Source organism: Cinclus cinclus, chromosome 18, assembly GCF_963662255.1.
Source record: "Cinclus cinclus chromosome 18, bCinCin1.1, whole genome shotgun sequence".
NCBI lineage: Eukaryota > Metazoa > Chordata > Aves > Passeriformes > Cinclidae > Cinclus > Cinclus cinclus.
Genome location: NC_085063.1, coordinates 14,485,443 through 14,628,906, shown reverse-complemented (window position 1 = coordinate 14,628,906; position 143,464 = coordinate 14,485,443). Strand labels below are relative to the sequence as shown.

Genomic DNA, 143,464 nt, shown 5'->3' with positions numbered 1-143,464 from the left:
AGAGAAATGTCGTAATGGTTTGACAGGTGGAAAAGAACAATTCCCATTGTGTCTGTGCTCCCTTGGTGAATCACTGAGCTCCAGGAAACATTCCCACACCTCCTCCCAGCAAATGGGTTCAGAGTTGGCACCTTATGGTTGAGCACATCAAGCTGCAGCCATGGGAAGCTGCTCCAGCTCTGCTCCTCATGTGGGGAGTCGGAGCCTTGGAGAAGGACCCAGCCCCTCCAGCTTCCATGGACAATGAGTGGGGTGTCAGGAAATCCATCACCTTTTCTCCCTGAACAAGCTGAAAGGTGGAAAAGCATCTTAATTTTCCTAATTGTACTTTCCAGTTCAGGCTGAAGTCTTCTAGGAAACAAGTTTGGTTCAGAAATTTCTCAACTTTTTCCAGTTCTGTCATCCCATTTCTAGCCTGGAGGCTTCCCTCTGGGACGATGCTCAAGGCCAGGTGTTGCTTGGCTGGAGGGGGGAGTTGTTCACGGAGCAGTGGTGGGTAAAGCAGTTAATGTGCCTTGTTTTAGGTGTCACAGGAGTGAAGGGATGCGGGCTGGGCTGGAAATCAGGGGCGAAGGGAAGGGTTCTGCTGTTGTCTCCCCAGGGACAGAACTCCCCTGTCAATGGCCTGGAAGTGCTGACTGCTCTGGAAATGTGCTGGGCTAAGCTCTGTGGTTAAGTCTTTATTGGCCTTGTAAGCACTGATCCCAGGCTGAACAGAATTTCCAAGGGAAAATGGATCCCCTGAATGGACCTTTGGGGTAAGGATGTGTTTTTTCCATCATGGAGCTGGGGAAGGCAGGTTGCAAAGGTGGCTTCGGTGGGCAGAGGGTCCAGGGCTGGAAGATATGAAGGAAAGAATAGAGAAACTGGGAGATATTGTTCCAAAAATGCTGTTTCTTGAGCAGGTGCCCCTTCTGAGGGTTCCCACCACTGCTGCTGGGTGTCTTTGTGCAAAGTCTCAGGTTGTCTGATGTGCTTGAATGAAGGCAAGAAATGACATCTCTGAGGGGTTCCAGGAGGATTGTGTTCAGGTGAGGTTCAGGCCATTTTGAACTGTTATGTTTAGGAACTCGTACAAAACGTGAGTTTATGTAATTCTACCAGCCTGATTATTTTTAACTTAAATGCTGCAATTGCAAAACTCAGGGCTGTTTGTGGGTTTTTATCTTTCCCAGAATGTGCCAGCTCTGTTTAATCACTGGATTTCATGCTGTCTGATTACCTGCAAAGAGATCTCTTGTGAAATCCTTTAGACTTCCAGGGCTGGGGATGTGGAGTGGACCTGGCATGAGCCTGGTTTGAGGGGGACAAAGTCTGTGTCTCCTTGGCAGCCTTTTCCCGAGGGATTCAAATTCAAAAGGATTAGATTGGCCTCCTGTTTTCTGTAGAAATCTGAAACTTGGAATAGACATGTGAACACACAAGCTGTTGTTTCTGGACTCCTGTAATAGCCCCGTTCCTGGTGCTGCAGGAGTTTTCCTTCAAGCACATTTGTGTGGTGCAACTGTGGCACGGAGAGATTGGCAGGAGCCATCTGCCCATCCTCCGTGTGGGGCAGAGCAAAACAAGATCTGTTCACTTGGTGGAAGGAAAAGATCATCTTCCCACTGGCTCTGGTGTGCTCCCAACCCCAGAGCCCCAGTCCTGAGGGGTGATGCTGCTCTGGCTGCCAGGGCTGACCCAATGCCTCCCTGCTCTGGTCTGCTCAGCAACACAGACAGGAAAAAGGATGCTTTGCTCGCTTCAGATGCCACTGAGCAGAGCCCATGGGACAGGTCTCATCACTTGGGAGCTGCCCTGGAGGAAGCAGCCCGGGGAGCTGTGGCTGCGAGCAGGGCAAGGCTGCACAGGAGCCAAGGGCAGTGTTGGACAGACTGCTGCCTCTGTGTCCGTGTGTCACAGGTGAGGGGAGAGGCCACACCAGCCTCTGCTGGACTGACGTGGCAGCAGTAGCATGCAGGATTGGGATACCTGGGTTGTGTAGCAGTCCCAAAGCCCTCAGCATCCCGAGGTAACCCAGGGCTGGCTCTTCACAACCTCGGTGGTTCAGCACTGCAGGGATGAGCACTGAGCCCATCCCAGGGGCTCTGAGCAGGCTGAGCTGTGTTTGCATTTCCATGTTTGCTGTGCTCCAAAGAAACAAAAAAATCCATGACTAGATTTTCACTGCCAGCCTTGATCAACCAAAGCTGTGAACATCCTGGAATGACTGAAGGCACAGTCAAAGAGGAAGGAAGGAAGGAAGGAAGGCTCTGTCCAAGAGGGGTTGCTGAATTTTTGCCTTGAGAAAATGGCCATGAGGATGAGCAGTACAGTAATTTCCAACTCATTTCCTTTTGCATTTCTCATGTCCTTGCCAGACGATGGCTGCACATCGTGCATAACTTGAGCTGTACTTGAGCATCTCTGGCAGCTACTTCTTTTTGACACCTCATGGATGCAAGGGCTCATTGAGAGAAAGATATAGTTTGGAGCCAGTTTGACCTTGTGGATGGGCAGAAGAGATCTCCAGAGTCAGGAGTTCAGGTGTTTGTGGTGCTCATTTTAAAGTGTGAGCAGTCCTGGGCATTCCACTGAAGATCTGGGGGTAAATTTCAGTGTTGCCCCATTAATGTCCACAGAAGGGGAAGGAGTTCTGCACTGGGAACTTAAGGACAGAATATTCTAATTTGGGTACCATAAATTATACCCATGAATAAGCATGGCCTGGTTTTTCAGAGGTGCTGAACACTTATAATTCTATTGACTTCAGTGGAAACGGGAATGAGTGCAGTGCATGCTTTGGATAAATCATGTTATGTAACAGAAAAAAATGATGGTAAGTTATGTTCAAGAATTTTTCAGCACATCAGTGGGCTCTGTTCTTTGCAGTTGGAAAGAATGAAAAGTTTGAGGAGTTATGCTGAGACTCTTAATTCACCTGCACAGCATTTCTGATCCAGGACACTGGCCTGTGCTGCCCTTCAGTGCTGGGCCAGGCAGGGGATGATGCCACCCGAGGGGTGACACCAGGGCAGCTCTGAGCACCTGCAGCCTCGGGGAGTTTGGGGTGTAGAAACCCTTTGGCACAAGAGATCTGTGACATTTGCCAGAGGTGGGAGCACTGCAGGGATGGGGCTGCCTGTGTCAGGGCAGCTGTGTGAGCATGGGCCTGGACCAAGCCAAGGGCTGGCAGCACCATTCCTCATTCTCCATCCCTGGTGTCCCACTCAGGGCTGCTCCTGGGCTGTCCCTCCTGTCCTGCCAGGAACAACCTCAGCAGCACTTTGGTGCACTCCCAGCACTGCTGTTTGCTCTCAGGAAGGGTGCACAGAACATCCAGTACAAATTAAAAATAGCAGTAAAAATGAAGTGAGGAAAGCAATCAGAACACCTAAAATCCAGCACTATCTTTAATCATAAGTGGAAAAAAATGTATCGAGTGTTGTTTGATCACAATCTAAACACAGCCTAAACAACTCTTTGAATTTGTAAATGACATGCAATAGAGGTATTTTTAGCTCATGTTGCTCAGATCTTGAGGAGGACTTTTTGTATGTTTTAGCTTATCACATTTCTTGCATAATAAGCTCTAGTTTTGCACAGCAGTTTAATTTTTTGTGAGCCTATTCTGTATGAAAATAACTTTTCTTTTGTGGTCTCCAGTGGCAAGATTATCTCCACACTGAGTGGATTTAAGGTGAAAAGAACTTTACTGAAGGACAAGATTATAATCTCTTCATTTGCCTGGTTTGTCTTTCTCAGGCACGTTGTTGCTATCAGTCTGCTCATGTTTTGTTCACTCTGTTTGAAATTCCAATGGAAATGGTGAAACTTCTCCCATCTTTAGGGAGATCCAAAAAGGCACAATTTTTGTTGCATTTTCTGATTGAGATGTGCCCTTTCTGCTTTTCATATATCTGAGTGTGCTTAGCAGGGTCCATCAATTTTGTGTGAGGAGAAAAGGCTCTTGAATAAAATGAATAACCTGGGTTTCTGATGCACTCTTTTTCTGATAGTGCAAGGGCAGCTGAAAAGCTCAGCCTTATCTCCAGGCCATGCCAGGCTGGATTTTGTCTCCTGGAAATGGATTGAGGATTTGGCGTACAGATATGGGGCAGCTACAGAAGACTTGCACAGCTTTGCTGTGGTGGAAGGGCTGGAGAGAGGCCATGGACAGCTGGGTTTGGAGTCTTTTCCAAAGAAACTGCTGCTCAGGCTTAGTTTGACACCAAAATAGAATTAATTCTCTGCCCCAGGGACCGATGGGCCAGATGCTTCTGTGCTGTGGGCTTGGAGGGGCAGTGATGGGAGTGCCCAGGGCTCTGTGCTGGGGAGGAGACCTGAACAACTGGGAGGGAGCAGGAAAGCCTGGAAGAGGCTGGAAAAGCAGGAAAACTTAAAGGAAGACAAAGGAGAAGGCAAGAAGGCAGGAGGAAGAGGTGGAGCTGGGCAGTGGGGCTCAGCAATCCTGAGCCTCAGCCAAGCTCCTCTCCCTGCTCCTTGTGGAGAGCTGGAGCTGTGGGGCCAGTGCCAGTGAAACAAATCTGCCTCTGGTGAGCAAGAAACCTGGAAATGCTGGGGGGGAATGGGAGCCCAGTGCCCTCTGTCCCAGGATCTCAAAGGATGTGCTGCCATAAGCAAAATGGGAATCCTGTATTTTGCCCAATAATTCAATTCCTCACTTGTACTTAACACCTGGAGTACAGCAAGTGTGGCTCTTCCTCCCTCACTGGTCAAGATCAGTTCCTGCTGAATTCAGCTGGGCTGACTGCATAATAAATTTCAGGGCTCTTGGCATTCAGTGAAAATGGGAGTACCTGGAGAACTGGAGGCCTTGTTTAATTACAGCAATGGCTGGAGCTGGGCTGGGAGCTGCATTCAGCTCTGGGAGCAGCACTGACTTCAGCCTGGACTTTCTCTACCTGTGTGCTGCTGTCCATTTGACATCTGGGGATCTCTGCCATCCCCTTGATTCATGGAGTTGTCATAGGAACTATTTCCTAAGCTTCCTTCCGACTTTTTCCATGAGGCGCTTTATTGTGTTGCAAAGTGTTGACAGCAAAGCACAGGGATAGATTTTTAAATGTCACCAAGGTAACTACTGGGATTCAATTACAGTTTCAGATAAAGATGAATCCCTTCTGCACATGGGGCTGTGTGAAAGTAAAGAGCTGTGCTGAGGATGAGGGTGATTTGTGATACAGCAAAGAATTCTCTTGTCACTTTGCAAGGTTAATTGTGCCCATTCTGGGTTTTGGTAACATAAATGTGGCTCCATTCTTCAGCTGGTGTCTCTGAGACACTGATCACTTGGGATCCAGCTGTTTGGGGTTTATCCTGCTCTGCTCTCTCAATGATTGTGTCTCTCTATGGCAGCCCAGGGCTGATCCTGAGGATGCTCTGTAGCTCCCAGACTGACTCTGCTGTAAAGGGCATCTCTCTGGGCTTACATAAACACCCAGAGAGCAGAGCAGGACTTGGCTGCGAATCTCTTGAAACCTCAGATTCTCATTCATCTTAAGCCTGAGAAGATGAGAGTGTCAGGACTTGGGGGGGATTAGGGAAGAGTGGACAACTCGAGAAAAACTTGTACTTTGGAAAAGGCTTTTAGAGCCTGGAAAAGAGTGAGAGTGCATTCGTGTGTAGGATCTGAGGGGTCAAGAGAGGAGAGAGGAGGGAAAAGTGAGAGCCTGCCAGAGAATACACATGGGTGGTTTGGTGTTGGAAATGGTTGAAGCTGGGCTTTGAGAGCTCCCCCAGGCTGTGGGCAGTCCTTTGGGGGCAGGAGAGCCCTTGGGAGCTGGGCAGGCTCCGAAGAAATCTCCCTGAAACCCCCCAGGGCTCTCATGGTTTGAGGCTGTGTCCATGGAAAAGCTTCTTCAAAGCAGGCCTGCTCCAGGTGCCTGTGACAGGCAGTGCTGCTCCTTCCCTCACTCCTCCCCCCCTTATCTCATGTCCATTACATCTTTTCACAGCCATAATCACTAAAATTTAGCCTATTATACATTCATTTTTCTCTCCCATTAAGAACAGTCTTTCCTTTCTCAATAAACTACTATCTTTTATTTGAAGTTTCACATTAAATGTGAAAAGAACAGAACCTGACAATGTCATTTGAGGAAAGCAATTTTATTTTAAGGCAAAGTGTTTTGTGAACAGCATCCTGATTGCCTGGTAGAGCTAAAAATAGGTGACTGGTTAAATAGCTGATCTGCAGGTGGAGACCTGGGAGTGATGCATTTTTACTGCTGCCAGTAATTCCATGCCAAACATTGTCCTGGTGCTGAAATTGTAATGGAGAGGGAGCAGAGGCTTCCTCGAGAGGTGCCCATGACAGGGTAAAATAAAACATTTCTGTTCAAAGCAGCATTAACAGCAGCAATTTGATTTATCAGCACAATTGGAGGAGTCACATCTCAGATGGTTTTGTGGTGCTATTCGCAGGTGGTTTGTGTTGGCACAAGCCCACAGGTCCCTGCTGAAAGTGGAACAGCAAACCTGGGCAAGGAGCAGCTGACTGAGAGGCAGCAGCAGCACATTTCACAGCAGAGAAGAGGTTTTGGCCCCTGAGTGATGTTTTCTGCCCCGTTCAGTGCAGGACATGCCCACCTGTACCTGCTGCTCCCACACGGATCCCTGGGAGCACTGCTTGGTGCTGCCAGTGCCCAGAATTACTGCCTGGCAAAGCCATGGAGACACAAGCCAGGCTGTGCTTCCTGCCCCAAAAAAGGCCTTAAAAATCAACGTGGAACTCCCTAAGATAAACGGCAGATGTGAGCAAACCCCGAAGATGTACAGAGCACTTGTGCTCCCTTGACAGGCAACATGAAATGCAAACAAAGGCTGGGATTCCTCAGGGATTTGCCATGTAAGGGGCCCCGCGGAAATGCAGCCTCCTCTGCCAGGACATCTCTGTTTGGGTTTGGGTCTTGTAACTTGGGCAGTCCTTCTCTTTGTTTTAAAGTTGTCTTCTGGAGATTTCTTTAATCATAATCCCCCTTCTATCATGAGCCTGCCTACCAACAGAACATTTGTCCTTCTGGATGCCTCTATTTCTGTCCTTCCCCCTCCATTCTCCCTCCCAGGCATGCTCTTATTTGGATTTCAGCCCTTCAAGGAACACCACACTGGGAGGGATTGCAGTCCTGGGGTGTCTCCATCACTGCAGAATTCCCCTGGAAAAAAAAAAAGTCACGACTCAAGAAATTTTTCTGTTTTCTTTTTAGGAGATTAAGTGGGTCAGGTTCTAGAGAGCCTTTGCTCTTTGAGGAGAATTTCTCTTTCTCTGGGAATGTGGCACGAGGAGAATTGTTTTGGGAAGGGGTCCTGGGACATATCTGTGTGGGTACAGCTCTGGGACAAACCTCAGAGCCCTCGGGCAGCCACACACAGAGCAATTCCCTCTCATTCTGCCTCACTGCTGGGGGGCATGAACTCTGTGTGGTGTTTTCAAGATAATTTAATCAGTTTTGAGACAGGAATTCCACGTTCCTGAGCAAAAGGCAAAGAGCATCTGGACTCCTGTGGGTGTGGATTGTGCTGAGCTCCATCCTCAGGGGAAGAAAAGGCAGTGGAGTTTTTTTTGTGCCCCCAGTGAGAGTGGCTTGGCCAGCAGCACTTCATGTGACAGAGAGAGGCCCTGGGCTGATCCCAGGGAATTGGGGATTTTGTGTTTCCATTTGGGCCATGGGAAAGATCCGCTGCAAACTCCTGGCAGAAGTTCTCAGATGCAACTTTGTTGTGTTCCCTGGAAATCTCTTATTCTTGGAAATGTTCAGCCTCAAGAGAAATCAGTATTGTAGAGAGGGAATTTAAGTGGGAATGGGAATATGATTTAAGGATTGATAAACTGCTCTGTAACTTCGTGAAACTGAAGTTTCTGTGCAATTTAAAGGCATTTCCCTGTTCAGTTTTAATATATGCCAACCACTTAGATATTTTTCCAATGTTTTGAAATATCTCTTGCAAGGGAAAATGGAAATAGTTTTGTTTCTCATCTCCCTCTTCTGCCTGTAGGTGAATTCTCTGGAGGTTCTATCTGACACTTTCTGAATCTCAGTTCAACAGCTCTTCAGGGTATTTGTGCTAAACACACAACTTGTTCAGAAGCTCCGTTAGGCTTGAAGTGATTCAAGCACAGAAGAAAGCAGATGGGAGGATACACTGAGTGCTCTTTGTTTTTAACAAATACAGTTATATAGTGGGAATAATTCTCCTTTTGCCTTTGGAGATAAATGTTTAAACCAGTGATTCACTGATTCAGTCTGGAACTCTACACTTCATGAGACAGGAGGCTGAAGGAATCCTGTGCCCTGAGGATTTGCTCTCCAAATCTGTAATTCTGGAGACAAAGCTCTGTGGATGTGGAATCTCAGTCTCTGGGTTCAGAGGCACCAATGACAGAGGAATCTTTAGTTCTCCTGGTTCTGGTGTCCACGTGTCACCTCTGGAGCCAGGAGCAGCTCCATTCCTGTCCAAAGAGAGCTCTGAGTGTGAACGTGTGCACACACAAATGTTCTCTTTGGGTCTCTTTCACATTCCCATCCTAATCTGGAGGGTGGAATGAGCTGGGAGCTGAAATGCAGAATTTATCTCCACAAACAGCAAGGGAACAACTTCATTTTTCCTTTTGCATAGTCTGCGCCTGGTACACGTTCTGAATTGGAAAAATGAGAGCTGGTAAAATTTCAATTAAATCTTAAGAAAGCCAATATGTTAATTAAAAGGGAATGCTGATGGTCTGAATTAGCAATGTATTAACATGCTGCAAGCACCAGAAGTTCTACTGAGCTGGCTGGTCTGACTGATTCACCTGCATTTACCACTAATTAATGAGACACTGCAGTCATTAATGTTTTTTGTGATTCCTTGATTGGGAATTTAACTGTGTGAAGACTTAGAGCTGCACTAAGCACTGTCAGGATAAGGTCTGGTGCATGTGGGGCACAGGGAAATGATTTCCCTGATGCTGAAGAGGTACTGAGCTTTTTCTTTCTGGTAGGATGAGGTGACTGTACCACATGATTTTTAAAAAATGTTTACATAAAAATGTTTGGAAAACATCTGCTAAACACACATCTGTCTGGGCAGAAGAAAAGCACTTTGTCAGCACTGGCTATGAAATTATTAATTTTGATCTGTCTAGACAAGAGCTTGGTTATATTAGAAGATGGATTTCATGACAATGAAGGACTTCCATCTTCAAATGCTTTAATAAAGTTGGGAAGCCACTTGAGCATTCTCAAGAGCACCTTTTCAATTTGTATTTGAATTTTCAATCAAACGATACATTTAATAACCTCTAATGAAGCAGATGCTGAGTTACAGTTTGGGTGAAGATGGTCCAGGTCTCGTTCCCCTGGGCCGTGTTGTACTTTTGTTATTGTGACATGAGAGTTAAAGACTGATGCTGGAACTTCTTGGTCTGGTTTTACCACACCTCACTCTTAGGTTAATGTCATTTCCCATGTAGTTTGTTCTTAAAGCAGGACCAGCTGTGGATAAGGCTGGGTCCAAAGCACAGGCTTAGCTTCACATGCTCTGCAGGTGATGTTAAATCAGAATTATGTGTTGGCGGCTTTGTGTGCTCTTGCATCTCTGGGAATGTTTTCCTTCCTCCTGGCCCCTGGCAAGCAAGGCTGAGTTCAGGAGATCCTGGGTGGGCTGGGCAGTGATTCCTGCCCCTGTCCTGAGCTGCCAGAGCTCTGGGTGTGCTCTGGGGCAGGAGCTGCTGAGGGAGGAGAATGTTCTAAAGGTCAGCCAAATCCGTGGAGAAATTCCAGCTCTGCTCTCACTCTGGGTTTTCAGGAGGATGAAAAGAGCAAAGCCTGGCACCAGGGGCTCTAAAGGGAAGCCCTTATACATTGCTGCAGGGGGGTTTCTTTGGACTCAAATGAAAGGCAGCACTCTGGAATGTTCCTCACTTCTGTCAGGGTAAATGGCTCCCTTGGTTGTAAGGGGCTGGCTTGGCACTTCTGGAGCTGCTCGTGAACTCCTCCAGCACCTCTGCCTGCAGGTTACAGAGCACTGAATTTGTGAGCCCATCCAGCACCCAGCTCTGGCTTCCCTCCTCCTGCAAAAGCTGATATTATTGCATGTTTATTGCTTGCTGATACACGGATCTGTGCTCAGATTGGCAGTGTAAAGTTCTTGCTCTTCTCTTACAGAATTTCCTAAGCTTTATAGAACACCCCTGAAGTCTTTGGTACATTGGTTGTCTGATCTTCACATCTCCAATAGTAATAATGAAAATGATTCAGAAATGGGTTAGAAACAAATATTCTGTTTTCAAGCTGCACCGTGTTATTGAATCTGACTTGATTCTGGGAATTTAGCAGCACTGAAGAGATCAAACCATTCCCACAGAGAATTCTGGCTGAAAACCACTTACAAACCTCAAAACCAATAACACGAGTAAAGGTTTGTCTTCAGCACGGAGTGTATTTGCAAGCACAGAATAAATGCTGTGTTCCAGGCCACCAGCTCTTCCAGCAGCATTTGTATTTTCATTCCAATCCATCTGCTGAAGGTTCTGTCACTGTGTCAGAGCTTCCCATCACTTCAGGGTCCTCGAGTCCTTCCTGCCATTAGTACAAGCTGAACCTTGACAGAAAATCTTTCAGGTGTGTTACAGACATGCAGCTCAATGTGCTGCTACTGTGGCAGAGAAGGGTTTCTCTGGTATCTCCAGCACGCAGCAGATGGGGACCTTGGGGTGCAGCTCTGTGCTGAACCCCTCTGCAGGGCAGTGACTCTCAATGTTCTCCTGGCTGTAAACAAGAAATAATGAACCTCAGGTAGGACCTGCCTGGGAGCTCACACTGCTGACCTGTAGTTTTCAAGGTGGACAGAAAGGCCCAGCAAATTTAACTTCTGGTTGTTGTTTTACATCAGGAGCTTCCACCTGAACTGGAAAGAACTGGATGTTGTATTTGAGTTCATGTCTGAAATTGGCTCTGAGTTTGATCAGTGCCATTGCAAGGGGCTGCTTGCAGGACTCGAGTGATGGTGGCCCTGAACTCTGGAGCTGCCAGCAGTGGCAGGAGGTTCTGAGATGCCTCTGACGAGGCTGGATGGAGCCTGGGTGCTGTGGCCTGTGGGGAGGTATCCATTGCAGCCCCATCTGTTGTTTGCAGAGTTCTGAGCAGGGAAGCAGTGGGGTCTGCAGGCATGAGAGGGAAAACCATATGGTTTTTGGTTGGCAACATCCTCTGGCACAGACGAGCCAAATGAGGAGGATTTTGGCTATCTGGGAACTTGTAATGAGATCTGTCATCCTGGGGTGTTACACCTCAGTGGGGCTGAGCCAAGTGACAGCAGAGAGAGGCTCTATGTGGCTCTGAAATGGGGAAAAACTGCAGAAATCCACAGCACAACCTAAACAACAGCTCTGAAAGCAGCCCAGAGCTGTGACAGGGGCCAGGCATGAGCCTAACCCTGGGATTAGGTTCCTAGAAGCCCAGACTAGCTCCAGTGCCTCTGCACTGACCACTGACCATTTCCAGATGAACTCCTGGGCCTTTCTGCAGCTCTGCCATGCTTGCTGTGAAGTCTGTGGGTGTCACGGACCCTGCAAAAGATGAGGGAGGACTTCTTGCCTTGAAGGTCTCCTTGTGCCAAGTTCATCCTGGAGGTCTGTAGATGTTCAAGGTATGGTGTGAAGCATTTGGAGCACAGGGAGCAGTCGGTGTCCCTTGGAGCACCCAGCACTTGTTGGTGATCAGAATTGTCAAAGCTCCTGTCTTTCAGCAATAACAAAGACGTGTGCTCAGTAACAACTTGTCTGGGCCAAGTGCCAGAAGAGAAGTTCCAGGAACTGTGAACAAAGTGTTGGGGCTCCTCGGGGAAAAAAATATCTCCTGAAAATGAACAAGCTGTATCAAACTTTAAATGAGGGAGAAAAGCAGTTCTGAGGAGTCCATTATTGATGAGCTTGGTGCCTCTGAGACAGAGCTTGGTGTTCATGGAACACCTGCTCTGGCTCTTGCAAGGCCATGTGCCACATCTCTGCCCCCATCTGAAAGACTTTCACATCTCTGGTGCTTGATGCATTTTGCCCTTTCACCTTTCAACTGCAAATTCTTCAGGCATGTTCATGAGATGCCATAAGAAAATGGGCAGCTTCAGTTGTGTAAATAACATCTGATTTATTTTTTAAGGAAATCTTCAGCTAGATACATGTTTTCAGAACCAAATTTATTAAAATAGACATTCTGCACATAAACTGAGCAGAGGAAGGCTTGTAGTAAACTTCTTAGTGCCATGCCATGAGTTGTTTGAGTTTTACATTTTGTCAGGGCTACTCTTCAAAGAATATTTTAAACCTTGATTCCAGGGAAGCAGAATCAAGCCCAGCTGAATACTTAAAGTAGACACTGTTCTGCTAGACCTTGCTTCTGGTGAGCTTCTAGTGGGGAACATTTCAGTGCCCAGGTACATTGGGCAATATTTGAAAAGTTAATAAATTCTAGAGCAAATCAGTGCTGCTGAAAGCCCAAGTAAATATTAAGACTCCACTTTCATGAATAACTCCTGGCTAGGATATTATTTCTAATTCAAGAAACCACCCCTTTCATCTCCTACCTAAACACTTTTTATATTTGGATCAAGGTTATGTTTTACTACACGCTGCACAAATGTTTGAGAAGATATAGTTTCTTCACTGAGAAGCTGACAGTTTTCTCCATAAATTCAGTGTTGCTAGGTTCATAGAAAAATATTTATCTGCTGAGGAGAACTTGAGCTGATCACAATCACTGACATAGACAGCTGTGGCACCATTAATAATCATTGGTTTAATATGCCAGAAAATTAATTGTTCAATACAGGCAGAGGTGGGGAAGGGAGAGCACCTGACTCTGTGCATCTCTAGGTGAGAGCAGCGTGATTGAAGTCGCTGGAGGGAATAATTACAGGCTGTGACACCTGTAAGGCTGTGTCCAGTGTCTGTGGTTTTCCTCTCCAGTTGTGCATCACCGGAATTTCCTCTGGATTCATGGAAGAGCAGAGCTGCTGGAGGGGGGTGGTTCTCAGGCAGTGCACAAGAAAAGCAAATGTAACTGGTTTCCCTTTAACACCTGTATTGACTATATTGATCCCCAGGAAAATTAGGTTTTTGGAAGTTCAAGTGTGGTTTAATGTCCCAGGGTGAAATGGATCTTTTCCTGCAGCCCCAGCTGCTCAGGGACCATTTTGTGCAGATTTACTCTGCAGCAAGAACAATCTGTGCTTCAGTCGGGAGCAGAATGACCCCTGGGCTGAGTGTCAGCTACACAAATCCTATTTAGTATTGCTGCCTACCTTGTCTCAAAACCCATAAAGGTTCTGGCAGGGAAAGGGAGCTGTAAAGAACGTGGATGAGGGGTTGAAAACAGGATCTAAGACAAGTGGGCAGTTTGGAGATGTGTAGATTGCAAGTTAGTGATGGCAGTCACTTCTGTGCTGTGTTTGAGGACTCACCTTCACCAGCCTGGGGACAGGCAGGAATTCAGGCAAGGGACAGTTTAGCTGTAATTAAAAGCTTGAGTTCACACCTAAATTCCTGCTTCAACCTGAAGCTATTTGATTGTCATTGTTGTTTGTCCTAGGGTTGGTAAATCCAGTGTTCAGCCCCTTGCCTCTGCTACAGCCAGGCCTGGAGGGATTAGAATATAACCTGTAATAAACCCTCTGCATAAGCAGAAAACTTTGAGTTCCAAAATGTCCTGATTTCCTGTGAAAGCACTGTCACATCTGGATCATCCCCCAAACTCTCTGGGCTGGTTTGCAGAGGGCAGGAGCCGGGACATTTCTCTGCCCACCTGTAAGCAAGAGCTCAGTAAAGAACATCTGCTGAGGCTGAGAGACCCAACCCCAGTTTCTGTAAAACAGAAAAGTCTTGCCCCTCTGAAATGGAGGAGTAGGCCTGGATTACTCTTTCCTGAGGGGGCTGGAGTTCAGTTTTCAATGAAATAATACATTTCTATGCATTATAATTTCCAATTCCCTTGAAAAACTGCTTCTTCCTGTAACCCTCCCCGTGGCAGGAAAAGCAGATGTCCACTGCGTGGCACAGCCTGCAAATTCTGTCTGCTCCTTGTCATCCATTTCTCTGCACTTTGACCTCCAAAGTGTGAACTTTCAGCTTTGCTCCTATTGTATAACCTGGGATTTTCCCCCTTGAGAAGGGAACCTGAAGTTTCTGAGACAGCTGTGACTTAGATGAGTCAGATTTAATTAAAGCCCTGAAGAGGTCTGTTCTTGCAAGGTTAGCTGCCCACTTTATTGGGCACTTAATTTAAGTCCCTGGAGAATCATGAGAGACTTGGTTTAGTTGTGGGATTGGTTTTTTGGTGGTGCTGTTTTATTTTCACAAGCTTGGCTTTTTTGTGGGTGAAGCTTTGGGATTTGTGCACACAGAGCTGGCAGGGTCATAGCTGAATGCCTGTGGCATCTCCAGGAAAGGTGCAGAGGCTGGCAATATTTTTTCCTTGCTAAGGTGATTAAAATATGTTCCCAAAATTCTATCCATGCCTGTGCAGTTCTGTGTGGGTGGGCACAATGTTGAACTGGAGATTTCTGTAGCAATGACTTTCTGCAGTGTGACAGGTCATAACTTCAGCTTTTAACTTCAGCTGGGAAGTGCCAGACCAGAAAATAAACATAATTGAAATAAACACAGAAATGCAGAATTTCTCATCCTCAAAAAGACCAGAAAATAAACATAACTGAAATAAATACAGAAATGCAAAATTCCTCATCCTCAAAAATGCTACTTTTTGCTTATCACAATAATGAGGTTGGTTTTGCTTTCCAAATTTCCACACCACCCCTTCTGCTGGGAAGGTGTGAGCAGGGAGACTGGAGACATCAAAACTGGAGGACAAATTAGAGGGGAAAACAAAGGACAGGGGTGGAGGCCACCCTGGAGAGCTCTGCCCCTGCCAGTGCAGCTCCCAGTGCAGTCCCTCTCCCTAGGGATGGAAAAAGCTGTTGAAAAGAACTCCAATCTTTTGGGTGTTTATCAGTTTAATCAGTTCTTTTGGTGCTCGGAACCATCGTTTATTTGTAAGTCTCGAGGGAAAGAAGCTACAGGACTCCAAACAGCTTTGTCCAGAAATTGTGAGGTCACACGGCACCAGTGGTGTTCAGCTGATAGAATAACACCAGAAAATGGGAAAGAAGCTTGGCCAGAACTCCAGTCAAATTGCAGGAGAGCTGCAGTCCCCTGGGAATTGAGTAACTGCTGCTTAGATGGCAAAATAATTGTAACTTGGGGGGAGGAGGGGAGAGCTCTGCAGATGGCTGCTGGGCTGTGCCTGAGATCCTGCAAGATGTAAAAAGCGAGAGCATTTGGCATCAAAGAGGAGGCAAATGATGCTGGCTTTGTGCCAGGCAACTTCTTAATACAAGCCCATATAGATGTGGAATTGCAGAAGCAAGTAAAAGCAGGCAGCCTGAATTACAAACAGCAAAGTAAAAGAAGTCCCCGAGTGTGAACTGTGACTTTCTCCTCCTCATAAACGCCTTCTGCCCAGGCATGAGAGTTCTCTGGCACCAGTGAGAAACACATCAGTGTCTGCCGAGAGCAGGAGGGCAGGGAGCACACACATCCATCACGTACCTGATTTGTTCCCTGGGCTCATCTCAGGGGTTCAGTTTGGGTCAGTGGGCAATTTATACTTCTTTATTAGGCTTCCCCTCCTAATCAGCCAAACCCTGATGAGGACTGGCTGGACCTCTGCAGGAAGCCCCTGCCTTGTGGCTGCCATTCAGGCTGCCCAGAGCACAGCCCGCCCTGCAGGGAGCTCTCCTGCAAAACCCACAGCTGCTCCCAGCTTTTCTGATACTCTTCTTTCCACGTGTGAAATTTCTGCTCTGGCTGAACGATTTGGTTTTCTGGGCTGGAATCCTTGGCTTGCACACCACAGCTGTTTACCGATGTGCTTTTGAACAATGAGCTGCTCGCATCCTGCCAGTGCATCACTCTCTTGGGGCACCAAAGCCCCAGGAGTGGCCATGGGGTCTCCTGTGCACCCCAGCACTGCGGCTCTGGAGGCTGCTGCTCCCAGGAGCAGAGGCTGGATGTGGCCACTGGGATAGAAAATAGGAGTGGTGATGGGGCTCTCCTCATGGCTTTAGTGGGTTTTGTCTTTATCTTACAAAGTATGTCCTGTGCTGCTGGATAAACTGAGCCCACTCAGTAGCAATTTGTCTGATGGTTGCAGCCCTGGGATTTGCAGCATTGAAGGCCTGGAAATCCCCAGACAAGCTATCAGATTCTTCTCTTCCTGCATGGACACATTTTTCAGATGGAAAAGAGTAAATCAGTCAAAATGTATTAGATGTCTTCTTAAGAAAAATGGCTTGTTCCACACATTCTGAAGAAACTTAGGAAAATTCCATCGTGTGGTTTATTTGCTCACAAGATATTGAAATGATGACCGGTCTGGGTGGGACAGATCTGGCTGGCATTTTCTAGTGGCATGGCACAAATAATTGTAAAAACCAGGAAAGAGAGCACTCTGCTTAAATCCTGAATTCCCTGGAAGAAGAGAAGGTCTCCTGTGTGCTGAGCAAGTGTTTCTGAGCCAGAAAACCTGCTTCTGATTGATCCAGCAGGACCTGAGGCTTTTGGGGGCCAGAGTAACACACTGGGAAGGATAAATGATATTCCATCTTCTTTAGACTGAATTACTTTTCTAAAAGTGGTTGCTAATGCTCTCTTGCTGTGGTATTTTAAGACCTACTCAGATGAATAACTGCTATACTGAAGAGACTTAATTACTGGAAGATAATCCAATAATGATTCAATGAACGACCTGTTCCATGAGATGGTGAAGTTCAATATGGTGAAAGATCTTGGGTTTTTTTTTCTCCTAAACACAAATTACTTAAGGTTGGTTTCATGCAAATGAAAAATCACCAACACATTAATGCCAGAGAGGCCTAATTTATGGATTTTCCCCATCTGTTAAGATATAGTTTATATATATAAATATATATATGATTATACATAAGCAGAGAGCTGAAAGTACAAAGTTATTTGTGAGGTGCAGCTTTTCTTGATAAAACCTCAGCCCGTGGATTTTCTCTTGGACATGTTTTGCCAGACATTGTGCCCTGCCTTTTGCAGAGCTTTGTGTCCCCAGGTGCTGGGATGGTTAATGCCCATGGATTATTCCCTTTCTCAGGTCTTGGCACCTGCACTTTGAACTGTAATATAAAAGGTAATTGTGGGTCTCGCAGGACCTGGGTTAGTTACAAAACACTAAGACCCAATATTGTAACTAAACTGGGACAAATGCTTTTAGATCATTTTCCTGCCCTACCACACGAGTCCTGAAGCTGTTGTCCCCTCTCCTGTGGGAGGTTCTGGTGGGGTTGGGGCTGCCCTGGGTGTGCTGGCTGCTTTAGTGCCAGTTCTGCTCGACCACAGGGAAGGTTTGGTGTCCAGGGCGCTGCTTGTGAAAATCAAAACTCTTCCAGTCCCATGTGCCAGGGAACAGGTCTGTTCCAAGGAATAAAGCTGGGCCTTTTCCATCTCACCTCAGAAGGAATCTCTGTTTTGGGGCATTCTCAACATCTCCTTTGCCATGGTGCTCATCCAAAATTGCTGTTGCAGAGCCCAGTCCTTTGTGCATTTCTGTTTCAGTCATTCACAGCTCCATCTTCCCTCACTTTCAGCTGGTATTCACCAGTTTGAATACATTTAACACTCTCTATCTTCACTCCGGAGAATGAACCTTTTCAAAATAATTACTCCCACTCATCTCCAGAGCAATCGATGGAGTGAATAAACCTGGAGGCTGCCAGAGGTTTAATTCAGTCCCATTTTCTAGAAAACATTCTGAAAGTGAAATGAATGGACCTAAATGTAGGATTAAGTTAATGATGTGCTGGTGTGGCAGCAGGGACTGTCCTTTTGGAGCTGTTTGTTCCTTTTCTCAACACAGAAGTAAGGGGATGTTCCAGGTGTGACTGAATCTCAGCTCTGTTCATTTTCAAGGCTGAGTGGAAAAAGGAGGGATGGCACCAGAGCTCTTTGCTGCTCTTCCCGTGCCAGGGATAACTTCTCCAAAGGACTACCAAAGAGCCCAGAGTTATCAGGAGTAAATTAGATTGGTGGATCATGGTTGACATGGAAAATTTCACCCTTCTGATGTCTCTTCCTACCTGGTGTTCCACGAGCACCTTTTTCTCTTGGGCAGCTTTTCATCGCCAATAAACACACGGAGGAGAAAAGCTGAGAAGGAACTGCTGTAAAGAGGAAATATCCTTCTGCAGCAGCTCCTCTCTCCTTCCTCACAGGAGAGTTTGGTGCAGTTTGGTTGCTGAATGTGCCAGCTAAACCCAATCAGATGAATTATTAATGCTTTGCAGGCTGCTTCTTTCAAGTGGCTGAGCCGAGGCAGCTTCGGTGGGGCGTGTGTAACTTCAGCTCTCAGCAGCAAAAATAGACTGCAGGCCTCAGAGGAATGGGAAGCTTAACAGACTATTTTTGTCAGCACAGTTTTAGTTCTATTATGTGTTATTTTGCCAGAGTGGATAGGGTGGATTGTTATTTTGGATGTGGTGGGTGCTCTGACTGAAAAACCACTTCTGTTTCCTTTCTATATGTCACAAGCTGCTTCAAGTTAGGAGCCCCATATTCCCAGGCTGCATCCATGAGCAGAAGGAGATAAACAGGATGCTGTGGCAGTGCTGCAGGTTCTCTTGCAGACTGTATTGCTTCCACCAAGCAGCCCCAGCTCCTAGGAAGAAGATTTGCACTTCATTAACAACTCAAGGTCAAAACGGTTGAAAAATCTGTCTTTGTCTTTATTAACCTTTCTTACTGCTGGTATTTAATTGGATTAATTAATTTGAGCACACAACCCCTCCCCTAACATGCTGCAGTCCCTTTGCTGCACCCTTGTGCCACAGGTTCTGCACCCTTGCCTGGCCATGGTTTGGTGGTGATGCTTTTCCCAGAGCTCTTGGTCACTGATCCAAGTGAATAAACCCAGAGTCAGGAGGAATAATGCTCTTGCAGGGCCTCTAGACGTGTTCAAAGGTCTTAACAAAGAGTTTATTTACTGGGGCTCTTTCCTGCACAGGATAAATTCTTGTTTGCATCCTTTGCTGCCTTAGTTCTGCCAAATTTGGGTCACGTTTTGTCCAGTTCTTTCCTGAGCATCACTTCTTAGGCTGAGGATTTTGCTGTCAGCATCAAGCTGGGATAGGAATGAATTCATACATATTTCCTGTGTTTCCAGAAGTACATGGAAGTGCATTTGGCAAAGCCAGAGGGGAAAGTACTTTCTAGTTGTTCTGAATGGTGCCTTTCACATGGGAGATTTGTTGCATTTTGTGTGTGAATAAAAATCAATATTTGGGAATTTGTTCTGTTGGCACTCCAAGGAACTGCCTGGTCTGTAGCATTTGTGGGTGATGCTGAACACACTGACCTTGTCACACTTAGGTAAGGTCAGACTGGCCCTAGACATTTCTGAATGCTCTTTTTTTACTTTATGGCAGTCTTATTTTCTGCCATGCTCAAGATGCTGGTCTCAAACACTTCACTTCTCCTTTGAGGTAGATGGTGGCAGAGAAAATCTCAGTTTGTTTTGTCTTTGGTGTGTTTTATTCCTTCCCTTCCCAGAACTCAGATTTATGGGGACTGGTGGAATAATTTCCTGCCATGCTGTGCTTTGCCAGAGCCTTGCCCTTCTCTTTGTGCAGTGCATCATCCCCTGCAGGTTTTGTGACATCTGGTGGCTGACATATTTTGAGATATTTCAAAATTCCACATGAATCATTTTATTTGCTTCCTTATAATTTTGGATGTGCCATCTTGTCAGTAGTGCTAACATTTGAGCTCTCTTTTAATTTACACTATTAAACCACAAGGAAAACAATCAAATACAGCAACTAAACGTGGATTGTCTTTAACTTCAGTTAGTGTTTTGCTGATAAATTCGCTTACAAGCTATTCCTGTCAGGGATGACCTTTTTCTTTCCAGGTGCTTATTAAATGCAACAAATAATAGAAGTTCATGAACCCCCAAAATATTGCTACAAATATTTTTTTAAAATGAATAAGCAGCTTTGTTCTGAATGGAGGGGCATGGAGAGCAGGAATTTCATTCTGCACATGAGGAAGCTCTGCACCAATTTTAGGTCCTGGATCTGCCTGTAACAGTAACCTGTCTCCCCCCAAGCAAGAACAACTGTGATAAAAATTAGAAAACAACTTATTTATTTCCCCTTCCTGTGTTTAAATTGTCAATTCCACCTCCCACTTTTGTTCTCTTTGAATTTCAAGGCTTCACATCTGGTCTTGTGTTAATTGCCCCTAAAAAAATCTGTCTTTATTGGAGGAATCACAAATCTTGTAATCTGCCATAGCTGCTAATTAAATTACAGCTGACTTTTGATGTTACAGAGATAAACATTTCCTTTGCATTTTATTCTCTCCCTTCAAGATGAACTATGGAATAGTCCTTGCAGAGGCAGATTTCGACTGCAAATGCCATGGAATAATTTTGCATTAAAATTATTTCTTTCAAGGCAAAAATATCTTCAAAGTAGAGGTGGAGAGAGAATTTGGAAAGGAATGTAACAACTGAGTTGGGTTGGTTTGTTAAGGAGTTTTGGGTTTATTTTGTTGGTTGGTTTTGTTTTTCTCTTCTTCTTGGTTAGAATGAAAACTTTCTCTTGAAAGATTTTCCTTTATTTTCATGGTTTCATGTGCCTGGATTTCTTCTATTTCGTTTGCTGTTCCAAGGGAGATGTTTAGAGCCAAATCAATATTAGAATATTCCTTTGAACCTTGGGGTCTGAGATGAGAAGAACTCTAGATCTGATTACAGTGGCTTTGCAAACTCAAACCCTGACATGGGTTTTGCTGGTTGATGATATTGATCTGGGAAGTTTTTGTTCTTCTCCAAGCTGTGACCTGAAGTTTCTGAGCTCTTTCTGCTGCACACCACGTTCAGTGCACGGATATATAATTATTATTATTATTCAGGGGAAATGTATCCCACAATTATAAGAACATTTGACCACGTTTTTTTTCTTTCTCTACAAGAGTGTTTGCTGATAAATACATTGTTCAAACCACTTACTTGGTGTATATAACAGATACACCTTAAGCAGAGGGTTTGAAGTTTGCCTTTAATCTCCATTGATTGCCATGAATCCAGGTGAGAGCTGTCAGGTGAGCCTGGGGGTGCGTGGAGAGGTGAAGGGATCCATCCCTGCAGGGATGCAGGAGCTCATTTCTCCAGGGAAAGGGTCCGTGTGGGAGGAGAGCAGCACAAAAACTGCAGAGGGCAAGTTTGGACCATGATATTTTGAGGAGACCTTTACACAAAGCTTCTTACTCCTTGTGAGAGGACTGGGGGGAAATTCATTTGGCCGAAGTGGTCCCTGGTGCACTGGGAGGTTGTTGGTAAAATCCAGGGGAATTGTTTCAGCCCCGAGTACCAACTTCCATTTTGAAGAGTGGGGGGATTATCCAGTACCAAAAATGTCATTGCACCAAGAGGGATGACACTGCTGCCCATTATTTATCAATTTCCCACCCAGGAATCAGCTCCCAGCTCTGGATTTTCTCTCCCCTGTGGCCCAGGTGAGGATTTCTGTAGTGAGGAGAGCAGGGGTGGACGCTGAGCCCTCATGGGCTGTTGTACCCAGTACCAGAGAATGTGGGGCTCTGCTAATGAGTTCTTTTAGTTTAAGGCTGATATTTTATTTTTATCCAGACCTCACCAGGATCTTGTGGCAATGCAAGAGCCTTTTGAAAGTCCTGTGATATCACCCCTATGTCCCAGCACTGCACTTCATTGCAATTTTAATGCACAGCATATTCTGCCCACCCGTCCTAAGTTTCTCTTACAGAAATGTATCAAATTCCAGCCCAAAAATATTCTCTTTTGAGATCCATCGATTTATTTCCTATTATGCATCTTGGAAAAGTTCTTCAGCAACCCTTGGGATGAAAATCTCCTGAATATATAGAGAAATTATTTTGCTGTTGCTTCACATGCTTGACTTCAGTTGGCTTTAAGCATCAATGGAAGCTGCAGCTGCTAGAGAAATGAGGATTCAGGATTTTTAGATCAGTCTTCCTTGCTCACATGCCTGTACTCTGAATTTTTCCTGCCATTTTTCAGTAAAACACTCACATAACTCCTTGCCTAATAGACAGGAGGAGTTAATGGCACTGAATGCACAAGTGGTGTTGCTGTGGGTAAAAAATAAAAAGCCATTTGTAGACATGCAGGGCACACAAATGAGGAGCCTCATTATGGGCCAATGTTGTACCCTCACAGGGAGGCCTGAGAGGTCCCAAATCAGACACACAAATCTGGGAATCAGCTCCTTGCAGGTGGAATTTGGGTATTTACTGCCCTGTAATCACAGGTGTTTGTCATGATACACATTTATTTAGGCTCAGAATAAAGAAAACCAGATGAGTGATGGTGCTGAAAACAGAATTCGAAAAATATTGAAATGAAAAATGAGATTACAAAAAGATGGTTTTGTCAACTTCCCAAGCAACTGGAATATGAAATGGTGTAACATCTACATGTATTAAATGAGATTAAGAGCAGAGTTTGAAATGGAATCAATATAGATTTCAGGGGATAAAAGGATTATGATGAATGAAAAACAAAGCCAAAGGTGCCAAGTAAATAAAATACTTCCAAAATAGTAGACTAAAATTTACATTGCTATGGACTTTCTGCCAGAGGATTTTTATCTTTGGCTGACTAATTGTGTCCATTAATTACATTTAATGGTGGTGGGAAATGCACCGTCTTATTTTGAAGTTTAGCCCAGCATCAGTAGGATTAAAGCAGCTGCAGGAGTCCAGGAGTGCTGGGGACACAATCAGGTCCTTGGGAAGCTTTTTTTATCATCTGCAGGTCTCTCTGCATTACCTGGTGCAGGTGAGAGATCATTGCAGCCCCAGCTGGGATGTGGGGTTTGCTGGTGGGGAACGGGAGCAGTGGGTGAAGCCCAGCAATCTCAGAGGGGTCATTCTCACAGTGGGGTGGTCCCAGAGCTCGGGGCTCTGCCCGGGGCTCCTGGGCTGTGCTCGCTGTGTCTGTACCTGCCAGCACTGCAGGTGACACTGTGTCATCCCTGCCCCTGAGCTGCCCTGCTGGCAGCAGGTTCCATTTGTGGCCATTTCCTGTGGTTTGTGGGGACCCTGCGTCCCCCCTGCTCCCCCACATCCCCTGGGGATTGTTGGGGTCAGGCTCATGGTCCTGGCATTCAGCATGAGTTGTGTTTGAGTGGGCTTTGCTGTACTTCCCCCCTGGAGGACAGGAAATGTAATTTGTGCTCTCCTGAGATCCCTCTCCAGCCCTTTACCGTGGCCTGTCCTTCCAGCACCAGCTCTGAGGTCTGCACTGATGTTCTCTGTGCTGCTTCACCTCGGTGTTGCCTTCCTGCCTCTGTGCTCTGCCCAGGGATTTTCCTCTGATAATCCTTTCTTCACTTCTCCTTCCTCTGCCCAGTTGTTTCTTATCAGCCATCTTTTTGGGAAGGACTGACCCCAAACCCAGCCCACCCACGCTGGGCTCACCAGACTGACACAGGTGAATTTGTGCAGCTCTGGTGGGAGCAGCTTTCCCTGGAAAGGAAAGTCTCAGCTGCCTCACAAACACTTCCTGTGGTCCTACAAGGAGAAAGGGGCCAAGGGAGACTTTTCCATGTCCCTTTTCTGGCATGAAGCAGCCCTGAAAAGGCTGAGGGCACCTGGTCCTAAGGAAGCAAGTGCTGAACATGAGCAGTAGCTCTGGCATTCAGACAAGAAAAATGAAAAATGTGTTCCAAGCCCTTAAAGGGTTTTGTGAAGGGCCTGGTTGGCATCTCTGCAGGCACAGAGGGGAGTGAGAGGTGGGCATGACACAAGAGCCAAGCTCCAAGGCTTTGCTGTGTTTTCCTGACATTCCCTCAATGCAGGAGAGCTCCAGGGAGTGAGCCCTGTGCCTGCTGAGGGGTTTGCAAGGAGCACCGTGTTCCATGGCTGCCTTCCTGGGGGGATGGATGCATTCTCAGTTTTAGGTGTTATTTTTTGTCATGTGCTTATTATGGATATTTTCTAGTTCATTTCTCTTGCTAATAGTTCCCAGGTTCCAGCCAGTGTGAGAGCCAGCTCACAGCAGTCCCAGGTTTTGATGCTGAGGGGCTGCTGTGCTGGGCATGGGGATTTTCTTCTACAAGAGACTCTGAGGGAGGGAGGATTTATTCTTGTGATGTGCTCAGAGGGGGAGAGAAAAGAGCAAATTATCAAATAAGGACTGCAAAGTCTCTTCCATTTGATCCTGACACAGGCTGGGGCATCCTTAGTGTGAAATTTTCCCCTTTAGATCTTTTCCTGTGCCATTTGCCAGGATTTCTGATCATCCTCTTCATGGGTGGCGGCTGTGTGTGCCAAAAACATCTTTAGTGTAATTACCCATTGCTTCTGCAGCCATGCCAATGGAATGCTGTGCCCATTCTTTCTGCTTCATCTGACCCCAAGGCCCGTGTGAGTCTTGAATTCAATGGGGAAGAAAAGACAGCAATGGAATACTACTTGTGCTTGGGATTCAGGGACATCCGAGCTTCCTTTTGCTCTTCTTTCTAAAAACAGATCAGCTGCCTGCTCCTCCCTTTCCTACTCCTCCTCTCCTCAGCTTGGCTGCTTTCCTCTTCCCTATTTTGGAATGGAGATCAGGCTGAGTCAGAGAGAAATTTTTGTCAGATTCTGAGGAAAATAACTCACAACAGCCTGGGCCTGCTGCTGATTGCTGCCTCTGATGGCTCAGGGAAGGGCTGGGACAGTGCAGAGCAGATATTTTGGAGGGGAGAGCTGCTGGCACTCAGCTGTACATCAGCCTTTGCTTCACCTCTGAGTTCAAATTAGATGGCACTAAAACCTCATAAATCCTCTCTCACAGTTTCAGCGTGAGCTGCCCTGAAATCTTCCAGCCACCTGTCTTAACAAGATTCCTTTGGCTGTGCAGATTGAGAAGATGAAAATTGTGGGGTTTGGATGGATGGTGGTGTTAGATCATGAATGATGTTGCTATCAAAGACTGCAAGTCAAAACATCCTGAGAAATGTGGCAGATTTTGGAGGGTTTGGCTTTGGCCCCTGCTTGGAACCGAAAGGCTTTGAAGTTTCTTTCTTATAGGAGCCAGGATAGGGAAGTGCTCTGTGACCTCCAACCTTCTACAGGAGATCTGTGATGATTCCTAAAATATTAAAAAAAAAAAACAAACCTATGGACTTATACAGACTCATGGAATTGGCAGTGGCTGTGGTGAGAAATATAATTTGGTTTTCAATCTGCAGTCACATGCAATTGCTTGTCTTTGATTTGAGCAAAATGTATAGCTTGTTGTCATGGCAGTCATTAAATGCTGCTTTTCTTTTGGCTTTGTCCCATTTTCCCCCAGGGTTGTATTTTATTCATTCATTATGATTCTTTATCAGTAACTGCAGTCTAAAATGTCAGCTGTGGTTACTGCCCTTTACTTTACCGAGACATCCCAAACTGTGTGTGGCTGTTCAGTGACCTATAACAAAGTGCTGTAAAAAAAGCAGCACAAAAGCCATGAAGCCCTATTGTTAAAACTTGCTGAATGTGATGGAGTTGTCCAGGATATCTAGCAAAATCCAGCATGGACATCCCTGTCTTCCTTATTTTTACTGCAAGCTTTAAAACCCTGAATTGCAGGAATTGCCCAGATGTAGTTGAGAATGCTGTGACTGAGCACCCTGTGCCTGCAGCGTTTTGGGGATTTGGGGAACAGCAGGGGAGGTGCCCTGGGTGCCCAGAGCAGGGTCTGACCCATCAGAGGTTGGGCACTGCACACCACCAGTTTGCCACCAGCAGCACAGGCTGCTCCAGCCACCTCCAAAATATCCTTGGGGCTGTCAGAGAGATCCCAGAGCCCTCAACAACGCCTGGTGCTGCTCACAGAACAGCACGGCTTACCACAGGGAGTAACCTCTCTGTGGAGTAACTCTGTGCTAACTTCGAGTAGCACAATGTGAGTAACTTTTCTGTAGAGCTAACCCCGTGTAACACAATGAGTAACCTTTCTGTAGAGCTAACCCTGTGTAACACAATGAGTAACCTTTCTGTAGAGCTAACCCCGTGTAACACAATGAGTAACCTTTCTGTAGAGCTAACCCCGTGTAACACAATGAGTAACCTTTCTGTAGAGCTAACCCCGTGTAACACAATGAGTAACCTTTCTGTAGAGCTAACCCCGTGTAACACAATGAGTAACCTTTCTGTAGAGCTAACCCTGTGTAACACAATGAGTAACCTTTCTGTAGAGCTAACCCCGTGTAACACAATGAGTAACCTTTCTGTAGAGCTAACCCCCTGTAACACAATGAGTAACCTTTCTGTAGAGCTAACCCCGTGTAACAAAATGAGTAACCTTTCTGTAGAGCTAACCCTGTGTAACACAATGAGTAACCTTTCTGTAGAGCTAACCCCGTGTAACACAATGAGTAACCTTTCTGTAGAGCTAACCCTGTGTAACACAATGAGTAACCTTTCTGTAGAGCTAACCCTGTGTAACACAATGAGTAACCTTTCTGTAGAGCTAACCCCGTGTAACAAAATGAGTAACCTTTCTGTAGAGCTAACCCTGTGTAACACAATGAGTAACCTTTCTGTAGAGCTAACCCCGTGTAACACAATGAGTAACCTTTCTGTAGAGCTAACCCCGTGTAACACAATGAGTAACCTTTCTGTAGAGCTAACCCTGTGTAACACAATGAGTAACCTTTCTGTAGAGCTAACCCCGTGTAACACAATGAGTAACCTTTCTGTAGAGCTAACCCTGTGTAACACAATGAGTAACCTTTCTGTAGAGCTAACCCCGTGTAACAAAATGAGTAACCTTTCTGTAGAGCTAACCCCGTGTAACAAAATGAGTAACCTTTCTGTAGAGCTAACCCTGTGTAACACAATGAGTAACCTTTCTGTAGAGCTAACCCCGTGTAACACAATGAGTAACCTTTCTGTAGAGCTAACCCTGTGTAACACAATGAGTAACCTTTCTGTAGAGCTAACCCTGTGTAACACAATGAGTTAGTCTCTCGTGCAGGACTCTGCTGTTTCCCAGCCATGGTGTGAGTGCCACAAGCTGAGAAGTTTCTATTCAATGCATCCCCAGCCTGGAATTTCAAAGCACAGCTCTGGTTGTAACCACGCTGAGGCTCTCTGCATTCATTGACAGAAAAATCACTTCATAAATACTGGATTGAGCTGCTACCTGCAGCACACTTTGTGTGAGATGGTGATCTAGAAATAAATTGGTAGGAATTAGGCGATTATCACTGGTGGTATTCATGAGACTTTCCAGGCAAATAAATAATGGATAGAAATGTCACTTACTCAGCTTTAAATCTAAGAACGGCATCCTCATTATTCTATTGACTCAGTAAGAAGGAAGAGCTGCACGAGGGAAGACAATGGAAAGCTAAAGACAATCAAAGCATTTCAGAAGCATCCTAAACTCCCCAGCTGTACCAATTTAGGGATGGAGATCCCAGGAGGGGATCAGTGCTGGGTAAGAGGTTATTCGGCATTGTTATCACAGCACTTGCATTGATCTGGTATAAGAATAGAAAATACTGTTTCTCACATGCCAGACTTGTCCTCCTGGCCCAAAGCTGCCTTGTGCTGCCTCTGTCAGTGGTAGCCAAGCTCCTGGGGAGCTGGCCCATCACTGCCAGCCCTGGGCTCGCTCCTCTGATGGCCAGGGTCGAGCTGCTGCATAAAACCAACCAGGTACTGCATAACCATCAGTGCTGCTGGTTCTTGGAGAAGAGACTAAAACCTGGGGGTGTGTTTTGTGTATTAAAGCACAGTGTGAGTTCTGGTTTGGTCTCTCTGGATTTTGGCCAGGCCCTGGATGCAGTGTGCCACTGAGAGCAGCAGTGCTCAGCCAGGCATTTCTGGGGGCCACAAGTGGGGTCTGGCAGCTCCGTGGATTGTCACAGCATCTTCTTCAGTGTCAGAGTTTGGCCTTGACCTGCTTCCCTCCCAGCTGTGCCCCGTTTGGAAGTTCCATTACTCAAACACTGATAAAAATGCTGAGCTCTGTAGCTACCTGCTGTCAGGTAATAGTTTTTTGCTATCTCCATTTCCTTCCACTGCTGATTTGTGACTTGTTTCTCCAGCTATTTATTTTCTGAGCCCTAGCATCAGTGGGAGAACCTCTAGGAGAAAATGAGGACAGTGATTGTGCAGTGCCATTATTTTTCTAAAAATCCATTTTAATGCTTTCAAAAAAAGTGGCACTAGATATTTTCCTTTGAAGGGTGTTTGTCCTTGGGAAACCCCCCACCATTTCCAAAAGCATGTTCTCCCTCTGCCAGCATGTGCTGAGTTAAAGTGAGGACAGGAACATCTGAGCATCTCTATTTGTGTTGCTTATGCTCAGTTATTTCCTGGGCTGGAGGTAAAAGGCTCTGCCTGATGCTTTGAAACCCACTGAGGTCTTGTTGCAGCTGCATGGGGTCAATTGTGGTCAAACCAAATTAATTATTTTCTCCTATTCTTTTATATAAAATAACTTGTCCTTATTAAGAAACAAATATCTCCTTTAAAAAAAAAAACAACAACAAACAAACAACAAACAACCCTGTCCTTTGTATTTTGTGGTCGGTGGCTTTTCTTTTCCATTCAGTGCTGAGATGTGTCACTGCTGTCACAAGCTGGGTGAGCTTCAATACTGGAGTTGAGTTGGTGGGTCATGTTACCTTCTGCAACAGAGAAAAACAGTCCCTGTCACTGTGGCCTGGCTTAGAGCAAGTCACACAAGTACTGGGAATTTGAGGAGTAAAAGTGGCTTTTTTGGCTTTCATCATTAATTAAATATGAACATAATGGCACCATTATTTCAGTGTAGCCTCATTCCAGAAAGTTGCTGGATTTGTGAATAAAAGGTGAATTAAAGTTCTTGTCATATTGGAAATGTAACATTCACAAGGTGCCATTCCAAGAGCTGTGTCCATTATCTCTGCAGAGGAAATGCAGGTGAAATCTCTCAGGGGAGGGGTGGCTGTTTGTGCACAGAGCATCAATCTTCTCATGGTAAAATTCCAGAGCGAACCCATTCTGTCTAGTTAATATTCCTCTATGTTTTCCTGCAGAAAAAGGATATTCTCAGTGTTCCAGCATTTAGACTTTAATAGTGATGCTATTTTAGCACCTGGGAATGGAACAGTGAGACTTTAAATACCTCAGAAAATGGGATCAGTCCTGGCTGCCCCCAGATCCTGCAGAGCAGAAGCATCAGCATCAGCCCTGCTTGTCTCTGTGCCTGCTGATGTGTGGGGTGCTGGGAGTTCCCACTCGTGAGGTCCGGGCTGAAATCTGGGTCACCTGAACCCCACAGTGCAGGGGACCTGGGACAAACTGCCCTGACCTGCTCATGGCAGTGTCTCCAGGCCAGGTCCCCCTTGTCCTCCAGGTCTGGCTGTGGGGAACACCAGCAGAGGAAGTCAGGTAGCCCAGCTGGGCGACGATGAGCCCCAGCTCAGGTATTTGAGCCCTGAAGAGTTTTTCCAGGTGCTGTTGGTTTGCAGAGCTGCGGTGTCTCCTTGCCACGGCAGAGGAGTGCAGGTGACAGCACCGAGGTGCACGCTGCACAGAACTGCCCTTACAGACTCACACTGCAGCTGGTTCTCAGGCAGAACCTCCCAAACTCCACCCCTTTCACTTGGTAGGAGTTCTCTCGCTTTGGCCTTTCCTGCTTGCCTGGCTGGGATATTAAGGTAAATATCACTGCACAGCCAGTGCTGTGTGCGCTCCCCTCAGCTCCCAACTCAGATGTCACTCCCAAATTGTGCCACTGAGATGATTTCCCTCCAGTGAGACAGGTACGAAAGGGAAATATTTATTTTCTTCTTTGTTTTTGGGCCCAAGGGACACTGGGCACAGCCATCCTTTTTCTCCCCACAAGAGTTGTTCTGATAATCGAGAATTTTCTCCCTCTCTCATCCTATTAAACAACACAGATTTAGTTGTTGTTTTGGTTCACTTCATGTTATTTTTTTTTCCCCCTGTCTTGAAAATTCCATTTATAGAGTGGCTGGCACAATTCTGCTGCCACTTATCACGATCTAGCTGAGCTGATGGCAAATTCACAGGTCTGGAAAGCACGCTGAGAGGATGGAGAGCAAAATTCTTGTAATGGGCTCTTTGTAACTCTTAACCCAAAAGAACCCTTGTTGATAAATTCTGATTTTGTGTGAGTTGGGGGGGAGCACCTTGCAAAGGTGCAGAAAATCAAAGCTGCAGTTCAGAGCCAACATCCTAATGTGGGATCTCAGATTGCAATTTCTCCTCACACACGTGGTCATTTTTATCCCCATGGAGCATCTGATGGAAGCAAGAGTTGCTGTAATTGGATTCTCTTACCCTTCCTGTTACTGGTCATGAATTTAATTGAAATTCTGGTCTTTTAAAAAATTATTTAGAAGTCATCCCTTTTTACCCCATTATTGATGCTTCTAATGTGAACACGATGTTCATGTAAAAATTGAATTAAAAATCTCTCTTTCTGGAGCATGTCTGAGTTAATCAGTTAAAACTATCCTTTCAAGCTGAGCAGAAGAAAATACTCTGCTGTTTAAAGGTAAAGCTCTGTCCAGCACTGAAGAATTAAACAACTTCAAGGCTCTTAATTAAGGGGAAGAATGAAGGGAAAGACGGTATTTGGGGGCTGGAACTAGATGATCTTTAAGGTCCCTTTGAACCCAAATCATTCTGTGACCTCAAAACCGGTGGCAAGGACCTCTAGGAAACATTAAAATGAATTCCTGTTTTACTGTGCTTCTGATTTAGAACAGGAGAGGCAGAGTGCCTCTGCTGAATGGCAGGCTGGGCTTGGGAGATCATTGTGGGACTATTTCATGTGTGAACACACTGGGAAGGGGGAGGGAATGGGAATGTTTAGTGAGGAAAAGAGGATAAGAGAGAAAGGAGAAAAACAAGCCAAACACGGATTTCTTGGATGCTTTTTGTACTGCTGGCAAAACGGGGCAAAGCAGAGTGACCTGTCAGGTGTGCCAGCAGTGCCACTGAGTTGTCTCACCTGGCTCAGTGGCCATGGGTCCCCTTTCTGCCCACGGAACTGGGAATTACACAGCCCTGTGCTGAAGGAAGCCTGGCCTCAAGCTGTACCTGTGAAAATGCCAATCGGGAGCGGTAATTAACGGGAGCTGCAGCAGAGCCGCGCTGCGGGAACACGGGCACGGCTCACAGAGCACCTGCAGCTCCAGCTCGGGGAGTGGGATCCTTGGGATCCATGGGATGGGATTGGATTGGATTGGGATGGATTGGATTGGATTGGATTGGATTGGATTGGATTGGATTGGATTGGATTGGGATCCATGGGATGGGATTGGATTGGATTGGATTGGATTGGATTGGATTGGATTGGATTGGATTGGATTGGATTGGGATGGGATGGGATTGGATTGGATTGGGATGGGATCCATGGGATGGGATTGGATTGGATTGGATTGGATTGGATTGGATTGGATTGGATTGGATTGGATTGGGATGGGATTGGATTGGGATGGGATGGGATTGGATTGGATTGGATTGGGATGGGTTGGGACTGGGTTGTATTACAGGATTGGATGGGACAGGATTGGATTGGATTGGGATTGAATTGGGATGGGATTGGGATGGGACAGCCCGGAGCCCTCGCCTGGTCCCGGTGCTCCCTCCAGGTGATCTCTGCAGGTGCCGATCCCTTCCCAAGCTCTCCTGTCATTCCCTGGTTCTGTCCCTGCGGGAGCGAGCCTTGCCAGCAGCCTCTGGGAAGGCAGAGGTATTATTGAGGTGCATGTGCAATTTTTTAAAGGCTTTTCCTGTTGTCTGCAGCTGTGTAATTGCCAGCGTTCATGTGGGCTGAGAGGGCTGTACTTCTGCTAGGGATTATTTGGAATTCTTATTCAACAGAAGCTTCAAAAGATACGGGAACACAACAGAGAGCACAAGTCCTCAGCAAAAGCTACCACAAATTACCCCTCAGAGTGGTTAGTTTCTTGTAATTAGAGCTGTCCTTACAGCTTTGTTTTAAAAGGCATTTTGGGATCTCCTAAATGGGCTCCACAGGAAGAACAATGCTGCAGGATCAGCTCTGATCCTGCACCTTCCGTGCACTGGTGAATAATTGGAGCCCAGTCCCAGTCATGGCTGTGGATCGATGCTCTGTGCTGCTGAGGGAGGGGAGGATGAGGAGGCACTGCTGGGATTCCCTCACGGAGAGGTGACACTGCCAGGGACCAGGGCACACACAGACCAGCTGCCTTCTGAGCTGACAAAGCCACCAGCAAGGTGTAAGTCTTTTTTTTTTAGTATGTTTTCATTGTTCCTCAGATTTTTTTTCTTCTCTGTTCTTCTGCTTCCCCTGACTGGGTTAAATGGTTGGACTAAACAGGCCATAATTCTAAAGTCATTTTAATGTGAGGATGGACTGACTTGTCCAAGGCTCTGAGTCAGACCATTCCTTTTTTTAACCAAGGCTGGATACAAATCAAGCATGGAGTCAGTGCCATGTATAATTTTTAATTACTGAAGCATAAGGAACAGAGGCTCTGGAAGTCTGAAGGGGTCAGAGAGGTGGAAGGTCTCACACCATCATCAGGGGGTGTTTGTTGAGGGCAGTGGTTTAAAACCAGTGACACCAGTGCCATGTTCTTAAAGGATAGTCACAAACTCCAGCTGGGGTATAAAAGGTATTGAAAGTGGGGATTTGGGCTTTGTTTTCCTGCTGTCTGATCCCAGGTTGCACTGCATTTTAAAAGCAATCTTTTGAAGGAGTGTTTGAAAGGAAAAGAGGTGAGGCTGGCAGGAGTTTGTGCCCAGGAGCAGAGCTCACCCCATTCCCAGCCCTGGAAATGTCTCTGATGCAGAGGGAAAAGGCCGATGTCCCTGACCAAAACCTTCCAACACAGCCAAGCCCCACTCACTGACAAATGCTTTTGTCAGAAAATCATGGATTTTAGGAAAGGTCATTGTCTGAGCTTCAGAAGTTGTGGTTAATCCTGTTACAAGCAACCTCCAGCAGCTTTCTCTCTCCCCCGAGACGCCGAGGGAGGGGAAGGGGCAGCTGAGGCAGACAAGCAGCTCTTTCTTCTCCCATCAGGTGATACTGGAAGTGCTTCCTGCAGGTTGTCACAACCAATAACCCTAAAGGCTGAGCTCTGTGAGCAGCCCTGCTCAGCCCTGCATGTCCCAGAAAGAGCTGGGAGCCTCTGAGTCCATCCTTTGGGCAGGCTGGGTATGGCAGGGGCCGAGTGTGGCACAACCTGTGCTTGGGGCTGCTGCATTTTGGGCTAAATCTCCAAGACAAGGGATCAGAAAAATGGCAGCCAATATCCCAAAGTGGTTCCTGCCAGAGCACAGGCTGAAATTCCGTGTAATCTAACACTCTCCAGGGGTTGGGTTTGAATAAAATAAGAACTGGTGACTCATCCCTTCATCTTAAACTCTGAATGAACCTAAGCATGAAATTAAAACATGAGTAGCTTTCCCCCCTACTTTAATTATTTCCACATTTCTTTGTAAGTCCTGATTCCTACTCAGGCTGGAAGTGGAGATTCTCTTACTATAGAAAAACTTGTTCTCCCAATGCACCTGGAAGCAGGAAATCCATAAAACTGTGTAAGAAAGTTTGTTCCCAGGAGAATTCTGCTCTTTGCAGGGCCAGTGTCCATTTTCTACTTCCATTGTATGAAATATTTAATCCTACAAGTGCTGAAAAGTTGTTTTTTGTTAGGACTAGAACCACGTGGGTTATTACACCTGATATTATTAGAAGCTGATCAGAATTTGCCCATTATTTTTAATAACACTGCAAAAATCTCCAAGCCCATGAGTTGCTCAAGAGTTATTTAGGCAATATTTCTTTTGATTTCATCAACTCTGAGTTCTTGATGAGTTTTGATGAAGGGGCTCAGGGATAACTGCAGTGATTGCAGGAGTGTTGCACAAGTGCCATCTTCTCCCTGGGCTCCTCCCTCTCACACCTTGAGAGGCTGTGCCTGCGTTGATACTGCAGCTGGGGTAATTCTAATATTCGAGAATTATTTGGGATGAAATGGGCTTTGCTTTGAGCAGGAGCCATCCCTGCAGCTGCTGAGGGTGAATGGACCACAGGCACAGTTTTGTGTCTGCCCATTTCTTGCTGCCATTCTTGACTTTCCTTCCCTTGGCCAGGAGTGCTCAGGGTCTGAACATCCCCCTGTCCTAAATTTCCATCTCCATAAGGTCCTGGATGGAATTTAGTTGTATCCAAGGTCACTGCCCATGAGTTTTGGTGCCTAATTGAGAACTCAAGCCTCTCTCCACACACTCCCCATGCCCCTTCCATTATGGACATGCAGGGATGCAGCCAGAGCCTTCTCCAGGCACTTCTTTCATCCCCAAAGTACCCTGGCCCTGCTGCTTTTCTGTAGAGCTTGGGGTTATTTCCCTGCACACCTCAACTTTGCTGTAAGATTTATACCTGAGCCTTCTCCTCTGCAGTGTCTAACAAAGGGGGTAGCTCCCTTCCATTGAAATGCCTTCCTGGCACTGCTTTTGATTCCAAATCTCATCTGAAAATCTCTTTTATTACCTGTTTAATTTCCTTTTTTTTCTTCTTCCCCCCCTCACCCTCTTTTGCTACCATTAATCTGACTTTGTAGCTCTGTTGTGTAAGTATGAAGAACGTTTTAGGTAGGATTTTATGAAAGCCATGCCTTGGAATGCCTATTTTAAAAAAAAAAAGCAACTCCCAAACAAGATTTGTATGTGATATGGCATAACAAAGATTACACTGCATCTACATTTAAATTAAGACTAAGAACATCAGAATGAACAGGAGCCAGAAAGTGCCAGAGGGGCAGAATGGAAACCCAGCACTGAGAGGAGAGTGTGAAGTTTATAATGAGAGCACAACTTTATCCTTGTGAACATTGTTTGTTATTTCTCCTCTGGCGTTGCCCAATTTAATAAAATCTTGGAGAACTTTCAACCCTCCAGAACCGCTGATTTTTAATGAAAAAAGATGAAAGAGATCAGAGATCTCTGTACTTGCAATCTCCTAAAGTGAACCTCTGTACATCAGAAACTCTGCCTGCATAAAAATGCCTGTGAAAGGTGATTTTTAAAGAAATCCCCATAAAGTTTATTCTTGTTTTATTGGGTGCTAAACCTAATAGTCCCTGTATGCTCTTGGCTTCATGTTAGCACTGGAAAGCAGAGTTTTCCAAGGCGTGTGTCTTCATTCTGAGCGGCAGTGCCTGCTGTGGGCAGGTCCGTGTCCTGTTCCCCTGCTGGGGCAGCTCTGGGGTGTGGGATTTGTGTCTGGGCACTGAGGGGCTGCTCAGGGGTCCCACAGAGCACCTGGAGCTGCACAGGTTCCAGGTGTGCCCAAAGCTACTCATGTTCCTTTAAACCCCTCGAGGTCTGGAGCCAAACTGAGGAATAGAAATGTGTACAGACAGATTTTCCTCACTTGGAGGATGGGAAAAGCTGTGTTGGTTTGGTCCTCTGTGCCCCATCAGTGCTGTGTGGTGATGCCCCTAGGAAGAGCTCTGGCCCTGCCCGTTCCTCTTGGACCTTCCCTGGGCTCCACCATGATCCCGACACGTCCCTCCCTTCCAGGTCTGGAGCCTGGGAAGCTCCAGGCTCCTGCCCCTTTCCTGGCTGTCCCTGTTCCTCAGCTGCTGGGCACCCCAGAGCCAGGGGCCCTGGCATGCTTGGCAATGGTCAGGAGGGGCCACAGCCAGAATTCCACACTCCCTGCCGCCAGCCCTGCCGTCCCAAAGGGCAGCTGCCCTGTGAAGGTGCCCGTTCCTTGACAGCTTCCTAATATGTACAGCAAATTCCTGTCCTGTGAAATCTTCCCGTGGTTGTAGGCTTAAAAATACACATTGAGTCAACAGAGCTGAGCGTGGGCTGAGCTCCTGCTCGTCTCCAGGAGAAGCTGCTCTGATGGACATTCCAGAGTGGCTCTTTGGGGGCTTTGCTCAGCCCTGCAGGGTCCTGCTCAGAGGGAAGGGTTCCCTGGGACCCACAACCTCCCAGCTAATCCATCTCCAGGAGCCCTGCTCCCTGCTGCTGTCTATGCTCAAACCCCTGCAAGGCTGGGGGTGATTCTGCTGCAGTCTTTCACCTCACTGTCTTTAGAGAAGAGCACTTAGATGTTTTAGTGACAACGAGGGAGATGTCAGAGCCGCTGTGGCCTCCCCAGCACGATGACTCCTGGCCCCAGAGCTCAGGCTGAGACCTCCCAGCAGTTCCCACTCTGCTCTCCTGCCTGGCCATTCTCATTGGAGCCCTTGGCACACTCCTAAATAAAATCCTAAACCTGAAGGCTGAGAGGCAGAAGGGTGGAAGTGATGTATGAAAATGCAGAGTGCCAATTTCCATGTTCCAGGTGTGATTCAGGGGGATGCTGCCTGGGAAACGTTCACATCCAGCTGGAACAAACCTAAAGAGAATGGCACAGTTTATTAAGCCAGAGGCAAATGTAAATGATGAAAGGCTGCTGTGTAAAACTGCATTAAACACGTCCCATTACATGATGCAAACCACATTATGTAGCTGCTTAAACATAATGCTCCTTTCATTCCTCTAATTCCTTGGTGATTTACATTTCTATATTTTATGAGATAGAAAAATAATAAAATATTAATTGCACTCGTACGTGCTAATGTTCTGTTATCAATATAAAAATCAGAGATAAAATAATGTGTCCAGCAGGGATGGAGATGCCCAAACAGCTGCTGTCAGGAAGGGAGGATCTCTTTGCGCCCTGGCCTGACTGAGGAGGTGACCCCACCTTGTTGTTTGCAAGTTTTCCAAAATGTGTTGCGCAGCTGTGGGTGCAGAGATCACCCCTGTAGGGCTCATGGGGCACTGCCAGGCACCCCTGGGAGGGGTTAATGCTGCTGGGAGGGGCACGGGGAGGTTTTGCTGTCCCCATGCAGGCACAGCTGAGAGAGCAGAGCAGTCCCGTGCCAGTCCTTGGTACATCTCCTTTCTTGTTCGTCTCTGAATTGCAGTCTCTACAGGATGCAGAGGAAGAGAAACCTCTAAGAGCACGAAGGAAACAGTAGGTGGGTTTGTTCTGACTTGCTGTTTAAAAATGGAGTTGGGAAGGAAATTGATTTCCCATCCCAAAAAAAAAATATTTTTGCTGTGGCATAAAAAATGTTTGAGCTGTGCTGGAGGTGAGGCTGAAGCCTTGCAAAGCTTTGAGGGAGAGGCAGCTGCTGTGCAAAAGGAACCTTCCCAGGGTGTGGGCACCCTCTGGGCTGATCCAGAGAGAAAAGGAGTGTGGATGTGTGTCCGGACAGCCCTGGGCAGCAGAGCAGACATGGCACAATCCCTGAATTCTCTAAAAGTCCTCCCGGGGTCTAAAATGATTCCAGGTGATCTCTTTTCAAAAATTGATCTATTATTCTGTTTTTTGAGAAACTGGCATTTTCTGAGAGTTGGGGTTTTTTCCCAAGTAGACCAAAGGCAATCAAATTCTGTTGTCATGCCAGAGCAGAGAGACTCATTTTGAAGAAAGATATATTATTTGTGGAGAGAAGAGTATTCCCATTTATTCTCCACTATTTATGGTGCTCTCATATCCTGGTCCTTGTTAGTGTGCATTCAGTGGAAACCATCAGCCAGCTCCAGTGATAAACTATGGATCTCAAACCATAGCAGGGCACAGCCAAAGCAGCACAAAACATAACTCACAGCACCAATTAAAAATATTTACTGCACTGTACTTCCTGTAGGAAGTTTAAACACAGCTTTTTCATCTTCTCAGGGCTCTGTTTTGCATTTTTTTGATTACAGTTTGCAGTTCCCAAAGGCAGGGAACAGCAGTGATGGCTGGAATGTGCTGGAAGGGGTTTGGAGGCATCACAGGTCTGTTCATTTGTCCACGTCTGTTCTTACCCCACACTCTCATTTTCCAAGCACTTGGGGACTTCGGTAAATACCCAGAATCACAGAAGGGACCCACAGGGGTCATCGATCCAGCCCTGCACAGACCCCAAGAACAGCACCCTGTGCCTCAGGGCATTGTCCAGAGCTCCTGGAGCTGCAGAATTCCGAGCCCAGGAAAGGCAGAGGGCAGCAGGAGGAGCAGAGGGTGCATCCACCTCCCCCTTCTGGGGCAAGCCCTCCTGCACCTCGTGGGGAAATGGCTTTTCAAGAGATCTGGCTCAGAAATGAAGAATTAATTCTCTCACAACCACAGCTCCCACAGCCAGACTGACCTCGGCATCTGTGGTCCTGGCAGCTCCTGTTGGGAACGAGGAAATTTTGGGAACATTTCCTCCAGGGTGGAGGGAAAGGCTCTTGTCTTTCCCCTCCAGTGTTCCACTCTGCTAAGAAGGTGATGGGATCTCAGCTCTCAGAGCCCTGACCTGAGCAGGAAGGTTTAGCACAAGGCCTGTCAAAGAGATTCTGGATTTACACCCCCTTGCATTTGAAGAGCTCTTTAAAATTCTGTCCAAAATGTCAGAAACATTTCCAAGAGCTGTTAACCTGAAGGCGTTTTTTAACCTCGGATGGCACAAATCATAGCAGAAACTTCCTAGAAGTTTTAGCAACAGCTGAAGGAGCCTGAGGGCAGTGCTGCTTACAGCCTTTGGCAACATCTAGATTAGACTTGGAAAACAAATTTCCCTTCACTTTAATCCCTTTATGTTTTATGGATGCAAATCCCTTTTAAGTCCTTTTTCTCAGCAGTAATTGAACTTTAACCTGGTGTAAAGCCCTGGCTTGCCCTGTGCTCAGCTGGTCCCTGTCACCCAGAGGGTCACACAGGGATCCTGTTCCCAGCTCCTCTCCTGCCTCTGCCTTCGTGGGACTGGGAACATCCAGCAGAGAGACAGGGATACGTGGGGGTCACGGGCAATTTGCCTCTGGGACATCTTTGCTATCTTTGCCTGTTTAGAGGGGTCCAGGAAGAAATTTTCAGAGGGTGATTTTGCTCAGCTCCTCTCTCAGTATTTTTGTGCACCTCCCATTATAGTCATTAGGCTTGTGTGGCTGCTCAACCCCTACATGCTCCACATTTGTGTTTTCCTCCTACCTTTTCAAAAATAGATATTTCAGCGATCTGCAGCATCACATTTGTTGCTGTGGAGACGATTGTGATGTTGCCAATGGAGATGTGACTTCACTGACAAGCTCCCAAGAAGGACAGGACCATGAAGTGGGGCTCTGTTTCTCTCCTGCCCCATCCCTGCTCTCCCCTTTCTCTTCTCTTCCCTCTTCCCCCTGCTGCGTCTTGAACTTGAAGTGATGCTCAGATCTATCTTCTTTCTCAACCGAGCTGCGTTTTGGCATCAATATGTGCATGTAGCAGATGCAAATTGCCTCTAATTAGAGGTAGAGCACAGGACCGGCGTAATGATTTGTGGATTCTTGCCACACTCTTTTTACAACTTTACCAACACCCTTTGGGCTGTAATTGTGTAGGAAGAATCCACCAAAGCTACAAGCACGGATAAATTGTCTAATATTCAGGGAAAATGGCAGTAATTTCCTGGTTCTTTGCGTGGGCAATCCCAAAGCAAAGTGGGAGGTTGGAGGGAAGGGAAGAGGGATGGGCAGAGTGACAAGTCATTATTGCTCCTGCTGCTCCTGCTCCACGTCTGGCAAAAATACAAACGTTGTTCCCCACCCTGCTGGTATCCCTTGGTGTTTCTAATGAAAATTGGTGAGCTTTGAGAGCGGGCTTGACTTGAGAGAGGAGAGGAAAGCAGGAGAGGAGGATTTGGCCCTGCAGGGCTGTGGGTGGTTCTGCAGGAGCCCAGCAAAAGCTGCTCCTGCTGGGGAATGATCAGGGCTCTGCTGGTGCTGGGATGCAGGGCCGTGCTCAGGGGCAGGAAGGAAAAATCCAGCTCCATGCAGCAGCCCAGGCAACGCAGGTTTTCCTCTGGACAAAGTTGTGTAGAAAATTCCCAAACAAATGGGCTGTTTGCCCCTGGGGAGAAGGAGTGCTCTGGGAATTCAGTGGTGTTTCTCCCTGGCAGCCTCTCAGGCTGCCTCAGAAGTGGTTTGTGCTGTGATGGTAATTGGGTTTCAGCTGATTGCAGCAAAACTATGAATCAACTGCAGCCCATTTTTAATAATGAAAAACTGAAACACAATCAGAAATATATTTGCAGTGCTACGGTTTTCAGTGATTATATGCAGCAACTGGTGCCTGCAGCCTCTTTTTGGACTCATATTCTCTATCTTGCCGTTTTTTTTTTCATGTTATTTAAGTTTAAGCATCAGAAAAGAATCCAATATTTAGAGCAGTTGATTTGGCATGAGATGGGACTGAATGGAAGGATTAATAGTGCTCTTTTCTGTGCTCCAGTGCAGCCTCATTTCTGATGCCCTGCTGGGGGACAGCCTCCCCTCCCCGCCCCAGGCCCAGGTCATCAGCAGGCAGCACCAGAATTTGGCAAGGCAGGATGTGCCCCTGAAGTCACCTGTGCAAATGGTGCAGTAACCTTGAGTGCTGACAAGGGAAAGTGGATTTTACCTCTCCTGGGTGCAGGAAGATACCGTGCAGCACTGACAGGAGGATAAGTTACTATGGTGATGGAGGCTATAAAACAGATGGAAATAAATATATGTATAATGCCTTTTAGGTATGATCTGACAAAAAAGTGGTGACCTGTTTCCATGGGACCTCGTGGAGATGGGAGTGTGCTCACACTGACACTTCCTGGAAGTCAGAAGTGATGGATGAGAGCCTGTGTTTCCCATCAGAACAGCACTGCAAGGTGCTCCTGAATTCAGATTTCTCCCGTTCCCTGCAGGACTTGCACCCTCTCACCTCCAGCTCTGGGGCTGTGGTTCCAGCGTTTACAACTCCCCATCCTTTCCTTTCTCCTGCCTGCAGAGCCTGAGCTTTTGCTTAGACAGACAAATGGCAGGAAAATGTCAGGGGCAGAACTTTGGGTTCCTCACAGCCCCACCTCCTGCAGCCCCCCCGGTCTGGATGCTTCAGGTTCCAACATTTTCTGGGGGGAAAACAAGGGATTCAGTTTTCCCTGCTTTCTCCAGCTCTCCCTGCCCGCAGGTCACTGGATCGTTTTCAGCTGACCCTCAGGAATGGTTTGTTTTTCTCCTTCCATAATCTCCCCTTAGCCCGAGGCAGTTCGGCCACTTGGACTCTTTGTGTGCCTTATCTTCATCAGTAAAATGCCAAAGTGAGTTAGAGGAAGATTTTAGACAGCACTGAGGGTAATGTGATGATTACGTAGATTAATTTTGAAGTCTTTTTTGCTTTCAGAATTTTGTTCATGACTCATGTTTGTTCACAAGATGTGATTATAGAAGTTTTTAGAGCAATGGCATGTGTGCATTTGGGAGAGGCTCGTGTAGATTTAAAGGAGACCTCTCAGATGAGAAGGTAAAGGTGGAGTTCAGATGACACGAGGACTTTATTCTTCTCCCAGCTGGTTCTTATTTGCCTGCATCTGCCATTCTTCAGAAGCAGCTGCTGGCCGTGATCTGGGCTGCATCTCGGTGGTGCACGCAGGGGGATCTGCTCCCCGGACTGCTTCTGCAGTGCTGAGAAGGTGGGAAAGCTGCTTTTGTCAGGAAAATAGAGATGACTCAAGGTGCAAACCAGGAGCTGAGTCAGGCTGTTCTGCTCTACCTGTCAGAGCAGGGTTTTGGGTGGGCTGGGAGGGAGCAGTGAGTGCCTGCTGTGCCTTCCCTCACACCCAGGGCTCCACCACCCAAAACCACACAGCTTTTCAGTTTTCTCTGTGGAAAAACAACCATGGGTTACTTTTTGGGAAAGTGGATGGTTTCAGGGACCACATCAGCTCCCAAACTGCTGGACTCCAGCCCTACTGCTCCAGGTCCAGCACATGAAAAGACAAATATTTATCTGTGCATGTAAGATGGCTTTTATTTCCCCATTGAGAATTTTGATTCCCCCAGAAGAGCTCCAGGTGGGCTGTGCAATCACCATTTGATGGGAGTGCTTGAGGCTCCCTGCAGGTGCCCCAAGTTCAGATATCCCCAGTGCAGGTGCCCCCAGTTCAGGTGTCCCCGGTTCAGGTAATCCCAGTTCCAGTACCCCCAGGTCAGGTATCCCCGGTTCAGGTGTTCCTGGTTCAGGTAATCCCAGCTCCAGTACCCCTGGTTCAGGTGTCCCCAGTTCAGGTAATCCCAGTTCCAGTACCCCCGGTTCAGGTGTCCCCAGTTCAGGTAATCCCAGTTCCAGTACCCCCGGTTCAGGTATCCCCGGTTCAGGTGTCCCCAGTTCCAGTACCCCCGGTTCAGGTGTCCCCAGTTCAGGTGTCCCCGGTTCAGGTGTCCCCGGTTCAGGTGTCCCCAGTTCCAGTACCCCCGGTTCAGGTGTCCCCGGTTCAGGTGTCCCCGGTTCAGGTGTCCCCAGTTCCAGTACCCCCGGTTCAGGTGTCCCCGGTTCAGGTAATCCCAGTTCCAGTGCCCCCAGTTCCAGTACCCCCGGTTCAGGTGTCCCCGGTTCAGGTGTCCCCAGTTCCAGTACCCCCGGTTCAGGTGTCCCCGGTTCAGGTGTCCCCAGTTCAGGTGTCCCCAGGCCTGGCAGTGCCAGCAGGGCTGGCTCTGTGCCCGTCTGTGCTGCAGAGCCTGGCTCCCCACACTCAGAGCTCTGTGAGCCAGGGGGGCTCCCACACCTCCAGTTTGCCATGGAGCCAGGGAAGAGCGTGCCCAGAGCACAGCAGGAATTCAGCTGTGTCCCTGCACCTGGATCAAGGTGTTCATTCAGCTGCTGTGGCTGGGCACGGTCGGTGTTTGGGCTACCCCAGAGCTGCTGTGGCCTGAGCCAATTCACTGATTTATCCCTGCACTGGCACTCCTTGGCAACATGAATCAGAGGAATATTTGCATTCCCTAAATTTAGGCGTGTGCATCTCTGTATCCAGCCTGTGTGCATGTTTTCATTTGCATTTTGTCACATTTAGCTGAGGGAGGTGCAGAACGTTTTGGGTCGAGCAGGACCCCTCGTGGCCACTCCATCAAAATCTGGCATTCCCAAACCTCACTCAGCCTCCCTTGGGGTTTGCTTGCAAGGGAAGACTTCTCCAGTTATGCCAACAAAGTTTAAAAAGTGCACGAAAATACCCCAATTACACAGAGTTTATAGCTCAGTTACCTTCAGGAAAAGCTGCTCTGGTGTAATTGCATCAGCTGGAATCCACAAACCAACTCAACCAGCAGAGTTTCCTCTGCAAGTAGCCTTTCAATCCCTCTAATGCTGTGTTTCCAAACTGTCCATTAGTGTTTGTTCCCCCATCTTCCATTAAATGCAATTACTTGATATTAAACATTTCACAGCCAGCAGGGTCCTCCCATGAAGGGCTCTGAGAGGGCTGGAGCTGTGCTGGTGACCCTGCCATGGGGACAGATTGCTCCTGCCATAAAATTGGGTTTCCACATCCCCCTGCTCAGTGCTGTTCTCCCCCAGGATGGAGCAGGGCTTGGATTCTGCTGGAAGCACCAGGGATGCACAGGAGGAGCCAGAACAGCCAAATCCTGGAGCTCTTATCTCACATCTCCGCTTGTACAAAGGTTTTATCTCACAATCTGATTTCATTTTCAGTCCTGAGAGTAAAAGGAAGCTCACAGGGGTCTGGGTTGTTTTTGAGGAAATTAATTCTCATTTTCATCCCTGTTCACTGCCCTGATCTGAAGTTATTTAAGTAAAGGCAGAAGAAATGGCAGTGTTTGGACTCACCAGGAATTTACTCCACTGAAATGAACGTTAACCTTCCAAACGGGAGCAAAGCAAATTCTCTTACTGCTGGTGGCTTTTGTTGCCTGTTGTGTTCTTGTCTCCTTCCCTGGCACAAGGAGCTCAGGGGTGCCAGGGTGCTTGGCACATGTCTGGGAGCTGGGGAGCATCACTGTCCTACTACTGGGGCACCAGGCCCTAAAGAAGATGTTAATGAAGCTTGAAATGCCATTTGCATTGCAAATGATACAATTTGTCCTGCCTTTATACGGAATTAATTTGAACTGCTTGCTGCTTTGTTCCAATTGTGCATGTGAATAATGCTGCAGTTAGGTGGCTCAGCATGGTAAAGATCTTAGTCACAAACAAGGCAGGGGAAATTAAAAATATGCTGAAAATATGTTGAACAGATCAGCTATTCAACTTCATGACTTTTCTTTATCAGTCACCTTCAGATTTCAGGCCACAGAGGAGTCCTGTTCTCCCTCAGAGTCTGAAGGATTTATGCTGATTTGCTCAGTTCCAGGCTGATTTTTAATTACAACTATGTTAGAGATTACCTGAGTGGTTAAACCAACCTCCTAAAGTGGTTCATGAGCTCTCTTGAGTAGACAGAGCAGGAGAACAGGTGAGTTTGTGCTGGGAGCAGGTTCTCCCTCGTGCAGTGCATGGACAAAGCAGCTCCTGTCCGCTCCTTCTCAAAAGTTGTAATTTCATGACAAGTTGCTTTCTGGGCACGTGGAAAAGCTAAGGGTAATTACTGGGTCAGAATCACCTTGGAAACGTTTCACCTTGGAAACAGAACTGATCTGCGTGGCAAAATCTCAGCTGAGCTGGGAGAAAAGTCAGGATGGGCACCCGGGATCAAATCCTGACCCTGCTGCTTTTATTTCAAACATGTTGGGAATCTGAAGAAGATATTTGCTGGGTGTTTGTGGATCTGTCTGCACACGGTGTTGATGTGGCAGAGGTGAATTCTGGAACAGAAACCCTTGGTGGGTGATTTCTTACCCAAACAGCAATGGTGGGTGTGACCTGACCAGCCTGGCTGGGGGACTGCCAGGGGTCCCTGTGAGTGCTGGGGACTGCCAGGGGTCCCTGTGAGTGCTGGGGACTGCCAGGGGTCCCTGTGAGTGCTGGGGACTGCCAGGGGTCCCTGTGGGTGCTGGGGACTGCCAGGGGTCCCTGTGAGTGCTGGGGACTGCCAGGGGTCCCTGTGGGTGCTGGGGATTACCAGGGGTCCCTGTGGGTGCTGGGGACTGCCAGGGGTCCCTGTGGGTGCTGGGGACTGCCAGGGGTCCCTGTGGGTGCCGGGGAGATGCTTCTCCCCAGTGGCAGATTTGGGAGGACAACTTTGGTCAGAATGAGCTGACTTTGTGCTCCTCAGATCAGACATCCCAGCGGTCTGGGATCCTTTGATCAAAGCCAGGTGAGCTCCAAAGGGCCTGAACAGTTTGTTGCCAGCTTGGGTCTAACAGATCTTCAACAAGGCCAGGCTCAGATCCAGTCTGAGCTCGTGGTCCTTGGCCAAAGCAGCCTCTGGAGTAGCCAGAGCCCTGAGCTGGTGTTCAGCAGCTGGGGAATGGAGCAGCAGCAGGGCAGAGACCTGGGGGCACTTCTGGCCTGGGGCTTAGTCTGAGAGCTGAATTTGAAAAGGTTGCTGAGGATTCAGGAGCCAGTTCCCACTTTCCCTGATAAGGAATGTTACTATTCAGAGCATATTTGATGAACTTTTGCAAGAGAGGTGTGAGTTGAGATGCAGAAATGGTGACAGCTCTGCCTTCACCTGCTGGGATGGGCACAAAGGTTTCCAGAGGGGGAAAGGCACAGCTGGAGCTCCCTTAGCACAGGGAGTTTTCCCCTCTCCACCAGAGGAGTGGGTCCCTTGTCCAGGCAGAAAAAAATCATCCCAGGTGATCTCACAAGTCAGCATGTAACCTGTGGAAACGTTAGCTTTCCCCCCCTACTACTTGTGTGTGTTTTTTTCCTTTTAATGCTATTGCTTACAATTTTGCTTTGAAGTGTGAGCTCTGTGCTGCCTCAGCCTGGCAGGAGAAACACCTCAAGGCTTTACTATGATTCAGCTGAATAACAGTGTGATAAATGTTTGAAAAGCTGTTTTCAAAAGGGTGCAAAGAAAATCTATTTCATCTAATCATGCAGGAGGGAGCTGATATCAGTTGATTTCAGGTATCTCCATCCTTTAGCAGCTGTAACAAGAGCATGTCCTGAGTCTGTGGCCTTCTCAAACTGGTGCCTGTCTGGCTCAATTGGCATTTCCAGGACTTTCTGAAGAGATTTTTGGGAAGTGAAGAGAGGTTCAACTTCCTCTGTGTAGAGAGACATTGGTTTTTTTTTTTTGGCTCTCTGCAAACAGAGGCTTCAGAACAGTCACATCTACAAATTTTTTAACTTTCATATGCTCATTAAATCCCAGGGTCCTTCTGCAGGCTCTGCAAGTGCCACGTACAAAATTCTGGAAGCAAGGTAGGAGGAGGAACAGGATAAAAATGTAAAAATGGCTTTTCCTCCCCACTGCAGCAGCCTGGGGTGTGCTGCTGTCTGGGCAGGGCACTGTCCCTCAGCTCTGGAGTTCTGAGTTAGGATCAACTTCCTAATTCAGTACCCAGGAGAGCTGCGGCAGCTCCAGCAGCCCAAAACTGAGTCTAGAACAAAGCCTGAGTAGCAGAAGGGCTGGGCAGCACTAACGAGGAATTCTCCTTCAGCTCCATGGGTTCAGTTTGCATCAGAGCCCTCTGAAAGGAGGCTGGTGCCTTATTGCACTGATGTGCCTCACGTGGCTAAAGGCAGAATTATTGTGATGTCTGATTTAAACCACACTTTTCACCACCTATTTTTTTTTTTTTATTCCTGCTGCACAGTTTTAGCAGGAAAAACAAAAGAAAAATTGCTGTCATCAAAGACTCATCTGCTTCCCATTACACTGACATTTAAGGATTGCACACATTAAAACGCTCCTGTGCACTACAGAGAGGCACAGAGGAACCAGGAGGTAGAAATTTATAACGAATGGGAGGTTTTGTAATTCAGCCACCCTGGGGTGGGCGTGCAGCAGGCCTGGGAAGGAGAATGATGTCCCTGCATCCCACCCTGTGCCAGAGTGCCAGGGATGCTGGACTGCCAGTGCAGAGGAGATGTTTTCTGAGAACACCCTTTACCCCCTGTCTCCTTCAGATAAAAGTGAAAGGTTTTTCTATTTCCAGCCCTAACTCAGCATGTTGTGCTCCCTGCAGTGGTAGCTCCAAAGACAGGGAATTCACGTGGGCCAGGTGAGCCGTGGCCTCTGCTCTGCACTGGGGTGAAACTGTTAAGAAGTTTTTCTTTGAATTAGGAAACCAAATTCCTCCTATCCTCTGGGGCACCTTCCAGCCACTGGAATCTTTGAGGAGCAGCACTTTTTTGGGAGTGAGCTTTGCCCAGAAGCTGGTGGTTTGGGAAGCGGGTGGCAGACAGAGGGCTCCGTGTCCTTGTCCTGGCAGTGCTGGGGGATCCCCAGGGCTGCAGGAGCATTAGCACACACAGAATGCGTTACACAGCTCTGACACGCCTGCCAACAGCACAGCAGCCTCCTCATCCTGCACTTCTGCACCGAGCTCCTGCAGTGCCAGCCTGCTGCGGCACCAGAGGGGTGGCACAGCAATTCTTTGTGCTCGGAGAGGGATTTGCTGCAGGAGGTGCTGCTGGAGCTGCGGGGCAGAGGCTGTACTGGCAGGGTTAAAAGGTTTCATGACTTTGGCCAACAGGAATGTTCTCAAACCCAGCTTTTGTGAGCCCCGGCTTGGCCTGTCCGGCAGCTTTTCCTCTGGGAGATGTTAGAGGGAACACGAGGAGCTGTCCTGGTGTCCTGCACTGAAACACTGCAGCACTTTGTCAGTTTGCAGCGCCCCTGTTTTACAGGTTGCTTTTGCTGCCCAAAACATAATTTTCTGAGCTCTGAATGGGTTTGCTTCCCAGCTAAGCAGGATGTTCTGGAAATTGTTTATCTCCCTGGGATTGTCCTTTCCCTGCCAGCAGTGTTTGCTGCATGGCTGCAGTGGGTGTTGCCTGGTGGGAGTTACTTGGTTGGAGGCAGGACAGGTTCTCTTCTGGTCTTTTTTCTATATCAGGATCATCTTGGATCCCCGTCATCCCAGCAATCTAGTATAGCCTGTATATAAATTTGAAATACATATCGAAAATGTCTAACTCTGAATCACTTGGACATTGTGCAGTTTGGACGCAGGATGGCTTGGGATAAATAACATTTATGTTCTCTGTAGGAAGATATTTTTAGAATTTTATTAATTTTTTTGTCAATCAAAGTTTAAAAGTTATTTTTATAGGAAAACCACCCTATGCTAAATGTTTGAAGCTTTAACAGTAAGTAACAGTGTGCATATTGCTACTGCTATTTAAAAATTAATGGCTAAGATTTATTGGAAAACTGTAAATGTTAAAGGCCAGATTTGTCCATGCAAGTCTCATTAAATCTGTGATCAGAATCTGATCCAATAAAGGAACTTTTCTCCACTGATCCTCAGCACACCTTTTAAGACAATTAACTTGGCTGAGTGTTGTGATTTGATCTTAAACAGGAACATGTTCTTTGAAAACGATTCATTGCATCCATTTGAATCAATAGTGCTGTTAAAAGAACACTGGGAAAGAAAAGCACAAATGTCATATGAGGTAAAGCAGTGAAACTACAAATTTAATAGAAAAATGTAGGGCTGAGAATTGACAGTCCCAGTCTCGGCCAAGGCTGGGGTTGTGGTACAGACATGGAGAGTTGGAGTATTTAAGCAGAACAGCTGAAAACCTGCAGGACACAGATCACAGCGGGCTCTGAGAGGAGGCAGAGAGGGAAGGGAAATCTGCTGGCAGCTCGTGAGCCCTTGGAGAGCTCTGTGTGCTGCTCTCTGCTCCAAGCCTGGCTCAGGTGTGCTGCTGAGCTGTGAGAACAGCTCCTGCGCAGGAGGTGACAGTCCCTGGTGCCTGGCACTGCCCCTTGCTGTCCCCAGCTCCTGCCTCCCCCGGGCAGGCGTGGGCTCACCTGGGGCTCCACACCTTCGATTGGAAAAGACCTCGGAGGTCATGGAGTCCAACCTGCAGCCTGAGGAGCAGCAGGAGAGCTCAGAAAAGAGCAGGGAGAGGAGGGAAAGCCCAGCCAGGAGCAGCAGCAGGGAGCCCAGGTGTGCTCCCACTGGGCCTGACCCAGAAGGGAGGGCACTGCTTTGGCAGTGCCAGCCTGGGGCTCTGACAGGCAGGTTATCCCAGGGAGCTGTGAAATTGTCCTGCTCCTTGAAAATATCCCTAATAACTGGGAGCAGGGTGTGGAGCTGTTTGAGCTGTGGAGGAAGAGCCTCATCTCTGAGCAGGGAGCTGCCGCTGTTTTTATTGTTAACAAAATTTCCTGCCAGAGTGATCCCTTCCGTCAGTAATCGCCCACAGCTCCACGTTGTCCTTTCCAACTCTTCTCCCTGGAGTCACCTGCCCCCCTCAGGCACCCAGGGCACCCCAAGGGGAGGATTTGGCACCACAGATCTGCTGGGACTTTGTGCAGCATCTTCCCTGGCCAGGCTGAGCACAGGAGCTCCTCCTCAGCCATCCCAAATTCGACACCACAGTGAAAGCCCAGACGGTCTCTGGATTCCAAACAGAGACAGCTGGCAGTCTTTGACTTCCAGACATCAAACAGCCTTGTGTTTGCTCGGGTTTTACCTCCAGCTAATCAGTTAATTGGAGTTAAGTACTCTGAGACGTTTCACATCCCTCTTCTCCTAATGAAGAGCCCCGCTGGCAGCTCCAGAGTCCACCTGCAGCTCCCTGCCCCTCCAGCGTGCCTGGAATTACAAACCAAGGAACAGAGACAGGACAAGGCTTCAGTCTGACAGAGAGGAGGTTTAGCTCAGAGATTAGCAAGGAATTGTTCCCCAGGAGGGTGAAGAGACCCTGGAATAGAATTCCCAGAGCAGCTGTGGCTGCCCCTGGATCCCTGGCAGTGCTCAAGGCCAGGTTGGACACTGGGGTTGGAGCAGCTCGGGATGGTGGAAGGTGTCCCTGCCACGGACACTGGATGATGTTTAATGTGCCCTCCACAAACCGTTGTGTGCTTCTGCTCTGTGCCATGGCCTGAAATGCTCTGCAGCTCCCTCTGAGGCTGCCATTACTTTTTTGTGAAGACCAAATTAATTCAGAAATATGAAAAGAATGGAAATAGGCACAAATATGCCAATTTATGCATTTAGCTCTCCCTCCAGCATTTTTGATTTTCCTCTTCTTCTTTCCCCCCATCCCCTCGAGCAATTCAGGATTGTGTTTCAGTAACAGCTCAAACGCTCAATCAGTTCTTTCAGAGCTGGTTCTTCCATAAAACTTTATTTCTAGAATTCTGGGGTTTTTTTTCAGCTTGAATCCTGGTAGGATGTTTTAGGCAGCTACATTTTAATCTTTAGCATTAATTAACTTGGTAAAGTATAAAGTAGCAGAAGCATGGATGACAATACTAATGAAAGTAATAAAAACAGATTAATGACTAAATCCAAAGAAACAGAACCCTCTGCCTCCCTGCAGACATGGATATTAATGAGATTTCCTTTGTTTCTCTCTGAGGGTGGGCAGTTTCTCCCACCCCACAAATCTCTGCAAGTGCCAGAGTGTTTTGTTAATTTTGTGCCTGGTTCCAGTTAGAGCTGCAGGCAGAAACTGGTAAGCACAGTGAAATATTGTTAGAAACAGGGATTTCTGACCTGACAGTAAAAGTGACAGAGCAAGAGCATGAACGGGGATTTTCTTTCTCGAGGTGACCAAAGAAGAAGAGGTGCTTTGCTCGCTGGTATTTGTACAACGTGAAGTTCTGAGGTTGCTTTGCCTGGGTGGGAGAGAAAAAGTTTTCAGTATCTACCCAAGTTGTTCTGGACATTTAAATACACAGAAATGGACTGAAAGCAGTGAATTAGGGAGATCCCGCCACACCAGCTGCTGGCCTGGTTGTCTGCTCAAATAAATAGCACCAAGTGACTTGAGGATAAATGAAATAGGCTCGTGAGTTAGCAGTGCATGGGAGCAGCTGCTGGGCATGCAGCTCTCTGCTTTTCCCTGAAATCTCATCTGTGCTCGGTGCACCCTCCCCTCCCTGCCTTTCCAAAGGTAAAACAGCGATAAATCAGCACAGCACCACCTCAGCCTGCCTGAGCCTTTGTCCAGGGAGAAAAGGGGGACTGGGCTGCAAAGAGGAGAGCTTCAGTCGTTCCCAGCAAAGACATTTCTCTTGGTGAGAGAAACTCTCTGAGGTGTGAAAAGCGTGTGACCATTTTCATGTCATTAGTACTTCATGGTACTTGTTTAAAGAAGCCTCAAACATTTTAACTTCTTGATTTATTTCATTTTCTGCTTTGCTTTTATACCAAGACAAATGGAGAACCTATGGGTAATGAGGTGAGAAATATTGTGAAGATAAGGGCTGATCAGTGGTGAGGGTGTGAACTTTTTTTCAAAGTTTGAAGCTCTTTGGATTCTCTTAGTGCTACTTTAACTCAGACTTCTGAGAACCTGCTGAGGCATAAGAAGTCTTTGTTAAAATTCATTACCTCTTTCCCTTTATTTAAAGAAGGAGAAATAAGAGACTGCTGACGAGTTGCACGGAAAGGTCAGAATTGACAGCAACTGTAAAGAACAAAACAGCTTTAAAACCTCATCCCTTTCTGGTGATAAATAAAGAGCATAATCTCAATTATGTTGCTCATCCAAGTACCTGTTTCAAGTGAAGATTTTTTTTATTACACACAGTTTCTTCTGTGAAAACAAAACATGTTGGAAGTAGGGAGTGCTCCTTCCCTTGGGTGAGCTTTAATCCATGAATTCTGAGGAGGCAGGACCAGAGCCAGGATGTGCTGCCGGTGTCCCATGGAAACGATGTTTGGTGAGGGGACAACGAGTCAGGCAGAGGAGCAGCTGAGTCACCCCCAGGACTTCTGCTCCCAAAATCTCAGTGAAAACTCAAAACCTCCTCGTTTTCCCCAGCAGCAGCCGTGCCCGGGGCTCTCCGGCAAGGCTGTGTTTTCAGGGAACGGGCTCTGCTCTGACAGCCCTGCCAGCATCACCCGAGAGCTCCCCCAGCCTCCTTCAGGCCCGGGTGGGCACCCTGCTGCCGGACCTGTGCTGGGGAGAGCGGAGCAGAGCCAGAGCTGAAAATCCCGCTCTGCCCCTTCTGGCTCTGTGGCTTCTGGGACTTCTTACTGAGCTGCTCAAACGTGCACAGCCCAGGAGAGAGGGGACCGTGTGCTTGGGGTGGGACATCAGCCTGCCCCTGCCACCCTGCTGCTGTCCAGAGAGCCACCTCAGCACCTCCCCGGGCTCCAGGACAGGGATTTGCTGGGCAATGTCCCCAGGAACAGCCCCAGGGCCACCTCCAGTGCTGCTGGGGCTTGGCTCTGGGGTGTCCCAGTGCGGCCACCGCAGGGCTTGGAATCACCTGGTGGGTGCAGGTCCGGTCCCCACCCTTTAACCCCCAGCAAGAGAAAAGCCCTGCTCGTCCTGCAGGTGTAAATCTCATCTCCAGATAATGAACCTGGCCATGGAAACGAGAACGTGCACAACAAACTGCTGAGCTTTAACAGCAGGCGGGACGTGTGAGCCCACAATTAATTAATTAATGAGCTCCCAGCCTACAGCGAGCCTGTCCTTTGTCACTGAAGGTTTGACGTGGGACCCTGTGGCCTTTCAGCAGAATCCCCAGGATTCCCCAGGGAATCAGTCCTGGGGCTCGTGTGAGGGAGGAGAAGCACTGAGAGCTCCTATGGAAATTCGTATTTCATGTCAAAGCCCTGGAACAAAGAGTCTTCAGCACACACACATAAATAATTAGTGCGGTTATAAGCTAGCTGGATTGTTTTTAATTGACTGGATGTATGTATTTACTGACTTTAAAACGATGCCAGACTTCCCTGCAGAATCCGGGGAGCTGGCTTGCCCTCTCCCAGTGCTTTCCGTGTGCTGGGAAGTTGAAGAGACTTTCCCTGGATTGCAGAAGGAAAAGGCTCCCCTCTCGTGGCTGCGAGCAAAAATGGCATTTTCTGGGCTGCGTTCTCCACTCCTGCAGCTGTGGAGAAACATAAATGAGTTATAGAATTTTAACTTCTCTCGTGGTCCCCCACCCCAGCACAGAGCCCTGCCAGCCTCTGCCCTGTTTGCCTCAGGGAGAGGGAAATATTTGAAGGGAATTGACTGAAGTTGTTTAAATGACAACTAAAAGTCATGATCTATATCAACAGTCAGAAACATTAGAGGTGAAGAACGGATTTAAAGCTGTTTTGCATTTGCTCTTTTAAAATGCTTTCTTAGTAAATGTTGACTTTTATGTGTTGGATTTATTTTATTCTCGGAGAGGAGACCTGATAGACAAATGTTCAATCCATTCTGTAAATCAGGAGGCATCCGTTCAGACCAGCAGGTTTTCTGTTTTTATTAGGTTAGAAATGCTAGAAAGCATCTGTTATTTACAGGACACCTGGTTTCACTTCCAGTTGGTGTGAAACTGCTTTTGAATAAAACCTGAAATTCAATTTAAAAGCTTTAAAAACAGCAGCTTAAAATGATTACTTAAAAGCTGTCTTGAAGTACTTTGGATGCATCAGGAGGAGAAGCCATAAGCTCACACAGGCACAAGCTGCAATTAAAATTAGGCTTTTATGGAGCAAGGGAAGTTTTCCCCAAAGCCAGTAAACCCAAGTGCTTGTTTCTCATCACTGTGTCTGTCAGAGGTTTGGAGCTCACGGGACTCAGCCTCTCACACCTCATTTGTGTGCATAAATGGCAAGAAGAAGAGAAGTTTTCTTGCTTTTTCAGTTCCTTATTGGTTTCTCAGTGTTGAAGGACCTCTCATTGAGCACAGATGTACTGAAACTCAAATACACTGAATTTCCTTTTCTCCCTGTTCCTACTCCAAGTAAAGCTCATTTACTCATTTAACTGTCCAGCTTCTTGGAGAATTTCTCCCTTGACTTCCTTTACAGTATCAGCAGCAGTGATGCACTATTTGAGAACACGTAAATAGTTTATGTAAAATTTAAAATAGCTGGTGTTTAATTTATGCCTCACTCTAAGCTGTTATTATTTCATATTTCCTCTTTAAATTTGCATGTTCTAAGAACACATACACATATTAAGTAACCTGAAGGGTTTTTTCTTAAATATGTATTTGATCTATTGCAGAGACACTTATATTCCAGGAAATAATTTGATCCTTGGGATTTGATGCTGGACCTACAAGGAAATTGTAAAAGTTTTGGATTCAAGGCTATTATCTTGGACAACTCTCAAAAGGAAATATAGAAAAATGTAGTGCAGGAAAGAGGCAGCCTGAAATTAGAACTGTTGTTAAAACAAAGAGAACAGATTTAGATTTTGGTTCTTATGCTGGTGTTATTTTTATATTAAAAACAGGCTAAAAAAGGGGAGCTGTTTTATCCAATGAAAATCCAAATATAAACAATGTCTTTTTGATTTCTAGATTTTTTTTCTGTTGAAGAAAAGATAGGATTTTCAAATTATTAAATTAAACAAAATAATAATAATTATTATTATTACTATTAGTATTATTACTACTGTTATTTAAAATGGAATGTAATAGACCCAGTGCTTTGACACACATAGTAGAACTGTTCATTTTTAATTATTACTTCATGGAACTAAACGCTGTCATTTTTCCTTATGTTGAGCAGATCTATTCAGAAGAGCTGAAAATGGGATGGAAATGGAATTGGTCTCAGAGCAGGAGCAGAGCAATTGCCAGCACTTGTGTGAGTACTCAGAGCTGATGAGAATCTGGCTTTTCTCTGCTTTTGTGTCCTGTCTCTGGCCGTGTTCTGCACTTGGTCCCACCAATTTCAGTTTGATTTTCACTGGGGCTGAGGGAACTTCCCAGGGCGGTGCCGCCAGGGAACTCAGAGCTCTTGATTTGCCCAACTGGAAAGTCGGGGGCTTTTGGAGCTTTTGGAGGTCCAGATGTGTTTGCTGTGTTTATCCCACGGGCATCGGGCACGTCCTGAGCTCGCCGGGGGTTCTCAGCCCCAGCCCCAGAGCAGCCAGGGCTTGTTCTCCCTCTGAACAAACACTTCCAGAGAAGGCACCTGCAGCCAGCTCAGCAAACACCAGGGAGGGAAGGGCACCAGGGAGGGCTGGGGAGCTCCTGTGCCCATCCCCTGCCACCCTGATTAGGATTTCAGCAGGAATTTCTCCATGGAAAGGGTGGTCAGAGCTTGGCAGGGGCTGCCCAGGCAGGTTTGGATCTCCATCCCTGGAGGTGTCCCAGGAAGGGCTGCAGGTGGCACTCAGAGCTCTGGGGACAAGCTGGGGATGGGGCACAGCTTGGACTCGATGGGCTTTTCCAACCCAAATGATTCCGTGATTCTGAGAGCTTTATTTATTTAAGAAACCACTTGCGGGGGTCTCAGATCCTGCATGAAAGTGGAGCCCAGCAGCCTTTGGGCATGTGAGGGGTCAGAGAGGGCTGGGTCCTTCCCTGCTGCCACAAGCACCCTCCCCACCTGCTCCTGCTGCTCAGCATCCTCTTCAAAAGCCTTTTTTTGGGAGTGAAAGATACGTTTTAGCCATCCAGCTTGGACATTTTGGTTTGCCTTTTAATGCTTTGTAAAAGGTAAAACCTGTGCTGTGCTTGGTGCCTCATTACTGTGCGCAGGGACGCTCGAGGTGTAACTGGAGCTCCTCGGGGTGAAATGAGCTACAGAACACAAACTGCTGTTCTGCTCTACACTGAAGCAATAATTTATGATTCTAATTAGGCTCTGGTTTGCAAGAATGATGAATATTCACATTTTAAATAGCCGAGAAATATTAGAAATGTCTGACAGCTTTATTTGTGCCAGCTCTGAGGGTTGCGGGGAATGTTTTCCTCAAGGTGCTGAGCTTTCCCACCATCATTTCTGCCCCTGAATCCCAGCAAGTGTCCAAAGCCAGCTTGGACAGGGCTTGGAGCAACCTGATCTAGTGGATCTGTCCATGGCAGGGGGTTAGAATGAGGTCCTTCCAACCTTGGAGCTCCCTCAAAAGGGTTGAACCACCTCTAAAAAAACATTTTCTGCTGGCCAAATCCCACTGGCTCTGAGTCCCAAGCTGACTGTCCAGCGGCTGTGGAAGGACAGGCTCTGAGCTGATTAATTTTTCACCTAAGTGGATCAGACAGACCAAAGGGGAGCGTGAGGAAGTGTCATTATCCCTGTTCCATGGCCTGGGAATGGCAGGCACTTACTCATTCAAAGTCACACAATAGATGTGTGGGTGCCAGATGCTGGAGATGCCAGAGATGGGATTTAAACCCAGATGTCCTGAGTGCCAGCTCAGCACTAAATTCGTGGTTATCCATCCTCCCAAAAATCCAAGAACCTCTCTGACTGATTCAGTATTTAGAAAGCTTTGCCTGCCATAGAGACACCTTAGAGAACTCTACAAGTTACTGATGTAAAAGATGCCTTTTGCTGTCCTGTTTATCTCCTTTAGGAATAGAGGAGTTCATCCATCTATGAGGTAAGAGAATAGTAAAAGAACAACTTCAGAGACTTTTCAGAAGTTGCTGTTCCATTGTGTCTGAAATCACTTGCCAGAAACAGCTGAGAAATCCTTGTTAGGAGAAATAAATCAGGTCCCCCTCGATGCTGCAGTGATTTCAGGTACCCTTCTGTAATATTCTGTTCCTTGGTTTCCTTTCATTCTTTGATGCATTTTCTAAACGTTGCAGATCATAGAAATGACATTGTTTTCAGATTGATAAAAACCCTTCCTTACATCAGAGTAAATGGAGCCTCTCTGGTGGATACAGTTGATCTGATGGAACACAGCTTAGAAAGGAAGCCACTACCTCCACAAAAACACAGAAAGGAAAGGAGGGCGGAATCTGAGTTCTGAAGACTGTAAACTTTGGAGCATAAATTACAATGAAAGTTTATGGAGTCTTTTGGATTAAACCAAAAGGCAGCCCCATTAAACCAAATGGAGCATTCCTAATCTGACATGTTGACAAGGACAACCCTGCCTCTTCCAAAAGGGAGTTTCAAATGAATCCAGATTTATCTGATGTTCCCAACAGGGGCTGGGCTGGCTCCAGAGGAAGTGATTCAGGCCAAAAGTAAACAAGATGCACATGAAGCAGTTTGTGCCACAAGGAAAACTTCCAGGGAATATGCAGAGAGGAGAAGGGGAGCCAGCAGAATCGCAGCCCAAGATCTTTCCTGTCTCCTCGTTATGTTTCTATTCCTCTGGACAATGTAAATCAGAGTTTCTTCCCCAGGAGATCCCTGGTCCTTCTGTTCACTCTCCTCATCTCTGCCTCCCCCAAAGAGGCTCCATGTGCTGCCTCTCCCCAGCACTCATCTCCCCCGTGTCCTGCAGTGCAAGGGAGCAGCCAGAGGTGCTCAGAGCTCGAGTTCTGCTCCTGCATCTGCCCAGACTCAGCCCCAGCTCCTGAGCTCTGAGCTGGAGCCCAGCAGCCCCGGGGTGTGCACAGTGGGAATTAGCTCATGCTGAAAGCAAATTCAACCTTTTCCAGCTGCTCTTGCTGTGGCAGACACGTATCACAGTCACTGCAAAGAGCAGGACAGACACCTTTGCGTTGGCACTTTGTCACACTGGACCAACCTTTGGATTTCCAGCGAGACCCTGCGAGAGCTGTCCTGGAGGACTGGGATTGTTCAGCCTGGAGAGGAGAAGCTTTGGGGTGACCCAATTGTGACCTGCCAGTACCCACAAAAAAGATGGACAGAGACAATTCACAAGGGCCTAAAGTGACAGGACAGTATTTTGGAACTCAGAAATCTGTTTCAGAGACGTTGTGTTGCCTTCCATCCCGTTAACATTTAAATTTTGTGTGTGAGTGTCTCACATCAAGCAGCAGCAGGGCTGTTTGTCCCTGAACTGTGTCATTTGCTGTCCCCAGTGATAACTGGATGATAATGGCCATATTCTGGTGGAGTGTGACAGTCAAAAAAATATTCTAACAGAATTAAATGTGAGAAATAGATTACTGGTGCCCCTTGCAGCAGGGAGATAGCACAGGATATGGCTGCAAAATGGAAAGTGTGGAGACACTGCTTGTAAAGTGACAATCAGTGATTTTATGTGTGCATTCCCCACAGTCATGTTGACTTTAATGGCAGTTTTAGGTGCTGTAAAGGAAGACTTTTTATCATATATACACAAACAGCTGTATTTCTAGATCTCCATGTACATGAGTAGATGGATGCATTTTATACATTTGAGGATAAAACCCCACAAAACCACAGCTGCTTGGTCTGTCTGCTGGAGATTTATTCTGATAATATTACAGTGTATTTGCTATATGTTCCAAGGGATTTTTGTTTGCTTGTGCTTTTTGTAGGTACCACAGAAGTAGCTGGATTTGAGGATTCAAGCAGATGCAAAAATCCAAGGTTGGCCAGATCAAGACTTCAGCTTGAGAGGTGTGAAATACAGAGCTGGATCCCTGCAGCAGTCCTGGGGCAGGGGTTCTGCTCGTCTGCCTCTGAGCTGCCTTTTGACTTGCTCTCAACCTTGGCAAGAAACTCACATTTGAGGCTTTGGCTCTCCTTCCAAGGGGGAATGTTTAGGCCAGTACAGACACCAAAATTCCCCAGTGCTTGAGGAACCAATGGAATCATGGTCAGGTTCCACTGAGTGTTGCTGGAGAGGTCGTTTTTCCAAATGATTGAGGACAAGTGGTGCAGGTGGGATTTGGGGTGGGTATCCTGGGAAGGGGACAGCTCCTGCTGGGCTGGGGACTCTGCAGAGCCCAAATGGGGCTGGCCTTGGCCAGGAGCCCATCAGCCTCTCCCTGGGGAGGATGGATGGGGCATGGAGGATGGAGGGTGACTCAGGGGTGTCTGAATCACTGGGGCTTCCCCGGGGTGAGGCAGGGCTGGGCTTGGGACCCTGCTGTATTGTCCAGGGATGGATGGAATCAGCTTTCAGCTCCCTGGACCTCAGGAACAGGAGTAGCCTCCCTCCCATGGGCCTGGCAGTACCCACAGGTGACCAGCAGGGGAGGGATGTCACCGCGTACACGACATTTGTGACAGGGCTCCTGTGAGCTGTGTTTGCTCTCTGGCTCCAGCTCAGGGGCAGGTTCCCTGCAGAGTCTGGGAGCGGCTGCTGGGAGCTGCTCTGCTCTCCTGGCATCACCCCCTGCTTCCACCCACCCCTGAAAATCATCTCTGGCCCAAACTGGAGCTGTGAGCTGTACCACATGCTCTAAATGAAGTGCTAATTAAATACTTGTACTTAATGTAGACAACATTTCTTTGAGAAGGCTGTAATGCATTGCAGATGTCCCAAATCCCTCGGAGAACAGCCCAGGGAACAAATGCAGTTGTGTCCCTCTCTGAGGTGGGGATGGAGCCCAGGTGCCTGTGCCTGATAAGGGCTAATGCTGAAACAGCTCCTGTCTGATCCCAGTTCCCACCCACGTCCTCCCACGGTGACCTTGGATCAGGAATGCTGCAGGTGCTTCCGTCTGGGCACACTTTGATACAAAGTGGGGCAGAAATGGGGCAGCTGCTGAGCGAGATGGGCACTCAGAGTCCTAAAGAGCACAGGTGAGAGCTGGTGGCTGCTGCAGAAAGGGACCTCAGTGTCCCTGGTGGGGCCCCAGCCTTGCTGGCAAATTGTTCCTGGCTGGGGCAGCTCCAGTGCAGACAGAGCTGCACAACAGAGGAATTGGAGGCTTTGGGTTTAGCACTAAAACCCTTTCTGGCAACAGGGGAAAGGCTGGAAACCCGGCTCTGGAGTAGCTGGAGAGCTCTGCTGAAGAACTTCTTGCCACTGAAATCATGGTTGTCCCTTATGTTTCAGGGGCAGCAGCCACGGGGCTCGGGAGAGCTGCATTGCCCAGGTTTTGGGGTGTGCTGATTAATTAATGGCCAGTAATGAACTGTGTGTCCAAGTCCATTCCCAGCCCGGACTGCCCTTGAGCAGCTGCTTCCCATGAGGGCTCAGCTGGGCTGGAGTCCAGCTCTGTCTCGAGGGAAGGGCTGGAGCTAAATGGGAGCCTTTGTGCAGAGCCAGGCTCAGCTCAGCGAGACAAACGCAGGGCTGTGCGTGCAGGGGCTGCACTTCCAGCGTGGACTATGCTCCTTGTGCAATGTCAGACCCGTTATTGTCATTATTTATTTATTTGTTATTATTTGTTGTTATTGTTGAGTGGAGCCAGCAGGTTTCCTTGCTGGAAGGACCAGCGTGGAGTGTACTGCACTGAGATCCTGCCTCCAGTGCCCTCGATCTGCAGGTGGAAGAGGGTAAAGTATGAAAGCAGCTCCTGTGAGGATTCCTGGACTGTTTCCTCATTTCTTTCAAGATGGTTCTGCAATGTGGGGAGTGCTTTTCAGGGTTCTGTGCTCTCTTGGGAGAAAAAGGAGGTAGAAATCCAAGATGCTGCAGGAATAAGAGAAAGGGAGAAGAGAGAGCAGATGGTGAGGTGGAGAGCTCCCCTTCACCAAGGATATTGCACATTGAGGATGTCAATTCAATTGCCTGTTGCTATTTATTGTGACCACATAAAATGCAAGGTACTGGAGTATTTAAATCACTGTAGATTCAGAGATGAGTCATGAAGCAGAGCTGATCTTTTATCTGTGGCCATGCTGGTGAATGGTTTCTTAGCAAGAATCTGATTTCCACCTTCTCTCTTTTAATGGCATTGCCATTCTCAGGTTATTTTGCTATAGAGAAAAGGACAAAATGAGTAAAAGCAATGCTCCTGAGGCTCTCTGCTCTTACAGGCTCACACACTGCCCAGTATTGCAGAGATAGTCCAAGTTCTCACTACCCAGAGAGAATTAATTGAGAGGGAGGGTTATCTCCTTACTCTGCTTTTGTGGGACACTTCAAGGGGAGTTTTCACTGCTGTTGGTGAGCAGGTGTCTGAGTCAGGTCTCATTTTGCATATCTTTTGCCAAGAGACAAAGTGTGATTGCTGTGTGATAGGCACTGCAGGCATCCTGCAGCAGGGAATGTTTTGGAGTGTTCCCAGCAGGAAGAACTTCCAAAAAAAAAAGAAAGAAAGAAAGGAAAAAAAAAGAATCCTACAACGTTCAATTCTGTATGTGGAAGTGAATCTGATTTTCAGTTTTCAAGTTCAGTTCTCCAACTATTTCTGGGTAGGACAAGCTAGAATGGGCTGGAATTAGTGCCATAAATAGGATCTTTCACATGGGATGTATTTTGACACCAAATGTTCTCTCCTGCCCAGAGGCCAGGCAGCTCTCAGGCAGCCCCTCAGCCTTGGAACCATTGGTCAGGGTGCTGCGGTGGTTTTCTCTTTCCCCAAAATCAGAGTCAGGTTTGAGACTTGACTCAGAGTTTGAGAGAAGACAGATCCTTGTCCCATGAATGATGCTGGAGCCAGGGACCTCGAACAGAGGCTGCTTTTGGAAGAGGGATGTTGAGGGTTGTTAATGCTGGAGAAGGAACTGACTCATCACTTCATCAATTCTGCTCCTCTGCCAGCACAGCACAAAACCTCTTTTATCATCACACTCCCTCTTTCTCCTTCAGCTCTCTTCTAAAGGAGTTTCAAGCTGCTCAGTGCTCCTCCAGCCCAGGCTGGGGCAGGTTTCTGGTTGCTGGTTGCACTCTGGGCTGCCGCAGGAAAACTCTCCCCGTGCTCAAGGACGAGATGAACCTGAGCTGCTCAGGCTGAGCTGCACACAGACCCCTCAGGTGTGAGGAAACTCAGCTTTCCCAGCGACTCCTTTGCCTGAGTGCTGCTCTGTGAGCTGCAGCAGGCTCTGTTTGTGTGAGCAGGGGCAGCAGGAGGGCTCTGGCCATGGGATTGCCACGCGGGCTCTGGGGCCCAGCCCGTACCAGTTGTGCTGGGAGGTTTTCGGGAGCGTGCCAGCGCCAGGCGCTGCTGGGAGAGCTGGAACTGCTGCTCTGCTCCTCACATCTGCCTTTGATTTTCAATCAGAGCTGCTTGGTGAAAAGCCAACTAATCTACAGTGCTCAGGGAGGGTTTTTTGTTTGTTTTAAAGGGGCTGGTTTGAGCCAAATTCAGTACCACGGAATTAGTTTTTAATACATTTTTTTCCCCCTGAATTGTAAGTACTTTTGGATATAGAGTATTTCACATGGATCTTACGAGGATCCATTATTTTTTTGTAGTAGTATCTGTATGTTAAGAAGGGCCAAGACCTTCTTATACCAGGGTTACAGCAAATGGGAAATCCAGTGGTCGTCATGGTACCAGGGATGCTCCTGGGGAGGTGCTGCCTCTGCTCCATCCTCTGGAGCCAGGGAACCTGAAAAGTTTGCCTTGTGTGAGAACCAGAGGAGGAATTGTCCCAGGTTTTGTATGAAACTTCTGGCACTTTGTTCGGGCTGGTGTCACATCCTCTTCCATTTGTGCTCTTGTGGCAGATGAGGAGTTGGCTTCGTACTGAAGATCCATGGAAGTCACTGTTTAATCAGGAACTTCAAAGGAGCTGGAAAAGGATCCATCTGTGATTCAACCATCTTAAGCTTTAGGGGACAAGTCTGGTACCGAAAAGGAAAACAGCAGAAGGTCTCAGATCATGGAATTTTCACTCTTTTATTGCCATTTCTCTGCGAATTGCAGTAACAGAAACACTGGCCTGGAACTAACACAGGCTGCAGAAGGATTCTGGTATTGCTTGCTGGCCTTTATTTATCCAGGGCTTCATTTGATACTTAGCACAATTTGAAAACAATTATTTTAAGTGGAGCATACAGTTACTGTTGAAAATTGCTGAAGCAGTAAGCCCTGGAACAAGAGTTTCCCCTGAGTGTGGGGGGCTGAGGCAGGGAGCACATCAATCACACTGACAAAGAAATAACATAACAGGTAAAACCACCCCATGGGGCACAGCAGAGCACTGTGAGCCAGGCACAGTCACTCCTCTGTGCCTTGTACCTGTGTTTGCGTGTGAGTTAGTGCAAAATCAGTGGGAAAATCCCCCTTGGTCACCTGGGGTGTTTTACACACCTTGAACCCACACAGCCCTTGGTGCTCCTGGGATCCCAGACTCCATTTTACTGTGGATAAATGTGACCTTTCAGTCTCCTGAAGTTACCCTATTTTTTTTTTTTTAATTATTGTTATTCTATAGGTGGTGATTTATATTTTCTATAGCTGGTGATTTTTTGGCTAAAGGTGCAGGCTGTAGTGATGAAAATCCACAAGCCCCAGCCTTGCTCTGTGAGCAGGTGTGACAGGCAATAGTTGGGCTGTCAGAGAACTGGTTTAAATATCTGAAAATAACGATGGCATGCTTGTAGAGCCAAGCCCAGCCTCCAGGAGCCCACACTGCTTTCTGCTGTATGGCAAAAGCTTAAAAGCTTGTATTGAACAAGCTCAAATCCATCATTCCTCTCTGGTCCATTGTCTTTTTCCATCAAAGATTGTAACTGCAGGGACAGGCTGCTCTCTGCCTTATGTGGAAAGTGGAACACACAGAATTTTACATCTCTGCTTGTCTCAGTCTTTGGGGGACGGACATTTTTAGGGAGCTGGGATAGCTTGGCCTGTCTCCTGTGGTGTATGTGGTGGCATTACCGATGCAAGATGAACAATTTGGGCTTTTTATGGTTCTTAATTGAAATTTAAGGTTTTTTAATTTAAATTTCTTTCCTTCCTCCATGCTAGGACTTCCAAAAATGGGTTTCTTTTTAAAAATTCTCTTTTAAGGAAGGAAGGAAAAGCACTGAGCTTGTGTCTGGCCCATTCTGTTTGAACAGAGCCCTGTGTGTTACCCCCAGCACACAAAGGGGCTCTGTCCTGGGGGAGCTACTGAGGATCCTTCATCCCTCGTGCAGATGGGGCAGATTGGCATCAGGGCAACTGAGGAAGGGCTGGGGTTATTTGTGAAGAGGAGCAGAGGAGGATGTGCCAGCCTGGCTCTGCAGGCTGCTGTGGCAGTGTCACAATGACAGCTCAGGGCTCCTCAGATGTTTTGGACACTGGAGTCCCCTTTGGAAGGTGGGACGTGGGAAGTGAATCCAATGGTGAGAAACTTCTTGGCCAGTAAAGTCAGTTCAAGGAAATCCTGCTCCTACTGCACCCGCTCCTGTGAAGCCTCAGCACCTTCACCAGGCCAGGAAAAGCCACAGGAGCAGTTTCAGATCCCACTTGGCTCATTTGTCCAAGCAAAATAAATGCCCAGCACATCAGGAGGGATGCAGGGATGGATGGGGAACGTGCTTTGTAGAGTCAGCAATTCCTCCTCCTCAGGGCTCTCAGAACTTCACCTTCCCTCGTGACTCTGCTGGGTTTCAGCGAGGGACCAGCAGCAGCTCTGGCTGTTACCCAGGAGCCCAAATCCAGGCCAGGCTTGGCTGAGCTCCGGCAGGAGCTGAGCCGGGCTCAGGGCGTGCAGTGTCTGCTGCTCCTTCACAGATCTGCAGCTTTCATGGCAATATTTGCTCAGCAGTGAACTGCCAGGTCATGAGGAAACCTTCCCCCCCCTCCCTGTGTCCTGGTGGTTTGTGTTAGAGCAGGAATTGCATCTCTTGGCACTGGTGGAGAGGAGAGGAGAGGAGAGCTGCTCTGCTTTCCGAGGCGTTGCTCCTCGGTGAGTGTCTCCAGCTGCTGCTCTCCCCTCACCCAGGGCACTGACTCATGCTTTTTGCCATCACAATGAGTCTGTTCTCATAAACAAAATTAAGTGCGCTGTGTTTATTCATTAGGGAGATTCAAAATCTCTCAGCAACCAAGAAATATACTTCATGGGACGAACTCCTCTCCCTATTCCCCCTTTTGTCCTTTAACAGCTAAGTTAGAAAGAAAGGTTTGGGGAAACAGCGGCCTGATGCTCTCAGGGGTCAGTGTGGGTCTGAACCCCCGGGGAGGGTCACTCGCTGCCAGGGACTCTGGCTCTAGAGAGGGATGCTGAAACTGTGCACAGGTGGGACAGTGAGAGCAGCTCTGCAGGTGAGTGAGCAGAGCACAGGGAGGGTCCCCCCAGTGCCAGCTGCTGTCCCCGGAGCTTTGCCATGGCCGGGTCACCCCAGGGCTGTGCCTGGGGACAGCTGAGCTCAGCTCCCTGCAGAGGGCACTGCCACCCTGTGCTGCAGCACCCCGAGGAAAGGCATCCTTCTGCTGCCTGGCTCTGTGCCTGAGCAAAGGGAATGGCTTCGCCCTAGTGGCTGCCTCCGTGCCCTCCTGGATTTGGCTGGAATTTGGTAAGAGGAGCCTTTGTGCTGCAGTCACCTCTGGTGCCTCTGCCTGTGAGCCACTCGTGTGCAGGGCAGCTCCTGCCAGCCTCTCCCACCTCCCTTTCCCAGCATTTCAGGGTGAGTGATCCTTCACAACCTCAGCAGTTTTCTGTGCATTTTCCCCTTTGGGTCTGTAGGAGCTGAAATCCTCTGCTATGGCTTTGCCTTCCCTAAATAAAATTAACTCAAGCCCCTCTACACCGTGAGATGCTGAATTCAGAGGAGCAGCCAGTCCAAAGAAGGCACAGGGTCAGGGAGGATGAGGAAGGTGTTGGGTGGGAGCTTCTTTTCCTTACGGAGCTGGAGCTTCCTTGGAGCAGCCCAGCTGAGCCTGGCCACCTGAGCAAGCCAGTGATGATGTATTGAGAAAAGAATCTGCTCTGAAGCTGAAAGGCAGCTCCTTAAATTGACTAAATTACATTTGTATTTCAAAAAAGAAAAAGAAGCTGTAAATCGCATATTTACACAGCGGAGCACGCGAGTGCTCATACGAGACCCAGATGTTCATTAGAAACATGGATTTTTCTTCCTTGCTGCTACCCTGTAAACTGGGAAAAAAGTCAGCTATGTTGAAGGGTTACAAAAGAGCGAGTTAAGTCTACAAAATCCAGGAAATTTCCCGTTAAGACAAAAAATCTGGGGGTACTGTTGTAGTCCTTTAATTCGACCCCAAGACATAAATTAAAGCCAGAGGATCAGGGCAGGTGCTCAAGTTCTCAGACCGGAGCTGTGGAATTTCCAGGTTAAGTTACTTAAATTTTCCTGTTGCTGAATGAAGCTAAAATCCTGTGTGCCATATATTTGTTCATCATAAAATGTTCTCTCCTAGCCAGTAACAGCTTCTTTGTTGGCGAAGCCTGTCTGGTTCATGAGGCTCCCAGCCTTTGTACAGGGTTTGGGAGTTAAGAACTTCCACATGGCCCCTGCTCTGAGGCTTTTGTGAATAAGCAAGGCAAAACACTTGCTCCATGGCCAACAAATGCACGGAATATGGTTTGAATTCTCTGGGTTTAAATGCAAAGGATAATATTGATTTTGTTAAGGTAAATGTCTTTAATTGAAGGCTGTATAAACTCAACTCTCACTGGGCCATAATGGGCTCTGGGCATCCCTCCAGCACAGCAGTATGAAAATGTCTCTTTTAGTGTCTCCAGTAGAGAAATGCAGAATTAAGATTTAGATGAAAAAAAGTGAAATGGAGTCCATCCCCAGTCTCTAAAAAAGCATCTACTGATGCAGGACATTTACATGGATGGAAATCACTGCTTTATTAAGGTCAAGGCTCTGCAGTACCTGCTGCTGTGGATTGTTTGGGGCTTTTCACTGGGGTGGTGGGATAGAAAATGAAAAGAGGGGAAACAGACACCAGGAGGAAGTGAAGAAGTCTCAGTGTGACTCAGTCTCTCCACAGGACCTGGGTGGGATCCTGACCCAAAGGGGAGCTGGGCAGCTCATTAATGATGAAATGCTCCAAACTCTGCAAACCTTTAGCACAAGCCATTCCTCAGTATTTAGGAGGGTGGCAAGGAGACAAGTGGGTGACTCAGGCCCCTGATATCCATTTATCAAAGGCAGTAAAGGAATTTAAGAACAGACCGAACACTCTTGCAGCAGATGATGCCCTTTCATTTATTGCTAATCTACCATAGTACAGGCAATATATAAAAATACTTTACAGATAGCAAAAAAACATTACATTGGAGGTTAACAACGTTGTTGTAGGAATGTGGATGATACAAACCCCTTTTCAATTGTGAGAGTTAGGATTTTGAACAAGCAATTTGATTCAAAAGACATCTGTTAGGATGATGTGAGTGACAGGTGCTCACTCGTGTGTCTATTAAAATATGGCTTAACCTGAACATCCAGGGCAGGGAGGGCTGGGCTTTGGGGGGCATCACTTCATAATTACACACTCAGACAAAGACATGAGTGCCAGGCAGGCCAGCACTGGTCAGGTTCTCTGTGCCCAGGTGCCACCACCACAGCAGAGCAGTCCCTGCTCAGAGCAGGCTCCATCCTGCAGTAACTGCAGCTTCCAACAGCCCAGCTGGGGAGTCCTGGCTTTTACAAACATTATTCATTTCTGAGACTCAGTCCTTCTGGAGCTTTCTACCCAATGTTGCTATTTCAGGAGTTATAGGAGGAAACTCAACCCCCCCCCAGGTAACTCTTTGCAGTTGAGGTCACCTTTCACAGCATCAGCACCTTCAGGTGAAGTTTATTGCAATGTGCAGGTATTCATTTATATTTTTTTACCCCTGAAACAATGAAAATGGCTAAACAAACCTTAAACAGACCAGAGTGGGTTGACACTGGCTGGCAGAGAAGTTGCTATCAGCTGTGACCCCTGCAGTTATAACAGAGCAAATATTAAAGACACAGATGCCAATCTGATGTCAAACCTTCCAAAAGGTGAATTATTCCTTCTGAACTGAGATGAATGAAGAATCACAACCTTCCATGTGTGATGGCAGAGTGCTGCCTCACAGGTAAAAAACCACTGCAATGTAAATGATGAGGAAAAGAGCTGATTTCTGGAGAATTTTACACTTTACCCCATCGAGACCCAGCAGTGGCATCTCTTCCTATTGCACAGGAATATGGAACATAAATAACAAACACTCAGAATTGCAGCTAAGCTGGAACATCAGATGATTTTAACTGGTGCAAAAATTATGAGGATCTGAATCACTTTAAGATTTGAAATTAAGATAGTAATTTTCTTGAGTCCCATCTGGCAGATCATTGTTCCCTATTAAGTAGCAATTTGGAAAGAAATGCAGGGGGAAAAGTCAGATTGAAATATTTAGAAACATATTTCTTAAGTGTTTAAAGCTGTCTTTGAAGTCTTTGGGAAATTTATCAAATACATCTTTCTTTTAGGACAACAACAATTCAACAACAATTGCATAGAAAAGTAAGGCATTCAGAAAATGAAAACTGATCCTTTATAAATACAAACCTTAATCCAAAAGTTGTTGCATATTTGGTCAGACAAAAAGCACAGTCACTTTTGTTGTAAAGATATGGATTACAAAATACACTTTAAAAAAACATGCTAGCTACCTTGAGAACTGGTTTAGATATGTTATGAAGCAGCAGCTTTTTATACACTAGAGAATAACATAGTGCTGGTTCTGGAAATCCTCTACATTCAGGAAATGCTGTATTCCTACGGGGAGAATGGAGGGATACATATTTACATGGATACAAATAAAGCAAGTGCAAAACCCATGACTCTTCTACATTCTTTCTCCCAATAAAAACAACATACGTGAGACGCTTTCACTCCACTCCTGTTGCTCAGATCTTACATTTTGCTCATTCTCATGGAGAAAAACAAAACCAGGACTTTGTATTTCATTGCAAGTATCTTCACAAGCAATTCCTCTCCTGGCAAACTCGACTTCCAACACTCATAACTGACAAAAAAAGAATCTTCCTGATATCTGCCCACTCCCATTCCACTCTCAGACTGTTTACATATCATGAATGATGATTTTTATTCTATGTATATTTGATGCAGAAGTTTATAGAAGCTCATCCTGTATTCGCAGCCAAAGCTCGGATGGAAAATTGGAAGTTAAAAAAAAAATACACACACTCACACACACACAAGACAAACAAAAAGAGATGAACTTTTGAGTTCCAACATGCCCCATGAACTTCACATGGTGCAACTTTGATGGAAAATGCATTAGAGTTGTTCACCCTGCAGACAAGATATTTGTAGGCCTTTGGTACAATGGCAGGAAGGCACTGTGGTGAAACATTCAGATAACTGAGGAAAGACAGAATTTCCTCATGTGCAAATATGGCTATCTTCCAGATAAAGTGAGAACAAAAGAAATAAATACAAAAAGTTGGTTGAAGCTGAATTATTTAACTACTGTTGCATAGAAAAGCAGAGGGGCAGCACAGCCTGAACCCCTAAAATACAGAATCCATGGGGTGAAGCCTCCACGCTGAGCTGCTGGAGTGCCAAGAGCCAGCTCTGTGCAGGGTACTCCTTTCTAACCACGGATAAAATAACACAACCACAGAGAGCGGGGCATGGCCTGGGCTGGCAGGGACCTCAAACACCCCCAGGGCCAGCCCTGCCATGGCTGGGACCTCAAACACCCCCAGGGCCAGCCCTGCCATGGCTGGGACCTCAAACACCCCCAGGGCCAGCCCTGCCATGGCTGGGACCTCAAACACCCCCAGGGTGAGCCCTGCCATGGCTGGGACCTCAAACACCCCCAGGGCCAGCCCTGCCATGGCTGGGACCTCAAACACCCCCAGGGTGAGCCCTGCCATGGCTGGGACCTCAAACACCCCCAGGGCCAGCCCTGCCATGGCTGGGACCTCAAACACCCCCAGGGCCAGCCCTGCCATGGCTGGGACCTCAAACACCCCCAGGGTGAGCCCTGCCATGGCTGGGACCTCAAACACCCCCAGGGCCAGCCCTGCCATGGCTGGGACCTCAAACACCCCCAGGGTGAGCCCTGCCATGGCTGGGACCTCAAACACCCCCAGGGCCAGCCCTGCCATGGCTGGGACCTCAAACACCCCCAGGGTGAGCCCTGCCATGGCTGGGACCTCAAACACCTCTCACTGCCCCAGCCCCAGTGTCCAACCTTGGGCACTGCCAGGGATTCAGGGCCAGCCCCAGCTGCTCTGGCAATTCCATCCCAGGCCCTCCCCACCCTCACAGGGAGGATTTTTTTATCCTAATTTCTGATTTAAAGCTACTCTCTGTCGGTTTGAAGCCATCCCCCCTTGTCCTGTCACTACCAGCCCTTGTGACCAGTCCCTCCCTCTGTGGCTGTATTGTATAAATTACATTGTACACAGATGAATACCTATCCATTAAAGATGAGGAAGGAATGCAGTCAATGCAAGCGTGGTAGAGCACCTGTAGCACATTAAAAAAAGACCTTTCCCCCCAAAAAAAACCCAAACAAACAAACAAAACAACAACAACAAAAAAAACAGTCCCAAAAACTAAAAAAAAAAACAAAACAAAACAAACAAAAAACCCACCAAACCCCAACCAAACAACAAACTAAAAAAAAAATCCCACAAAAACAAACAAAACAACAAAAAACCCAAAAGAAAATACCCGCCCCCCCCAAAAATAAATCCAACAAATCAAAACCCAAGCCTCTCTCCCCCTCTACAGCAAAGTGCCTGAAGAACACATCAGCACAGTGGAAATCTGGTGTATTTTGGGTGCAGGGCTCTCCTGGGTGCAGCCCTGCAGGGCTTTGCCTGCCAGGCCCCTGAGCAGCCTTTGCTCCAAATCCAAACCCAAGGTTTCAGCTACTCCTTCTTTTTGGGGGTTAATTTATTAAAATTTATTAATTAATTTATTAAAAGGACATTTCAGCATCTACAATCCAGAAGGCAGAACTTAAACATTGACCTTTCTCTTTGCTCAGATCCAGCACTGAATTTTACTTCCCTCCCCCCCTTTTCTAAGCTGATATTAGCTAAAAAAAAATACACTAAATTTTTTTCTCCTAAATTGATGAGTAGTTGCTGCAGCACATCACAGATCTGAAAAGACCTTCCTGGGCTTCTTTGACCTTCTATTTAAAATCCAGCAACAGAGAAGGAATATCAGGATTTTTTTTTTTTTCCTGTGGATGATTTTTTGGTTTGTTTTTTAAAATTTCTCTTATACTTTACAGGTTGGATCATGGAAAATGTTTGATATATCCAAGTGTGAAACTGGGAGATGCATTTGGTCTGTTCTTCTACTCAGCTATATTGAAGAACTTCTGACAGGCAACTTCTGGCCTTTAGAATATGTCAGAATTGTCTAATTCATCAGTCTGCACTAAAAGCCCTTAGTGTGTGTCAGATTCTGGCCCACTGACAGTTTATAACAATCCAAACCAGCTTTTAGAGATGTGTGAGCCAGTCAGAGTCCTGCTGAGTGCTAACAGGAATTCCACTCCTCAGCGAGGCTGGGCCTCAGGCTTGTTTCTGTGAAAGTCAACAATTAAAAATTAAATTAAATTAAATTTTAAAAAGGCCATTTTCACCTCTGCAGGTCCAGGCTGAGGCTTGGCCGTGGCACCTGCAGGGCAGAGCTCACAAGGAGAGCACCAGGGAGTTTGGGGTGTTGGGATACAGGGAACTCATTTTAGGGTGGAAGATTTGAATCTCACAAAGCAGAAATAGAAGCCAGGCTGTGCCATTAATGCCAGGGTGGGATGTGCAGGGCTCTGCTCTGGCTCTGGATCTGAGCTGGGCTCAGTCTGGAGCTCAGAGCTGCTCTTGTGAAATTCAGGTTTCTGTTCAAGAGCCAAATTTTAGCTGAGCCCGAGGTCAGGTGTTCTGAAGAACCTAAAGCTTGTGTCCCCCACTCTAAACCCCAAGACCCTGCAGAGTTTAAGCACCAGCTTTTAGTGGCAGGAAATATATTCTTCCTGATAGTCCTGAAGAGATTTTTGTTGGACCAAACACATGCTCTGCAGGGATTGTACAAAATCTTTCTTGACACATTGGGAACCTATTTTGAGGCTGCTCTGCTGTATTCCCATCCCCTAATTCCTGCTGGGGGCAGTGGACACGCTGGAATTCTGCAAAATTTACTGTGACACAACTGAAAACTGGAATAGTTTCACTGTGCTTTCTGGAGCAGAGCTCAGCCTCTGCATTCCTGAAAATATCAGCATTCATTATGTACAAAACCAGGAAAGATTATTACGTAATTCCTAAAATATTACTGTTATCTTTTACTGTACACTGATTACCCACTCAGGAAGCCTTTTTATCCCACTGAGGAGGCCCTGACTCCCCTAAATATTCTAACTTGTAGCTCTACAACTGCAGGTGGCAGTGGTTACCTGGAATGTGCTAAGCAGGAGTCAGGACAGGATATTCCAACACAGGAAGCAAAACATAACAAAATACTAACTCCCATGGAAATGTAACCTTTCCAGGAATTGCTGGTAGCTTTGCAAAGCTCAAGAGGCCAGGTGAATATAAATAAGTGTATATTTTCTCTGGAATGTATGACTTCTGTAAGATGCAATTATTTTCCTCTGCAGCTTAAGTGAATAAATGTTCCAGCTGCTAAATGGGATAGGTTATGAGCCAAGAGCAGGTTCTACATGAAAAGAAGCAGCAACAATTTGTTAGAGAGAAAATATCTAAGACGTGTTCATACACTGCCTAAATACTAATAAGGATCAATCAGAAAATCTTTGGATTTACTGTGACTTCTATATATTAATCTCTGTTTTACCTGGGTTTATTTTACCTCGGGACAGGCATTGCAACTGCTGAATTGCTCTTTTCACTGGTTGGTTACAAGAATCCCTCTCCTTCAAACTCCCATCCAGTCTGAGGAGAAAAATGAAGAAAACTCCTGGATCCAGCTGGCACCTCTTGTTTGAAATACCAAGCACAGTGCTCAGAGCAGACTGGCTTTTGATCCCAGACTGGATGAAGGCTGAGCGAGCTTGGGCTGCCTCAGTTTCCTACAGTAATAACATTTCTCAGGAGGGCTTTGAAACCTGGAGGGCAAACGATTGTTAGTGACCTGCAGGTGGGTGCTATTCTCCCATGGAATATATTCCTCTTTGTTCCCTTCTCCCCACCCCCAGTTCCACCCCAGGCTCTGGGCCCTGCCCAGGGGACGGCTCCTGTCTCCCATGGATGGATGGACACACAGACAGATGGTTTGCAGCAGGCTTGAAGTGTTTCCTCAGACAGATGCTCTGTTCCAGGAGAACAATGTGATCTCTGGATGAAAGGAAGGGTGTCCTTCGTGGTGTTTACACACAGAGGTGGCGAGTTGCTCAGCCAAGGCTGTCACTTGGTGCCAATTCATTGTTCCTTGCACTGAGTCTCTGCCTGGAGATGAACTGCAAAGGAAGCCAGAGGTTGCAGGGGCACTGGAAGGATCTAAGAGGTCACTTGTGAAAGGATTCGGTAAAAGTTGTCTCACAAATCTCTTCTTCTATGTCTGACTTCTGGCAGGGAGTCCAGAAAATTCCTTCCTGATAATTTCGTTAACTGGGAAATAAAAGAAAGAGGAGGAAACATTAAAGCACTTCCAGCATCAAGACAAGTAAAAAGTAAAAGCAATCATTGGGCAGTCAAGCTGAAAACATCCCCTCTTGCATTCATAACTTCATGTTATTAAAATCTAAATGGTCCTGTTTGCCCAGATTACACATTTTTGGAAGGCAAGGGGGAGGGAGTGGAGGGAGGGGGGGTTTCACTGTTTTCAATGAGATTCAGGTGCCATAAAACAGAGAGAGGCTGCAGCACGTGCCCAGGACCTGCCACAGCCCTCACACACATATTCCCTGTCACACACAGGGAGAAAAAAGGAAAAAAACATCTCTGGGTGTCTAAGCATTTCAACATTTTCACTAGGCTGAAAGAAAAATATTCTAAAGAGAAAGAGGCCAGGTTTGGAGGAAATATAGTGGACAGTGAAAACACAGAGACTGCAGTTCAGCTGAGAAAGTCTGCATTTGGGTGGTTTATGTCTGGTATTTTTTAATTCCACTCTAGACTCTACCTGCTTTACATCTTTATTACCATTTATTTGCAGACTGTAGCACAAACAACTTGCATGCAGCACCGGGGCACTGTGAGAGGCTGGGACAGGCTTGTTAATAAAGCTCAAGAGAAGACACTGAAGAGCTTTGCTGTCTGTTTAAGAGTTGGAAGAATATCACTTTATTTACAACAGCCAATGTCTCCTGCCAACTTTTGACACTCACTTGCCTAAAACACCGTTTGGCACCTCCTGGAACAACAATTCTCTCTCTAGAATTTAGGTGCTCCCTAGAATTCAAGAGCAGAAATCTCTGCACTTTGATCAGGAGACCTAGACCATGAGCGTTTTGATGCACAACTCCAGAACTGCCTTTCTGGGGCTCCATTTCACTTGCAGCTCCTTGGTGCTGTATTCACCATGGTGTGGGAACTCTTTAGTTACTCTGACAAATTTCCTGAAAACCAGAAAATGAAATTTTCTAGGTTTCAGAACCCAGATCTAAATAACTTCTCCCTGTTGATATTTAAAGACTGAAACAGGGACTAACTCGAACCAAAGCAGGCCCTCACCCAAGACTGATTAATCCTCAGGTTTGCAGCTGTAAGACTCCTCTATATTCTATCCAATTTCTAATAAGTGTTTACGAGAAACATTAATTAACATAGTATTAATTAACATATTATTTCACTATTTTCCCCTATCTGAAAATCCTGGCGCCCAATCTCTGGCAAGTCTCTGGCAAGAGGAGCACACGAATTAGTTTTTAATAGTTATGATTCATGGTTTGGAATCTTCTTCCTCTCTGCATGCTGGGATTTGTCTCTGAGAAAGTAAAATCTGTATTTTTCAAAGCTCCATGTTGCTACTGCATGTGAGGAACTCCACATTCAAAAATCCCACCAGTAACAGCCCATGGCTCAGCTCTTTCTAATTCCAGCTGGGAAATGCCTGGTTTGAACCGGACTGGTGCCTCCTGGAGATGATTTGGGCAAGAAAAGGAGAACTCCTGTCCTCTGCTGCTGCCCAGCATCCTGCCTGCCACTGGCAGCTGCTGGCTTTGGGGGGAACTGGGGCAAAGCAGGAACATTTGGGTGCTGAGTGAGTGCTGCTCTGCAGTGCCAGGCAGCAGCCAGAGGGAGGGGAGGTTGGTCCATTGTGAGGGCAGAACCTCCTGCTTGCTCTACCCAGGAAATGACAGCAGCAGGTCTTCAGTGGAAATTGTTCACAGCCTCAGCTAAAAATAGCAGTGAGGAAAAAAAGTGGGCGCCCACTCTTAGAGGGTCATTTTCTTTCCAGAAACAAGTGGGCTGAGGCTGCAGGCGTTTTATTTATCAACACTTTTGTATTGATGAATTAAAAAAAAAAAAAAAAAAAAACCTACCAAAAGCAACATAGATGAGTTTTACCTGTTCCTTTATCTGATACAATTGTGAAACGTCAGAGCCAACAGCCATCTGCATTTAGGAATGGTGAAACATGGGGTGAAACATGAGCAGATAACGAGATGGAGTTCCCTGAAGAGCTTTGAGGGGCCCAGATTTGGTTGCTCCCTGCTCGGGGCGGCTCTGGGCAGGTTGGATGCTGTGGGGAAATGCTGACTCAGCCTGCAAACTTCACTTTCCCTCCTGTGAGGTCAGCAGTGGCTTCTGTGGGCTGAGGTTACAGGGGGCTGCAGCCTGAACAGGGCTGAAGCTCTGCAGGGCACAGTCTGAAGCATTAACCCCACACACAGGCACACCTGGGACCGCTCCCTGCCAGCTCTTCCAGGTAGAAAATCGGGGTTTTTGTAAGAACCTTGGTGACAAGACTCCCTGTTATCAGCTGGCCTGAACGTCCCATAGCCAGCCTGAATTTCACCCAAATCCAAGCGGTGAGGGGAGTGCTAGGAGCAGGTTCAGCTGCTCTCAGGTGTGTCAGTGCTTGTCCCAGCACTAAAATCTACAACCAGAGTCCCTAAACCCAATCAACATGGAAATTAACAGCAATAGATGCCAAGGCATGGATTTCTCTCCAAGTTTGAAATCACCTCCAGCCCAAGGCTGGTGAAATCACACATCTGCTCCAGAACTGGGGCCACCTGCACCCAGATCCAGGTGTAATCCAAGATCCAGGTGGAATCCAAGAGACCTGGGATTCAACAGAAGCTTGAACAAAATCAGCAAACTGAGCCGTGCCTAAACCTCAGAGGAAGCCCAGAGCAAGGGCTGACCCTGCTCTTCCAAACTCCCAGCTATCTTTTTTTGGTGGTGTGGTTAAAACATATCTCGAGTATCAGTTCTCATTATTTGCTCATTTCTAGCTGAGAGGAACTGGAGATGATGTGATTAAGAAATAAAACACTGTTATTTAAGGTGCCTGGCGCTGGTTGCTCTGGAGCACAGCGCTATTGATCCGTTTAATGAGAGAGAACGGATTAAATGAGGCCACAAGCACACATGCAAGGATAATGAAAAATTAAATCATAAAAAAAGGATATTGAAATTACAGCTGCCATCAGCCATCCAGGCCAAGGCAATGCCTGGCTGGGCATCCTGCAGCCTGTCCTGTGTCACATCCTGCTGCTGGAGGAGTGGGACAGAGCCCTGGAGATGCCCAGGGGGGTGACCCAGAGGATGCTGGAATTATGGGGGGTCTGTGTCCCCCTTGGCTGGGCAGCCAGGCCCCTCAGCCAGCCAAGGGTCCCTGACACCTCTCAGCTGGAAATGTGGAGTGTGTGCCCAGGGGGTGACACTGTGCTGTGCCGGCAGCCCAGAGACAAAAGGAGCCCCTTGGAGGTGGCAATGTCACCCTGGAGGGTGCCACACTCACACCCCTCTGCTCCTGTGCCACCCCAGGGATCCCCCAGGTAACAGGGATGCCATGGGTGCCCCACAGCCCCACCTGTGGCAGTGACCCCATGGGGACAATCCAGGGATCCCCCGGGTAACAGGGATGCCATGGGTGCCCCACAGCCCCACGTGTGGCAGTGACCCCATGGGGACAATCCAGGGATCCCCCGGGTAACAGGGATGCCATGGGTGCCCCACAGCCCCACGTGTGGCAGTGACCCCATGGGGGTCCTACAGCAGGGAGGGGCTCTCAGAGAAGGCAAAGCTCAGCCCCAGTGGCTCCCCCCTGCAGGACTCCACGTCCTGCCATGGCCAGGAGGAATTCTGACATGCAGAGCAAACCCCTGGGCAGGCAGTGATGGAGGAAAAGCTGCCCCTGGGTTTGCAGAGTGCCCCCAAACCTGGCCAGGCACGGTCCTGCCCTGCCTGGAAAGGATGGGATCCTTTAGATGCTTCAGCCCGGCATGCACAGCCCCACCTCTCCTTCCCTGCCCACCTCAGGACAGCTCTGTGCTACACAAGTGGGGAAGAAAAAGAATGAAAAAAAAATACAATACAATAAAATAAAATATTTTAAACCCTCTACGCCAAATAAAAAGGGACATGACTTTTTAATTGAAAAAATAAATAAATAAAGGTTAAGAGAAACACACAGCTGGAGAAAAGGCAGAAAAATACCAATTACCTTTCTTTTTGATTGCTTGGATCAAAGATCACAGTCATTCTTTTTCATATAATGTTTTGTATCCAGCTAAGGTGTGTATCTATCAGCTCTGAAAAAGATTTGCAAAACCATTTTTGAGAAAAAAAGGTAACCTTTGACCTATGTTGCATGGCCAAGTGTTACAGCTCTCAGCTACTCTTTCATTTTGTGGGTTAATTTAATAAATTTAATAAATTTAATAAATGGACATTTCAGCATATACAACACATAAGGCAGAACTTAACCACTGACCTGTTTGCTCAGATCCAGCACTATATTTTACTTTTCTCCCCCTTTTTTTCTCAACTGATATTATCTAAAAATGAATATTCAAAACTTACACTCCTAAACTGGTGACAAAAGGTGAGAATTTGATCTGAGACTCCAGAGGCACAGGGGGTCTCTGTGATTTGTGAGTCAGGTCAAAGACTCAGCACTGCCCTTTGCAAAATTCACTTCTACCTCACCCCAGAGCCCAAGAAAGATCCAACACATTTCTGGCAGATCCAAGTCAGTCCCTTTTAACTGAGAGATCCAACCACAGTGGCTGTGGAAATCAGACTTTGCTTAATTGTACAGATCAGGAAAGGTCTGGGCAAAGAAATTATGAAAGTTACAGTCCTTACTTCAAATGCAAATAAGGTGAATTATTTTCCTCAGGAAAGGGCAGTATTTAAATTTTTCTGCCTTTTTTTTTTTTAATTTCTTGGTATTTTTAGATTTCTTTTGAATTCACCATGAAAGCATTTGGCACTCATGCAAAAACATGTGGAAATTAAAAAAAAAAAAAAAAAGAAAGAATTGCAATATAAGGAGCAAAAAGTGCTTCTTAAAAACTAAGTTTTGAGCAGAAGATTCAGAAGTGTTTTTGCTGCTGCATTTCAGGTGACTATATATAGAAAAGAGGTATTTTACTTGGCTCCCAAGGGTTGTGCAGCCACGTATCATACCCTGGAACCTCCCACTCAGTACACAGCCTATTTTATATTCTGCATCCTGGAAAATCAGCTTTTGCACACGAGAGCACAGCAACTCCTTGACTGGGAAATACCAATTTGGGTGCATCAGGCACAGGGAGCCCAAGCCCATTAAACTGTGCTGGGGAAAAGTCCTGGGATTCTGTGAGGTTGTTTTAGAAACCAACAGCAATTAAAGGCTTTTTTTTTTTTTTTTTCTGGAAAATTGGGACATAAAATCAGTGAGATGTTCTCAGCTGTAAAGATTTAATTACACATCAAAACCAGAGTTTCGTCCTCACTGAAATAATGCCAATAATTACTGAAATAATGCAAAGAGATGCATCCTGCAACTTTTCTGTCTTGTCCTGCTTGTAAACCATGGAGTCTGTGTGCACGGTGAACATTTCAACACCCTCCAGCCCAACAGCAATCAGGTCATCTCCTTAATTAAGCAAACTCTTGGAAGAGGCTGCTGACCTCAAGCTAAGTGGCAACTCCGGTCCCAGGATGCGTTTTTGCTTTTAGAGTATCAACAGACTCCAAAGCCATTGGCATCTTTCCATGAATTTAGCAACATAATACAGATATCTGATGGAAAACAGAATCTAAATAAAATGCATATTTTTGGCTAAAGCCCATCCCAACTGAAATCAATATCTGAACTGCTCTGGGTTTACAGGATCTGGATTGCACTCGTGACATTCAAATATCCTTCCCTTATATTTCAGTGCAGTGCCAGAGTGAGGTGCAAAAATCCAACGATCTTTGGTACTGCCCTACCCAAAATGATGAACAGGAAGCTGGGTGTGGCTGCAAGAAAAGAACAAAAAATAAAGACAGCATTTCTGCTAAAAAAAAATTCAATGCCCTGAACGCACTGTAGATCAAAACTAGCAGGAAGGAAGTACTCAAAACACAAATCTGTCTGTGACACCACCTTAGAAACGCTAAGGATTCTCTAAGCACTTTCATTATTGTCGTACTTCCAGAAAAGATCAACAGCCACGGCCTCAAAGCTGGCAGGAAAAAGCCTGACCTAGATGGGAATGGGGGGACTCCAGGGCTTGGAGCTCTGTCATCATCCTGCCATATGGCCAAAGCATCCCTGGAGGAGCAGACCTGTTACAGATCTGCTTTGGGCTGAAAAACGCACAAAGGCTGTGAGGTCACGCTCGTGGAACTCCAACAATCCGTGCTGAGCTAAGAGAAAACAGCCTGAGAGGATGATGAGCTCCACAGAGCGAGCTACACCCTACAGCAAATCCACTGTTAGTGTGGATGCAGTAGAGAGCAGGCATTGCCAAGAGTCCCTGCAGGGCTGTTTTAAACCCTTAGCTGGGACTTCAGATCCTTCAGATCTCAAAGCACCACGAGGTGCTCAGCTCGCTCGAGCACAAATGACAAATTCTCCTGCAGAAACAGCTGCCAAGTTGAGCTGAAGGGAAGAGTCCTAAGGCTGATGGGTGCCACTTGTGGTGCTTTCAGGTATTTAATCCATTTGACCCCTGTTTGAATCTACAGGGAATCAGTGGGTTAAGTTTTTGAGGTGCTTTTCCATGCCCCAGGGAATGGGCTTTGTGTGACATTTGCAGGACATGCATGCACACACACATGAGCTGGGCTTCTGTCCTGGGCTGTTGACTGTGACAGCAAGACAAAGAGCAGTTTTTGCTCCAGAGTTTGATTTCCTGTTTGCTCGATGGATTTCAGTATTTAGTCATCACTTTTTTCATCAGGCAATTCCGAGACAGGTGCAAGGCTTGCCTACACACGGACTTTAGGAAGAAAGGGGCACCTTCAGGAACAATTTCATGCCCTTTTCCTCCTGCCTCACCAGGCTGCAGCAAATGGGCAGCCCTTGGAGCTCTTCTGCAGGCTCAGACTCCCTGAGCTGAGTTTGGAGGGGTTGTGTCAGACACTTGGAGCGCAGGTGGGAGAGGCACCCCAGCAAACTGGGGTCTTTCTGTTTCTTTAAATCTCAGCCTCTGCACCCTTTTTCTGCCAGTCCAGAGTGGCACCCGGGGCCAGGCACTGCCCAGGTCCTTCCCAGGTTACCTGGCCAAGGATTGGCTCTGACTGTCACTGCCAGAACTACACGAGCATGAAACAAAAGCTCTTGTGTTATTGTTTGCTAGGACGGTGATAAATATCCTGAGCTTTATCAGGCAAACCCCTTGAGTCTGTTCAGTCACCTCACAGGAGGCAGAAAGGGGCTGCAAGGAGCTGAGCTGGCTTTGTGCAGCTCCTCCACGAGTGTCAGCAGCTGCTTTGGGAAGAGTACCTTGAAAGTGGAAAACTAGATCAGCCTGGGTGTGATGAGGAACTCCAGGCCACCGTGGATTTGGTTTGTAGTAGCTTTCCATAACAAAGTCTTTTTTTAACTGACTTTCTTTCTGCTCACATATATTTAGATATGACTTTCATTCTGCAGCGCTCTGATGCCAGAGAGTTTTGGCTGCAATTGCAAGGGAAGGGACACGTGTTTGAGTCATGGAGTTGGCTCTCTCTAGTTGATAGTTAGTGAGTTACTGAGAAAAGATGAAGTTTGTATTTAGCTTTAGTTTATATGCAACGAGACCAAGTAAAATATTCCAAGTAGAATGAGCACATAATAAATAAATACACAAAAACTTATACCAGAAGGGGATGGAGTTCATTTTATAAAGCACATTGCTTGGCTAAACCCACACAGAAATATTAGGCTGATGGACTGAAGCTTAAGAAACACAAGGCAAGAGTCCTCATTTTGTCACTGCTAACTCTTGGTTTGACTCTGTTGCTGCAAAGCACAAGGGTGAAGTGTGCTCGTGTCTGCTTTATTGTGCATGCTTTGGACCTGATGGATTTGATCCAGAACTGCTGAGATAAGCACTGCCAGTGGGTATTAAGACATATTTCTTTTAGATCAAAACCAGCACAACCAAAGGAGGCTGGTGATGACTTTTCCCTCCAGCAGCACCTCATGGTTTCAAAACTGATGAAATTGGTATTGGATACCACAAGACCTCTAAAACAGCAACTGCAGGGAAAGCACACGAGCAACAACCCTTTATCCACATGTCACTGGGCAGTTTCATCATTCTCCTAGAGTTAACCTATTTACTGGGGCAGGATGAGTCATTCAGCAAAGTGATTCAAAAACAGAGAGAAAAGAGAATGGATGCGAAAAAGCTATTTTTTACAGGAAATAATTGGGAGGAGGACAGAGGAACAGTTACAGCACGTTCGGGATTAGCTGAAAGTACGAGATAGGCAATGCTGCTGCTTTTTTATTTCTGTCACAAAGGAACAACCAGAACAAATATTTAATTGAAGGGAAACAAACAATTTAACAAATATTTAATTAAGGGAAAACAAAACCGTGTTAGCCTTCCCTTTAGGCAGTTTTGCAGGAGATGAACAGTCAATAATGGAATCTGTTTCCCTCCCTTGAGCTCCAGTTCTTATGCCTATTAATCCACAAAACTATTCACTGGCTCTGATTCTCTGGCATCTCACCTTGTGCCGTGTCTTCACTCTGCAACACCCCCTTTTGAAGGGCCTGTGGGCTCCTGCAGAACCCCAGCCTCTCCACAAACCAGCTTTCCCTCCTGACACGTCTGAACTGAATTCTGAGCCTGGTCCTCAGGGGGAAACAGCAGAAAATCCCTGTCCTAAGGTAGCAGGCAAGATGCACAAGTGGCCTGTGAGCAATTCTGCCAAGCAAAGCCAGCTCCCCTCTGGCCAGACATGCAAATCTCCCTCTGCCTGCAATTCCTCTGCTTTACAAACAGCCCCAGCCCAGCCTGCCTGCACAAGGCATTTGTTCCCATCTGCTGGATTTTGAGGAGGACTATGGGCAGCAGGCACCACACTGAGCAGGGGAACACACAACATCACTTTAACACACAGATTATTTTTCTATTATGCCTGCACATCCTTCCAGAGATGAATATTTGGGGGAAGGTTCTTCCCCCCTTGGGGAAGTGCCTCCAAGGGCAGGGGCAGAGATGGCAGCAGCTCTGCAGGTCCTGGCAACAGGAGCCCAGCACTTGGGGGCTGCAGTTACTGCTCCCAAGTCAGCTGGAAAGCATCCAGACCATGAAATATTGAACTGGTTACTGACAGAGTGTCACAATTCACATCTCATCATGTCAAGGAGGTGCCACATACAAGATACCGTGTGTCTGCCCACATCCAGCTGCTTGCTCTTATTTTGCACTTTGACTGGAGCTCCATTGAGGGAGGAGCTGCTCTTTTTTTAAACATTGGAGTCAAAGCAGCATCTGCCACAACAGAGTGCTGGGGTTTCTACCATAAAATAATGTACTAATAAAAATGCTATATAATACTATGGGGCATATGTATAAATCAGAGACCACAAGACAGACATAATTATAAGAGACACGGATAACTGGGAAAAGGAGTGCAAAACACCACGGGGAGCAGACACTGTAACTGCTTCTACATCTTTCCTCAAGAAGGCCAGGAACATCTGACAGTAAACAGCTTGAGAGAACAAGAAAAATGTTAACTGCATCATCCAAAGCCTTCAAACTTTCAATCTGAATCAATGGCATGAATGAGAAAACTTTTGTTCTCAATATGAAGAGAAGGTGAAAGAAAAGAAAAGGGGTGAAAGGAAAGGGAGAAGAAGGGCTATCAATTCCCAGAAATAGAATGAGCTCCTCCATATCCAGTGGAGCTTCACCTTTAGCTCAAGTGCAGCCCATACTGCTGAGCTCGGGCAATTCCCAACCTCACCACAACAGCAATAACCTACATTTGTTCAGAAATTAGCCCTCAATTATTTCCAGATCTCCCTCAATTATTTCAGATATCCCAATTCCAGATCAAGATGTAGGAACCACCACCCAAAGAGGCTGCCCCAGGGAATCCTTCCCAGGATTTAATGATGAGCCATCCCCAGTTTTGCTGCTGTGAGGTCTGGGAGCTGTGTGCATCCCCAGGCAGCCCAGGCAGGAGGTAAATCCTGTCCCAGGGGCACACTGCAAGGTCTGGGGTACATGGCAAGCCCATCCTGATCTCTCCCAAGTTCTCACCAGCTGTGTAACCACATTCTTTAAACACAAGCCTGCACAGCCAGCTCAGAGCTCCGTGTCTGTGCCTCATATTGAAGCCATTACTTTGCATTTAACCATGCACTGCTACGCTTCCTGGGAGAATTCCAGCCTAACAACAGCAGCTTTGGAACCACAGCATGATAAAACAGCCTCTTGCCTAAAATAAAGATAAAACTTGCTTACGTTTGACATGATCTCATCGGAGCACAGCACACATTCAGCAGCAGTCGGGAAGGTGGATTCAATGGGAATACTGTTTGTGCCACAGTGGGAGCCAGCCACGGACAGCTGGAACACACAGCAGCAGTGAGGGTGATGGGCAGATCCCCAAAGTGTTCCTGAGCAGGGCTGGCAGGAGGGTGGCTCCAACAGGGGTGAACTGCCCTGGCTCACACACACGGAGCCACACGGAGCCACAGCACTGAGCAGAGGTCACGTTCCTGAAGGGACTGCGGTAGCTCACTGCCAACTGAGTCACTGGGGCTGGACAGGCTTCAAACAGCAAATACACAAGGGACAAGCACACAGCACCCTTGGGATACGGCACAGGCTGTGCCCAACACCTCCTGCACAGACGGGACAGAACGAGAGCTGGGAACGCCACAGAGACATCCTGCAGCAGGACTGGAAATGTCCCTGGGGATGGCCCAAGGGAATGGAACGACCTTTGGGATGGCCAAAGGGAATGGAACAGCCTCTGGGATGGCTTAAAGAAGAGTCCTTTGGGATGGCCTAAGGGAACAGCCCTTGCTCCAGTTGAAGTGGGCGGTTAAGCCTTGGTAACTTCGAAACAAGTTCATGCTACAGCGGGTGCTGGGAGAGGGAAGAAGGAGCATCACAGAATGGAAAACTTCCCCTGTTTTGAACTGACAGCAACCAGAAGCCTTTGGGGAGCCCCCTCAAGCAGAGCTGGGTTATGTCTCATGGCCAAGTCAGCAGCCAGCATCCTGTTGGTGAGCTGGGAGCGTGCTGTGCCCTGCCTGGGTCACACACGGGGCACACCATGGGGCTTTCCTTGGGGTCCCCTCCACAGCACTGTAAGCAACCCCTCAGCATGACTAATCAACACTGAAAATAATCACACAGTTTATCTTTGGGCTGGAAATCACCACGGTGAGTGGAGAGGGTGAGCAGTCTCCGGAGGGTTTGGTCAGGATGACCCTCGGGAGAGACAGGGCTGGTCACAAGGAGAGGCAATTCCTGTGGCTCAGGAGGGTGACTCCCCCTCCTCATTCTAGGTGCCCAGAAACACCCCAATTGTTTTCTTTTCTCTCCCAGTGGTGTGAGGTGCCCAGCCTGGCCCTGCTGCTGCCCAGCATGGGTAGGGACAAGAGAGCAACTGCTTTGGGCTTTTCTCTTCTTAATTCAAGAATGGCATCTGCATCCAGCTGTTAGCCTTTTGGAAATCTGCTGAGTTTTGTTTGCCTCGTGTGCCTGATGCTCCAGCTGCAAACCCCTGGCAGCCAGTGAGTTTGCTTGGAGGACCCAGCCATGAAAGGCTGTCCTGAGAGCACCCTGGGGCTCCCCTTGGGCAGCCCCTTCCTCACCCTGATGGGAATGGGAATAAACTCCCCTGCAGTCACACCAGGGGAGTGTGGAGACTGGGACTGCACAAGTCTGTACTTACCAATAAAACTGCAAATTATTTCAGCACTGCTATCCACTTTCCGATTTTCTGATTTCTTTTTTTTTTCCCCAGCTGTTTTTTTAACATACCATTTTGTGATGGGAAAATTCAATGCTATCTATGATTTAGAAAGAGGACAGGCTGGATCAGAGTGCCCTGAAAGGGCAGGGAAGGAAGACTGCAGTGCTATGAAGAGGTGGGGGCTTGCTGAGACTTGTTTCCAAGGAACAAATTTTTAATGGGGTGTGGGTTCTAGATGTGAAAACATGGTGATTAAGTAAAGTTAAGGGACAGAGCTTTACTACCTGAACAAGTTTTCCATTTGACAGCTGAATACCAAATTGCCCATTTTTATCCACAGCAACTCCAAATCCATCCTCAGTTACTCAGGGACATGGATAAAATCATCCATCACTGCACAGTCAGGTAAATACAAACCACCACTAAGTGCAGCCTGATCATAAAATTTGCCTTCACATCTTTCCCCCCACCCCCGAGCAACCACGGGAACATTGTGGGGTGATTAATAACCCCTCATCATTGTATTTACTATGTAAGCTATGAAAAAAAAAAGTCTAAGTGCTAGGAAAGTGTGTTTGGAGCAGCGTTGTGCTGGGGGTGTTTCCCTGGCAGGGGCAGGATGGCCCTGGGGGCAGTGATGCTGTGCAGGGCCCTGGGGGGAAAAGGGGAGGCAAAATCCTCTCTAGAGAATCCCCAACTCCTGCAGATGCTAAGCACATTGTACTCAAAATTAAACAAAGCAGAAAAGAAAATACATATAGTATATATGTATATACATACACATGCACATATACATACACATACACATATACATACACATACACATATACATACACATACACAGTATTTATAGTGTGAGCTGCTTGTAAGGCCACGATGCCAGGGAGAAGGGACTACTTTAATTGCCCTTTTACCTGGAAAGAAAAATAAACCGGAGGGAAACAAACCCAAAACAACAAAATAACCCCATCACCTCTTCTAAGGGTTGGAAAAAACCTGTGTGAGAGGGGACATAGCTGCAAACACCTCGTTGAACACGGGCTGCTCTCCACCCCCCACAAGAGGCTTTGCTGTGCTCTCAGCTGGGCTGGACACAGGAGGGCTGGGCGAGGAGCAGGAGGACGTGAAGCTGGCTGTGCTGTCCAGAAGATGAAAACACTACTGCTGTTTATAGAGGGAAACCCAATTCGTCAGCCCAAATGAATTCCTGTGCTAATCCATGCAGGCTTCATGTTTTCCACCAGCCCCAGCCACTGTAAAGACTATCTTTAGGAGGCACAGTGTGTTTGGAAAGGAGCAGCTGGAAAGAGGGGACGCTTATGCCAGCTTGGAAGGCTTTCTGGTATGGAAAAAGAGGAATGCTCTCTTGGGTCTCCCCACAAAATTAAAGCATCTTCATCCAGAGCAGAGCGATGCCAAGCACAACAAACAAAAGCGGCTTTCCCCAACTCTCCTGGGCAGCCTCGCTCAGGGCTCACAATGGTTTCCATAGAACTTGTTTTGCTATCACAACAAATTCGATCTGTCCAGCCGTGATGGCCGCGCTCTTTTCGAAAGACAAGAAAATTAATTTCCTCCTTTACTGCTCTGCCAAAGCATTTCTGCCTCTGTGCCACAGGCAGGGACTCCCCAGGAGTGTCTGAGGGCTGTGGTGTGATGGGGACAGAGATCCCGAGAGCCCCGTGGCACCGAGGGGCTGGGGGAGCTGCCCTTTGCCAACCCTTCATCCTGCCAGGCTCGGCTCGGGCAGTGCATCCCCGTGGGCAGAAAACCCCAGCCAGCACCATTTCAGGGGGAGTGAACGGCTTGTTCTATTCACACAGACTGCAGAAACCCAGGAATTACTGCAGCCTCACTGGCATTAAGGGCTAGGTTATTTGCCAGGGTATTGGCCCCAGAATGTCCCCATGGGAGAGGCTCCTTCCAGCCCCTGCACAGGCACTGCTGCTCAGCAGCAGGTTCTGAAAGCAGAGATGTGTTTCTGCAGGACAGACTGGAGGAGCATTTAGGGCTGCACCTAAACCAAGACCGTTATCTGAACAGCCTGAAATTCTCTGAAGTCATAATCTTGATCTAAAAGTTGCATTAGTTTTGAAGAGCTATGAAGTGTAACCAAGTACAAAACAAAGGGGCCAGAGGTACTCATTTCTAAAACAGGCATAGCTCTAGTTTTATATTTTAATAGTAGCCTATAAAAATAGTCCTGAAGAAAAATTTGTATAAAAATCAATGGCATTTTTAAAAAAGGAAACATATCTTACACCACCACTAAGTTATTTGAGGGTTTGAAGTAGCAGGATAACCTCAGAAGAGCCTACCCAGCTGAAAATTAAGGTCTACCTGCTGGAGTCTTAGCTGGACTCCTATCCAAGGAAGAAGCCAGCACCCCACTCAAAGCAAATGACCAAGGGTACAGAAGAAAGCAGATAAGAGAAAACGTAATGCGATTTTAAGGAAGAAAGATACCCCATCCAAACTACAAATAAAAAATGCAGCTGCTAAAAGTTCCCCTCATGTTCCCCTCAGTCCTGATTTAAGCCTGGATCTGTGTGATGCCTGGTACATCCAGACTATTCCCAGCCTTTGCAAACACCAATTTATACAGAGTTATAATGACTTCATCTGCAGTAATTTGAACAGGGGCACTTCCCTGAGCCCTAGGCACGGGTTGCCCTGCTGGTGGCCAGGGCCACTTCAGCAGAACAGCCCCACAGCCCCCTGGGCTGGACTGGGAGCCCACAAGGGGCTGATGAAGACCCAGCACTGGGAGGCATCTGACCACAGAGGGAATGCAATGTCTGATCCATCACCCAGGCCTCTGCCCTGTGGCTGTGGAGGCTCCTGGAAGCCAGATCATACCAAAGAACTGACACTGGGTTGCTCAATAATGACAGATGCTGAGCCCAGGGAGGTTTAACTGCCACAATACTTTCACCACTGACCCCCATACTTATGAAGTGGTTCCCCCTTCTTTTAGTCATTCTCACTCTTTCCAAAGAAACTTAGAAACCACCTAAATAAACCAGCACCCATCGAGACATTGCAAATGTCACAGGAGTCATTCATGTGTCTCACTATTTGTCCTACATTTGACTCGGTTCATTCATGGCTGATGAAGTCATTCATCATTAAGAAACCAAACCACACCACACCACACCACAATTTGGGAATCTTTGACTAGACTGCCCTGGCAGAGCTGATCAGAGGCAATGATTGCAAACTCACACTTTTCCTAATTTACTGCTGCTTGTGCCCTGGCCCAAGTTACTCCTTGCAGAGAGTCAGAGCAAGTGAGCACTGAGAGAGGAGCACGCTGCTGGCGCTCAGCAGGGACATCACCCCACAGTCTGTGCAGGCTCCCAGGTCCTGTGGTCATGCAGTGCACGGTGCCTGGTGCACAACCAGCCCTTCCCAATGCCCGTGGCCCCCTGCCAGCCCCTCCTGACCTTTACTTCCACACCTTAACCTTATCCACGTGGAAAAATTTCCCCTCAGGTGGAAGCCTAGTACTCCAGCATCCACAGGCAGAAGTCAAAAATCCTTTTCTCACCACATCTAGTTTTAATTGCAATCTCACTCTACAGAAGTAGTGTTTGTACAGCTGAAGTCAGAGTTCAGTTTATATTTTGGAGTGCAAAGTTTCTAAGTTAAAGATCCACAAAAGGACCTGGCTTGATTAAAATGGGAACTGTGTGGATTAGGAGAACCTGTAAGAAGATGGGGACTGTCAGCCTTGTTTGTCACTGGGTCAGTAAGAGCTGCTCATGGTGAGCCTCAGTGGTTTGACTCCAGTTAATAGTAGCTGAAGATTTAACTCTTTTATTCCTAACACTGGCTAAAGCCAACTCAAGACCAAGTTTTCAGTAATTTGCGGACCATTAGTCATGGTAGTAGAGATCAGCATTTTAATTCCAAACAGACTGCAGCATCCCTTGGAGATGTGCACACAAACTGGAGGATATGAATGCTTTCAAAATTGGGAATACTTGGATTTCAGGTTTTTGTGCAGACCCCTCTTAGAGCGAGGAGTCATCTGTGAAATTCCCAGCTGGACGTATGCCCAGATTTCTGAGCTTGCAAAACTGAAGCATGGGGACTTGAGTGATGATTCAGACACAACTGCATTGTTTATACATTTTAGGTCTCTTCTTGATAAGTACAGAAAAAGTTGTATTACAGAGTGAGAGTGTGAAAGCCAGAACCTGCCTGAAAATCCAAACTAGGAGCTAACATGCTGAAGAAGTTTTATGGTCCCCCAGCATTTGTTCTTCCCCAGCCCTGACTGTCCCACTGGCACAGCTGGGGATGTGCTGCTTGCTTTTCACATCAGAGAAGCTGCAGTGACCTATTAGGTCATCGAGTACCTCTCACAGCCAGCCCTGGACTGTCTTGTCCATTTGCTTTATAAATGCTTTTATGCACTCACTGCACCCGAATGTGAGCACAGGAATCTCCTGGAGCTGAGGAAACAGCAGTGCAATGGTTGGGCAGTGTGAGGCCATACCAGCTTCTGCTGAGCAGAAAAGCAGCTCTCACTGCTCTGAGTTGTCATAACAAAAATAACTCGGATGAGAAATTCAGATGATTCATCCTCATTTTCTTAATTTAAAAATGGCCAGAGATTTGTCAATAAATACTGGTTATAAATTACTGTTATATTTCCATAAGTATCATCAATTATAAATAAATAATTACATTATTATTTATAACAAACTATGAAAAACGGGTAGAAAAAAATGGATTTTAAGCTAATCAATTCTAGGTCTTAATTCTTGTGAGGCAAGAGATCTATACAGACAACAAGTCCCCACCAACTATCCCTGCTCCCTGGCAGGACGTGACCTGAGCTGAGAAAGTTCTGTTTGTGCATTTTTCTACAGTAGAAGACTTTATAACTGCCTTTCAGTTTGCACCATAAAAAAGATTGTAGATCTTTAAGATGGCTACTCTTGCCAGGCATTTTATTTCACAACAGTTAAAAAAATGTGCAGATGTTTTCCAAACTTTTCCAAGCAGCAAGGCTCTGTGCAGCTGCTCCCAACATTTCAAAGTGCAGCTCGAAAAGGACTCAAGCTGCCTTTTCAAGAGCCATTGCAGGAGCAGCTGAATCCTCCCAACTATTACATTGAGTTTTCAGGGGAGAAAAGACCTTTTCCCACCTCTGCACATTGCTAACATTAACCCAATTTGTACCAAATGAAGCTGTGAGGAGCAGCAATGCCAAACCCAAGCATTCAGTGTTCGTGAGTCAGGCCTCCAGCAATCATGAGACTGGTTTTTAAATCATGCAATCAACCTCCCGCCCCCAGAGTTGCATCATTTTTGTCTCTCTCAATATCGAAAGCCCAAAACATCCAGGTTTGTATTTCTAACGCTTTGTTTTTGTTTTTTTTCTTGGATCAGACCTGAAAAGATCAGTAAGAAAAATCACCTGCACATGGACTTTTAAATTGCTATTCATATTCCAGGAACTGCAAGGAAGTTGCAAAGAATTAGCAAAAGCCTCAAGCTGCCATGTGGATGTGAGCTAGTTCAGTGATTAATATCCACTCACATCATTCTCAAGGGGAGCTAGAAGGATTTTATCTCCCTCCCTATTTGTGAGGGCAAATTCACACCTTGCTGCAGGTACAACACCCCTCATCAAAGCCTGCTCTAGAAATGGATCCAGCCCAGTGCAGCACCTTTGCTGGGAATTACTGGCATTCATTCTGAGGTGCTCAACAGACCAAGCAAGCAGGCTGAGCTCTGTGCAAGTACTGTCACATAAAAATCCCTTCTATTTCCCCTTATGTTCATGTTCATATTTATTCCCTGCCTGTGCGCAGTCACCCCGGTACAAATCCCTGCAGTGAAAGAGCTGCTGGTGGTTCCCTGACTTGGCCTGAGCTGTGCTGATTCCAGGGTTTTACACCAGCAGAGCTGGGTCTCTACAAGGGTTTTTACCATAATAGCTGTGTTAGCAAAATAAAATTCAAAAAACCCCAACCACCTTAACCAGCACAGCTCTGTGGTGAGCTGCTGGAGTGTAAAACAAGCCCTGCTCGAGGCTTCCAGAGAGCACTCCTCTGCTTCCACTCAAAATGGAGAATTTAGCACCAGAATGAGTTCATCCCCTTTCCTGCTTTGCACGGTTTTGTTATAAACCATTTTCTAGCTGCACACCTCTCATCGCCAAAGTCCCCATTTCTAAAAATTGTTGTCAGAACTGTTCTGAAAGGATTCCTGGGTGAAGCCCCCAGAATCACTCCCAGCTTGAAGGAAGATTGCTTTTCCTCACACCCTGCACTTGCTCACACAACAGCTTTGCTCTGTCTCCAGATTTGTCCCCAAGAAATGAGGATCTTTCTGGCAGACCTGACCCCAGTGACAGTGACCTGCCAGCCATCAATGTTCACTGCTGGAAAGCTCCTACAATTCTTTGGCAGATACAGCACGAAAGGAGTGAGACTGTGGAAAGGCAGAGAAAGGAGACAGGAGCTCTGCCAGTCCCTCCCTTTAGTCCAACATGTTTTAACCACCTGCACACCTGGGGGGACCTGGAAGTTTGGGATTCCCCAGGAAAATCACAGTTCTACCACTGACTTTTTGCCTCAGCTGGAGCCAAGTCCCTCAAAAGCTCTGATCCTGCTTCATCCCTCTGTGAGAGCTGGGGACAAGCCTGTCTGCCTCCTTCTGCACTGGAATAATTTTAATTCATTACCATTTCTCTGCACTGGAGTGAAAAATGTTATTGTTATTATCCCTTTAAATTGAAAGTGGATTGAAGGAATAACAGTAAATGTATGGTCTGTTTTGGCAGATGCCTCCCAACAGATGGGTGTCTATGGTCTCCTTTGTAAGAGCTGTCTGCTGCCTGTGATTCAGACTGTCTAAGGAATGCCATGAGCTTGGACTAAATGGACAGCAAGTCTGGGAAAGGACTTTATTGTGGTTTAGAAGCTTTCAATTCCCAACTGCACGAACAAGTTCTCTTTTTTTTTTCTTTTTTCTTTTTCAAGTAACTTTTTGCCAGTATTTCAAAACTCTCATTGGAAATTGCCTGATGCCTCCCAAAAACGGAGCACTTCCAGCTGATAACAGTCAGCCCACCAAAGGGGGACCTGCCTTCTACCTCAGATGCCTGGAACTGGGGTTTGTTGACGTGGGCAGCAGGTCCTGGTGGGACCCTGCTGGAGGAGGCAGCAGTGCCCCTGGTGCAGCTCTGGGCTCCTAATGGGCTCTGCATGTCCCTGCACAGGAAACGCTTTGTGACACAGCCCTGCCTGTGGGCACTTACTGCACCAATTAAAGATTCCTGAGCTCCAGAACAAAGAGGTGCCAGTGGAACGATGGTTTTAATCACTCGATTCATTTTCTTCCTTCCTCTACTGCTGATTTGGGATGTATGGGTTTTTCTTCTTCTCGCTTTGTTTTGGTTTGCATGCTTGGAGGCAGCTGCTCAGAAAGGCTGCTGAGGAAAGGGCAGCCTTCAATGGGGCTGCATTTCTCTGAACTTTTTAACAGTGAGATGTTTCCAGAGGTGAAGAAGAGCAGTTGGAGCCTGCTATAACAACACAAATGCTTAATTCTCATTCAGGTATGCAAGTGTAAGGCTTTTTCTGAGAATCCATGTGTGTGTTACTAACAGAAATGATTTAATACTTAACTTACAAGAGGGAAGGATAAGGTACTTTTTAAGAATGGTAAACTGAAGTACAGGGAAGTTAAATTCTTTGCTGAAAGACCAAGCTCAGACTCGACCCAGACCTTCCTCCGAATAGACTGACCTCTCTACTTCCTGCCAACAGACTTCAGGGTTTTGGGAGCAGAACCACATTTTTGTTCTCTTTTTATATTGCCTCTAGAAAAGCAAGACATAGGCCAGGGGCATGGAGATCCTAACACAACACAAACCCTCAAGAGCAGTGATCCAAAAATAAAGCTGCAGTGTGCTGAGGAAGTGCTGCAAGATCCCAGCAGAGAACAGAAAATCTGTAATAATGTGAGTCAGAGCTTCAGGAATGAGCCTGATGAATACATAGATTTGCTAGAGCATTTGAGCAAAATGTTTTGGAGAACATACAGGCTTCACTCTTAGTCAAACTCTGCCTGAGCAGAAGTGACCACACCTTCTATGAAAAGTAGTTCTAATTAAAAACAGCATGGCTTTTTTTAGATGCAAATAGTTGCTCCAAACCGACCCCCAGCCCATTTGTAGGATTCAAATTCACCCCTGTCTAAAATGCTGAGAAACAAGAACATTTCCCCTCTTCCCTGTCTTGCTACTGAGCTCTATGCATGGACACAAGATGGAAACAACTACAAACCAACCAAAAATCTGCTCCTAAAGCCACCGTGCTGTGTGCTGTCTGTGCATGAGCTCAAGACAGTGTTTAGAGAGAAAAGCAGCTTCTCTCCAGCCAGGCAGGACCCTGGCCCTGCCAGTGCAGCTCCAGTGCTCCGAGGGTGTCCAGTGGCAGCCCCAGGCAGCAGGAGCTGGCAGAGCTGGCTCTGTCACCCCCTCCATCCGCGGGCAGGGCTGGGGAGGACCAGCAGGATGCTCGGGATGTGCCAGCAGCGAGCCAGAGCCCCCAGGACTCCCTGGCAGCATGGAACTCAATCCTGACAGCCCCAGGAGAGCCAGGGCTTCCTGGAGGTACTCCCTGCCCGAGGAGAACAGAGCTGGCCAGAAAACAAAGCTTCCTCCTGAACGTGAGGGAAAGAAGGGATTTGAATTTCATGTCGTGGTACTGTGGGGACAGACTGAGGGCTTTCTCACTGCTGAAGGAAAGAACACAGGAAGGAAATGTAGGGATGCAGCACACCCCGAGTGGTGCTGGATGAGCAAAACTGCACAAATGAGCACACAGCCTGTGATGGAGGGGATCTGAAGTGCTGGGTGGTGTGCAAGGACCACACTGCACATCCTGCACTGCCGCTTTCTAAAGAAACATCTGAAGATTTCTGCGAAATACCTGGGCTCACTATAAGACTCTGCTGATCAGCAGCCCGATAAACCACTACACAACATCTGCCTTGCTCTTCTCCTCCCCTAAAGAGATTGATTACTGGGCACCAAAAATAATCTCGAGCTGCTGGATCCAGCCCAGCGGACACTTCAGAGTGTCAGATGTGGTTAGACAGTTACTATTTGAATAATGACAATCATTTTTTCTTCACAAAGTTCAGCCTGACAGCTGAACTGAAAAGATCTCAATCGAAGGCAGGCAAGCTGATAACACCCAGGCTACCCAACCACGATCTGTGTGTGGAATTGAGCCTCGTGTCTGTGTCCCAGATGGGGAGCTGGCCCGTGGCAGCTGAGCTGCTTCCCCAGGGCTGCCCAGCAGCCTCTGGCTCTGCAGGAGGAGCACAATGAGTGCCCCCAGCCCGGGGTCACCCCCTCTGCATCCTGCCCCACCAGGGGATTGCAGACAGTGCTGCAAAGAACTACACTTTGAACTGGGTTTGTGCTTTAAAGAGTTAATCTCAGCTCTCTGAGGGTGCTGGAGGGACTACATTCTATTTGTCAACATATTTATGTGGTTGTTTGGGTAACTTTTACTACTGTGGGCAGTTTGGTTATGAATAATATTAAGTTGAGGCCTTGGCTGAAATGAACCTGTCACTCTGTCACCCCATGGCTTTCACTTCCATTTGAGGCTGATCACTGCCTGCCAGCACCAGCCTGGACACCTGATGCATCCTCAAAGGGCTCCTGGCACTCAGGCTATGGTCACTCCCAAAGTCATTCCAGCAGTAATGCACTTCTGAGGCAGAGATTTGTGTGTAACAAAGGCTTCCCAGTCAATTTTTCATGAACAGTGCCTTCCTCTGGGGATTCTTCACAGTATTTGATACCAAAAAAAAAAAAAAAGTTACCAAAAAGCTACAGATAGATCTATTTCACAGAGAAATATGGAGCAGTATGTGCATGAAGGCAGCCATGTGTGGCAATGCTGAACTTGCATCAGTCCCTGATGGGTGCATATCCAAATCCACCCTGTCTGACTGGAAGCCTTCCTTCCTGTAAGCCTGTTTTGTAATTCTGGCTGGGAGGGGAAGGCTGGGGAGCTGCAGAAGGGAACCACAGGCTCCTCTCTGAGGAGAAGAGGAGCCAGTCTTGAAGTCTCCCTGAAGAAATCAAATACAAGGTCTGTACCTCTGCAGCAGGGTCAGAAACCAGCTACAGATCTGCTGAAATTCTCACCAAGGGGCTGGGGAGGGCACCAGTCCGGCACAAAGCACTCCTGGCACACAACAAAACCCATCTGAGATGGTAAATCTTTGCCATCACCTGCCTTGGGGTGCAGGCTGCTTTGGCTGCACTCAGCCTCGAGAGCCCGCAGGCTCAGGCAGAGGGGTAACAGCTCTTATCTCCTCAAGGCACGGGGGGACAGGTTAACTGGGCTGAGTCCCCAGTATTTTGTGCCCTGCGGAGCAGTGAGCAAACCCAAACCATGCTCTCAGGAAGGACAAACAATACATTTTTACAGCAGGGAAGAGAAGAAACCAATGAGGGGTCCTGGCAGCAGTGACATCAGGAGGCTGAGAGGGGTGAAGAGAAGTAACCACAGTACCAGCTGTGGGATGCTGTGGTCTGCTCACTCCCAGGACAGCCTGAGCACTCTCAGGGTGCCCAATCTGAGAGGCACCAGCTCCAGCAATGAGGAACCACCAGGCTGGGGCATGCCCAGGTCACTGCAGGAGTTTGTGGCAGAGCCCAGAATAGGAGCCAAGCCCAGAAGAGCCAGGCTGTGTGTGTTGCCCAGGAAAGCAGTGGGCAAGAGCTGAGGAGAGGAGGCCACAACAGCAAAGGGATGAAAGCTGGACTCTCAGCAGAGCTCCGGAGAAAGGAGAACAAGGAACAGGGAGGAGGAAGAGGGGAAAGGGAGGAAGAGCAAAGGGAAGTGAGAGACACCAGCAGTGATTGCCCAAGAGCCTGGGCAGCAGCAGCAGCAGCACTTGGCTCGTGCCAAGCCTGCCTGGGCAAGCACCAGCTCCGTGTCTGTCCCTGAAAATCACTGCAAGACCTCACAGCTCACTTTATCTCACAAGAGCTTTCTGGATAAAAGGGATTTAAGGGCAAAGCCTCCATAATCCTTTGGGTTTGCTTTCTTTTAAATACTATAAAGCACAAACCCAAACTTTCTAGTCAGGAAAAACATGGCTTTTGTTATGTTCTGAGTCACTTTTCCCCAGCAGCAAACAATGTGGCTTTTCAATTCAAGTCCTGAACGTTTCAGAATGAACTGCTTTGCAAAGCCCTAAAGTAAATCACAGTTCTCCAAGTCACACTTCCAGCTGATGCAAACTCACTGAGGTCAGTGAAGAGACTGCATGTGCCCCATCCTGCCTGGCCTGATTTGAGTGGCATGATTGATAAACTAATCTCTAGCTGAAATCAATTCAAGATGATCCAGTCAGCCAAGGAGAAGCCTGGGATTTCATGATGAATTGCTGCTGTTCTGCCTAATGGCTCCCTTAGCAGAGGGGCTGAGTGCATTCTTGGTGAGCTCTGCTGCACTTGGGTGTCACTGGCCTGATTCAAAACTCAGGAAAATCAACCTTGCAGTCCATCTTGGAAGCTCTTTTAAGTGGACTGTGGCTTGACTCCGAAATTAGCTTTTACTTCAAGATGCTTTCGGGTTTTTTTTCTTTTACAAGGTGTGTACAAATTATTTTTAGAAAGGTGGAAGAACCTCTCAGATTCTCATATTAAAATTACCCTAAATAACAGTGTTTAGTTCTCCTGTCAGAAAAGATTCCCTTGCTTTGTTATCATGCTCAATTCCCTGAATAGAAAGCGAATCTCCCAAGTCAAATTTAGGACTCCTAAATCTCCTGCTCAGAGAAGGGAACCAGTAAAAACTCTCCAGATTTCACTGCCATGGCACCAAAGCTGCATCAACCACTCTGCAAAGGCAGCTAACAGAGGAAACCATCAGGGAAGGCTGCAAACCATACAGAGCACTCGGGATCCAAGCTAAAGAAAGCAAAACTTTCACAGGCACAATTTCACAGCCCCAGGTAAGTGCAGTAAAAATCCCAAACTAACGGGTGCTTAGAGCATATCCCAGTGCACATCCAGGACATCAAGCCTGCAACTGCCTGCACTGAGAGGAGAGCAGAGTTACCATTTGTGACACTCAGTTCTGGACTTCCTGCACAAGAAAATCCTGCATTTGCCGCAATATTTCCAGCAGCCTCACTCTGCTCCCACTAAAATCAATGTTGGGTTTGCTGCTACTCTCTGTGATTGCAATGTCCAGCTGCACTATTAATTTTGCATTGATTTCCTCCTGCCAGAAACATGCTTTAATAAAAGAACCAATCAACCAGATTGCCAATAGCTGCCTACCTAAGAATAAGCAGGATATGTTCAAAGAAAGCTTTACTCGAACTTATGTTCATTCCTAAAAGCTAAATCAGCTGGCTCACAACAAAGGAACAGCATTGTTTTACTTATCAATGTCCCACTGTTCATCTAGAACATCTGCAATGGTTTTGCCTGCAGCACTACCCCATTCATTACAGGCCTTGATAGATTGCTCAATGGGCTTTTTTTTTTTTTTTGGTACAAAATGTACAAGAGCATTTCACAAAGTGGACTGTGCCCTGATATGAAAAAATATAATAAAAGAATTAAGATGTGCGTTTCGTTTCAGATCCTCCATTTTCCAAACTGGCAATGGAACCTTTGGCAAAGGGAAACAAAATGGGACCAGCTCAACGTGGCAGCTGAGCCTGGAGCACAGATCAAGAAGAGAGTTCCTGTGGTGCTTTAGCATCTACCAAAAATGCACCTAAGGAAAGACCCAAACCCAGCCTGAACACACAGCAAACACCCACACCCCTCAAAGGGGCCACGCCGAGGAACAGGGGACTGAGAACTCAAACCCTGCCCCTCCCTCCAACAAAGCAGCCAGGTGACAGGGGCACAGCACTTACCATCGTCCAGGTACGCCTGGTCCAGGTTCTGCTCCTGCTTGATGGTCACTCCTGCTGGCAGCACCTCCTTCTGCTCACTCCCTGGTGGCCCGTTCTTGGCTGCCCGCTGGCCTGGGGCTGCCTGCTGCTGGATGACTGTGGGGTACGAGCTGGGGCTCAGCCTCTGTGCCTGGCTGCCCTGGGGCTGGCCGGACCTCGACGCGTTGGACGTGAAATTCTCACAGCACATGATGTGCTGGAACTCCTGGTGGCTCCCACACCTCAGCTGCTGGTTGGTTGGAGAGTAGTGGATGACAGGAGAAGACTGCTGCTGTCCTGGGGAGTGGTGCAGCATGGGTGAGGTTTGGGCTGGGGAGCCAGCGTGCACCAGCACGGACCTGTGGGCATCTGCAACGGCAACTGGCGTGGCCATCAGGTTGGGCTGCTGGTAGCCCAGCTGGCTGGGGCTCAGGCTCTTGCTCCTTTGGTAAATCACAGCTGGGTTCTGCTGGTGGTACCGTGAGTCGGGAGAGGAGAGGCCCGAGCGCAGCTGCTGGCAAGGAGCCATGGTGGCCACGAGGCAGGAAGGGGACTCGGTGGCCATTGTGTGCTGTGGATAGTAAGGCTGTGTTACTGTCCCCAGAGCACTGTGCACTGGATTGCAGATTAGGGCTGGATCATAGTCATCAATGGGCTCTGTTTTGATTGATGGTACTAGAATAAAGCATGCAAAGGAGGTTATTCGTAACGAGCTGAGGAGAAACAGAGAGCTTTTCCTTGAAGCAATAAGAGATTTTAGCCTTTTACAAGATTGGTGTGTGCAAATTCATATGCCACAAGCACCCAGTTTAATAAATCACCCAGATGCAACCACAGCAAAAATTGTTCAAAATACTCTGTGCTAAGAGGTTCTTGAAAAATCTTTAACGTACTAATGAACCCCAAACCACTAAAATTGAAAAATTCAACACTTCAGCTCCTGTTTTAATCAATTTCAGGGCCATTCTGGAACACAGACAAAATAAGAAGTCATAGATAGGTGTTTCATGCAGTACTTCCATTTCAAATAGACTGAATCAATAGAAATCCCAGGACAAAAACAACTGCCATCTTTCTGTCAAACATTTAACAAGTGACCAAAAGGCAGAACTGAGCTATTTTAGAGCTTTTGTCTCTGCTGCTCGAGGTTTCCTCAGTGCTGAAGACTTGTCTGACACCATCATTTAAAAGACCATGATTCGTAAGAGTTGTGTGAATCCTGATGGGGTAAATGACAGTCCTCTATATTCCCAATGATTTTTTGGTGAAATCTTCCCCAGAACTCACTACAGAAACACCATGCAATGGAAACCACACAACGGTCATGCAAAATTCCTTTTTGGAAGTAAAGATTCCTTCTCCTAAGTGGTCTATATTAGGGATTGTTTTGAGATAGAAGTGTGCTTCTCAATACTATTCCAGAGCAGAACAATTTAGCAACTGCACAAACCCTTGGTGATACCCTATAGAGTTCACAAATTCAGGGAGAGGACCAGAGATTTTCAGGCTGGAGGAGACCAAAATAAGAGTCTGAATGAATGGTTGCCCCTCCTTAGAGACAAGTCAAATTAAGACATCATTTGAAGCTTGCATAAAATCTGGTGCTGTTTTTTATGCTTTCTGTTTTCCACAAACACAATACTCTGATTTTCTCACAACATTTTTCCCCCAGCCAAAGCTGAGAAATTCTGGGAATCTCATTAGTAATCCTGTTGCATTTATTGTGACATGGCTTACCAATTCCCCAGAGGAAGAACATCAGAAAAGCATTCATATTTTTCTCAACCAGCCTCATTCTCAAGAATATATATTGCTTGCCTTCCTGCATCCCAAGCCCTTTCCCAGTTCTGATGTTTTCCTATTGCTGGACACGTCAGAGAAGGCGACACTCATGGCTTTCAGAAGGTCACATCATGTCCCACACTGAGCCAGTTCCCACTGAGGCTCTGGGCAAACTTCGACCAAGGGAATGGGGCAGCATCAGCCCATTGCCAAGAGAACGGATAACTGACACCTCAAACTGATGGAAATTCCTGATCACAACTCACAGGCATCTTTTAAACCAAGCAGCTGTTGAGTGCTGAGCTGAATTAAATCAGCAACATTTAGATCCTCAAAGAAGGGCAAGAAAACAACAGAGAAGAAAATCAAATCTTGCTCATGAAATTAGGTAACAAGTGGCTCTGTCCCTGAGAATTACCTGGGTGATAGGTGAAATGCTGGGGTTGGCTTCTTTTTCTTTTGCCATTGATGACATAGAAATTCACCTTCACGGCTGTGCGGATGTGCTTGTTCCTGTACTCGGGTATTTCCACAAAAAGCATGCTCTGCAAGAACACATGGACAACCAGGAATTAGCATCTGAGGCTGAGCAGGGGTTTTTGTGTGCAGCTCCCATGCTACACCTGCAGGCATAACAAGAGGAATCTCCCTGTTCATCCCCATAAAGAAGAGTATGAGGAAAAAGGGGCAGGTGGCAAAAGACCAGAAGATTTTTGGTACTGGCAAGTTTGTCTCTATGGATGTATCCCTCCTTCACTTGGTGTTGTCCTGAACTTGGAGAGAGAATTCTCAGCTACAAATAAACCACAAAAAATGGTGAAAAATACAGAAGCACTGCTAACGCCACAGGGCTTGATAGAGGAGTGGGCACTGCCAAATTCCCTCTTTTCATCAGAATAACTCAATTATTCCATAGGCTTTTGATTTATCCACTGCTGCCTCCTGGGGCAGGGACTCCATGGCAGTGTCACTGCTGGCTGCTGTCACTGCCTGCCCACAGCAAGCCAAGGGAACAGAGAGGTTCCTTCCCTCCACCTGAAACCCTGCAGGACAAACCCTGTCCTGCAGAGGACACAGCAGCCAGGGCTGGCACAGGTCCTGCAGAGCCTGGGCTGGCACTGTGGCTCTGCAGGACACAGCACCCAGGAATCCATTCTTCCTGCAGCATTGCTGCTTTTCTGTTTCTGAGATGCTCTTTGGAAGCTCCCCCTTGAACAGAGCTTGCTGCAGGAGAGGACACCCAGTGTTTCGTACTTACAGGCTGGCTCTTATCTTTGTCCACTGTTGCCTCCATTTCCCAGATCTGCTGCCCATCTAGAAGAATATCACAACATTAACCTCACTGTGGTTTTTGTTTATTTTTTTTTTTAAACATAGAATTTATTAAAAAAAAAAAAAAGAGAGAGAGAAAGAGAGGCAAATCAAGGGCATTAAGTCAGCAAAGCTCTCAAAATTAATTTCAAGCACCTTCCCAGTGCTAACCAAAAGCAACAGCATTTCATTTAAACACATCACTGAACACTTCTCTCGCCAGGAAAGAGCTTACGTACATATTAAAATTAAATGTTTATGTAGAAATTAGCCAAACTGAGGAATGAAATATTTAGCACAGGTGCAACATCTGCTTTTCACCATGCCTGAGTCCAGCCAGCCTGACTGGTGGAGGGCATCAGAAGGTCACAAAACTTGTTCATGGTCACAAAACTTGTTCATGGTCACACTGGGTCAGCAGCTCAGCAACCTTTGTGTTGCTTTAAGCCAAGATCACTTGGATTCCCACAGAATGCCACTGACAGCCCTAAAGCCGTGCTGAAGCACCAAATATTCACTGTACTCAGTGCAAAAGCATTTCACTGCATGTGGGACAGCCTCTGCCCTGAACCACTGCAAGCTTTGCAGCCTGTAATTATTACATCCACGCAACTCATCTCCATCCTAAGTTAAAATTTCTATTTAGAAAGGAAAATAAAATGTGATCCCCCATATGGAATAGCACCACAGCAACCCCTGTGCTGTAAGAGTGTATCAGAAGTGACAGGACATTCATTTACAGACTGGGTGCTTCCTCTGGTTACAAATATTCCTGAAACATAGAAACTTTTTTTTTTCCTGCAGTCTTTTCTTTTCTTTTCTTTTCTTTTCTTTTCTTTTCTTTTCTTTTCTTTTCTTTTCTTTTCTTTTCTTTTCTTTTCTTTTCTTTTCTTTTCTTTTCTTTTCTTTTCTTTTCTTTTCTTTTCTTTTCATCTTTACCCCTTTGGTTTTCATGTTCCATTAAGCCTTTCATCCAAGCAAATTGCAGAAGTAAAGTACTGATGGGGAAAAGAAGTTGCCTCATTTCTTCCCGAAAGCTTGCTTTTAAACTGGCCAGGGGACAGGTATCCCAAGGAGCTGATGCACTGGGAATGCTGCAGCCAGGGGGATGCTGTTTGCTTTAGAGGGAGCAGCTCTGCCTGCTTTGGGAGTTCCCCAGACTGGCCAAGATGAGGGGGAAAAATCTCCTAAACCCAGTCCTTCTCACAGGGCTTTTAATTTTTCCCAACTCTTGGAAGTTCTGCAAGAGCTGCTTTTGTCCTCTGTTATTTAAACACTTCTGCTTCTGGCAAAAAGGGAAATGAAAGAGTATTTTTAAATGCATTTTGCATTTTTCTGTTGTTGTACTCTTTGTTCTGTGCTGGGCCCAGACAATGAGCTGCCAGATGTGCTGGGCTCTTGGGCAGGCTCTTCCCCAGCTGGGCTCCGTGGCCAGGACACAGCCCTGGGGTCCCTGTCTGCCCCAGCTCCGTGGGACAGAGCCTCACCTGCCCAGCACTGCACACCTGGGACACCTCTGGGCACACCCACTGGGACAGGCAGCTTTTCCTGGAGGTCATGGCTCACATCCCTCCCTCGCTCCCTCCCTTGGGATGGCTCCTGGGGCTGCTGGTGGGGCAGGGGAGCACCCAGCCCTGCTGGGCTCCCTCACCCCAATCCTCCCTGGGCAATGCAGACAGGCAGGGAATAGCTGGAAGTGGCTCCGTCAGGAGATCCCAGCTGCTCCTGCTGCCAAGGGGAACACTGAACAACTCCGAGCTTCTTCTCTCATTTTCCTAAGTGTTAAGATCCCCCCCCTTTGAGTGAGTTATCTTTCCTGCCAGGGCCTGAGTGGCTGCTGGGGCTGGGATGGCCTCAGCAAAGCTGTGGCACTGGAGCCAACACATCCCAAGGGACTGCTGCAAAGGCATGGAAAATATTCCATTATTTAATGCCATTTTACATGAGCATCCAGTGCTATATTCAGTCTGTACCCCTGTCACTGCAGCCAACTCCTTGCTGCTGTTGAGACAGAAAAAGGGAAGGGGGAAGCTAAAATCCTGGGGGGTTAATCCAGCAAACCCTTGTCTGATTACAAGGCAGTAATTGCTCAATGGGGAGATTCCTCTTCTAGGTGACCTTTGAGAAAAGAAACCATCACAGTGTGTTAAGGAAGCTCCTCACACTCCTAAACACCTCAAAGGACAATTTGTTTAGAGCTCTCCAAGGAAAAGAGGAGGGAAAAGGAACATGAAAATACGTGATAAAGTAAGAGCTCTGACAGAGACATCAGAGCTGTCTCAGCAATGCCACATGAAGATGTCCTGACAACAATATTTGACACTGGTTTTGCTCCAGGCAGAATGTTTTCATCTTCGTTTCTGTACTGCTAAATTCAAACAGTCTGTGCAGATACAACAGCACTAACTTCACAAAGAAGGTGGAAATCAAAAGGCTTTGTTTGTCCAAAATGCATAAACTAAAGTAGAAATGGGCCTCCGAGTCATGTGTCACATTCAAGAAGCCTGTGGAACACATGCAACCACAACCACAGGGGATTTGAGTTAGTAACTGAGCCACTGAAATTGCACTAAAAGCTAATGAAGCCAAGCATAAAAATCAAATGATGTTCACGCTGAGTCCAAAGTCTGTGCGGGTCAAAAGTAAGAATGAGAAAAGGCAAACAAGAAAGAATTGTATTTGGGGTTATCATTCCAACAATGATCGATGCTTCTGTCTGGATGCATTCCATATTTGTGGCAGCTAAACAGGTTTCTAACAAATCTGTCAGCAGCAGCAATCCCTGTTCTTTGAGCACTGAAGCTCTGGTGAATTTAACCACTCTGCAGTTCACTCCCTGACCTTTATGCTTAAATATGATGATGTGGCTCCATCTGTCTCACTGCTTCACTTTAGCTCGAGACAATCAATATTTGCTTTTCCTTTAACCACTCTGGATATGCACGTTATGGGGAGCTTTTGGCAGGAGGATGAGGGAGGCTGTGAGGAAAATGAAAAATACAACTGCAGTCAGAAATCTCTCTCTCTCTTCTTTAACCTATTCTTTTCCCTGGTAATGAAAAGAAAACTTTTGATTATGCACACTCTGGGAGCTAACGGAGAGCAGGAGGAATAAACTGAGAAGTCTCAGGATCATTTCAGGAAATTCTGAATAGAGAAAACCTGCCCCAAACTGTCAACGCATTTATCACCTTTAGAAGGTGCATAAATGCAGATTTATTTTTTTTTTTTAGGAGGAAATTAAAGTGGGTGTTTAGAGAAAGTCCTGAATGAAAATGGGATTCTTATAGTAAGGATGTACTAAAAATCCTAAGGCTGATGTGACAGTGGAGCACAGCCCCCAGTGCAAACCTGCCACACCAAAGGCACTCCCTGGAACCCAGGTGGTGCCTGGCTACCACAACTGTGTTCAGCTTTGAGAAGGAGATTGTGCTGGACCCTCCAGAGATCCCTGCTGGCCTTAATTACCCCATAATTATCATGCAACAAATGGGACAAAGAGCTCCTGCTTGGAAACTGAGAGGACTAAACCCCAGCCTGATTAAAAATTTAATCTAAAGTCTACAAGCGCAGATAACTGCTTATTGCATAGGGTTAAACCTGCCTCCCTCAACAATGGACAGGACAGAAAACTGCAGAAGATCCCTCAGTGCCAGGTCCACGTGTGTGGTGCCTCTCAAACTGTACCTCCAGCACAGGGAACTCAACCCCTGCCTCTGGAAAGGGCAGCACTTGCACTCAAGATGATAAAATATTCTTGGATTTAGACCCTGAGGTCTTACCAGCCATGGCTGCCTCATGCAATATTTTTACTGTTGTGGTTCCCTGCTCATTTAATGGTTTGTCTTAGTTGGCAAGTCTTTAACACCACAGGTCAGTGAAACGTTCAGGAAATAGAGATTTTTGTGCTGCTTCAGGGCTATGAGACTTAGCATTAAACCCTGATGAGAGATCTGATTGTGTCAGCACTCTTTGGGGAATGAATGAGTTGTTGGAAGAAAGTAATTCTACCCTTTCTAACTCAAACTGCGACCATACCAAAAGTCTTGCTTCAAACTGGGGGAAATCAAAATGTCAGTCTGCATTAGGAACATTCTGGGTGATTCTCTGCAGCCCCTTACAGGACTTTTTTTAATTAGCCAATTAAAGGTTTTCTGAACCAGTTACAGCCTTTACACATTATTCAGGATCCCTTACTCATGACTTTGGGGTCAGTAACTAGCAGAGAAACAAACTCACTGCTTTATTTGAACAAGCATGACTGATGGACTGAGAGGCTCAGGAAATGTTCTTTGCAGTTCTCTGCAGCTGAAGACTAAATATACTATTGTGCTGATTCTGGATGGGATTCCACGCCTGCCTGTGATTCTAGGCCTGCGAATGTACACTGCTTTCCAGTCAAGCATTACACAAATTACTGAATGAACAACCTGTTAGTGGCTTCCCAAAGAAGCCCAGCCTGGTGACCAGAGGGGCAGCTCTCACTGCACCTTTCTGCACAGCTCCCCCTTTCCTGCAGGGAATTGTCCCCATCCACTCTGCTTCTTGGAAGGTCTTCCAAAAAAGCACAACAGTTATCTCTGTCAGCTTTTATCAGCAGATGACAGACATCTCTGGAAAACAAAGGGGTTTTAGAGCCACCCCAAGAACAAAGGGAGAGCAGTGGGTGGTTTCCAGTAGGACAAAACTACTCTGGGATGCAGAAACCTTAGGGGGAATCTTCACTCAGAATCTCTGCTGCTCTGGACAAATTCCAGATAAATTCAGGGACAAATTCTGATTTCAGCTGGGAAGTTGCTCTGCTTCAAGTCAGCACAAGGTTGCTCAGCATCTGCTCCTGAGCAGTTCTCTCCTTCTAATCTCTTACTTCAAAATAATTTTCAAACTTTACAGCAAACACAGAACGAATGTATTTAAAACTCATGAAAAGTAGAACTATTACATTTATTCCTGAGCTTCATTTTCATGGATTTGTTTTTCTTTCTGAAGCAAGTCTGCCCACTGCAGTTAATGGAGCCCTGTTTGTTATGAGCAGAGGCCAGTGCCTTCATTGCTCTGAGGACAGAAGTTTGACTCACCAAGGCCAAAGATACAAGACAAGGTCTGGGAGGTAAAAGGGCAATGGATTAGTCATCCACCATCCAGCCCAGCCCCAAATCTGACATTTTGCACAGTGAGAACAAGTCTAGAGGCGAATTCTCTGCATCTATTGTTGAGGAATTCAATTCCCATTAAAATAAAACATAAATACAGTAGTTGAGCAGCGAAGCAGGAGGAACAGTATTTCATTCCAGAGCTCTTCCAAACGATTCCTTGTGCCAATTCATCAGAATAGATTTGTTGTATTTTTAAGATTATAAGTGTGTTTGTGTGTATGTGTGTGTATAAATTACTAAACAAAAGCTTCTCTCAAAATAAAACCGCTGGGAACCTCCATGTAATAAAATGAGTCACACCAGGATGTGATGACTAAGTGGGAGAACAGGGAATTCCACTCCCCATGCCAGCTTTCTTCATGATCAATTTTCTGTCAACAGGTGATGGGAGCTTGTCCCTCTGCCTTTTGTTTATGCCAAGAATTATGATTATTTTTTAATATTCTCCCTAAACAATTAAGCTGAATAATCAGGACCAGGCACACTTCCATCAGGCGCCCCCATAGTAAACAGTGAGCCAGGGAATCCAGGCCAGTAGTGGCTGCCTGTGCTAATAAGGATTTACCAGCTGTAAAATTCCAAAATCTTGTGTCATACGGGGAAACCTTCCAAAACACTGGATTCCACCCTGTCTCGCTGAGTCTCTAACAGCTATGGCAACTCCGTTTCTGCAGCCACACTCTTGTGCATTTTTCTCTGTGTGAGCCTTAGATTTTTTCCTGTTTTCCAGTGTTTTTCTGGAATCCCCAGTGGGGTGATTGCCCTGTAGGATTACAAGAGCACCTGGGGCAGGCAGCACATTCCAGCCAGGGGGGAAACTTCTGGGGAGAAAAGTTTGCTGGCTTTCAGCAGCTACAGCAGCAAGGAAAGGCATAAGGTTCCCCATTAACCTGAAACTTTCGAATTTGCACAGCAGAACCAGGCAAACCAGTTCTCCTGATTAATACTCATTACCCTCACATTCAATATTTAAAATTGTTTATTAGTTCAAGTAGCAAACATTTCCTTTGAATGAACCTGGGAAAACACTGGAGTTTTAAAAAAACCTTTCTGCCTATTTTATCTTGAATTTGCCTGGGAAAATTGCATCATTAATGCTGCACTCTTAAGTTCAAAGAGTTAACGGCTGAAAATGGTTTGCTGTTTTCTGCACTCCCCAGGAGTTCTTGGATCATTCATGAAACTGCCAGACTACAAAAAGGGATTCAGCTCCCTGTTTGCAGCACGGTGAGGAACTGACCTAGCAGAAAAGGGGAACACTGCTGTAGACAGTGCTGGAATTTCCTTTCACCTCTCCCACGACGAGCACGATCCTACCATCAAACCAACACAGCAGCAAGCTTCTCTCCACATTGAAGCTGCCCTGATGCCATCCCACCCCAGTGTCCTGCGGTCCATTGTCCTGCAGGACTCCTGGGATCCCCTGGGACACTTTCCATGGCTCATTTCCAGCGTGTGGGGCGCAGCATTTTGGCCACTGTGCAGACAAAATCCTCAAGCCAGCACCCCCACAGGGAACAGCAGAGCCTGACCCTGCCCTGGCTGAGCATTCCTGCAGCCAGGACACATCCAAGCGTGTCCAAGCACCACTGCTGGGCTCCAGACAGATTTGTTTTGTCACAGGGGCTGTGAATGTCCACACCTGGGGGCTCTGGCAGCTGCCCCAGTTCAAAGGGCACAGGCAGCACCTCCTCTCCTCGCCCTGCCTGGCCCAAGCTGGAGATTTATGGTGGAGCCACTCCAAGGATGGACGTTGTGTTTGGGTTGTTCCTCCACCACCCACATTGTCCTAGCGATGATTCACGATGTCCATGTGGCCACCAGAAGAGTTTGGCAGGGGAAACCACAGTCCATTTGCACTTTTCTCCCCGAGAAACACGAACCTCCTCTATCACTGACAGCAGAGCAGCAGTAACCAGTACACAAATGGGAGTAAACACAATGCAACCGGCATCTGACGTGCAAATTATTACATGAAAATTAAAATAAATAAAAGGGGGAATTCCAAATCTCTTCTTTTTTTAACTGCACTGTAAGATCTGGGCCCCAACCAAGCACTAACACCCTTGACCTTCACCCTATTCCAAGTCCTTGATAGCTCCAAGACTGCTTTTCAAGCTTTCTCTTCCAGATCAAAATTAAAAGAATACAGTCCAATCTAGTTGCTTCCCCTGACCTACTTTAATTTAGCCGGGTTCAGTTACACATCTCCAAGTTCAGATCTTCAAACTCCGTCAGCCAGACTCTGCTTTTTTGTGCTGGGCTTAGGGAATTTGTGAGTTCCCCTGGCTCAGAGCAGCATTTTATCATCTTGCATCGGCAAGAGATAACCGTAAAAAGAACTGAGACCTCTACGGCCCTCGTGTTGGTAAACTTCAGCATTCAGAAAATTAATGCTATTTATGCATCAGCATTTCAAACACAAGTGCTTTATTCCCTCAGAGCACTGAGCTCCAGCCCCTTCACTGTGTTTCCTGCTGCCATTTCCTGTCGTGAGCTGAAGCTCAGACTGTCCCAGCCCTGTCCCCAGCTCCTGCCACCGCCTGCGGCTCGCGTGACACGGACACTCACTTTCACAATGACATCCCCCCACAATTCAGGGAATCGTCCTTATTTTCCAGGTATTCCTATGGAAAAATAGACATATCTGCAGTTTTGTGAAAGGACAAATAAAACCTGTTCATTACTGCTCACAGTGACACATATTTTTGTCACAAATGTGACCAGTTCCACGTTTCTCTGCGTTGCTAATGGGGGGGGAAGAACTGTTTACAAGATCCAGAGGAAATGGAAAGAGGTTCTGAGCATCCCCCCGAGGGATGAAACCTAATTTACAATTGTGACCCCAAACAGCAGCTCCCTCAGTTTTGTAGAGCACGTGACTGACACCTCCCCAGCACCCACTTCACCCAGATCCCACATCCAAGGGGCACCCAGAGCTTGGAGCCAGTGGAACAATGGACAGGAGAAAACCTGGCTGCACTAAAATACTTGCAGAACGATTTTTGGAGGAAGGAAGAGCCTTGCCACTGTCACCTTAAACACTGGACACCCAAGCCAAGGAGCTGTGTGGAGCCCGGCGTGCTGAAAGCCGTGGGATGGTTACGTACATCACTGCTCTCACCCTTGTTACCAACACAGCAAAAACCAGTGGCAAAAGTGGGAAATCCAGCATCACAGACAAGGCTTGCGAGCTGTTAAAGTGAAACTCTGAGCAAACCAAGCTTCCCCTGTGAGCTTGCTGCATCTTCCTGCCTTGACAAAGGTGTGATTGTTTCACAGGCACTCTGGAAGAGAACCAGCCCGCTGCAGCTGGGGTCAGGCAGAGCTGTGCTGCCATCCACCCCCAGAACGGGGCTTGTGGCTTCCCCTGGCCCTGAGCAGCTCATCAGCACTTTCTGCACAGGCTGTGCAGGGCAGGGGAGCCCGGGGTGAGCTGGTTCTCCTTCCAGCCAGGCTCTGCTCCATCCACACCAAGGGCTGCGGAGCCGGGCTCACCGCTCGGCTCCTGCAGCCCAAGGCAATGGCAGCTGTGGACAGACATCCCAGAGATATTTAGAATCGTCTACAGGGCAGAATGAGGGAGGCTGAAAGTCTCAGGTGCACAAGATCCTGATTTTCAGGGGAGCTGGGACACTCATCAGCCACAAAGCAATTCTGAGTTGGCTGCACTCGGCATGATCTGCACATCCAGCTCAGCTTCTTAACCTTCCTCACCTTAGGATACACCTATTAAATCAAGCAATCTTCAATTGAAAGCACTTCAGGGCACCTCTGTCAGAGATGCTGCTGCATTATGGAACTCCCAGAGAACAACTCAGCACAGAGACCCCCAGATAACCCACCGCAAACCACACAGACTTCGATTCAGCCCAAGGATTTGACTCTGGACCTCCCATCCTCTAAATTGTCCTTCTGCCAATCATTTATTGAGAGTCCAGCAGACTGAGACTGCCTGAAGAGGCTGAGGGCTGGGGGAGACAGGATATGGAACACCAGCAAGCAAATCCCTGCTCCAGACTGGGCACTGCCTCTGGGATAAGTCCTGTCTCTCTCCTACCAGAAGGTAAAAAAAAGAGAAAAAAAAAACAAAACACCAACCCTGCAGTTTCCCCAGCAGGGAAGAAAAGCTTTAGATTTAGTGTGGAAAATGTTGTTGCTCTTTTTACTTTCTAACATCTCCTCCAGCCAGAGCCTTCTCTGCTCTTATATGGAAATAGGGGCAGGGCGTTTGGGATGTTTCCTCGAAATGGCATCAAGAGCTACCTCTCCTCTGAGTGGATCATCTCCTGTAGCTGCTGCTGTGCATTTTTGGGACAGGTAGCACTGCAGGCTGCCAAGATGTTCCCATGTACCCTCCCGAGGTGCTGACATGGTGGAACAGTGGCAGCACAGTGGGAAGGAATTAATCCATGGGCTTGAAAGGAAACAGAGCGTGCCAAAAGAATTCCTCTGACTGCACAGGCTCCTCTGAACCTGCACAGCTCTCCAGAGCCTTTCATACCTGCACAAACAGCCTGGCTTGCTGCTGGTGTGGGCAGGAGCTGGGACCCACAGAATACTTTGTTCCCTCCATGTCACCAGCTGGTGCCCATGTGTGTACATTCATTTTTTGGCTCAATTCTTGCTTTTTTCCCCCACTGGCATTACCCCATAGACCATGCACATGCTGCTCACTTGGGCAATGCAATCTCTCAAACACCTTGCGAGTCACTGGATATATCACTTAAGATGCCTCTACCTCAGTTCACTGACAGAAAACTTCCAAGCACCAAGTTTTCTTAACAGCACAAAGGGAACACAAAGTTTACAATAAAAATTATGGAAAGAGAAGGGATGGATTCTTGTATCTCACTACATGTATAAAATAACTTTATATAAAAAGACACACTATGTTTGTTTTTTCTCCACAGATTTCTAAAGGGAAGAAAACACAATCTTTGCCCGTAGTTCACATCAATTAAAAAAAAAAAAAATGTTCATTTCAGTGATGATTTCTCCAGTAGCATTCACTAAACATGAGATCAAACAAGCACGGAGGAACATGTAGTGCTCATCTCCTTTCTTTGACAACAGTCCCTGCTGATTCCCAGCCTGGATTCTTGTGAAGCAACAACACAAACAGTTGCTCCCAAGTCTAACTTGACTCACATGGCTTTACTTTACATGAATGGCACTACTCACTTGAGTAGAGTTAATCCTGAGCACAAATCTTATGATGAGATCTGGCACTACAGATCTGCCTTATCCCATTAGGGAAAGTTAGGAAACACCTGCCTTACCTGATGTTTTCTCTGTGAACACCACCTTGGACTCTGCTGTGAAGTTCTGTCCAGTGAGGATCATCTGCTGTCCTCCATAAACCAGGCAGCTGTCAATGTCTTGTCTTTCAACCATTGGAAGCTCATGAGCAGACCTTTGGGCTGTGGACAAATTGCAAACATGAATGAAACCAACTCTGTTTTACCAGGACTTTCCAAATCTTCCCAAAACTATCCACAGATTGATCTTGTCATCGTTACCATCCACTGACTGCCAAAGCAGCTTCTCCAAGGTGCTAAATTTAGGTCTGAGAGGGAAAAATAAACTTACTCAAGGCATTTTATTTGGAAACATTCAGGAGTTGGCTGCAGTGGTTCAGCTGTGCTGGCCCTGCTCCTTGTCCTTGAGAAAGGACAGCTTGGATGAATGAGCTGAAACTTGCCCATGCCTGTTTCCAAGTCAACGGCCAAATTTTCAAGTGCAGGCACACTACAGCTCCAGAGCCCAAAAATTCCACCTGCACAGAGGATTCCACTGAATAACACTGAATTCTTTCGGGGGGGGCGGGGGGTGAAAATTGACCTCTTCTCCAAAATCCTACTGTCTGCCCCAGGACAGGGCCTGGCACAGGGGGTGGCTCCATCTCCATCTCCGGGCACCTGGGCTCGCAGGAGGGGCAGCCACGCAGCCCCAGCTGTGATCAGGAGGGGTCACACCAGGACTGCTGCAGCCCAGGGTGTTTCCAAGCCTGTTCTGCAGAAGTTCTGAACATCTGAGGAGCAGGGCCCTGTGTCACAGACTGAGTCTGATCATAAAAGGCAAGGGAAGGAAAGGTAGGGAGGGATCCAGATGGACACGGACGTCATCAAGGCTTCCTAAGGTCTTTACTGGTCTTGGCCACGGGTTTGGAGCATGACTGTAGCAAGTTATTCTCTCTTTCCCCAGCCAGAAAACCAGGACAGCACCATCTCTCCAGCTCCTTTCCTCTGATGCCATAAAGCAGCCATTTGCATGGTGGGAAAAGCTTTGGAGAGCCCTGGTCACCATCCCTGCAGAGCCATCCCAACTGTTTGCTATCCAGCAGCAGGAGCTGAACAAAGTGAAGATGTGAGAAGTGTTTCCTACAACACAGACAGCTGGAAAATATCAGGACCAGACCAGGTGGGCAGCAGCTTGGGGCTGGTGAGCTGTGAGTTCACGACCTGCACTCAAACTCCTCCAGATTCATCCACCCCAACTGGAAAGGCCTCCAGAGGATCCTGCTCATCTCTTTCCCAGCTGCCTTGGCTGGATTTTAGCTCTCCCTGACAGAGACCCTGAGCACTTGTGTCTTCACTGAACACCACTGGCTGCTGAGCCAGAGCTGAGGAAATGTGATCCTGAATGTGCAGGCAGATATCCTGACTCACACCCAGGCAGGCTGTGACCTGACCTGGCACTGCTCTGCTGCTCTGCAGCCCTCACAAAGATTAAATTCTCTCGTCACCTGGAGAAAATGTTGGAGTATTTGGTGAGAAAACGCAAGCATTAAACCTTTCATAGCAACTCTTCTAGCTCTGCTGAACCCTTCAGTCACGAGACAGAGATTTTGCTCTTATTAAAGAACAGAGGTAATTCAATAGTTGTAACTTTCTTATGCCATTTGAGAGGCAGTTTTGAAATCCATTTAAAACTACCTTAGGACTCGTTGTTCTTTTCAAGTATGCAACATCTGGGCTAATACACTGCCAGTTAAGAATATATATTCAGATTATTTTCAAAGAAGCTGATAATTTATTTCACATGGCTGTAGGATTAATTTCTTTCCCAAAATACTAACATTCCTGATGAGTTCCTAATTGGATTTATCACATTGACAGAGCTGTAACCTCAAAGGCTTAAGAGTAAATAGCAATCATCAAAAACCATGTCTAGAACAGTCAAGAGAAAACATTTAAGTACTTAAGCATTGCCCTGGACACTCTCTATTCCTATTCAATCACCAAATTTCACTTTAAAAAACATCCCAAGTCACCAAAATTCCAGATTACATCTCTTTCCAGCTTCACTGTGGTAACAGAGCTTGGTACCTGCCATCCCAGATCAGTGGTTTTCAAGGCTCCTTTGGCATGAGGAAGGACAAATTTTATCCTGGAAGTGACTCTGACTCATCTCAATTGAATTTTGGATGACTTTGGGCATCCCCAGAGCTGTGCTTGCCCTGAGACAAGTGGAGGTGTCCAGAACCTCCTGTGCCTGAGCTGTGCTGCAGAATGATCCCACCTGGAGGAGCTCCAGCTGAGCTCCCCAGTGCAGACACCACACTGGAGGGTGTCCCCTGCCCTCTTTTACCTGAATTCTTCTCCTCCCTTTGGGATGTTTGAAATAATTTTCTAATAACAAAAACCCCAGCCACTTTTCATTTTCCTAGGTCTCTTCTTTCACCCAAGTGTGTAAGAAGGCTTCACACCCTTTCCCATTTCCACCAGTACAGAGGTTCAGGGCTCACTGTGGAGCTGCCTCAATAGGATTATTCTTTTTTTCCTCTGCAAGAAATATTAATTGTTAATAAATCCCCTTCCTCTAAGGCTCATGATGGGTGCGCTGCACGCAATAATTTCACACTATTCCTTCTCTTCCCCCAGGGGTTGGCACTTCATAAAGTGACCTACAGCTACTGGAGTTTATGAGCTTTGAATAAACAAAACACTGTTGATTTAACCAGTTGGGGTGTTTACTTTCAATAGCAACAGTTACTGACATAAGGCAGCAAAGCAAATGCTATAGAAATACTCACACTTGGCCTGAAGCAGTGTGTCAACCTATTAACAGGGGACACTATTTTTCTATTTTATTTGACTGTTTGAAAATCAAGATGTCATGGATTCGCGGTGCCAAGAAATACAAGGCATGCAGTGACACAGGACAGAAAGGGAGCCACTGTCTGAGAGCCCTGCAGCACCTCCAGTGAGCTCCGCCTGCAGGGAGCAGCCCCCGCTGCCCAGAGCCCACCCAGGCTCCCCTGACCCACTCTGGTCAGAGCTCCAGCCCCCAGCCCCTTCCTGGAGAGAAGGTGAGGATGGCTTCAATCCCTGGGCCGGCAGGCTGAGCAGCTCACATGGGACACAAAGTGACCATGAGGGAGGGTGCCAGGGCAGGCAAAGGTGGGTCCTGCTTCCCCACCTGTATCCATCCCTCTCTTTTTGCAGCAGAGAGGAGATTTGGCTTTTAGGGGGGGATAAAAAGGGTATTTGGAGAAAACTGATAACCTGGAGAAGTCTGTTACAGCTCCAGCCTCCCCCATGAGGGTGTCACCCATTGCTGCTGGGAGGTGACAAGGGACAATCTCAGCTGGAGCAGCCGGGTCTAGTGGAAGGGGGAGGGCACTGAATGAGTGTCCTAGGGACAATGAGCTTCAAGGTCCCCTCCAAGCCAGGATGTTCTACAGCTGTGTGATGAACTCGTGCTAGAGTGAAGCCTCTCCACGCTCTCTCCAACGCCTGCAGCATTGACTCCAGCTCTCTGTGAACTCTCAGGTTCTCTGCTGGCCCCACAGCTGGCAATGAGACATCAGAGAGATTTTATCCCTGTGATAGAATCGTCCTGATCAGGAGGAGCAGGACTGAGGCTCCCGTGCAGCTCAGTGAGGACAAAGCAACTGCTGCCTCTGAGTAACTCACAACCAATAAACCAAAAATGTGGCTGTTTAAGAGGGGTGGGGGTCACAACTGGCACCCCAGAACAAATCCCTGGACACCTCTGTCCCTACCCTGCCCAGAGCAGCCCCAGTTCACCCCAGCTTGCCGGAAGCCTTTGAGCTGGGACTTACCACCCCTGACATTTCTTTCCAAACCTCCAAAGGCTCTTGATCCAGCCACTGATTCCTGTAGGGTTTGAGAAGAGCAGATAGAGCAGGGTGTCTGCTGCTAAAAAGCCCCTGACCCCTGGAAGTAATAGCAGAGGTGTAATTTGTTAGGGGATTAATTCTTCCACCTCACTGCAAACCTCAATGAGCTAAAGAAAATAATTCATTGCTGCTGTCACACTGGGTTTATTTACCACGAGCTGCCTGTGGTAGGATTGATAGGAGAAGAGCTGCTGTGCTCAACACTTATCCAACTCATTCATGTTTGAGAGATTTGATCCCCCCCATCACCCCCTGAAGCATCCTGAGCTCTGCAGTGGGAGGAAGGACAAAGGCTGGGCAGCCATGGGAGGACCAAGGGCAGGAGACATCTCCAGAACCAGGGAGACATCAGCAAGACACCCTGGAGAGAAGCAAATTTCTGATCAGAGGGATGGGATAATTTACCTCTTGGTAGGAGTATGGAGCAGTGGAAGACTTAGGAACCAAGTAAATAAAGCTAATTTCCAGCCCTCTTGGGGAAACCTTGAAAATGTGGTCTAAACACTCTGAAAAGAAGAACACAGTGTGACTGACAACAGTTTCTAATTTGCTGCCAGCAAGACTTAATCAGCAGTTTGTGCAGAGCCATCCAAGCAAAAAGCACCAGAAATAGAGAGCTTTTCTGCACCTCCTCCTCTGCAGATAATTTACGATGTCCTTGCAAAGGAGGAGTGACAAGCACCGATGGCAGCAGTGTCAGATAAGTGTGATACTTTCTATGAACTGCAGCCAGCTCAGCAAGGCAGTGTGTGATGAATGACAGGAAAACCATGGCCTCGGTTCACTTCTCTGTCACTCATCCCTGGCTCTGCACAGCATTTCCCTGCAATCCCTCCTGGAGGGGATCTGCTCAGCCCAAATTCTGCTCAGCAATCCACGCTCTGTGTGCTGTGCTGGGGGGCTTTGCTTTTACCACCAGCAGCACCAAAGACAAGAAGTAAGCAGGAGTTTACCCCTGGCAGCCTGCAGAAGGGGCAGGCATTCCCTTCGCTCTCGCTCCCACTTTAAACACGGAAATATTTTGGTTGCACACTCAAATGTTGTCAGAATTAGCTTTTACCTTCTGCGCTTCAAGAGAGAGAAAATGTTCTTTAGAGAAAGCACTGTTTTTTCTGTCAGCTGCACTTGCAGCCAACAGCGTGACTGTCTTGAAGTTGAAATTAAAGGGGGGAAAATTCATTTAATTCAACTGGAAACCATGATACTCCCATAATAATCATGGCTATGGTTAAATTTGCAAATAGGTATCTCCCAAGGGCAAAGAGACCATTTGTTTCTGCTTTGCTTTCTGAATAAAGCAGGGCTCCTTCTTGCCTGCTGCTGTGTTCCAAGCAGCACAACTCCCAGCTGAGGAAAAGCAACCACTGCCTTGCCAAGACAACATTCTTTTACATGACTAGCTCTTTCCTCTGTAGTTATTAATGTGTCACAAATCATAGGCTCAGATTGTCTAATATTATGGGAAAATCTACTAGAAGGAGAGAAAAATAAAGGAAACTTCCAGGGAAATTGATTAAAGGGAAATAAGAAATTTGACCCACTTTAATGGAACAAAATACAGTCAATAATAGAAACTATTTAAATTCCTCTAGATGGACACACGGTTCTTTAGCAATAAGTTTTGTTTGTTTTGCTTTTTTACCACCTCGGAACATCTATTATAAGAACAAAATTTTAGTCTCCCTCTCTTGTGCCAAATGCAATTTAAGTTTGCATTTTAAGAGATTTAGCAAACATGGTCAGCAAACATGGATTCTACAAAGCAAGAACTGTGACAGGCTTTGGGAAGGTTTGACAGAATTCATTAGAATAAAAACTGGGCCACAGTGGAGGACACTCCAGAGCCTCACACTCAGACATCTGCATGAAGCAGTTTTTGGTTGCTGGCAGCATGGAGCAGAACGAGCTGCCCTACTGCCCTGGATTCCATCCTGCTCCTCCTCTGCTCCAGGATGCCTCAGTCCAGGAGTGGAAACACAACTGCAGATGTTGGGGCACCCAGCCTGAGCCCCCAGAGGTCATGGCAAACCCGTCTCTTGGAGAGACAGCCCAGGGCCAACAATTTCTGTGACACCAGAGATCACCCAGTCCCCGAGATACAATCCCCAGCTCTTGGTGAAAGGCAAAGGAACGGACCTGAGAGATCATCCTCATGGCTCAAAGATAACAATCTGTGAGTGCCAAACATTTCCAGGGCTGATTTTCCACGTGGCTGTGCTTGAAGGGACACTCAGCCCTCCCCTGCAGTGCCACCAGCAGCTCTGTCACAGCCCTGCTGGCCCAGCAGGAGCTCACCCAACAGCAGCTGCTCCATGCCTAAAGCATCCCTGTGGCAGCAGGGATGGACACCTGGACACACAGAGCCCTGAGCAGGAGGGGACAGGGAGCCAGGACAAGCAGGACTCGGGGCTCTGGATCCCACACACCTCCCTGGCAGCTTAGTGACTCGGTGTGGGACAACACCAGGAAAAGGGATTTGGGGATTCTCTCACCTTTCCAGCACACACCTACAAGAGAGTGGCTTCCCATAGCTAACTGAGCAATGGCCTGTTGCTACAATTAACAGAGGGATTTCAAATGCCTTGGCCTCCTCAGTGGCTTCAGGATGAATCAACAGGCAGCAGGAGAATAGAAGCTGCTGAACTGTGCAAGCTTGTCTGGGTCTGAGGTGCATTTTAAGGCACGACTTATCATTTAACAGCATATCTCCCCCTCGGTCCTCCCACACAGCTGCCTGGGGAGGAACTCACTCCGGATGATGCTTTGAACCTGTGAAATCCCCTCCGAAAATCTGTCAAGTGCTGAATGTGACACAGATGAGGTGGAACCGAGCAGCCCTCTGAAAAGCAGCTATTTCACAGTTCTTGCTTCACTGCAGCTAATGATCTGCTGACACTGGTGGGACTTCCTCGGGATCAGCTTCTGGGGAGGAGAGCACTCAGATACTCTGCTGGTAGCAGCAGAGCTCAGGGGGAGCCTGGGGAGGGGAACGGGCAGTGATCCTGGAGCTGCTGCTCACCAAGGGACATCATTCCTGCTGCCACACAGGAGGGGTCCTGAGGAGAGCCCCTGGGGACACGGGTTCTCAGGCAGCCAGGTCAAAAAACACCCAAACAAACCAGAGAATAAAGGGGAAAAAGTGAATTCCAGCAGCACAGAAGGTGGGGCAAGAAGAAAACATCCCCCAGCCCCAGTGGCCCTCGTTGGCAGGGCACTGAGCTTACCTGGGGCTCTGCAAGGTGTGCAGATTGTCTGGGACAAGCTGAGCTTGGTTACCACCTCTAGTGAGATTTAGGCTGCATTGCCAATGCTGGCTGAGCCCACTGATGTTTTTTATTATCTTCCCAGAACCAGGCTGAGATCAGGAAATGCTACTGAAATGCAAGAAAAAGTGCTAAATATGCAACATACCCACTAAATGGCAGAGTATCTAAATTGTTACTCCAGATCACTTCATACCCTGCTTCCTTGAGTTCAGAACAGCACAGTGCTTAACACACCTCTCCAAACTGCTTGTATATCCACTATTCTGAAAATAAAACTTTCTTACTTTATTTCCTTAGGGAATCAAATACATTTTTTTTCTCATAGCAGCTTTGCTGTCTTCTATGCAGCCAACATTTTAATACTTTAATTATTAAAAAAAAACCCCAAAAAAACAAAACAAAAAAACCCTCACTAACAATAAGCCACTTATACTGGTATCTCCACTCTTGGCTTCTTTATGCCCCTAAGACTCATCAATGCGAAGACATCTCAAAATAAATGCCTCAACATTTTAACCAAGGCTCTGCCACAGCAGTCACTGCACAGGCAAATTAGGTGTGTGCACACAGTTCAGAAAAATGTGATTTATTCTGCATACCATGCCTGGATTTCTGCTTGAAATGCAGTGATGGGCACAAATACAACGTGCCATTGTGGAAGGGCCCTAGAAATGCCTGGCTGACTCATGCTTGCTTTTCCTGAGGAGAATCTGAGTAGGTGGGGGGTGATGTATGGGGCTCCCTGCGGGATCCAGGACCAGCCTGCTCCTGCCCACAGGGTGTAGGAGTTACACCTGGAGCTTCCCCACCCCAGGAGCTCCTCACTGAGCGCTTCCTTTAGCAAATGGACCTTTGTTTCAGCAGGGACACGTTTGGGGTGGAGGCCACTATTGTTTCAGCCATCTGCTCCCACAGAGGAACGGGACAATTTCCTATGGACAGAGGTGGTGGCTACTCCCACTGCTGTCCCTTCCCCATCACAGTGCCCAGAGATTTCACTCAGCTGCTAAAGTGCTCTGACAGTCGGTACCTTCACAGAAACACCGCCAAGAGATCATTCAGAGCCATCATCCCCTCCCAGCCTTGCCTTGGTTATTCATTTGTGCTGCTTTTTAAAAAGCTGCCATCAATAATTCACTAGCCGGTTTGATTTCCCACCCAGAACTGGCTCCTCTCATTCTAAGCAGTTGTATTTAAGTAAAGTCTGCATCTCAGTAAATACAACTCACAAATGAGAGACTCGATGGCTTTCTTCACACGACTTATGGCAAGACAGGTTCTGCTAAAGGGGTGAGTCATTCAGCAAAGGCAGAGGAAAACTGTTCATTACATATTTGTGAAATCCCCAAACCACCAAAAAGGCACCATTTAACAACAAAAAGCATCACAGGATGCACAGGAAGCAGTAAAGTGGGCAGAGCCCTTCCAGAAATGACTGTGACATGGGGGGCCTCATCAGAGGGCTTTCTTTCTCAGGATCCAGTCAGTTATAATGAGTGGGAGGTGCAGGTTGTGAGCTCACACACTTATGGGATTTGCACTTCAGAAATCAAAACTGCCAGTTTTCTTCTGTCCCTCAGGGGAATACCAGAACAGCCTGTGCTTTCCCTGCTTCAGCCTCCTGAGCTCTGCACCCCTTGGCACTGACAGCGAGAAAAAAAAAAATTACCAGAGCGCACCTGAGCCTCAGAATCAAAGCTGTCCCTCGATTCCAGCTGTGCTCCTGCCACAGCTCAGACCAGAGGTCTCTGGTCACTCCTTTGGCACACAGGACTGGCCACAGTGCTCGAAACTGGCCCAGTCTGAACTCAAACCTCCAACCACCACTGCCAGTTTGTGGAGGACAAATTCTGATTGTGCCTCCGCTCAAAATAAAGCCGGGAATGCAGGCAGCTTGCACACTTCAGCAACAGGGACACTACAGTGTGTCCCTACACAGACCCCCACTGCTCCTAGGGAACACCCGAGAGCCAGCAGCATCCAGCAGCAGCACCCTAATAAATAAACTTTGCAGAAGCCCCCAGACTTGGAGCTTGCTGTGATGCCTTAAGTTTTAGCTTTTCTATTTTCCAGATTCTTTGCCTGGTGTGCAACTCTGAAACTTCACATTGGGTGCTGCTAAGTTCTTTTCACAACAATCCCTTTTCAGCTGGAGAATCAAGGACAACCATACCCAAAAAGCATAAACAGTGGCAAAGGGAAAGGGGCAAGCTGGGAGTTGAGACTTCATGACCTGGAGCTGTAATTGGACAGTTGACCCCAATGTGTACATGGACCAAAACTTGTAGAAAAGGTATAAAAGGGTGTAAGAACTTGCAAGGGTGTAAAAACTCAGTACTGGGATCCATCCTGGGTGTAGCCCTGGCCAGGCCCTTGCACCGCCCAAGGTGTATCAATAAATACCTACTTCACTCTTTAACTGTCTAGTCCCTGCTCCAGATCAGCCTCTCTAGGCACCAGTTCTCACAAGCTCAGAGCCCCCTGAAGAGCTACCTGCCCCCCAAAACTTCTTCCAGGACAGGGAAGAGCCGCGGTCGCCGCGCGGGGGGCACGGAGCACGGCAGGGTGCGCCAGCCCGGAGAGGAGGAGGTGCCAGGGGTACTCACAGCACTCGATGGGGTTGGAGGCCGCCTGCAGGGACACGACCCTGCCGCTGGGCTCGGGGATGTGCACTCGGAACACGAGGCGCACCCGCGTGTTCTTGCGGCCGATGTCGGTCTCGCCCTTGCGCAGCTCGATGTCCGCGTTGCGCAGCTTCAGGATCCCGGCGCAGTCGATGCTGCAAAACACACACACACAGAAAGAGAGAGAGTGAGAGACAGCCCGCAGATCAGCACCTCTGCTCGAGAGCTTTGCTTCAACCTCTGCGTGAAGAGCAGCTCTAAGTACTTGGTCTGGTTAGGATCCAGACACTCAAAGAATTCACAGAATATTCACAGAATCACCGGGTTGGAAGAGACCTTCAAGGTCATCGAGTCCAACCCATGCCCTAACATCTCAACAAGACCATGGCACCCACTGCCACATCCAGTCTTTTTTAAACGCTCCCAGGGATGGTGACCACACCTCCCTGGGCAGACCATTCCAGTACTTTATCACTCTCACCATGAAAAACTTTTTCCTTATATCTAACCTGTATCTCCCCTGGTACATCTTGAGACTGTGTCCTCTCATTCTGTCAGTTGCTGCCTGAATCATTCCTGTTTCAGCACATGGGGATGCTGCTGGACCTGCTCTCCAAGCATTAAAACCCCAAGTCTTGTTTCCCCCAATGCTAAGCACAGCAGTGCAGAGCCCACCCCAGGGCAGGAGGCTCCATCAGCAGCTCTCCTGACAGCCCAGCTGCCAGGGACTGCACAGCTGCCCTTCCCACACCTGGGCAGCTCTGAGGAGTCACAGCAGCTGAGCTGGTGACAGAATCCGCACTGCCTGCACCATCCACGCACGTGGAATTCAGCTCCAAAGCAGGAGCCAGACCGCTGTCCCCTCCTTGTGCACAGGGTAGGTGCTACTGCTACAGCTGGGCTCTGCAGCCCGGCCCAGGTCACTGTGTCATCCTCCAAAGCCCTGGGACATTGCTCCCAGGCAAGGCAAGAGCCTGGCAGAGCAGATATTCATTCTCCCGTTCACTGTGTCCCTGCACAAAGGGAGGGTACAGGGAGCAGGATGAGGCTGAGCAGCAATGAAAGGATTAGGATTGCTTAAATCAGCACTGCAATTTGATATTTGGTGTAAGTGCAGGTTGGCTTCTCCAGAGTCCAGTGCAACCTTGCAAACTTGCCCGTGTTAGGAAAATGTGACAATTATTTGTCAAGCTCAGCAACAGTTCTGAGAGCAGGCAGTGAGCACTGTCATTAAACAGGCACTGCCAGCCCATTTTGATATCAGTTCTAAAAACACATCATTTCTCTTCTTTTGATATGAATTAAAATCACGTTTGGGGAGGTATGAGCCCCAAGCTGCCTCCTACACCCACACTGTTCCTTGCCCTTGCATATGTGCAGGGGTTTATTATTCCAGGGATCCTTGTTAGGAATGAGGTATGTTTTATAAAAAAATGTGAAGAAAGAATGTGGATTTTGTGATGAAGTAGGGGGGCTTAAAAACATAACTGCTCTGCCAATTTTGTCAGGATCCTCTGGAGGATGGAGATACAGCTCTTCCCTCTGCAGAGCAATCACTCTTATACCTGGCACACATTCAAGCCTGAAGTTTTCAGACTGGTGCCCTCTTCATCCCTCTGCCTCCATAAAACTGGAAGGAGTAATACAGACAAGATGTGCCTGTACTTGCTTTTCTGTTAACCTATTACAAACGGAGATTTCACAGCCAGAGCACTTGGCTGAGTTCAGAAGATATGTTTTGCATTCCAATGAATGTAAAATGCATCCCACACCTTTCCTCTGTCTGCTGCCCTGTTCCTCACTGTGTCCTTGCAGCACAAATACTTGAGATTCAAGTCTCCTTCTCCTCAGTGCACTACAAACCCTTTGTGACTGTGAAGATGATGGATTATTAGTGAGACCTGATGCCCCATCCCTGGAAGTGCCCAAGGCCAGGTTGGACAGGGCTTGGAGCAGTGTGGGACAGTGGAAGGTGTCCCTGCCCATGGCAGAGGGTAGCACTGGATGAGCTTTAAGGTCCCCTTCCAACCCAAACCATTCTGGGATTACAGCACAGTCACTGCAGAAACTGGAAGAGAGAGCAGAAGTGCCTGCATGGTCACCTGATGGATGGGAACTCTTCCAGCAGCTTTAGAGCAGGTGCTTGTAGCTCATTTTTAAAAGGGTCTTGCCCTGATAAACCATCCCAACATGCTGCGAAGGGGAGTCCCTCCAGAGCATCACTATTCTTGTAATGACTTCTTTCCAAAGAGAAAGAACTTCAGTGCCAACTCAGCCCACCTCAACTTTGCTAATAAAAGAAATCCACTTACGTTGCTTTCATGTTGTTTTTGGGTTCCAGGGGGATCTCCAGCACCTTGGTGTTGCCAATGATCTTCTCATAGCTGGTGGTGGTGACAGTTTTGCCCGTGATGCGATGGACCTGGTAGAAGGCGTGGGGCTTCAGGATCCGCTCGTCCGCCGTGCCAATGAAGATCTGCAGGCCCAGGGGCTTGTTCTCCATGTACCCATGCAGCTGCAAGACATTAAAAACCTGCCATCACACACTGGGCCTGCAAGGCCTTCAGGAAACCAAGGAGATTTGCAGACATAGACAGGAAAATGCGGGTCTCTGGCATCGATTCGCTGCTCTTTGAAACTCATCCTTGCCTCAGTTGTTGGTTCACCTTCAACCATTCCTCTTGCACTGCATTAGAACATCACCGGTACAGGTAGAGATGGCATTTTGGGGCTGGCACTGAACAGCATGAGGATGGCTTAGTTGACCTTAGAGCCTGGGGTTTCTAGGTCTCAAGGACACAGACTCTTCTGTCTATTTTTTGGGCTTTTTTTATAAACACCATTTGGTGCAATGAAACCAGAATGCCTCCACAGACCAGGAGATGAAGAAATTTCTCCTTCTTTATTAACGTTCAAAATTACAAATCAAACCATTCTAAATTTCTCACATAACCAAAAATGAGAACCAGACATTTATCTACCGCACAGCCAGGGATTGAGCTGAAAGGGAACTTTATGGTCTGAGACATGTTAAATTTGTTTTCAATTACTCTGTCCACATACAAAACCTTGATGAAGCCATACAAAGCAAATAGTACTGGAAGATCTGAGAAAAGGAAGATTAAACTAATGGTATTCATGGTCAAACCAGGGGTTTTTATCTTTTTTTTTTTCTTTTCACCAGTCAGCAGGAGGTATCCTTGCACAGAGGGATTAATTCCCCCCCTGGAAGGGGACCACATGCAGCATCAATGCAGGGCTGGCAGCCTTCCTCCAGCATGGCAAATGTAAGGTGACACTCCCGCTCCAGAGCTATCACTCCTCATCCAGCACATATTTTGGAGGCACACAAAGACAGGGGCTGTGCCCCAGACACCCCTCCAGCCAAGGCCTGCGTGGCAGCCTCCCCTGGCATCAACAGCTCCATGAACAGCTCCAGTGGAGGCACCAGACCCCAAGGCAGGGCTTGTGCATGAGCCAAGTGCAGAGCCCAGCCCAGACACAGCCCAGACACCTCCCCTACCTCGCTGGCACCAGTGCTCTGGAGATGGGGGGCAGGACAAGGGGCAGGAGGCTCCGTGCAAGCCTTCAGCCGGGTCTGGGGGCCAGGGCAGGAGCACGGAGCTGGGCTCAGAGCACCAGGGCTGGCACTGGAGACACAGCATGGCCAGGAGTGTGACGGCCACAGCGCAGCCATGGGCAGGTTTAGAGATGGATAACACCTATAGCAGGTGGGAGGCAACAGAGGAAAGGACAAATCTGCTGGGAACAGGCACTGATGGAGGAATCAGCCCCTGCTGATCCACAGCCCAGAGGCACTGGGAACCACACAGAAAACAACCCTAAGTATGGGACTTTCAAAATCCAACACTTCCTGGCCTTCAGTGCAAAGCCATTGCATCACCAAAAGCCGTCCTGTCCTCACAAGGGCCGAGGGGAAGAGCAGTTTTTAAGTTCTGAGTGCTTATTGTCATGCCTGACAGAGTAATTCTTTGTGCATCCAGCTACAACGAGAGGATCCTTTGGACAGGAGGGCTTATTGCAGTGACAGCAAAGCAGCTTTTGCTCTCCCCTCTGCCCTGGCAGAGCAAAATTCCAGAGTTATGGGTGGGAGACTGAAATGGAGGAAAACAGATCATAAATTACAAAAGAAAATCTGCCCCCAGTGATCACAGTCAGTAGCAGCTGTAACAGAACTGGCTACATACACAGGGTTTAATACTGGCCACCTTTAAAAGTAATTTTAAGTGGTGTTTGCTCATGTACAAAACGAGTTCCCAAGACAAAACTGTTCATGGTTGTCCAATAATGTTCAAGTCTGTGGGTGTGTTTTGTATAAATGCATACAGACTTAAAGAAGAGAGGAATTGATTCCCTATTCATTTGGCAGTGTCTGTATTATCTGCTGGCCCAGGGGCATAAAACACACAGTAAAAGGCCTCCTGATCCTACACAGAACCAGGTTTTAAATCAGTAGTTTGGTCAGTGGAAGAAAATTACTTTTTTTTTTTTTTTTTTTTGTAATTTATGGTATTTATGGCAATGCTGTGGGATGACATCATTTTAAAATCAGAATAGCATTATAAAATGCAAACACAAAGAGAAAAAATATACGTAAAAGCATCAAGTGTCCCCATTGAGCTGACTGATTACATTTATAGGTGATCATTTACTATAAGCATTTCCATCTACCTTTCACTTGCTACAAACACAGCAGGATGACTGAAGAACAAAAACATGGAGATGAACAGCTCACAGAAACACTCCTGGAGCTTTACAATCAGAGTTTTACACTCATCTTCACCACAGCTCTGGTCATGTCACACAAGCTCTCTCTTTACCTGCACCAGGGAATGGTGATGCTCACCCTGCTCAGCAGGGACAGAGTATCTGTGCTGCTTTCCTATAGAGAAAATTCACTGTGAGCTGGAATGAAAGAGCACATCAAAGCTAAGCTTCAGAGATATGTCTTTTCTTAAAATTGAACTGCTAAAGACTGTCACTGTCAATAAGCACTCACCTTCACTATGCCAGGCAGCTGCTTTAATATTTAACCAAAGCACCAATCTTTTCTTTGGAGAAGTAAAGGAGAAATAAATTTGACCCTTAAACAAACTTTGAGAAGTGAAGATCTAAAATGCATTTTTAAATACTAGCTTTGAAATTATTTTTTTTTCCTCCCTTAGCAACAATGAAGCTGCTCTAAAATCTCTGTTCCAGTGTTGTTCTTGTGCTCATCAGAGCTGCTCCCTCCAAGCCCTTCCAGGGGAGCACCAGCCCCACACCAAGGTGTGCCTTCACTCTTTCTTCTTTCCATGAAGAAAACAAAATCATCTGGATTTCAGTTTCAAGAGAGCGAGGATCAAGAAAGATTTATGAATGCAGAGCTCAGTGAGGAAATATTTTTGTGTATTATAAGGTGACCTATTCACAATAAAACTCCCCCAAACTGTATACAGATCGAGCTGGAAAAAACCCAACTCCTTTGAGTCACATTTGCCACAAGGGGAAAGAGAAGCCAGACATGATGTGTACCTTTCCATACTCTAATTTGGGACTTTAAGATCCTATTTCTTTAAGTTGAAAGATTTTTCTTAAACTTTGCTTTTGCCTAGCTCTTACAATATTAACACAGCCAGACATGGGTTGGTCTGTGACCTGAGGAAATGCAAAGCACTTTGGCAGATAAACAAATAACATCATTCAGAAAACAAAGAGACTTTTCTTGTTTGGTTTGCTGCTATGATTGGGTTTCTAAACAAAATAGAAATGTATGGCACGATTAAAAGCATCATCCCACCTCTGCAGAAATCAAATTCATTCTGCACTCCATCCATGGATCAATACCAGTCCAGTTTGGGAAAGGGGGGCATTTGAGTGCCACTGGCAGGAAGGCACCTGTGTGATTCTGCATGCAAAAAAAGGAGCAGATGTGCCCTCCGCTGCTGGGTTTGCTCAGTCACACACCCACCACCACCCTGTGATGGCCCTGGCACTCAGCCATCGGGAGCACACAGCAGGCACATGGAACACTGCTCTTCTGCTCTGTTCCAAAACTCCTCCCCAGCTGAGACCCCAGCCCCAAACACTTAATGCCAAAGTTGTTAATTCCCTTCTAAACCATTCCCTGCCCGCCGCTGAGATGGCCCAAACCCTGCACCCAGCTGAAGGCTGCAACACTGCTTAACCGTGCTAAAATCAAGGGATAAATTGACAACAGTCAGAAAGCAAGGCAAATTCTTAAAAGGTTCCGTAGGTGGTCCCCTACAGATACAACATATCTACACAGGGGGAATTCAGAGCAACTTTTGAAACTTAGATCTTTCAATCTGGGATATGCTTTCTTGAATTTAAATATTGTTATAATTTACATAGAATTAGCATCATTAGCAGGAGAAAAAGAGAGATTCATAGGAAATAAATAAGGTAATTTTATTTTTATTCTTACCCAGAAGCCAGGCCAGAGAAGGGCAGTGATTTCTGAGGTCCTGCAGGGGGTGAGCAGCCAAAGCCCAGTGAGAAAGTCGTGGTGCCCATGCCCTGCTGCAGGGAATGCTGACAGGGAATGCTGACCCTGTCCTGCAAGCACCCCAAAACTGGCACTTCAGGCACCACTCTGCAGCACCTCAGGTCCCAGCAGCATTGTGAGCTTTGCCTTCTCACTGCTGGGTTGCAGAGCCAAATTTCCTTGGAGATTTCTAGTTTAGCTGTTGCACACCAAAATCCACCGTGCAGTGCCGGGCTCTGCACGACGAAAGCAGCAGCATCTGCAAATGTTACTGGTGTTTTTGGAGAGCCCCAGTAAGGTCCTGAGTGAGACCGACTGCTCTAGAGAGGACAAGGGAGTGTTTTATTCCCATTCATCCCAGCAGAGCTCTGCCTGTCGGGCAGTTAGGTTTTTCTCCCTGCGATGGACAAAGCTGCATCTTTAAAGCACCTTCCTGTCTAGACAACACAAACCGTGAGCAGGAGGAGAAATACAACTGTGGGGAATCGATTCTCTCGGCTCGGGGGTTTTACCTGCTCGAAAGCACTGAGCTGGCCGGCTCTCTGGGCTCAGCCTAACACGGGGTTAGTCTGGGACTGGGGATCCCTGGCTGCGTCCCCCGGAGCCACTCGGGCCGTGCATGCGGGTGATTCACACGGACCATCCCGGCCGGCAGGGCGAGTGGGAAAACAGAGCCGGGCGAGCAATACTTAAAGAGAAGCGAGCACAGAGCCGTGAGAAATCGCTTCCTGCCGCTGCTGCCCTTCCTGCTGCTGTGCCGGAGATAAGCGGAGCCGCTGTCCCCCGCTCCGGGCGCTCCGGCACCGCAGAGCAGCGCTGCTGCCCGCGCCTCCCAGACCCTCGGAGGAGATGCTCTGAGCCAACCGCCCCGTTTCTGTCCCCCCCTTCCTGCTGCAAGCAGCTCCAGCCTCGGATTTGATCATTCATCCCCGTCCTTAATAGCAGCTGACTGCAACGATGTCAAGGAATTTTTTGGGGGAGGTCTTTGCTCAACAATACTCGTAGCGAGATGGAAAATGTCACTGCATTGTCTCAGGGAGAGTGGCATATCAATAACTGTCAGGAATTTAACAAAGACCTCGTCCAGCCACTGTATCGTGTAGCAGCTCCTCTGCCTGCTCCAGTTAGAGCTGACATTGAGCAACAAAGCTGAATCTTCTCACATGTTTTTGCTCAATTTAATGTACTTGGGACACTGCAAAAGAACGCAAACCAGAAGGAAATCTTTGCCTTAGTTCCTTTTGCTCCCTACCAAAGCTGTCTAAAAAGGCGTCTGAAGACAATCCTTTGAACATCTGATTCTGCTGAATTATGACTTTTTATGATACTCAATTTTAAGTGTTTCTTATTTTGGTGACAGCTTTTTCAAAACTCCAAGGGCTGAATCTCACTTGCTCTGCTGTTCCTTACAGCAAATGACAACCAGACTCCCAGTGTCTTACTGGGATTTCTGCTTTCCGATGGGGTTAATACAGGTCTGGAGAGACAGGGTTTGCTCCTGACTGACCTCACAGCACACTGTAAGCAAGTTGTTTCCTCCCTGGGCTTCAGTTTCCCTGCCCCTGTGAAGAGCTGATCCTGTTTCCAGGGTGCTTTGACAGTTTTACAGAAGAGGCACAATGCATCTATCTGTCCAGTGCAATGTACAGGGAGGAGGATTTGGAGATCTCATTTTCACAGCTGGTTAAGAAAACCCGACTATGTCATTAAAGCACTGCCATGCACATCATGATAAGAGAGCTAAACCTCCCCAGCACGACAGAACTCACTGTGCCACGAGGAAATCAGAGGGTGAAAATTTGATGATTTTGACAGAACCACACTGGGGGAGTTCCTCAGCACGGGGATCTGGCACCAGTTAGCAAAGCTGGACCCTTGCCAGCTGTCAGAGGCACTGTGGAACCAGCCCCAGCCCAGCTGGAGTGGAACAGGGTGGCAAAGCAGGGTTTGTCTAAAACCTCACCTTCCTCCACCACACTCAGCTCATCCTTCCCCAGGAACACCCCCCTGTGCAACCCAGGTGTGGCACAAAGCTTGACAGCAGCCATGGTGACAAGAGGCAAGAGGTGGCAGCACCAAGAGCATCCTGGAGATGAATCCCAGCCCAAACTGATCAATTTGACTGCACTGAACCAAATCCCCAGAGCTGAGCCCTCTGCCAGGGCTTAGTGCTGGGCTTCCTGTAAGGTGGCTTTGGGGTCCAGGAACCCACCATGGCCTTGGCTCAGGCACTGGACAAGGGTCTGAATGTCAGCCAGATCTTGAAAACATCTTGGCCAAAAAGCATTTTTGTGAAAATATAGCATGGCTCAGGAACCCCTGTCCCCCCCAGTTTGTTTCATGTTGAAACCCACAACACAAGTCACGGAAGCAGCACGTGGAGCAGTAGTAAATAAATCCAGGGCAGAGAGCTCAAAGCTCAAGAGGCCCCTACAACGATGCCATTGTGCAAACAAGCCCTGTAGTCCTGCAGGTAAATCAGGTGTGAAAGGTGCAGGTGGTTTGTGAGCTGGGGGCAAAACCCAGCTCCAGAGCAGGGGAGTGATGGCCACGAGAGTGGCACAGAGATGTTGTGCAGCACCAGCCGGGTGCATTCCCTGCACAGGGGCCTCGGGAAGGTGGGGAAAAGGACAAATGAGCTGCTGGGATGTGCCCTCGGCAGCAAACCCCCCCGGCTGGTCGGGGCTCCAGCAGCAGCCCAGCCCCACGTGTGAGAGTGAGAATCACCCCGTGGAGCTGGGATTTGGTTTTGAGTTTCCATCAAAGGCTCTGGTTTCACTAACACACCAATGAATTAGCTGAATGTTGGAAGTCACATATAGTTAAAAGTCAGAGCCCCATGGGAAGCCCAGGCTGAGAAACAATGTCTCCTTTGACTGCAAAACCACAAGAAAACACAGACGGCAAAATTCAAATATAAAAGGAAAGTGGAACATACGTTTGTTATTGTAAAGCAGCTCCTGTGAGCTCCACTAACAACTCTGCCATTCCAGCTTCTTTTTAATAAGAAAAATAAAAAGAGGCAGTGAAAGTCACCACAGTTTTAAAAGTTAGAACCCAGGGGAATGGGTTTTTTGGGCTGGCTGTGCTGAATAGGAGCCCCTCTAAGTACAGCTTTCCTGCCCTAGAGAGAAATGAGGAGGAGCCTGGCACACAGGGGTGGATGGCTGGGGGTGCCTGTGCCTGCCCCTGCCCTCACCTGAGCACTGGGGTTTTGCAGCCCTGCTCTACACCAAGGTAAACAGCTGGGTGGTGGATTCAACCACTGCCTTTTACACTCCAGGTTTGTGTCTGGGCTGCCACCTCTATCCCAGTCACATTCACAGGAGCAGCCACTGCTTTTCCCACTGCACAGGCTCTTCCACAGCCTTGACTGGAGCAGCTGGGTACAAATAATCAGCTTTGGGAAAAAAGAGCTGGGAACCAAAGGTGCCTCTCCCTCCTCTGTGGTCTCAGTGACTGGGGGGACCTGCAGGATGGAAGGAGCATGAAAACTTCAGCTTGGTCCTTGCTACAGAGCATCTCCTGGCTGTTCTTAGCACCTTAACATCCAGGGGATGCTCACATCCCTGAGACCTGAGCTTCTCTTCAGTTACCACAGGCTGTAGGTCCCTCCCAAGAGTGACTCAAACACCTGAGCTGGGACCCTGTGCTCCTCCACATGGTGCTGAATTCAGGGATGTGAACATTCCATGGCATGCATGGCTTCTCTCCCTGCTCCTGGCACAGCCAATGTCCCACCTGGTCCAGCTCCCCACAGACTTTGACCACCCAGACTCTTCTCCTGCCATGCTTGGAGTGCACAACTGGTGCAGAGCCTTGAGCACAAACTCTTGGGGCTTGACACGTGAAGAAGAGGAAGCAGCATCAGAAAGATAAACCACAAGATAAGGCTTGGAGGATATGAGATCTGCTGGTCTGTAGCTTCAGAGTGCCCCAAAGAAGAAATCTGCATGCAAAATGCACTTTCCAAAAAATAAATATTGCAGGCCAACACTGTGCTTCAAAAACCAGCCAAGATCTCTTCTGCCAGCAGGTTCAGCTGGGTAATTAGTCACATGGAGAGTTAACTGAAGGTTTGTTTGGGTTTTTTTTAATCAGGTTTGTTTCTAGAGAGATTATATTTTAGAAAAATACTCTGTTTGCATCTGACAAGAACACAAAAGTTCAACTTCACTGAGGGGAAAAAAGGAGAGGAAAAAACAAAAAGATCCCTTAAAGCCGAATAACTTCTGACGTGAAAACTTTGGATTTTACTAGCCTCCCCCAGTCTGAGATGTCATAAACCATACAGGTGCAACTATCTCATTGCTTGGCATCCAGATGAACCTGGTTATGTTCAAGTGAACATAAATTCAACAAATACTCCCAACTTTGCAATAAACCTTCAGAAAGAAGCTGTCCATATTTCCCCCAGATGCAGGCACAGCTGTGCAGAGGCACATCTGCTCAGGGAACTGAAGTGGACATTTGAATTTACAGCCTCAGATCCTGAAGCTTGATGGCAAATTATGATAAAACTAACAATATTGGTTCCTGTCTTCAACAGAAAATATAAATACCTCTTTGATTGTTATTGATTGCAGGAAGGAAACGAATTCTATTTCCCCATATCACAAGAAACTCCTTCAATGCAATAAGGAACCTGTTGATAGGAATACCTTGGGAAGGTAAGTGATACTGTAGTTGCAAGCAAACTGAGAAAGGAGCAAGTGCTGATTGCTATCATTCCTGCATTTAGGCAGCTTCAAACACACCACAGGAGGCTACGAGCTTGTCAGATCCAAACCAAAACCTGCATTACTGAGGTATGGCAAATGTGACTGCTGGTTAATATTAGCCTGCACCCTTTACTCAAATACCCAGTCCATACATGTAAGTCCAGCTCCATCAAAGCAAATACATTGATTTACCAATTTATGGCTTGATTTTAAAAGGCGGTGAGCCTGCAGGGGAATACTGAACAGATGTTTGAAGTTAAGCACAAATCAGCCCAGTGAAATTAGTGGTATTGATCACATGCTTGAAATTAGGCATAAATGTTAATGTTTTCCTGATTCCTGCAAGCCCTGAGTGTGTCAGGAACATCTGTGGGATGCAGCCCAACTTGGTTTAGTGAGGGCTGTAGCTGTGGCTGGCCTGTTCAGCTCCCACTCACCATTCCAGCACTCCCCCTCTGACACAGCAGAGCCCCGAGCCCAGCCTGCCTTTGGCTTTCCTTCAGGAAACATGGGCTGAAAACAGGGGAAATGAGGGAAATGACTGATGTGCCCCCACTGCAGCTGCTCAGCCAGTATTTTATACCACTCTTTGAAAGGTGAAGGAAAAGCTGTTCACACTCCAAACAGAAGAAGGGTTCAGCTCATTCACCTCTCAGGTCAGCAAAGGGACGAATTCCTTCTCTCCACCAGTGGCAGCCTGAATTTTGCTCACTCGTTTTCAGCAGCGACTTCCCAGGCACCTTATGAGAGTTGTGACAGGGGACCACACGAGGTTTACAGAGCCCAGAAAAGGCAGCAAACATGTCACCCACGTGTTTCAGAAGCCAACCCAAACCAACCTTCCCAAAGTTCTGCACTTCCCCACGGCTCAGCTTATCCAAAAGCACACAGGGTGCCCCCTCTTCCAGAGGCAGCCCAATTCAGGGATGAACTTGCCCCCCGTTTTCCCACAGGGAGATGCCCAGTGCCTTACCTGGACCACGGGGTGGCCCCCGGTGGGAGCCTTGACTGCACCACGGCTGCCCTCGGTCTCGTAGTGCGCACGGTGGTGGGGCTTGGGCTGCACCTCGATGCGCAGCTCGTACGAGCCAGACTGGCTGGCCAGGGGCCACTCCAGGGGAGGCAGGGACTGCACAGGCAAACTGGGACACAGAGAGACACAACACCAGGGAGACTCCTGAGAACGTGGCTTCTCAAAGCCCCCATCCCTCCTTCCTCCCAGTGCCCCACCTGGGACGTTCAGGTGTCTAGGAATTGCCATGGGGTTATGCTGAACTGCTCACATCTCTGCTGAGATGATGACCCTTTCTGTGGGCCCGTGTCCTTGCAGAAGAGAACAAAATATTTCTGCTTCTTAAACAGAAATACCTGCAGCAGTTGCATTTCTTCAAAGATCCCCCTCTTTTATCTAGCTTCTGCTGCATGTCTCCAACTTGGATCACAGAATACGTATTGTGAAATATTAACTCCATTTGCCATTACCTCCCAGTTGTGCAAATTAGCAATTGTTATGATTTCCATAAATATTAAAATTCCATAAATATTAAAATGCACATCAATAAAATGCTAAATATTCTTACCTGGTACTAGTTTTCCTGTTATGAAAATATATAAGGGTTTATGGCATGAAATGAATACTCTGCAGTGTACAGCTGAAGCCTGCAGTGGATTTTAAACCACTCTTACTCTGTGGCTGCTGCCAGGACCGGTCTGACGAGCCAAGGGAAGTCACAGCCCGTGCTCTGTCACTCACAGTTTGTGTTTGCAGGTCAGGAACACCCTGGGATCACGTCAGTGTGGGGTCAACCTCAGTGCCCAGAGGGATGGCACTGACAGGGTGCCAGCAGGGACTTGGCACCCTCAGTCCTGGCAGATGCCACAGAGCCAGACAATGGAGGGCTGAGATTTGGGCTAAGGGACAACTGACAAATGAACACCCAACACTAAGTCGCTGGAGGTGACCGAATGATCAGCCTGACCTGGAGCAGTGAGCTCTGTTTTGAATCAGGTATTATTTAAAGCATTTTCATCCTTGATGGAAATTTGTAAGCGACTTTAGCAAAGCAACCTCACCATTTTAAGAGCAGCAGGATGGCACCAGAGCGTTCAGCCTTTGTCAAGGGCTGTCTGCAATCTGCTGTTTAGACAAATCATTTGGAAATCTGGATTTGTAGTGCACTGTGCTATCAATGAACCCCTTTGATGATACTGCTTCAAAGCCCTGACTTTTTCATCTCAAAATCCTAATGGACCAGGCTCCCATTAGCCAGTGCTGTCCCTGAGCACTCAGCCCTGGTCTGCAGCAGAGCCTTGCCAAGAAAACACTCCCTAGGGATCGTGAGTCATGACAGAGGACACCAAACCATGAAAAAAACATGGAAAACAGCCACGAGAAGGATTACATACCTGCAGATTGGTATTGCAGGCACCAGCTGCTTTGTCCAGGATGGAGGAACCAACAGAATGGATTCTGGGGCCGAGTTTCTCCTGTCCTCCTGCTCACAAGGCCCGTGGAAGTCAACAGTCTGAAAGACGTGACATGGAATGCTGTTTTTGTGGGAAGACATGGGTGAAGGATCAGGGCTGGTTTTCCAGATTTTCGTGGGGACACCACAGGAAGGATCCGTAGGAAGGCTGCTCATAGCATCCATGGAAAGGGGAGCGCTGGCCAGCTGGGTGTAAGTAACTGCAGAGGTGTCTTCCCTCGGGGGGATGCGAGGAGAGGGCTGTGGAGAGGGGGTCCGTGACTGCCGAGGAGAGCTGGGAGGCACCTGGGTGCTGTAGAGCCCAGTGCACGAGTACCTCCTTTTGGCACCTGGCGATGAGGACCTTGAGTTGGGACAGGGTGATGGTGAGTGGCGTCCCAAGCAGGCTTCCTCCGTGATGCTTGTTCGTGGTGACATTATTGGAGAGGTTCTAGGAGAATAATGAGTATGGATGTTTTGAAACTGTGGACAAAGGTCATCACTAGGACCATTATTTGGTGAAACACATGGTGAGGTGCAAGGAGATACATTTGTCTCTGAAATGAAACTTGCAGAGGAGCCGCTACTAGCTGGGCTCAGACACAGTGGTTCTCTGTAGCCCTCAAAGCCAGGGACAGGCAGGGTAACCCTCGGGCTAGTGGTGGCTGAGTTTGACTGATGTTCTACCAAAAGAACATCTGTGTCTCTGCTGCGGAAGGGACCCCCTGAATGAATCAGTTCATGATATGGAGTTATTTCAATCCTAGGGCTCGGAGCAGAGGCCCCTGCAGCGTTGGCAGGGTGTGTAGGTGTTGGCCCTATGCTATCTGGCTGTCCATATCTGCCCATGGGATCTGCAGAAAGGTTAGGAAAAGGCAGGGGGCATGGCTTGAGGCCACAGTCCAAGACATCATGAGCGTATGTAACTCCAGAGGGTGGGCTGGTGGTTTTATGTGGAGTCGGTTCTTCTGGAAAAAGAAGGGTCTCTTTAAGACTGTAAATATTGTTACAGAAGCTGAGAAATCATGGATTAAAAAAAAATGCATATTTATAAACTGCTTGTGATCTGATATTAGCTCATATTATTTCATTCCTTTCAACTGCAGTTAATGCCTGTGAGAAGTACTGGATTAAGAGCCAGGGGAGCTCAATGCTCAGGGCAGCTGCAGCATGGCCAGAAGCACTGCAAACACCTCCAGCCAGGCTCCTGCTGCCTGAGCCTCACCTGAGGGATACCCTGGACAGGTCAGCAGCATGTCACCCCCTCTGTCCACGGCAGGGCTGCCCTCTTGCAAGGACACCCCTTAGTGACACCTCGAGTGCTGTGACTTTGGCCACATTTTACCAGCTGGGAGCTGGACTGAGACCAGCACACAACAAAATTGCTTCCAAACACGTCTACATAAAACCAAATGTTGAGGAACAGCTTTTGTAGAAGGGAGAAACACCTTCCTTACACTGCCAAATTCAGCCAGGAAAGGCTTCATGTCAAAGCTGAGCTCAAACTCTTAAATTGAAAAGGCAGTTCTGTGTGATGATTTGTTTGGCTCCATATCATGACAGCAGGTTTGGTGACAAGTTTCATGTGAGTCAGAAAACACATTCACAAATATTTGTTAGAGAAGAGAGAGCAGGAGAAAGAATCCAGCCCTGTGGTTAAAGGGCAATCACATTCCAATTTCAGCCCAAGGAACATTTTCAGACAGAAATTTAAAAATACACAATAAAAAGTAAGTGTTCAGTAGAACCCTCTCTCTGCTGGTACTAAAAATCCTCAATTTTCAGAGATTGCCATTTTGCAAACTATTCCCAGGTTGCAGAGCACAGGGAGGCTTCCAGGGAACACAGAATTCCCACCAGCACTGCTGAGCCCAGTTCCAGTCTGGTCCCACACCCAAGGGTGTGCAGTGGCATCCCAGAGAGCAGAGCCATGGAAATCAGCTCCTGGAGCTGCCCCAGCCTGGGAGCTGAAGAATATTTGTCATCACACAAAAACATGCAAAACATTACCAGGATTTGCGTATGTTTTTTAAGATTTCAGTGTATCCAGCAGGAAATACCTGAAACAGCTCCACAAATTTGGATTAATTCACACTCTCTGCTCACTCTGGGCACACATCTGTGCATATCACAGGCAGAGGGTTTCATTTAAATATTTAAATTAGTGTTCCAGCATTTTCTCTAACTCCTACCTGACATGAGACAGCAATTCCCATGAGAAAATGTCACACAGAAAGCCAGGCAGGAGCTGACTGTGCTTTCTGCAAAAGTAGCAGAAGTTCCTGGTGAAACTTTTACACGCAGAGAGATCTGGACTTATTTTCAGGGGGTTTCTGTTCATTTTTAGGAACTGCTGAGCCTTCGTGTTTAGTGGGGAAACCCCAAGAGCCGAGCAAACAAACCAACACACAGAATGTCCAGGACAGGAGGGGAGCTGCACAGGACAGTCCAGCTTGCACATTGCTCCAGGTTCCCTCTGGCTTTTAATCCCAGCATACAGCTGTTTTGGGGATAGGAAAACAGCAACGAGTCACTGAATTCTGGGCCAAACATATTTTTAGCGCCGTTGATTTCAGAGCTTTGGCACCCAGGAGTAGTGAGTGTGTCATCCCCATCACTCACGTCTGACACGTCAAGCCTCGAGATTGCTGCTGAGATTCCCTTTGACCAGAACTCGTCAGTCTCTGGAATGAGCAGAGTAACACACCCCCACAGGCTCACACCATCGCTCCCACCTCTCTGGGGAGAATCTCCCCGATTCCAGCAAGCAAAACCAGCACCAAGCAGAGCCAGGCTCGAGGCAGGATCCGTGCAGTGACCAGCAGGAGCAGAAAAGCCTCTCCAGGCTGAACAACTTCACCTCAAGGGGCAGGTGAGCATTTCAGCTCCCCATGCAGAACACTTGCAGTTAAAGCTACCCCACCAAACACCTTAAACTGAATTAATTATCTGTGCCAGGTAGATACAGATAAGATAGATAGATACAGACAGCAGGAACACAACCAAAACTCAAAGCCAGCATGGGGAGGTTCATGGTGAGGACTATGGGGAAAACAAATGTATTTCTATGTGCACGTGTCATTTAAAAAATCTGCTGAATAACAAACACACCCCTCACCCACAGTGACAGCCCATCAAAAACCGGGCTTCCGACAACGCACATTTTCCTCGCTTATCCCTGAAATACTGCATTTCAGAGAGCACTTTCACCCTGGCACTGCCCCTCCCGGAGGATGCAGTTCCAGGGATGATGAATAACAGCGTTCACACACGCAGCGAGCCCCAGCCTGCCCCTGCCACAGCCCCCGGGCGAGCAAACACCCACGGCTTCTGTGCAGCAACAATATTTACTTTCACCCACACGGCAAAGCGTCAATAAAGCGGGGCCGTGGGCACGGCTGCGGACAAAGCCGGGTTTGGTTGGAGCAGCGGCGATGCCCAGGGCCGAGCTGCGGCGCAGGGAGAGGCTGCGGCCCTGACTCATCGGCACGGCTTCGTCAGGAGCCCGGCTCGGGGCTTTGGGGAGCTCTGCCGGCCCCGCAGAGCTGCAAGGCACAATGAAATCACTGTCCCGGCCGCTCCTGCCCACGCCGCTGATGTCGCGGTCTGTCCCCATGGCAACGCCGGGGATGCTCCGACGCGAGCTCTGACCTCACCGGGGAGGGATGCGGGGCACAGGGGTGAAGCAGCAAGTGCCGGACGCCTCTTCCATGGAAATCAGCAGGAATTTTTTTTTTTTTTTTTTTTTGGCTCCAGGAGGAGGGGACTGGCTGCTCCGCTCCCGGGCAGCCTGGCTGGGGTCAGGAATCCGCTCGAGGAAAGGGCGGAGCAGAACCAGCAGCCCCAGGAGAGGAGCATCACCAGCAGCAGCAGCACTTCGCTTCTGAAAACAGCGTCAAGCCCTGCCTTTGTGAGGGGCAGAGGATGCTCGCCAGCAGCTCAGCTGCTTTTTCTCTGCCCTTGCAGATACCAGTGGGGACACAGAGCCCAGGGCACAGGAATGGCTCAGGCACATGGCCCCAGCACCACCCAAAATTCTCCCTGAGCTGTCAAGGCGAGCCTGGGTAGGGCTGCAGGAGCTCAGGGCAACCAAGCTCACACTGGGGGTGGCAGTGAACAGCCCTGTCACCCTCCAGCTGGGATCCCCAAGGAGGGAGCACCCCCTGACAAGAGAACAGGTACGTGATGGATCAGCCCAGCCAAGGTGTTTTCCAAGGACTGAAGTGACTTGGAAACCTCGTCGCAGATGCCTCGGAGATGCAGCTTTGCTCCCAAGGCTGTGCCACCTGCAAGAGCTCATCCATTTCTGCATACTGCATCCCAGAGCCCAGACTGGAATAGTCCAAGCAAAGGACTGTCCTCTCCACTGCTTTTCTGATGGACGTCTCACAGACAGCTCCTCAGCACGGGCAGCTCCAGCACTTCCCCCCTCTCTGCGCTCAAGCTTTTCCCAGCCTGAGGTTTCACGGCTGATCCACCCTCTGATTCAGTACCAAAAGATCCTTCTGCTGTGACAGGGGGTTAAAAGACAGCGAGTTTCACACCCAGGCAGCTCCGGCATGACAGTCAGCTTCACTGTCAGCAAACAGCCTTCCCTGTGTCTCTCAACTCCTCTTCCTACAGCACTCTGACCCCCAAGCCCTCTGGGATCCCACCCAAACTGCCTACAAGCTGCCAGCTCTCATTGCCCCTTTTTCCACAGGTTTTACCCACACTACTGTCTCTCTCAGCACAGCAGGGTTCTGGGTGCTCCTGCACTGCAAATAACACCAGCCCAGCTCCTCTGGGTGCAGGCAGCTCCAACAACCCTCTGGAAGCCAGGCAGCCTCCCTGGGTGGGGACCTTCAAGAGTGCCCTTAAGAGCCCAGGGACAGTTGAATCACAGGTGAAAGAGAACAGGGATTTCAGTTCGAATTACCACACTCCTTTTCACACATCTCTGAAGGGCAGGAAGGAAAAGGAAGAGGCTCCCACGTTCCCCAAGCCAGGGCCATGGCAGGGCGAGCACACGGGCTCGGTGAGGGCCACCCTGCGCTGTTTTAAAACAAGGCAGCTGCTTCAAAGGCAGTCACTCCGACAAATGGGACCGTGCTAATTAGCATGAAATTAGGGAATAAAGGCTCACCCCAGCGGCTGCATTCCGTGCTGGCTTTATGCAAACCATCCTCTAGGAAAAGCTAAAGATAGCCCTGTGCAGGCCAAGGAGGGCAGGGGCACAAGTTGGGTTCCGACCTCACATCCGCTGGCTGCAGCTCCCGGGATTTAACTGGAGTCCCTTATCTGCATAAGTAAAAGAGTCGATTTTCTTTTTCAATTAACTTACTTATTGTCATTTGAAGGGGCCAGTCCAGAGCTTCTTTGCATTTTTCAAAAGCTGAGCTGTCTGTTATTTGCACTAACTGCTTGGAAGCTCCAAGTGAGAGCTGGTTTCCTGAGTGAAATCTGGAATTCTCTGGTAGATGTGCATATTTGTTTCTTTATGGCAGGGCTGAACACTGCCTCCTGTGTTCCTGAGCCAGCCCCAGGACCCAAATGCATGCACATTCATTTTTTTTCCTTTTAATAGCTTTGCATCTGGGAGAAGAAAAAAAGGAGCGAGGCAAATTATTCAGGGCTTGACACCTACAAGACGTGGCAACGTCCCTGGGAGCCTGTCTACATGCAAACAAGCATTTGGAGGAATATTAATATTTATGGATGCTCCCTGCTTCCCCTCTCTACACTACACACACACACAGACCTTGTAGATTCATATCACCAGCTGCAGTCCAAGAGTCTAATGAGCTACAGCAAGGGCCTGAGCCTAGAGAAAATACTAATTCCCATCTGCATTTCTATCTGCTGTCTCAGGGCAGGATTTCATCTGGAATCTTATTTAAACACAGGGTCTATTTGGATTTGCAAAACATCCTTCAGGGGATCAGCTCCCAGAAGGGCTGACCTCAAACACTAAAAATGATGTGGCAGCTTTACCTCTCAGCAGATCATCACACGGTGAGTGCCCTACAAACCTGAAGGGAGCTGCTGGAGCAGAGCACTGTCTGGATTTCAGTATTTTGTCTCTCAAGCAGCCAACAGCAGGTGTTAGGGAAGAACACATACAGCAGTGATCAGAACTTACTCCTCTGAGAGCCCTCCTGTAGGAGGTCATTTGGAAACGCTCATTAACTCACCTGGCATGTTTGAAAGGAGCTAAAATTTGGGATGCCACTGCCAACACCTGCACAGAACTCTGCAGGGAAGGCATCTAACACTTCTGTCTGTTTAAAGGACAGAAGACATCCTCAATGGCCAAATGAAATCACAGCTGCCACCTGAAAGCAGTGTATGCCTTGCCCAAATCCTGTTCACCTGGGCAGGCCCCCGAGTTCAGTAGATGTTTCTTGTTTGCCAGTCCTGAGAAGATTGCTAATTAAAGTCTGGCAAATAAATGTAAAAAGCTTTTGGAAATAGCTGGCTTCAAGAAGCACATCTAATATTAATAATATTGACTGTGGGATTTTTGTTGACCCTTCTTTTCCCTGCTGCTTTTATTGCAGTCCATGTTCCTGTTGGCCCAGACACACACAAGCACTACTGAATGCCAGACACTTTCAGGAAGGATATTTCTGGCATCCCCATGACAACAAGTTGAGATATAGGTCCTACTTTTAAAACAACCTTGTATGGATACTGACAAAGTCCAACCTTTTAAAAATTTGTTTATCAGGAATAAACATTCACCCCAATCCATTCCTAGAGCCTAAAATTTACATTTTTCCACATTTTTTTTAAATTTAAATAAATCCCTTTTAGCATGCTTATAGATTTGTTATTTTAGGACTTGTCATGAGCAGTGGGTGGAGCAGACCAGGCTGGGAGGACTCCAAATGCAGGAACCAGACTAAAATGCTAGGTCCCATTCCTTTGGTTTTGGTTCCACTTTGAATCCTCCTCTGCACAGGACTTGTTTGCCCAAGTGCAGTTCAGATGAGGCCAGAACTGCACAGGAACAATGAGCATCAGTTACCAGAGCATGTGCATAAAGGCCTTGCTCAGAATTTGATCATTTTCTGCTCTCATGTAAACACACTTTAATCTTTTGTACATTAAAGGCTGCGGATGTTTCCTGGATTGCTTACAGACTGGAGCTGGTGCCTTTTCAAAGCCAGGGAGAATGTTCTCCAGATTACAATGCTCATATATATCATATATATATGGTTGGGATATTTTTTTTTTACATGCTAATGATTTCCATCTTTGGAACAAAATTACTACTAATTATGGTTTCCAGTCATTCAAAAGTGAAGAAAGCAGGCTCAAGAAGGAAGTTACTTCTACAACAAGCACACACTGCTCTGCATTTATGTGGTTTGAAGATTAAACTTTCTACCCCCCACCTACGTACTATTATATTCTGTAGAACTTCCCACTTAAAGCTTCACAGCAGCGCTGTCTACTGCAAAGATGCGAACACAGCAGCATCTGAAGCTTTTACTGATATTCCACATATTTCCATTAAAACCATTAACCCCTCCTCACCGCAGATTTCTTGTAGCATGTTTTGCTCTACATGAAACCTTGGAAGAAAATTCAGCTTTGTCCATTGGATGGCATGAACCATCCCCAGCCAGCTTCGACGCTGGTGCACTTAAGGACAGAGAGAATAAAACTCAGCAACAACTCTCCATTTCACTAATGACACCAGGATTCAGGCCTCAAAGGTCTCCTCCCTCAGAGGAACACAACATCGCTGACATGCCCCAGGGAAACACCACTGTGCAGAATCAAAACCACCGTATCTTAGAGACGATATCCCAACAAATCATTCCTCTGGGTCCTCCCTTTCGGCTTTGTCTGGTTTACACAAATCTGCATTTTATAGGAAGTATCCCTGTTCAGACAGAACCACCATTTACAAAGTCAGGGAGCACTTGCCGCTGCACTTTAAAGTATCACAGCACAAGCTCAGAAAAGCAGAACGGTCTGCAAACCTTTCCCTTTTTTCCCCCCTCAAATTTAGCTTCAGTTCGCCGCGTTCGCCCCCAGGCTGGAGCCAGCTGTGCCCAGCCCGCTGCGAGGGCTGCACGCCCCAGCGCTCCGGCTGCCCGGAGCTGTGCCGGGATGCTGCGGGCAGCGAGCGCCCGGCCGAGCCCCTGCGCTCCCCCGGCACAGCTCCTCCCGGCTGGCTGCACGGCTCTGGGGACGGCAGCGATGTCCCCCCAGCCGTCCCGTCCCGGACGCTCCGTCCCGGCGCGGACACCGAGCCCGCTCGGTGCCAGTGGCCCGGGGCAAGCACCTGCCGGGCGAGCGGCCCCGGGCGGTGCCGCCGTGCCCCGAGGAGCTGCCGGGGGAGGCTCCTCACCAACCTTCGATCGGCTTCAGGTAGTCGTAATCGAAGAGGATGGAGAAGTCGAACTCCTCCTGCGGGCTGCCCGGCCGGGCCGTGCCGGGGCCGTGCCCGGGGCTCCCGTCCTGCGGGCCGGGGTCGGGGCCGGGCCCGGGACCCGCGGAGCTCATGGCAGCCCGGGGGTACCCCGAGAGCCGCGACCCGGCGGTGCCTCCGGCAGCGAGAGCCGAGCGCTCGGAGCGCCGGGATGGAGCGAGGAAAACACCGAGAAAGAAATGCCCTGGCTGGGGAGGCTGCGGCTGGCGGCGAGCCCCGGGCGGCACGGCTGGGAACGGCTGGGAACGGCTCGGCCGGGCACGGCTCGGCACGGGCGGCAGCGGGGCAGCTTCCTGCTCCTCGCAGCCACCTGCGCCGGGGCCGCCCCCGGGGAGGAGCCGGCACCGGCCCGGCAGCACCGCACGGGCCCCGCGTCCGGGCTGGGAACGGCGGGGACCGCGGGCTACCCCGGCTCGGGAACCCCGAGAAATGATGCCTTTTG

At 47.5% G+C, this 143,464-nt stretch overlaps 1 protein-coding gene across 1 annotated transcript; it reads right to left on the bottom strand.

Moving 5' to 3' along the window:
- Positions 1 to 72,814: 72,814 nt before the first annotated feature.
- On the bottom strand, positions 72,815 to 143,096 carry NFATC2 (nuclear factor of activated T cells 2). The gene is made up of 10 exons (XM_062504791.1): positions 142,946 to 143,096; positions 134,539 to 135,565; positions 133,106 to 133,274; positions 123,216 to 123,418; positions 120,886 to 121,058; positions 111,148 to 111,288; positions 100,657 to 100,712; positions 99,817 to 99,943; positions 97,599 to 98,291; positions 72,815 to 72,968 (listed from the first exon to the last, which is right to left on the bottom strand). Exons 1-10 carry the CDS (start codon positions 143,094 to 143,096, stop codon positions 72,913 to 72,915), a joined length of 2,796 nt encoding a protein of 931 aa, XP_062360775.1. The 3' UTR covers positions 72,815 to 72,912.
- Between the last annotated feature and the right edge of the window lie 368 nt (positions 143,097 to 143,464).

Coding starts and splice junctions, on each gene's coding strand:
- NFATC2 (XM_062504791.1), bottom strand. CDS start 143,096: ATGAGCTCCGCGGGTCCCGGGCCCGGCCCCGACCCCGGCCCGCAGGAC. Junction 121,059..123,215: donor AAAAACAACATGAAAGCAAC/GTAAGTGGATTT, acceptor TGTGTTTTGCAG/CATCGACTGCGCCGGGATCC. Junction 111,289..120,885: donor CTCCAACCCCATCGAGTGCT/GTGAGTACCCCT, acceptor ATTTGTCCACAG/CCCAAAGGTCTGCTCATGAG.